The 144,179-nt window shown below is 40.2% G+C and overlaps 5 protein-coding genes and 1 long non-coding RNA gene across 8 annotated transcripts; 3 read left to right on the forward strand and 3 right to left on the reverse strand.

Moving 5' to 3' along the window:
• Positions 1–14,204: 14,204 nt before the first annotated feature.
• On the reverse strand, positions 14,205–64,459 carry poc1b (POC1 centriolar protein B). 2 transcript variants are annotated; one of them, XM_067590619.1, is made up of 13 exons: positions 64,070–64,458; positions 63,811–63,936; positions 63,109–63,193; positions 62,178–62,349; positions 61,835–62,014; positions 61,396–61,503; positions 60,984–61,099; positions 60,762–60,895; positions 60,329–60,397; positions 58,930–59,082; positions 58,705–58,782; positions 16,097–16,402; positions 14,205–14,939 (listed from the first exon to the last, which is right to left on the reverse strand). In XM_067590619.1, exons 2-13 carry the CDS (start codon positions 63,832–63,834, stop codon positions 14,778–14,780), a joined length of 1,587 nt encoding a protein of 528 aa, XP_067446720.1. In that variant the 5' UTR covers positions 63,835–63,936; positions 64,070–64,458; the 3' UTR covers positions 14,205–14,777. The 2 variants fall into 2 exon arrangements, with proteins under 2 accessions (XP_067446720.1, XP_067446721.1); XM_067590620.1 differs by lacking the exons at positions 14,205–14,939; positions 16,097–16,402 and adding an exon at positions 57,880–58,401 and having other exon boundaries at positions 63,811–64,459.
• On the forward strand, positions 52,978–54,406 carry LOC137183502 (uncharacterized). The gene is made up of 2 exons (XR_010928479.1): positions 52,978–53,151; positions 53,863–54,406. It is a non-coding gene; the product is annotated as an uncharacterized lncRNA (long non-coding RNA).
• A 153-nt stretch (positions 64,460–64,612) lies between the features above and the next one.
• cep41 (centrosomal protein 41) lies at positions 64,613–72,809 on the forward strand. Its single transcript, XM_067590623.1, has 11 exons — positions 64,613–64,728; positions 65,045–65,108; positions 65,202–65,249; positions 66,548–66,609; positions 66,866–66,935; positions 67,202–67,325; positions 69,099–69,265; positions 69,361–69,428; positions 69,583–69,697; positions 70,052–70,270; positions 70,834–72,809. The coding sequence occupies exons 1-11, from the start codon at positions 64,696–64,698 to the stop codon at positions 70,959–70,961; spliced, it is 1,098 nt and encodes a 365-aa protein (XP_067446724.1). The 5' UTR covers positions 64,613–64,695; the 3' UTR covers positions 70,962–72,809.
• Positions 72,810–74,776: 1,967 nt separating this feature from the next.
• LOC137183504 (carboxypeptidase A1-like) lies at positions 74,777–82,024 on the reverse strand. Its single transcript, XM_067590626.1, has 11 exons — positions 81,883–82,024; positions 80,597–80,678; positions 80,275–80,409; positions 80,001–80,105; positions 79,033–79,134; positions 78,733–78,834; positions 78,527–78,637; positions 77,706–77,796; positions 76,879–77,078; positions 76,609–76,693; positions 74,777–75,340 (listed from the first exon to the last, which is right to left on the reverse strand). The coding sequence occupies exons 1-11, from the start codon at positions 81,945–81,947 to the stop codon at positions 75,153–75,155; spliced, it is 1,266 nt and encodes a 421-aa protein (XP_067446727.1). The 5' UTR covers positions 81,948–82,024; the 3' UTR covers positions 74,777–75,152.
• Positions 82,025–85,088: 3,064 nt separating this feature from the next.
• On the reverse strand, positions 85,089–92,694 carry LOC137183503 (carboxypeptidase A1-like). 2 transcript variants are annotated; one of them, XM_067590624.1, is made up of 12 exons: positions 92,566–92,694; positions 90,779–90,978; positions 90,354–90,435; positions 90,033–90,167; positions 89,739–89,843; positions 89,170–89,271; positions 88,956–89,057; positions 88,743–88,853; positions 88,305–88,395; positions 87,044–87,243; positions 86,752–86,836; positions 85,089–85,445 (listed from the first exon to the last, which is right to left on the reverse strand). In XM_067590624.1, the coding sequence occupies exons 2-12, from the start codon at positions 90,844–90,846 to the stop codon at positions 85,258–85,260; spliced, it is 1,269 nt and encodes a 422-aa protein (XP_067446725.1). In that variant the 5' UTR covers positions 90,847–90,978; positions 92,566–92,694; the 3' UTR covers positions 85,089–85,257. The 2 variants fall into 2 exon arrangements, with proteins under 2 accessions (XP_067446725.1, XP_067446726.1); XM_067590625.1 differs by lacking the exon at positions 92,566–92,694 and adding an exon at positions 92,403–92,449.
• A 4,830-nt stretch (positions 92,695–97,524) lies between these two features.
• On the forward strand, positions 97,525–116,559 carry tes (testis derived transcript (3 LIM domains)). The gene is made up of 7 exons (XM_067590627.1): positions 97,525–97,741; positions 104,176–104,261; positions 105,937–106,399; positions 107,310–107,951; positions 110,711–110,926; positions 111,056–111,214; positions 112,307–116,559. The coding sequence occupies exons 1-7, from the start codon at positions 97,526–97,528 to the stop codon at positions 112,496–112,498; spliced, it is 1,974 nt and encodes a 657-aa protein (XP_067446728.1). The 5' UTR covers position 97,525; the 3' UTR covers positions 112,499–116,559.
• The last annotated feature ends 27,620 nt before the right edge of the window (positions 116,560–144,179 follow it).

Consider the following 144,179-nt stretch of genomic DNA (forward strand, 5'->3'; position numbering starts at 1 on the left):
TTTACGCAAAAGCTTTTTGGAAAACCGTTTACATCTACAAAGGCTGGCAAACCATCAGATGAAACTTCAATGCATGACACCAGGTTCAGGGTCTTCTACTGTTGGCAAAGAAAAAACCAAAGTCACCGGACATGGAGCGTTTTTGTCTTGAGTGAATAAAAATTCCTGTTTATCATTTCAGGAAGCAGATAGGAGCCGTTTTTTACAGTGTATAGGGCGTCTCATCTGAGGCCTTTGGCTGCTCCTCTCGCTTTCTCTCATCTGTCATCTTCCTCCTTTCTTTCCTCCCCTCCCTTTCTCCAGTCTGGGGGATAGACACGCTGACAGATGGACCTAGGACATCCGGACGCAAGAGAGGGGAGAAAGGAGGGAGAGGAGGGTGGACCTGGAGGGAAGGAACAGCAGCAGTTGCCAGATACAAAGTGTTTCTCTTCGCGGGCAAAGGAGAGATGTCCGATTCCAGGAATGGAGGGTTGATTAAGGGGAAGAAGAAAGAGAGGGCAGAGGGGGGCCAGTGTTGGGGCCTGAGTTCGCCAACACCTGGTGAGGATTAGAGGTAGAGGGATGGGTGGGAGTTAGGGGGCTCTGTGATCCGGGAGAAAGAAATGGGTTTTTTTTTACTTTTTTGGCACGTCGCTAGAGGCTTGTAGTAGATGTTGAGGAAATAGGACTTTTCCAAAACACATGAACAAAAACAATAGGGTTATTGAAGGTGATCTAGTACGATGAAAGGTTATTGTTTTAAGGATTTAATTGTAAGTTGTTATTAAAGGATAATGCTGTTTTTCTTATTGTCAAAAAAAATCCCATGAAAAGACAAAAACCAACAAGTGCGTACCTCAATCTCAATACTTTACAACTTACATACCCTGTACCAAGCCCGTCTCTTCATTCTGAGGATGTAAATCTTTAAAAACATGTCACAAATATATAGTATTACTTTTAAACAAGGCTGAGTAATTCCCTTAAACAGCTGGGCACTGTAGTTTTTAGCAAACATTACTCAAGCAGGAGTAAATAGTGCATTTGTAAGGGACTATTTTCAGTGGCGGATTAATACCCATTTGTTGCACTAGTGCGTATTTTTGGCAGCAGGGCGGTGTATGAGGAATTCACTCAAAATAAGTGTTAATAGTGATGAAAACACATGTCAACCAGTGCAACAGGGTGGCTCGCTTCTTTCTGATTCTACATAGTTTTCTATCATGTTATATTTGTTAAAGTTAGTTTGAGTGCAGATATGGTAATTATTTATATAGGCTGATAATTAATCAGGCTATTTACTCAACTGGGTGTTTTCATTTCTGTGGTGGTTATAGTGGTTGCTGCCTATTTAACATTGGGGAGCAAATGAACATACCATGGTTCTGCGTCTAATTTTATCATTTTTAGGAGCTTTATGTGGGGAGAAGATGAGGTTATGTAGGTGTGAAAGGAGACATTCCAGGTTACAGCAGAAGATTGGGAGTGACACTGTCATTCAGTGTAAAGGTCAACAAACCTTTGGGGTACAAGAAGAGGCAAGTTGTGGCTGTGACACCAAAGCCTTGCTTATTAAAATCTTTCCCTTGAGCACCAAACTATGTAATTTTCAAGCTAAAGCAGAAGGTAGAGAGCGATTTATGTGGCTGTACTTGAGACTTGGAGCTCTATATACAGTATGTGCGGACTATTTTTATGTCACAAAACGTGGTGTTCTATTGAGGCACAGTGGAGTGTTTTTCCATCATTTTTTTGGGAGAAAAAAAATCGTGCGTGGGAGTGTTAATGGCAATCCAGTGGCACATTGCAATTTTGGAATGACGATTTACTGCATTTTGAACTGTCCATGACCAACCTACGCTACTTACCGCACTCTTTTTGTCACTTTAATTGGCGGATTCACACCCACATACATCTTTCCAGCATCAAATAAACACCTAGTTGCAGAGGGGAGCAAAAGCAGCTGTATTCTTGTTATGGCAGTGATGTACAGTAGGGTTGTTGGCGTATGTAAACCCACCAAGAATGACTTCTCCCTCATTTTTAGGCTAACCCAAATTTATACTAAACACCGTAGCAGGTTGTAACAAACTGATGCAAAAAACTGTTTTTTCATTACGTGTAACAACAATTGAATGGTTATCTCTACTTTGCATTTATGACTATAACTACAAGAGAAGAAAAAGTACGATGAGAGGACAGGAAAAGAAATATGAAGACAGGAAAAGAAGACAATGAGAAGAGCGAGCAGACTGTAGAGAAGAGTAGCGAAAGCATGTTCACAAACAGCAAAGTGAAAGCAGGTAGGAGTCGTGTCAATCCAATCAGTGAAGGTAAAGAGGATGGAGGGATGAGAGAGGACAAAAAGAAAAGAAGGGATCAGGGCAGGCTGCTGGCAGGAGACTCTGCTGTCACGTACAGGGAAGTGGGTTTTACTTCCCAGAGGTGCATTGTGGGAGCTGACCCAGAGGCGCCAAAATGCTGAATAGAGGACTTTGGCTTAGTGTGGTGTTGAAACTACTAGAATGGACAAACTGAACAGTAGCAACCATTCAGAATTATCAGCAACTCAGACTGTTAGTAGATACTACAAGTCTATAGATTGAATATATCAATATATATTGAGTTTGGAAGACAGAGAAATGAGTCCTTGATTGTTTTTTCTATTATAAAATGAATATTCGTTGATTATTTTCATCATCAAATGAGTACTGTGCCAACTAAACTGATTTTATTTTGTATCTAAAGGGCTCCAAGTTGCAGTTACTTTGTCTTTATTTTAGTTAAGAGAGATTACTTTGGGTCTTCCTGTTTGACTCTGCTTCTATTGGTTCATAGGAGAACACATCATAACCACTGTATATCGTTTTGCATTTCAAAATAAACACAAATAAACATCATCAGAGCTGTTTGTTTACTTGTTTCATGTACTTAAGATGTGTAAACATGTTGCTCCAATTCGATTCTGGATAAAAAATTTTCTTACACTCATATACCCTTATGTTTCCTGTATGTTTCTACTGTCATCAAATAAGGTTAAGATGCACAGAAAAATAACAGTAATGCAATTATTTGGAATAAAAAAGCCATCCTTCATTCACAACTAAAGAGCACTTTCCTTTATTTGTCTCTTTTCATTTTCCTTGTGTAGTGTTTTTGTCTAAAGTGACGCCACATAGGTGAAATAGTCTCACTACATTCACCCCTTTTAAGTATTTTGTGCCATCTTTCACACACTGTGTGTAATGAAGGAACATTTGCACATGCATCTGTGTATTTGTTTTGCATTTGTGCACACACTTATTGAAGTAATTCTGATTCCTCAACATGCAGGTAAAGCTGAGAAATGTGTAAAGACAAACTTAACCTGCCGTGACCTGGATGAGTGATCCTCTGCCACCCTCACCTCAGAGGAAGGACTATGGAGGGAGAGGCTGCGACAGCAGGCTTAGAGGAAAAAACTATTAACTGAGAGAGGATCCTCGGGTCTGGAGCCAAACACATGACTGAACAGACACATGGAGGGTTGGTGAGAGAGAGAGAGAGAGGAAGAGAAAAGGAGAAAGCAAAGGAGAGACAGAGGGACAGAGGTGATCCAAGTGACACAGTTACTCACACGAAGAGAGAAAGACTATCACGCTTTCATGATCTGTCAGGCCGTCTGTCGATCCCACAGCTGAAGACGATGTTCAAAGCGGTCTGCTGCTTTACTCAAGACATCCAGATACAAGCTCTGACAAATACTTTTACACCAGTTCATCATATCACTCTCCAGGTTAAAAATGTTGTTGTTTAGTGCATAAAACAAAAGAAATCTGCATTTTCTTTCTGTATATAGAACAGTGCCTACATGTACCAGCATGCATTGTGTTTGAGATTATCAATGAAAAGCTTGTGAGCATGTTTACCCGACTGTTGGTCTGATCTTCTTATCACAGCTGTCAACTGAAAGACGGTATTCCTGGAATTCTGTCGATCACGAGGGCTGCATCTAATGATTATCTCTGGATTATTTTTTCAATTAATTGAATCATTGTTTAGTATCTAAAATGTCCAATTCAAATCCTAAATATTTGGAAACTGGAAGCAGAGGATAATGGATTTTTTGCTGGACCTATTAATCCATGATCAAAACAGTTCTTGATACATTTTCTGTCAATGGATCAGACAGTCTATCAATAGTTTGAGCACTTTCTCAACAGTAACAGAAAAATACCACAGTGTGATCAATTATATTGAAAAGAAAAAAGGTGTGTGCATGATCTTATAACATAAAAAGAAAGTTTCATGTGACAGAAAAGTTAGGTTCTACACTGCATAACTGCTAAGCACAAGTTCTTTGGTTGTGTTTATAAAAAAATATGACAGTCTGGATAACAAACCGCAATATTTTTGTTTAAAAAAGCTCAATTTTCAGCACATGTTTTCAAAACATTTCTGAAATGCTCACAGGATGAAAAGCCAAAACAAACAGAAACGATGCATTTCTAAATATTCTTCCATTAGTGAGGATAAGAAGAGAGAAGAAAAGAATAAAATGAAATTTATTTCAATCAAACTCTTCATTTTGTGGCCTTCTGCCATCCACTAACGTCAGAATTTTACTTCATGATGGAAGTAAACTGGCTGCTACAGTTGGCTGCAGAGAATACTGGCAGATATTATAGACATATCATCCCAATGAGTAATACAGGAAAAAAACATTGAAATTTTATAAAAAGTGTCCATGATCTGATCTGATTTTACCCACAGTATTGGCAGTATTTTTATGCACATTAGTGTATCTTACACTTTTATCCCAACCGAGTCTAATATTGATGTAAAATAATCGTTAAAACCTTAGAGGCAGTAAATGGAAAAGCCAAAAATGAAGGATTTTGTACATAAAGCAGCAGTGATGAGTATTATTGACTGTGTGTGTGTGTGTGTGCGTGTAAAGGGTAAATAGGATATGCCAGTCAGAGCTGCCACCCACAACCCAGATGGCACTTCCTGTGAATCTGTGTTCCTCAGAGTCAACTGGGGCCAAAAAACACACACACACATATTCACACAGACACACACACACACACACACACACTGACAACACACTAAGTTGAGGTTGAGTCGAACAAAAGTCAGTGTTCAAGTGTGTCGGGCTGCAGTTCCTCTAACAGTCTCTAGCTGCTGCCTCCAAGAAAACTGTTTCCCCAAAGTGACTGAGATCACTTCCCACTTCTTCTCTGAAAAACAAAGTTTATAACATTACAACACCAAAAAGTATAATTCAGGAACAAACTCTTTGATTCTAAATGTGAATATACTTCATATTTATACGGTTTAAAAATACCAGCTTACAGTTAGTGGAAAGGAGAACTGAATAAAATCCACATCGAAGGCCGTGACAGGAACCCAACTCACCAAACTAGGTGGTGGACGGCCAGGCAGGAAGGATGTGTGATCCACTAAAGCTACCTTTGACCTATATGGCCCCGGACCAATAACACACCAGGATGCCAGGAAGTCCGCCACTTCCTTATCTGAGGAAAGGAGACGGCCTGTTCCCACGTTATGTCCCTTATTCCAGAGAAAAAGGAACCAGATAAAACGACTGAAAGCTGAGCCATGTCGGAAGCCCGGCGGCTTTTACTGTATGGGAAGCGAGTTGGAGGGATGGTGGTGGGGGGGTGGGGGGGTGGGGTTTGTTTGTTTTGTTTTTTAGTGTTCTGGGAAAAAGTCAAAAAAGTGCATAGACTGAGCTCAGTTGTGAGTCAACCTGCAAGTCTGTCAGGTCTCTGAGTGTTGATCATTAAAATGAACATTTCCTTTCAAAGCTAGTTAGAACTGGTTTTTATTGATTTATTTTTACATAACTAAGACCAAAACCTTGAAAATGCATAGGTGTAATAAATATTCAACTTGTCCTGCCAGGTGCTGATTTATTTATTTTTTATTGTTCCAGGAATTGAATTCAAGTCTTAAAGGGAGTCAGATCTCATGAAAATGTGTCCAAAAGTTGAGTTGCTCTTTTTATGACTTAATTATGACTCAAGTTTCGATGGTGTAGTGTCAAACCTTCAAACCGAGTGACTAGACACGCACTCCTCCGCGTCCAAATCTCCCACTTTCTTCATAAAAATGAGCAACGTTTGAGCTCCAGATAATGTTGTAATCTCACCATTTTTTTTTTAGAAAATCTTCCCCCACACTACCATAAGGCAGACTGAAATTAGAACTACCACACATGAAATTTCTGCTCATTTACAGTTGCTCCGAGACTTACGGTGCATTCCTCAGTACCACCTGATTTACGGGTCAAAAGATGTCTAGAATTTAATAGTTTTTGTAGACTTCTAGTGGGAATGAAACAAACAAATTTAGATCAGTTTTAACCTGGACATCTGCATGTCTATTGACCTGCAAATCACAAAATCAATGCTTACTGTGTCTCTGACTCATGCAAATCAAGAAAGCAGTTAAGGTGGCTGTTTGATTTCTGTAGTGGCACAAAAACCAGACAGAAAACATTTCATGGTCACTGAAACTAGACACGTTATGTAAATATCTTTAGCAAAGGTATGCAAGGAGGAAAAGGCATCCACTGCTTAACACAGTTAATGCGTTTTTCGTGGAAAATAACCATGGCAGTGAGGCTTTAGTGAAAAGCACTCAATTAACGTCTTTGTGGCTTATCGGAGGGTAAAACGGTTATGATGATTAGCTGGTTATATTTCATGGAAGTGAAACTATTTGGGGTTTAGCACATTGTGTGTGTGTGTGTGTGTGTGTACAGGATACAGGAAGTTAGAGGAGAAACAAATAACATTTTATTAGCCCACAAAGGAAGGGAAAAGGGTGAACCTGTTGTCAGAGGCCTTGTGTACATGCATCTCTCTGTTTCCTGTGAGTGAAAGAGAGGAACAGGAAGGCTGAAAGAGAAAGAGAGAGGGAGAGAGAGACAGAAAATCAACTCAGGGATCAAATGACAACAAACAGATCATGCAGGAGCGGAGGTCCCTTTGAACCTTCCCTGTGCGGAAGTCAGCTTTTTTTTTCCTACGCTTGCTCTCTCTTTCCCCTCACTTTTTTTTTTTTTTTTTTTTATCCACCGCTCCCCCCCCTTTCCACCGGAGATAAGCTTTCAACATGCTAAGCCCTGTAAAAACAGGCCACGAGTGTTTAAGCTGAGACCGGTCTGCAAAGATGTCCCTGCATGCTACGCTGCATCAGGCGACTGCTGCTCAGGGCTGCGTGTCTTCACTGTGCAGTGTTATTACAGCTATAATAGCGGGGGACGTATAAATGATAATTTGACTAATGAAGAGCCTGGCATGATGGTTGCGGGTTGAGAGGATAAAAAAATGTGTTAATGCTTTAGGTAGATTATTTTCAGCTGGTCAATTTCTGTTTTGTTGCAAACAAACAAAAGTTTATATTCTGTGTTTCTCACTGTGTGTATCTTTAAGGCCGGGCAAACATGGCAAGTGCATTTCCTTCCTCATAAAACATTTTCAAAGATTTTTAAAAAAGATTTCAAATTGTGCATCGTTTGCATCCACGTTTACTAGCTTCTAGCTACATTTCTTTCATGTTACTGCTGCCATCTATCGATCAGCATGAACCCGGTGACAGGAGAGTGCATCGTCCTCGTGCACATGCTTGATAAAAACAAAACAGGGACCCCACTCATAAATAACTGCTCCATAACGCTAGTGGTGAAAAACTCCACAGGGCACCTTTAATTACTTAAAGAGTAATTTATAATCCCCTGAAATCGTGTCTTATTTGACCTCCAGTGGTTTAACCTCTTGCCTTGCTGCAGTGACATACAGGTGTGCCTCAGGACCCCACACCAGCACTGTTGGGTGTAGCTACAGGTGCAACAGAGGACATTTCTGACCAAGTAGCAAGTGCTTGGATGGTGTAAACAGCTCACGGTGGGCTATGTTCACTGTCAATGATGCATTTGTTCACTTCACCAATTGCACAGTGTGTCAGTTCCTGTGTTGTATCTGTTAAAATTTTCACCACAAGACACATCCTGTACATTTTGGTCTGATGGTGGAAAATTATTTTACCAGATCAGCAGTAAGAGTTAAACTGCCAATCATGTAGACATGAAAACCTGTGCTGTGGTTTTTTTTTGTTTTTTTTAAATGAGCAAGGCAGCGGAAGCAGGTTGTTAAACCCGTCTTGTTTTTTTTATTGTGTAAAGCACTTTGTGTTACATTGTATTTGTGTGAAAAGTGCTATATAAATAAAGTCTGATAGATTGATTGGTTGATTCTGGCAAACAGGCGGCATTTTTCTGGCCGAGGCGAAGTCAAACAGAAGCATGAAAAACAAACACAGGAGCCACTTGTTGAACAGCGTGCAGGTTTCACTGTTTACCTGTCCCCTTCTGTACCTATTTGAACAGGTGTCATTGTGTGTGTGAATAGGTGTGCACATTAGATAAACTACAATCAATTATTGTTGAGGTCGTATCCTGAGTTCAGAGACAGACACGCTGTAACTCAATAGGCGTGGGTGCAGGGTTCTCCTCTCCTCTGCTATCTTCCTCCTCTTCTTCTGTCTCTCTGTCATCTGTTGTTCCGCTCCCTCCGCTCTCCTTTGTCCCTGGCCTCAGTTTATCGCTTCATTCCCTGAAGGGGGTTAAGGGGGGAATTTCCTAAAAGAAAATCCTCCTGTTTTTCAGAGGAAGCGGTAGAAAAGAGAAGAAGAGGAGGAGGAGGAGAAGGGGGTAATGTTGATTCACTTGGGAGCTAAAGATAATGTTTACCTTCCGCCTCAGGACGGAGTTGCCAGCTGTGAGACAATAACTTTACCATGCAAGGTAAAACGATGACAGGCATACAGTGCACAGAAAAGGGTACCGAGACTCTGAAAGCCAAAATTAATACTTTTGTCCAGAAGCGGACAAAATTTCTGTTAGGGTGGAACAACATCCAGAGCCCCAGGGGACACTGAAACTCTCCACTGACAACCAGACTCATAAAATTCTTCTAGAATTACCAGCTCTTTAATGGGAGAGTGACTTAACTGACCTATTCAACCACAGGGGAACTCTTAAACTGACCAAAAACATTATTGAGCAATTAAAAGTGCCAGTTCACTGAAATTTCAGTCCTAACTGACGTCTTTTTCCTCGTAGCAAATTGTTCCAGTGAAAACTGTTGACAGCATGTTGTGGGGATTATCCAGAGTAACGGGGACATCATTTCTGGGAAGAGATGATGTTGAAAATTTCAAAGTCATTTGTTTTATTGCTGTGAGCACCACTAATAAAATTCCATTGAACAATAACTCAGAGCTTAGCACAGTCACCCTAACAGTAAGGTTTTACGTTTTTTCGTACTTCATGTTACTCTAGTTAAGGCAGAACCAACTACCACAGCTTGAGGCAGAAGCCAATATGGAGGTATCTTAAAATGTAATGCCACCGACGGTTGCTAGATGCTAGCTCCAATTGGCTCCCATTCAAAATTCATCATGTTATCTCTAGAAACATGAAAACAAGTCATCACGGCTTCACTCGCTAAATTCGGCTAATTAGTGTGCTGCTGACCGTTTGGAAACGATCGCTCTGTTAGTAAGATTTGAAGACTTGTAGTAGTTTTGATGTTTGCTATGTGGGCGTTGATTGACAGCTGTGATCGACAGTTGGCTCACCTGCCGGTCTTCCTGTCTCCAGGACTCGCACTGAGTCGGACTATTGTCTCAACATTTCATAAGTTTAATGTTATTTGATTGCAATACCTTCCCTGTTAGCACAATTTAGCTAAAGTAGCCAACGTTAGCCCAAGTGTGTACCATCTCAGTGTTCCCTGTGAGCTAGCATTAGCTTCAGTCAGAGGTAGCAGGACGTGTTCCTAGAGCATGAAAGGCAAGTCTTTATTGGAAGGTCTTGGCTCCAAACGCTACTCCAAGCTGCTACTTTGGGCTTCAAAACAGCTCCAATGCAAACCAATAAGTGACACCTCGCTACGTCCATCTTTATATACACTCTGTGCTTGGAAGAACATCCATTATTATCATCAAAGGATGAAAACTAGCAGATATCTGATATTTGATAAAAGGTAAGTATCAACCAAGCAAATCGATACATATATCATACGATAACATACGTCAGAACATTGCTTCCACTGCCTATAAGGACAAACATAAATACAAACACACACACACACACATGCGTTGGCTCAGTAGCGAGTGAACAACCCCGGCTGTATGAGCTCCTTCCTCAATATCAACAGGAAGCCCCTCCTCCAGGAAACTATTAACAGGTTATAGGATCGTGTTCACAACGCACTAAAGAGACACACACACACAAACCAGGGTTTACAGTGCGCTGGTGTGTGCTCTGTAAATTGAGGCCTGTGTGCATTTAATGAGATGGAAGTGGAAGTGAAGGTGGAAATTGGTTGTTAACCGTTTGCATGTGACTCTCCCTCCTGCTTTTGTACACAAAAGGTTTTGCAACTGGGTTTGTTTGAAAATGTCTGGAAAGTGAGGTCATTTCGTCCAGTCTTTAATTCTTTTAATCACCCTTGGATTAAGAATTAGGTTGAGGGTTAAAAGAACATCCAAAAGTAAGGCCTGGAAATCTTATTTTATGGTGTTCAGTGCATTTCAAAAATTCTTGACGAAAAAATCTCCACAGTTTCCTAACCGACCTCACAACAGCAGATGAAGTTTGTTCAGTTGTCTTGGGACTGCAATGTTCAAACTTTCCATTATTTTTAAAACTTTTAGGACTTCTTGTCCATGTCGGCTCAAAAGTTGAGCTCCAAAGTCCGTTCTCGACCTTGGAAACAGCAGATGACAAAACGATCTCAGCAAGTTCCACTTACTCACTTGTTCTGGAGCTTTTAAGATGTTGTGATATGGTCAAAACCTCAGGACAAAAATGGACCTTGAATCGAGTTCAATTTGGAATTTTGAAGCTTTTTTTTTGATGAAGTCTTTTCATTTTCCCTCTGATTGTCAGGTCTTGCTGAGTTCTATCTTCTAATTTCCTTCATCTCCCAGAAAACGTTGGAAAAATACTGTTGTTACCCAAATTGATTTAAAAAGTCCACAATAGTGGGACACAGTTGATTGCAATGCAAATTTGGTTATTTTATGTGATTTTGCATTCATTTGAAGGAGAGTAATTATATGCAAATCATGTAGGTGCCTTTGCATAAATTTGCCATATTGTGATATAGTACATCATAATATTGTGATACAGATTTAAACTATTCAGCTGAGCATCTTATATTTGGGGGAAAACTCATACTCTGTCTATGATTCTGACCGGTGAACATGGCATCTCGACAGACAACAAACTAACATTTCTAATTGATGTGTCATATTGTTGAAATAATTAAAGCTGTCAAACTGAACTGTAGCTAGAAACATCTGGACATGATGTCACATTTATGTCAGTCAAGTTATCAGAATGGAACACAACACTAAAACCTAAAACAAACCCAGAAACGCTCCACTGACAGCTGTTATTTTGCTAAAATTTAAAGTCCAATCCCTAATTTTTCAATCATATGAACTTAGATTAAGTTCTCGTCTAGTGGTGGTCCCTGTCTTAAAAGTTCTGTCAATGTGAGGGGCTCACAAGTACAATAAAAATGTGAACGTGCTCTGTAAAACAATAATTGTGGATATAACAAACCAGAAGTGGAAACAGGAGGACGCCGGTCCAAAATTATGTTGTTTTCTTTCAAACTGATCTATTTTTGACATCACCCATGTATGTATTTTGTTTTTTTATGCTGCGTGAAACCTCAAGTCTTCCACAACTCCAACATCCTCCGCTCGGCCGTGGGTGAACTGGATCTGTCCTCTCACAGCAGGCCGCTCCTTCTTACGTAACTTAGAAGGAGAAAAAGATGCAAGAGGAGGAAAACCAGTAAAGCCAGAGAGGAAGGAAAGGATGTGGTGGGGAGAGCAAACAGCAGCCATTGCAGAGCGCCCCCCTTTGTGTGGTTTTTTTTTACTGCTTCCTCCCGATCCGGCCGCATCGCTCACCACATCTCCACCGCTGGAAAAACATAAACAGCTAAAGTCTCCACGCTGGGCGAGAGCAAGCCAAAACATTTCACAGTCAATGGTGGAGACAAGAGGCACTGTGACACGTATCGCATGTATGAGCTGTTCCAGATGACAAACAAGAGCATCAACAGCGTCGAGGCCTGATCCAAATGCTTTGCCTTGTTGTTGAAATGTGCTATACAAATAAACGTGCCTTGCCTAACCAGAATATATAAAAAAAGACAGACGGAAAGTTAAAATATGAATACTAAGTCAAACTATTGAGACACTAACTCATAACTTTTACAAACCCAATCAACATACTGAGATAGTAAGTCAGAGTCTATTTGATACTAAGTAAACAATGTTAAATTAGGTATATTTTATGAGATACTAAGTTCTAACATTGACTTACTATCTTATATTTCTGACTTAGTATCTCATAACTTTTCACAACACAGAATACAACTTTGAAACTTCAACGTTTCATGAACATTTTAAAGTTTGAAGGAGGTCTGTAGGATATGAGGTTCCAATTCTCCCATAGACTGCCATTATATGCATTTAGATATTTAAAAATTCATATAAAAATCACTGGAATATGCTAGAAAACAGGAACACATCTGCTGAATAAGCTTCACATTTTGACATTTTAATGTTTTTTTTTCTAGCACAAAGTATGCAGCAGTTTAAAAGGTCCAAAAACGTACAGAATGTGGAAGAAGAAGTAGCAGAACTAGAAAATGCAATTTCTGAAGAAACTGAGTGATTGCTGAAAGCTGATTTAGAATGCATTGCCCGAAGCTGAATAGTATTGAAAATCTATCAAGACTAATGCAGACGGGATCAAACCTATGACCTCATGTTTGCAAAGCAATAAAGCTAAATACTGAGCCAAAATGTGACAAAACAAACAGTAAGCAAGGTAGATTTTTATATTTAGACTTTTAATTGGACCTCTGACATCTTTATAATATGAAAGGGAAGTAGAGAAGACGAGGTGAAGAGGAGGCGTGTTTGTGTCAGTGCATGCCAGTATATTATGTTGTTTTTTTATATATTGTTTGTTCATGTTTGTGAGATAAAGGCAGGTTTGAACTGTGAATGTAACCTGAAGGTTTGAGGTGACTAACAGTTAAAAACAGAGAAAGAGAGAGAGAGGGGGGTTCTGTCAGAAGGACTGTGTTTAGCAGCCTCAATCAGCAGATTAGGAGCACCTGTGTGCAACTGCTTTTTATTTCACCTTCAACTCGACTGAGAAGTGATTGTGTATGAAAGAAGAGAGAATTTGTAAGTTTAAGAAATGGGAAAATGCGGCTACTGGCAATCGGCGCTCTTCCTATCAATTAAGATTTAGATATCAAAATCTATAACTCCTATGGGAAATATATTGACATTTTAAGAGAGAGGAGGCCTGTGGGAACATTTTAAGGTATGATATGTGCTTGACGACTTAAAATTGTGGGAGTGAGATGTGTTTAGAATATTTTTTCTGGCCTTAAAAGAAATCTTTTGCTCTCCCCTCTGCCTGATAATGACACACCGATGACATCTAAAGACTGCTATAAAAGCCCTCACTTTAGACTAAAATTGCTGAAAAAGTACAGAAGGTATCACAGCACAGAATACAACTTTGAAAATTGTTGTGAACGTTTTAAAGTTTCAACAGGGTCTGCAGGATAAGTTACGTCCGAGCAGTCGAGTCTCAAAAGTGACAAAAGGTTCCAACTCAGTTTGACAACTCCTCCCATAGACTGACATTATAAATTTTGATGTTTTAAAAATGAATATAAAATCACTGGAATATGCTAGAAAACAGAAAAGTCTGCTGAATGAGCTGCATAGTCTGACATTGGAATAGTTGTTTTTTTTCTAGCACAAAGTATGCAGCAGTTGAAAAGATCCAAAAAATGTACAGAATGTGGAATAAACAGCGGAATAATAATAGTGAGAAGAACAAAGTGTGATCACACAATAAACTTAAAAAGAAAAAAACATAAAGAGTGCAGATAACGAAAGTGTGATTGCTGCAATGAGCTTTATGCTAACTCTAATGCAATACATCAAATGCAACATTTCTGCTTAAAAATTGTACACGGTCCCTTACAAATAAATAAATAACAATATAGGAATGTTTATCAAAACAAAAATGTGTAAAGGGTACAGACAATACTAATAACATTAGGGCAATATAATATATCATTTATTCATATAAATTATATTTATATGAGGATATTTATTTGAGGCAGTATGCAGCACAGCTTTTAAAGTTACATGGCATTATGCAAAGATGCAATCGGATTACGATGAAAAACGTTATTGCCGAAGAAACCAACTGCTAAAACACATGCTAATACACGAGTATACACATGTAAACACACACACACACACACACACACACACACACACACACACACACACACAGTTCATGCGGCAGACAAGCACCATCTGTTTCCATAGCTGCAGCTGTCTCGATTGGATGTAACATCCATATCAGCACACACACACACACACACACACACACACACACATACAGACAGACTGCGCTTGGCTGCACAGCTGGATATCCTTAAGAGGTGAGGAAAGACATGGAGAAAATATGTAACACACACACACACACATATAAAAACTCACTCTTCTACCCCACCCAAATCCTGATTAAGCCACTGACCCCTGAGAAAGGCCACCAAGGTGGACATTTAGAGTCTCACGCACACGTCCAGCAACCTTGGGTTAAGCAGTGCAGTGCAGTCAAGACTGTGTGTTTGTGCTGCAGTCGGAGATCGTCCTCAAGTGAAAAGTACAGGTGATGATCCGTCCGTCTCCTCGCTCTCTGTTCTCCGCCTCTCTCCCGATGCTCGCACGTCCTTAAGAATCCGGGATTGGTGGACAAGACAATCCTTCAGCTTGTCCTCGGTCAGGGTGAGACGCTCCTCCAGCACCGAAACGGTCTGTGTGAGTGAAAAAAGGTCGTGTGGGAGGTTATAATTATTATAAAGCAGTCAAAGAGTAATTATAGAAGTAGAAAATCAGGAGAGCAAAGATCAGTCTGAGTGCCTTGAAATCAATCCTGTCAACATCATGGAAAAAATAACATAAGAGCAAAAGAGAGACAGAAGAGGCTTCTTTGTACTTGTGACACATCAGGCTGTTTTTTTTTCAGGACAGCAACACTTTGGCCTTGATGCCGAGAATAACTCAGTCACCACAAGTCATAAGTATAAAATTGCACAATGGGGCTGAAACGGAGTTTGACATGTTCAGTTCATCATGTTTAATGTTTCCTTTCTTTCACTGGTATGATCTTGATGTGTTTGATCTTCTGGAGCTCTGTTTCTGATAAAAATGCTAAACTTAAAATGTGTTAGTGCCTACATCTCCTTCTTTTGACCGCTCCCGTTAGGGGTCACCACAGCGGATCATCTGTTTCCATCTCTTCCTGTCCTCTGCCGCACCAACCACCTGCATGTCCTCCCATCACCATCTCCATAAACCTCCTCTTTGGCCTTTCCTCCTTTCCTCTTGCCCTAGCATCCTTCTCCCAATATAACCAGCATCTCTCCTACGCACATGTCCAAACCATCTCAATCTCGCCTCTCTTGCTTTGTCTTAACACTGAGCAGTCCCTCTAATATACACGTTCCTAATCCTGTCCATCCTCATAACTCTCAATGAAAAACTTAGCATCTTCAACTCTGCCACCATGTCCAGCTCCGCCGCATCCAAACCATAAGACATAGCTGGTCTCGCTGCCCTCTTGTAGACCTTCCCTTTCACTCTTACTGGTACCCTTCAGATCACTCCTGACACTCTTCTCCACCCACTCCACCCTGCCTGCACTCTCTTCTGCACTCCCCGTTACTTTAAACATTCGACCCTAAGCATTTAAACTCTCTCTCCTGAATAAAAATTGGAAGATTGGACATAAAAAAATCATTAAACAAACTGAATACATAAATCCTGTTGGACGACTTGCTATGTTTTCATTTTTCTTTCCTTTACATTTCTGACTCACCATCACACTTTCCCATTTTTATGATGCTTTCTGGGCATTTGACACCCTGCCAGTATCTTGAGTTGACAGATTTGACCTTTACTGATAACCGACCTGGGTGAGAATATCCAACTGTTGAACGATGTGCCGCAGGGTAGAGTTCAGACCCGGTGGATGACCAGAAAGAACTTCGAGTGGGTGCGTCTGGCCTCTCTCCTCTTCCTCTTCCTCTCTCCTCCCTCTTCCTCCCCCGCTGGCCCCAGTCTGGCTCCCGGCTATCAAGTCTGCCCTGCCGGTACTTTCTTCCCCCGTCCATCCTTCAACTCCTGAACTGACAACGTGACGTGCCGGCAAACCATTGGAGTGGTGACTGTTGGCGGCCGCCTGCGTGGGCGTCAAGTGCGTCCGACCGCTTAAGAGCTGGAGGTGAAAGAGAGAGAGAAAGAAAAGACTGGTTTTCAGCTGATTGATTTTCACTGCATAATGTGCTCTTATACATTTCACAAGTGTTTTCTTTGATATAAGTGCAGCGCTCTACCATGAATTTTGCCCTCGTTAAATGCATTGTATCCCACAAGAAACCCAGGTGTGACACCCTGACATTATATTGAGGATATGCCACAAAAAAAAGGCTCTCAAAATAATACCCCATTATAGGCTCCCCAAGAGTCCGGCCTGATTCAAAACCCTACTGAAAGCGAACAGGAAGCAAGCAGAGACCTTGAAATTGCAACATTATTTGAAGAAAATTGTGAGTGTTGCTTCCACTGAAATAAAGCTGTTGAAACATTTGAAACAGCTTGAATGTCGTAAAATGTTAATCTGTTGAAGGTTTTGAAATGTATTTTGCAGCTGAAGTTGAAACATTTAAAATCATTTCCGTCAGACGTTCAGGTTGAAGCATTGAAAGAAGTTAAAGTGGCAGTTATACTGTTAAAGTAAAGGTAAAGTAATTGTCAGTGGTGAAGAAAGTGTCCGTTTAATTGACTTGAAATTAGTTCACGAGTGACATTCGGTGTATGTTCAGAGAGGAGTTTGCAATTGAAAGGAGTTGAAGTGTAAATGCTTAAAAAAGAGCTTACTTATCTATTGCAGTGTAAGTGTGGAAGAGACTTAAAGTATTCTAAAGCAGATTAAGTATCAGTCTAACCTTGTAAAGCAGGTGAAGCGTCAAAAACAAAGAAAGAAGGAATTTGGCATAAAAGACTAACTTGGAAAGATACTGACTTGATTTGACAAATTTGGGTGGCCGAAGCCTCAATAAACTAAATCAATAAACTTTTAAAAACATTTTTGCACAGAAGAACTTGTAGATTTTGCCACTCATGACTTAAACTGACAGTGAATTATGAATGAATCTGAGACACAAGCGGTGACGAGACCTGAAGTGTCAGTTGAAGTGTAAACACCTAAACGAGTTAACATGGAAGTTGAGGTTCAATCATTAACTTTTCACAACTTCTTTTAATGTCTTGTGCTTTTAGTGTGTTGAGTTATTTGTTTATGTAAAGCTTCTTTGCGTACCTTGAAAAACGCTCTATAAATAAAATGTATTATAATTGTTGTTATTATTACTAAAAGGAGTTGAAGTGCAAGCAGGAAGTGTCAGTTTCAGCTGTTAATAATACACTTAAAACACACCATTAGTGGCTTAATGGAGCCCTAAGCATCTATCCTGCTTCACTGTTAAAAAAGGTACAATAATCAAACTGGGAGAGAGAAAAAAAGCATAAGAGTATTAATTAGCCTGGCTAATATGCCATAGTGATAAATAACGCTACGCAGGGTTAGCCAACATCCTTCCTGTCTCATTGTTCTCATTGGAGCAGGCCTTGAGCCTGTTGTAACTTGGCAGACTGAAGAAGGTGGATGACTCACACTGCTGGATTACTGACTGAACAGCAGACTCTGTGACCAATTGACTAACTTGTTGGCTAAAGGCAAGTTCACAAGGTCATTTGCACTCTAAGGCAGGAAGAGCTACGTCGCTACAGAGCAAAACAGACAAAATTCGTTTCATTTTTTATTTAACCTTTACTTTTATTGAGGTTGCTCTTTACAAAATGATTTTTTCTTTTGCACAAGTAAAGAAAAACAGATGAGAAGGGAGACCGAACAAAGAGAGGGAACATTATGTTCAGTTTAACCAGGGACACGTTTTCCTCGTTCATCATTTATCAAGGCAGACACGACAGAGCATGACTTCACATTTAAATAGTTTCACACATGCAAAACAGTCGTTTCACAGTATAAAGCCGCAGTATTCTAATGGTGGCTGCAAATACTTTTACATCGTTTTTACTATCAGGGCTGAAACTTCCCACCTCCATGTGGGATTCAAACTAGCGACTTTCTGGTGATGAGCCTTCTGTTCCAACTTTGACTGACAGTTTTAAACTAATATGAATATAAATTTTGAATTCAAGCATATAGATATGTTGGTAACTGATTGGCCAAAAGGCTATACATACTTTTTGCTAACCAGAGCTCACTAACATTGATTTTTTTTTTACGATTCATTGATCAATTGTTTAGTTATTAAAATATCAGAAAATAGTTTAAAGGGCTGATTAAAATTTCCCAGGGGCAAAGGTTATATCTTCAAATTGCTTGTTTTGTCTGACCAACTGTTGGACGGCTGTCCATTGGTAGCCTTGGTTGCTAAGGTTGTTGCTAAGGTTGTTCCATGAGGTGTTCACATTGTCCACCCACACATTTCAGATCAGATTCGGGCTCCATCATGTACGGATGTATTTGAGAAGTTTCCATTTTTTGAGTAAAGAACAAGAAAAGGAAGTGAAATCCCAATACTACTATTTATTTACATAGCCTCAACAGCCGGAGGAAGCTTCCAGAAGCAAACCAATCAGAAGAGAGCGGGCTCCTAAGGAGGCGGGTCTTAAAGCAACAGGAGCTAAAACTGCCTGTTTCAGACAGAGGCTGAACTGAGGGGCTGCATAAAGGGCCAGTATAAGTTAAATAAGGGGTTTTTTCAACTGTAGATCATTCAAAGATATTCTAGTAGAGCCCCAGAATATAAATATAGACCTGAGAGATGTGAAGAATATGTCCTCTTTAATCAATTAATAATTTCAGCCCTATGCAAGTTGTCTGCTTTGGACAGCTGTAGTCAGATCAGTGTCTAGACTCAACTCATAAACAGCAACAAGTGAAGCAAAGTTGGGCTTTCGGCCAAAGTAATGGTAGTGGTGTGTGTGTGTGTGTGTGTGTGTGTGTGTGTGTGTGTGAGAAAGGTGGAACGGGGCAGGTGGTGCATGGAGTGCACAAAGTGGAGCTGAGGAGGGAAAATAAATGAGGGATGTGTCAGGAAGATAGAGGAGGAAGGAAGAGGAGGGTGAAGAGGTGGAGGGTGTCACACATTCCTGGCCTAATGCATGGAGCAATCGATTCCGGCTCGCTTCCTGCGCACTGTCCTCACTTCAAAGAGAGCGTGGAGGGAGGCAGAAGAGGAAGGAGGGATGGAGGGTAGAAGTGTATGAGTGTGTGTGTGTGTGTGTGTGTAAAGGAAGGAGGAGGGAGGGTTACTCAACTCTGGAGTGGAGGTGAACAAAGCTGTCAGTGTGTGTGGATGGTGAGTCTCTCTTGCTATCCGTGCTTGTTTCTCTCCTTATTTTCTTCTCTCTTTATCCCTCCAGCCCCCCCTCCCCCTCCCTACTCCTTAGCCACATCTGGCCAACATCTGCTCAGCTCATTTACGCTCAGCAGATCCAGATCTCCATCCCTTTGCCCCCTCCCCTTGAGCCAGGAAGTTTGGGTGCAATCAAATGTTTAACAGGCAGGATACCCCAGCTGGCCCGAGTGTCAATCAATTTACAAACACACACACACACACACACACACACACATCAACACGAGCACATTCACAACACATAACTGTATACAAAATGTACAATAGGCGGAACTAATGATCCCTGCAGAACAAAACAGAACAAATGCATGATTGTAAAGAAGCAAATTATGCAACACATGTATATAAATAAAACATTTTGTAAGTTAGAAGCACATAAACATGCTCATTTATGCTATTTATAGTATCAGGTATACATAGGAATTTAGAAAAGCATGAGAATACACTGATCTATAGTGCTGCTACTTCATTTAATCAAATGCACTGACAAAAGCCCCATTATTTACAGCAAGCTCTGTAAGGACACTGCGCCTGAACCCGAAAAAATAAGCGTAACGTAAGATTAATTATAATTATTTCATGGCACATAGCACTAAAGCATGACATCTAAAATAAGAGCTTTATAATTACAAGGGTAGTTTCTGAGATAAAATCGTCATTGCTGAGCTTGGTGGAATGTCAGGGGTCACAGCTCGCTGTAACTGCGGTCAGTAGCGGCAGGAATGCGGCGATGGCACGCTGCCAGCCGAGGTTTTCTTCTGTCCGATGGGAGATGAGGGGGCGGTTAGGTCGGAGTGGCACGGCAGAAACTAGCCGCTGTGATAATAAGAGGCCAGTGGGAGTGACGTGACAGTGCCCCACCGCTAATGGCGAGGCGACAATGTCCGTGTTGTCTCTGCGTGGCGTCGGGGAACGGAGGGCTTTTATGCATCATTACATTCTGTGGGATGATGAGGCTCCGTGCAATATGTTTGGTGAAAGGTTACAAGGTCGTGTGAGGTGCTGGAGGAGCGAAAACGGAGAAAAATTGTATTATTTTTTATTCAGTTTCATTTTGCTGAACTTTTTCATTTGAAGTACAGTTTATAATCAGATGCAAAGTGAAGGATGACACTGACTTGACTTGTATCTACTGACGAGTACCGGTACATTTTTATCAATGATTAACCACTGATAATACTGTCGATAAATTTACATGACAGCAGATTTACCAAACATAGTCATAATATCCCCCGAGAGCAGCCCGTGTTGAAATGTTAACAGTGGCTGTGATGTTTACGATCAAAAAGGATCCTCAAGAGAGAACAGATCAAAAATAGCCTCCCCTTAATTTTAAATCAAATCACAGATGTCTGATCAAAAACATGATTACCATGAGCACCAGAATTAGCTGCGCTCTCTCTCTCTTTTGGCAGGAAACCACAGACACTGTGACCCTTACATAAAAAAAAAAAGCTGTTTGATCTTAATTGAAGGGTCTCTCTGATGTTGTGCCTCCCCTTCGCTACCCCCCCCCACCCCCACCCCCCTCCTTGCTCTACCTGAAGCCGCATACTCGTCTTCAAAAACAGCCTGTTTGTTACTGAACATCGTCAATCCTCCTCATGAAGGTCTTCCAAAGCGAACAACTAAAACTACCCTTGATTTTTTTCCCACCAACAATCATTTTATCAGATGTCACATATCACCTTTCTGCATATTCTCAACAACATACAAACAAGATTTATTTAGTGGGTGTGACTGACTTTTTTTGTTGCGGGTCAGATTTACTGTTTGATATTCTCATTGTAAAATGTGAATCAGCATGCTGAGCACACTTCATAAGGTGGGCCTGTCACGCTGGTCAGAGCATGTCGTCCACCGGAGAGCAACACAGACGGGCTCTTGAGCCTCGTGATGCTTAATATTCACACCGAGCTGCCTGCCCTCACGATGCTTAGCGTTGGCTTTTGTTTACATGCTGATCATAATGTGACAAGTATCATAAGCGCTACTTAAGATGGGAGAGCGTGACTGCACGAATTCTGTAAAGTGACACTTCTACATAATCTATGTGACATGAGGTTAATGGATGGATTCAGATGGAAATGATGGTTAAAACTTGATGTTAAGACAGCATGTATGTAAAACTAATGCTGGACACGTGGTGGCACAGCAACAGTAACCACCACAGTGAATTTCAGATGTCTGAGAGAGTTACTTTGTTATCATCGGTACGGTGTCCTGCTGGTTATCAGGAGATCAGCGGGATACATATTCAGGCGATGAAGTGAAGCTGACTAGCAAAACAGGAATCTTCTTATCTGGGGAGAATGGTAACCAAATCAACAGTAGATGTAGCTTTTCCACTGTCTGGACATGAAAGGTGTGGAGTAGATTAGGATTAACTGATGCAGCTGTGCAGTAGGCATGCCAAGCATGGACGAGATCCGCACAGCTCTACATGTTGATCTAAGGTCAACAGAAATAAAAAGTAAAACTATTTCTTCAACCAACATGACAAACATTAAAGGGCAGGTTCACATTTTTTTCAAGTCTGACTTAAAACAATACTGATGTGCCCAAATGCACACTGAGACACTTATTGTTTGCTGTAGTTGTTCTTCTTTAGTTAGCCAAATCAAGAAGGTATTTTCCAAAGTTATAGTCTTTAAATTACAAAATTACCTCTTTTTGGCAGGCCAAGTCCTACTCATGCGGTTGTATGTGAGTGAATGAGTGATCAAGTTACACCATTGGCCATCCAGCCAAGTGTTGGAGTTTTCCCATTGGTCAGCCAGTGAGTGTTGAAGTTTTCCCATTGGCCGTTGCTCTTTCAAAACAAATCAGCGCTAGCAGTGTTCTATTACGTCCTTATTCGCATGGAAATACACCAGTGTTTCGTGTGGCGCATTCGCACAGGATAAGCAAAGTCTTTATTTTACTCGGATTTACTGACATTATTACCCTAGATATGCGTGACAACATGAAACTTTTACAGTCTTGTCTTTAAATTACCTAAATACATAACTGAGTCAGAGAGCGATGGTGTTTCCTGCTCTCAGCTCCGATGTTAAATGCAGAGAAGTCGACTAAACTCCTGTTTAATCAGACACATACAGCGTCTCTGCTGTCTCCTCCTCTACTGCCAGTGTGATCAAGCAGGAGAGACGCTCCGTGGTGTGTTTGGATTTTATAACTGACTAATACCAGGGTGCAAACTTTTTATTTCTTTTGACGTTTTGACATCACAAATGATGAACGGCATTAAAACACAGGTCTTGCGGGTAAAACGTGAGACTTATGTGGGCTGTTGTATCAGTCTAGTTTAGGTGCTGTAACTCGATGTAGCTGCAGTAACTGGGCGGAGATGAACCTCCTCAATTAACACCCACCGCTGCCAAAACTTTCATCTATGATTTCCACCGCAGCCTCCAGTTGAACATATAATATCCAGGAATTCACATTAAAGACACTATATTATAGACACCACTGACTATTCCTGTAACAAATTGGCCACAATCTTGTCACTCAGCTCATTGGGAAAATGTTTTGTATTTTTCCAAAAACTGGGTTTCAATAAGGAGACACTCACAGGGATGGGATGGTTCACACTTTAAAAAGTGCAATAAAATCAAACACATATTGTTTTTTACTGTACATGCTGCGAGAGATTCATGGCAACAATATTCACGGTGTAAACATGTTTGTTATCTCTTTTCAGCTCTTAATGAACAGCGTGCATATATACACAAACCAACAGTCCAATTATTCATATTTGTGAGCTCTTTCAGCAGAGCGCCACGAGTGCTTCAAAAACAAAACAAAAAAATCAGCCAATCAAACGGTTCTGTGGGTGGTTCACTTTGTCGCTCGCTGTGGTGCACGCACAGGAAAGTGAAGATTAGTAACTGTCAAGCTCCATTCATTAAGAGTGTGGTAAAGAAACCGCTGCTTTACTTCCTCCTGAGCCTTTTATCCGGTATGTCATGACGACATGGAAGCATGGTTTTATCTGAGAGGCGAAGAATGGTGAGAAAGGAACGAGAATGAGCCAAATTAAAAAAAAATCATTGTGTGTGTGAGTGAGTCAGTAAATCTAATTTTGATTCTACAAGACACAAAAAGAAGTGTGTTGTCGATCAGCATGTCAGTGAGTAAGCGCTGTGTTTGTATTGTATGCAATGTCTTAAAGTTGAACAGATTCTAATGCAACAATTCTGCTCAGAAGATGTAGGATTGTTTTTGGGAATGTTCTGGCATGGACAATGTTCAAAACATTGGCATCTGCCTTTCAAATTTTTTATTTGTCAGACTATTGTGTACCCTTCACGTAACCTCACCACTCCTTTTCTGTATTAGACTGGTGGTGTGGTGACTGAAATTGGTCCTGTGATGGGAAGGGAGCGTTTCCTGGTCACAGGATGCCATGTAATGCCTTTAATAAAGCTGGCTTCATGGAGGGAGGAAATCCTTGTTAAAAATCAAAGGAGGCATTAGCCGGCCCTGACCCTTTCCACCCGGGTTTCACTTTTCCTATATTTGCACACTAACGCACACTTGAACACGCAAGCAAACGGTTGCCCTCAAACACAAACACGCACGTATGTCAAACTAACAATACTGGTGGCACGTACACACAATCGGTATTGCCTGCCAATCCTTACCAATAGTCACACACAAAAACAAATATCTCCTCAGCAAGTACCACCACACACACAGCTGGAGTCACTCACTAAAATTCTTCCCTTGATTGTTAACAACAGTCTGGGCCTTCTTCTCCAGGACACACAGTCATATAACCTCTCACACTCAGGAAAACTCTTGCTGTTGTTTAACCAAAAAACGCATTAAAAGAAGTGTATCTGCGCTGTGGTCCAGGATGGCCGGTTTGACTAATACTTTCATGAGTGTGAAGGCTTATCAGACACCAGAACACTACACGGTGATTAACAGGACTTTACAACTCTATCATGGCCACAATCGTTTTATCCTCTGCTAGGTTCAATCGCCAGCCGGATGACCCTGCGTGTTTTTGCCAGAGACCTCTGCGTTGTCAAAAGCAGTTCCAAAGCAGGTGCTGTGTGTAAAGTAGTAGTAGTATCTCACATCACATCTCCAGCACTCATTCCAGCTCCTTACCCAAAGAAATTCCCATCCCAAATATCAGTTTTTGTAAGCAGGGGTCAGTTTGCCAAAACCCCCTTGCTTTGAGGGTGGTTGGAGGCCCACGTTGCTGCTAGAGAACACAGGGAATAAAAACATTAACAGTACAATGTAGCGCCACTCTACAGCACCAATTCAATGCCTTTTGGTGTTCATCACATGTTTGTGTAATATCAATCACATACAAAATAAGATATTTTAAGCACTGCATCACAGGTGTGCAATGAAAACTAAAATGATGGCCACTTCAGCAAAAAAAAAAACCAACAAAAAAACATGGGATTATCCAGAAAAAAAAAAAGAAAAACCTGGCTTCAAATTTAGCCAATGAAATACGTGCAAAACACATTCCTGGTAGATTACTTTGTAATGTGGACACTCGACAGTATTTCGTGTGTTTACCTTGCGATCGCAATCGAAAAAGATGAAATGACTGCTGCTATGATAGCTTTCCAGAGTTGCAAAATCCTGTCTCACAGTATTATAAACCTCTTTCTGGCGTTTTTTGGCATCTGATAAGCCTTCGAACTCATGGGTTTATTATTCAAAATGGACTTCCTGGATCATATTTCATTGCTTTACTGGTACCTCAAGCAACATGCCCACACCAATATGGATGTTTTCAGTCTGAAAGCACTGAGCAAGAGTAGTAGTAGAACTTGTATAGATATCAGTGGTGACAATACGTTTCAGTAGTATTATGTGTTGGTAGCAGTAGGAGCAGAAACAATGGTAGTTAATGTTAGTGCAAGTAATACTAATAGCAGTAGCAACAGTATCAGTAGTCAGTGTACAAGCCGACTACAGTTGAATCAAATATAACAGTCTTCAAAAAGTAACCTGCTTCCTGTGCGGTCATGAGCAGAGACACACATACACACAATATCCTCTTCCCCTCCCCTCCCCTCCCCTCTACCCCTAACCTTTAACCTTAAACAGGAAGTCAGGTCGCAGGTAGAACTGGCAAGAGATCTGAAGCGTCTGTTTCCTGTCGGTCCTGCCAAAACGCCACATCAGAGGATTGATTTTCCATTCATGTCTGTCACACCTAATTGTCATGTATCCAGGTGCTCTATCCCACACCCGCACCGTGACATTGTATCTCTTCAAACAAAACACACACACACTGTTAAGGATGTTCGCACCCACATACGGACTGGTGAGGGCGACCAAAACATTAGTCACATGAGCGCACATATAAAAAGTCATTAAAGTTCAGCATTTAGCGGGAACCACTGATTTTATCTAACAGGATTTGTCAGCAACGCAGCGACATTGATGTTTTGTTGTTTTTTTTTTCAAAAAAGCCGCAGCTGAAAGACGAGCAGGAAACCGAGAGGGGGTTCATGTGGCTCTGAGGAAGTGGATACATCCTCTTTACTTCTCACCCTCCCTCCCTCCTCTCTCTCCCCTCTATCTGTCTGTCTCTGACATCCGCACAGCAGCCACCCACACACCCAGACGAAAATATCGCGCTCGGCGGCAGATTGCCATTAAATACAGTGTGTTTTCTGACCACATCACACACACACACATGAATGGGGACAGTAAACACCTCCACCAAGGCCAATAAAAAAAAAAGCATCATCCTGCCACGGTTCAATGGCAGCTGAGCCGGATATCCAAAACTCTGGTATACACGTGCACAGACACACATGTAGTTACACACAGATGCTGAAAGCACACAGTTGCAAACATTGACGCACACCTAGACAGTGATCTCAAAAATGAAAAAAAAATATACACAGGAAGACTCACAAACAAGACAGTCACACATCAAACCAATAATACCGTGCAACACATGCAATTAAGCAACCCACATATATAACGAGAAGCCAAAACACACAGAGACACACGATAATTCCTCCTCAAACATTATTGAATGATGCTGCAAACTACTGAATGAATGCAGCAGCCATTCATATGTTCATATTTTAAAACTGAGGTACCACCTCCGCCTGATTTAGGGCCAGGAAAAAACCCTGAACAGGGGGTCCTCTGTTATTGTACCACAGAATTTATTTGAAAATGTAAGCATCAAAACCCCTTCTGCATGGACGGTGTGGATTCAGTACTGATGGCAAACAAAACATATTCCTGAAAACGTGTGAATGCTGGTAGATAGAGACGAAAAAGGATAATGGATTGTGGAATTTGTGTAACTTGGATTCTTAAATCAAATAATAATAATAACAGATTAAATTAATTATGTAGTCTGTTGGTCTTGACAATACACGTCCTGCACAGTGCTATAATTAAAGGTACAATCAGTAAAATTTTACTAAAGAAAATACAAAAAGGGTAGGATGTGACAAAAAAAAAATCTAACTCCAAGAAATTAAGTGGATTATTTAGAGTAAAGAACCTTTAATAAACCAACTATATTACAAAAATTCACAGCGCATATCTGCATACTTGCCTTCCTCCGGGTGTCTTGACACACAATGAACCCAAACCTATAAGTAGCCTGATTCACATGACGCATGTTTGATGATATCTGAGAAAATGAATCTTTCAACGTTAAAAGGTTATAAGGTCACCATGCATTAGATATAAAATGGTCATTTTGCACTGTTTCTATGCCCTAAATAAACATCAGCTAGGGTTCAATCAATGTGGTCCCTTCAAATGCACTACAGACATGCCGGTTTAAACTATAATCCATCTAAATCTGTGTTTTTTTTCTGGTTGTCTATCTGGATATATTGTACTGGATCCAGACAGTGAGATATAGAGACACAGACAGAGAGACAAAGATGAGATGAATGAGACTGGAGAAGATTAATAAATGTAGCAGCATATATAGCAGCGCAGACAGAAAGAAAAAGAGGAGAAACACTGTATATTAGTGTGAAGATGAACATGGCAGTCTGACCCACTTCTAGAAAATGAATGAGTGAGCATCTGTCATTGAATCCCACCAAGACTGAAGATGACTCATCACTCGGCGCAGCTTAGCGCACCAAGAGGGGTAGAGAGAGGTACCGAGGAGACGGAGAGAGAGAGGGAGAGAGAGAGAGAGAGAGAAGGAGACAGAGGTGTCATCCCTCCAGTCAGTCTTATCATTATACCCAGGAGCAAGATGTTCATCGTTTTTTCAGAGGAAATGACGAATGTACGGATAGTGGTAGCCTCTGATTTTTTATAATTTAGATCTAAACGGAGCTATCGAGAGCTTTAAAGCTGCACTAACCCAACAGAGAATTATCACCTGACTCTGCAGTTCCCCTCAGCTCTACTGTTTGACCGTCTTTCAGCTCATTATTTTGGCTTTCCAGCCCACGACTCTACTGTTTACAACCAGTCTCACTGCTCTCATTGACCTGATTCCCAGCTGCAGCAGTGAGCTGGAAACAAGACATCAAATGACAGACAAAATTAGTGACTGATTGTTTGAACATATCGGAGCATGTGGCAGTTAAAGAGCCAGATTATTTCCCTCACAAGTTGGTGGAGATCAAACCAGAGCTAGAAGGAGAGTGAAAAATTGGACTTACATTAATCAGGTGAACCAGAAACACGACAACAGATGAATGCTAATGTTGCTCCGTGTCTGCTGGATTTATGAATAGGCAACTCTTAGCTAACACGTTTAATTGATGTTATGTCAAGCCCCGAGAAGTAACCTGTCAAATGATTAAGATCCCAAAAGATCCTCAGGGATGCTATTAATATAGCCAAACATCTACAAAGATCAACAGTCATCAATCAATAAATTAAATAGGGTAGCATTGGGGGGGTATATATATATATATATATATATTATATATCAAAATGAGAAAAGTCAACATGATATGCTTGTCACAGTGTTGTGAAAAGAGCTGCCTTCTTTTCTAATATGCAATCCTTTCATACTGATGGGGTTGCAAGTTCCCACTCATGCTAAAAGTGGATGCGGTGTTGACAATAGAGGGCTTTAGATGAAAGCCTACTCCAAAAAGGTAGCTCGGTGTTCATTAAATATGGTCAAACACTTGTAGTGTTGGTATGGAAACAAGCTTTGAAGTGGATTGTTTTTGGACTATGAGACAGTATCAGCTATCCCTACCCTCTGTTCATTCCCCATTTCTGGTCTGAAGACGCCTTCAGTGAATCTCTTCCCCTTTAAAAGGACCAGTATGTAGACCAGTGGCATCTAGTGGTGAGGTTGCACTCCCCCTTCCCATCCAAGCATGAAGAGGAGAACCTACGGTGGCCGCAAAACTCACAAAAAAAGGCGAAAGTCCCTCTCTAGAGCCAGAGTTTGGTTTGTCCGTTCAGGGCTACTGTAGAAACACGGAGGTGCAACATGGAGGGCGCCGTGAAAGAGGACCCGCTCCCTCTGTAGATATAAAGGGCTCATTCTAAGGTAACGAAACACAACGATTCTCATTTTCAGGTGATGACACACTAATTAAACGTATTTATGAATATTATATTCCATTTCTGCCAATATGTCTGCCAATGGATCTCCCTAAATCTTACATACTGGTCCTTTAAAAGGAATGAGTCACACCAGAGCACGTGTGTCGTGATCTGGACCACCGCCTGCTGAAAGGCCCTCATTATCACCAGTTGGCAACGGACTAATAATGAGTGGACAACTAACCCTTGATTGGTTTGATTCAAGACATGATCTCAAGAAAAACATTCTTCACATCTTGTTGGTTGGAAGTCTATAAACGGCTGCAAATGTCACGATAAAAAAAACTTGAGAACATGTGCTTCAGTAGCATTAGTTAGATTTAACAGTAACATAGATCAAAAGGATGAATGTAAAAAAATAACTTGTTAATAAAGCTTTTCGTGGTACGCAGCACAGATGAGATGATATGTGCAGGTGGTCTAGTGAATCTGTAATCAGATCTCAGTTACAGTCAGCCAGGTGTAAATGTAATTAGTCCAGCTCACTCGACTTCCTGAAAAAGTGTCTGCCTATGATCTGGTGTCTGTGTGCCCGGGTTTTAAGAGGACACTCCACCCGCTTATATAATAACATCATGCCAAAGATGAGTCATCATTGTGGGACACAGAGGTTAAGCTTCCTGCAGATCCCATAAAAAGCGGCGATGCTGTCATGTTAGGGACGTAACAGATAAACATACACAAACACAAGGACACAGAAACACATCTACACACACAAACACAGATCCACGAACCGACACACACTTTCATGCATGAGTCAGATGAGTAGCAGCAGTACTGTTAAATATATATTTCACTAATGTGCTACTTTATCATTAAGCGGGTCCCAATTTTATTTGTATCTCTTGCAAATAATAGCCTGTGCACCACCATGCAGGTGACATGATCCACATTCCTGCCAACAGGAGAGGGTCGTATAAATGAATTACAGTGGCAGGGAAGAACACAACTGTTAATGATGCAGGTTCAATTTTTTTTTTTTTTAATCTGCTTAACAAATGTTTTATGAAGAAGGGAATGCATTCAACATGTTTGTTGGAGGATACACATAATGCTTTACGGTAAGCAACACTGAAAAACTTCACAGGTTAGCTTCAATAATGTCGTTGCTAAGATCCGGGGGCGCTCCAAGTCCACCGTGAAATGCCACATGAGCAATCAAACAGGTTTTGAACAAATTCACAGCCGTATTATCTAAACCACTTGTAGGATGAGCCTACATGTCCACCACTTGAACTAAAAAGTAGATCTTCACAATGCAGTAACAGCCTTATGCTCACTCTCACTTGCCATTCACTCAGAGGGTAGATAACTATGATCTTCACAAGCAATTGAACAGTATAGTTATTGCGACAGAGTCATATGAATGGTGTGTTTGCCTGTGTGTACGTTTCAGTGCTGAAAACAGGTCATCCGTGTAACAGTGAGGTTAGGCAGGCAGGCAGGCTGTGGCGGAAATAAACAAGCATATGTGGCAGTTTGGCTATAATGCATGAGAGCAGGAAGCTATTAACATGGCATTACCAGACCAACAAGGGGCAGGAAATTAAATTTGGCTGTCTCTGAGAAGGTTATGTCCCGGCCTTCCCTTGTGGTGGGTAATTGATTAATATAGCTTTCCACAGCTCCTGTGCTCCCATATATTTTCCACTTTCCATATATTCCATTCCATGATTCCTGCATGTTTTAGACAATGCAGACTTTTATCACTCAGCTTTGAGTACGGGCCAGATGTTTTTCTCGCTTTATAGAAATAAAATCATTTTGACTTGGATTAGCGCTTGGCAAAGGTCACTACAGCCGTGACAAGTGAGAGACATGAGAGTTACATTGTTCGCTCTGGATATGCAAGAGAAAAGATTCAGTTTAAGCGCAGCTACCGAGGCTACCAGCTGTCAAAACTTCAACCGTATTAAAAAAAAAAGTACCGCCATGTCCTCCCCATGCCACAAGAATGACAGAGGCGTGAAGCATGCTGCCTGAAACCATTAGTGTCACGTTTAATCAAAGTTAAAGTGTTGGCCATGTGTGATTTTCACTGTGTTTCTCTTAAGAGTGGGGACAAAAAAAGCTATTGTTTCCTGCTTCAGCTAACCACACAAAAACTAATGAGTTCTCAGGCAGTGATGAACATGCTTCGCAAATGATGTGTAATTGTGTATGACAACTGGATTACTCACAATTAACTGTAAGATACAGATATATCAGCAATATTGTAAAATCTCATATGTCCTAACACTTTTTGTGAAAAGGGAACTGTTGAAGATGTCATCTGAGTAAAATAACTTTTCTCCTGAAATCATAAAGACTTCAAAATGACATACTCACTCTACCTGTGGAAATATAAAAGCCACAATTATGTAGCTCCAGCAAAGGTCAGACATACTTTACACCAGTTCTCCTTAACTGCCGGCAAATATGACCTTACACAAACCTTGTTGATTATTAACGTCAAACGCCACTGGGGTCCTGTCACAGATTGAGATAAGAGGACAAAGTAAACATAACCTGCACTTACCTGGGCACAGAAAGTTCTACACCACGCAGGGTGTTGATTTTTACCTAAAATTAAATATACCAAGTGCAAGTTATAACAAGACACATACAGTGAGTAAGATTGGGCTCTAGCTAAGTCTTTGTTTGGAATCTGTAGGAAAAAAAAATCCCTCTAGATCCAGTTTTTATTACGATTTGACATTTAAGTGTTGACTGTACCTGCGCTACAAGTTAGTTAGGTCTTTGTCATCAGAGACAGAGATGAATGAAGAGATTAAGACAAAAAGTAAATCCAAAGGGGGGGGGGGGGGGCAGACAGAACAAAACAAACCTGCCATTAAACAAGACTGTTTGAGGTGGTGGGAAAATGTTTTCCTGGCTATATATCACTCTGCAAACACCCACAGAGCAAATACACTAAAGTGAGCCTGTGCTTTAGAGGCCTTAACCCCAACGGATGCACACATACACTATTACACACATTCACACCTGGGACATTGCTCAGATAAGATCACACCCATGCAAATACACCCACACACACACACACACACACACACACACAATTCCAGCCCTTATCCTGATGCTGTTAATTGTGTTTACCATAAAGTGCAGAGCCACTGTTTAATGTGTTTAACTTAAGCCAGTTTTTCTTTTTTTTATTTGCATACTTGCTTTCACCTGTTACACCAGGCTGTTGCCAGGACCTAGAGGAATTGCTCCTGCATTGAATATGGCTTCAGCTCAAATTCCTGTTTAGCCTTTGTTTGTCTGGATGCGCTGTGAAACAAGTTCATGTAAGCCTCCTCTACCTAAAATTATTACCGATACTCTCCTCTTTTAGTGCTCTGACATACAGTATGAAATGTGCCTCAAAGTAGTCTGAAAATGACACACTGGTCTACATTCTTGGTTTGTGTTTGTTGATGGGGTATCGTCTCCGGTTAGGAGAGGTGAAACGCTGGGAGTCGACTGAACAGTGTGTGGATTCTATTTTGTTCAGTCTGTCCGTGCCTGCCAGGTCGCTAACGCTAGCTATCTGCAAATATCAGGCTAATGTTTTGTCAAGAAACACAAACAGCAGGAGCAGATAAGTTCATAATGAACAAATGTTTCTGCTCTGTGCTGAAACTGATTATTAAACTAAAGACAGTTCATGGAGGTGGTGCAGGTCTTTTCTTATTCTTTTCAATTATCTAGCACATTATGTTCTGAAAAATGTGATGTTACAATCTTGCATTTTGCTGGAAAAAATGGCAAAAACATGAATTGACTGAAGTTTGGAAAAATAAAATAAAATTTAATTTTTTGGCCATATAGTCCACCCATAACACACACTTTGAAAAAGGGAAAAAATGTATATTTGATCTGTAATGACCTGTTTGAATTAAGAATTTAGTGTCTATAGGTGCAATAGGCCAGTCCACATCATTCTGATCTATTTCATGCTCTGTTGCCCTACCATTAAACTCTCCAATTGTTGTTCTCTTTGTTAGCGCAAAATGTAAGGCTGTTTGATGCCTTTTATAAACATAACTGCTTTACATTAATGTAACCACACTAACAGGTCTTAAGTTATCTGTAGGAACTGCAAATGAACAGAACCATAAACTACTTACTTGCCACTTTACTTGAAAAAGTGGCAACCCTAAAACACAGATTGCAAGCTGTGTAACTGCATGAAAGAAAACGACCTCATGAATCATGAATCCAGAATATGGCTGACATATACTGAGTTGCAACCAGGCACAGCTGAAAGATAAACGACACCAAGTGGGTGAAATGACTGATTTGCTAAGCAAAACAGCCAGTCAAACTCCCACAAATCAAACATTACTTCAACATGCTCAATCATACAATAGCTGCCAATAAGGACCAACTAGTACTAGACACATCACAAAAACTACAGCCGATGGTCAGCCACTAATGTGTCACAACAGTCCAACACCTGTCAATGGCCTTGGTATGTCAGAACCATCATGCCCTCCTTTATTCTCTTCTAAGTCACAAGTAATAAAATAAATAATTGCTGCTTCTCTCAAGTTCTTCTTGTTGTAATATTCTGTACCTATGTAGTGGTTTTGAGAGGGGAAATCCTCTTTTCTCTTTTAACTGCTCCTCTGGGAGGTCAGACATCAGGGTCAGCAGCAGAGCAGTACCCCTAGAATAATCAGTGTTTTGCTCAAGGACACTTTTGCAGGATGTTTACTGTTATAGGGGCTTGAACATGAAACATGGCGGTCCGAGTCCACTTGTTAGCGGATAGATATAATCAATGGTTCACATGTGGATAAGATTTCAGAGGGGCCTTTCTGCCTAAACGGGAAGTAACAGCCCTACACAGAAAAAAAAAAACAGGAGGCAATCGCATGACTTCAGGCAGACAGATTTAAGAAAATGAAGACCAAAAATGTAGTTCATCGACCCAGACACCAGAGAACAGGGTTATATTTTCCCCTTTGCTGGAACTTTCGGTTCCTTTCTTTCTTTGGCTCTTGGACATCCTATGAGTCAGTCAGCAACTCAAGTTCCTCACGTATCACTCCCTCATTTTTTCTCCCTCTCTCTTCTACTACACTTCCTCTTTATACTTCTGCTTTTTTCTCTATTACGTGCCAAGAAGCAGTGGCAGTTATCTGGTTCCCTGTATCTATTTGGATTGGCCCTACAATAACTGCTAATCATCCATGTAGGATGCCTCTGACTAAACAGCCGCAGACACAAAAATGGGAAGACAGTGTTCGTGACCAAGGTCTATTCTTTAGTCATTGTCACTGCAACAAAGTTAAACAAAATTTAGAAAGTTTCACAATCCCTGAGCTATGATTCATTAAGTTACACTCTAACTTTCTTGACGGCGCTTTCATCTGGTTATATTTCTCATGTTAGGGTAACAAACTGAGTTTTGTGGTGAGTGTCTTGATGTTTCAAAGGCACGGCAAACTTTCACGTTCTGTTCATGAAAAAGGAAAACAACATCTGAGAGGTTTCACTGTCTTATAAGAGAAAACCATGATTGCTTGAATCCTTTATGAAGCATTAGCCAAAAGTAAAAGGACAAACACAAGAAAACCTTGTTGTATTTAATCAATCTGAACAGCGTCTATGTTGATGATTTGCACCTCTAGCATTCTGCTAAATGAGCTTCAAATGGATTGACATCACACAGCTGACGTTCCTGAGAAAAGTCTCTTGTTAAAGAGGAAATGAAGCTTTTGCTGAGAAATTCAGTAACTCCTATCCTAACCAGGGGGGTTTTCTTCGGTTTCTTTCCCACCAGAGTCTCAAGTGGAGGCGAATCCTTTCACAGTGAGGAAGTGAATGAGCGTCATTGTGGCTTTGCATGGGATTAGCCCATTTTAAAGCCCCTTAGTAAGATTTACCCACATAATTCACATTTTAATGGACATTCCCACCCACACATACACATGCTCGCTAAAATCAAAATCCATGGCAATGAAATAAGGCGGCAGGAGGCTTACTACAAGGGCAGAAATTTCAAGGTTCAACGACCTCACTCAAGTGTAAGTATTGTGTGGGTACAATGAGAGTATTGAACTTATTGAAATTGGGAGAACACATATAGGCAGTGTTCCTGTTTAGGTGCGTGAGTATGAATATGCAAAAAGGCATAGAACAAATAATATTTGAGCATCTGGAAAGGATCCAAATTGGTGTTATAATCAAATGATACCTCATGATCTAATATCATTATGATAAGTTGTCTTTGATTATGATAGCACTATTTCCCCTATAATTGTACAGGCCTGGCGGGCCGCCAGGTCAACGAGAACCCCCGCCAGGCTAAAAAAAATTTTTTTTTAAATGCCAAAAATAATGCCATATATCCATTCATTCGGAAATCAATAGCATTTGGGAGCATCTGTGCAGCACTGTTCTGAAACATGAGTTAACCTCTATGTTGTTGCCTAGGGAACTCTAGAGAGTTAGAAAGTTAGCAACAATGGGTTAGCCTAACCTGAAGACGCTAGCCAGAGAAATAGAGAACAGAGAAATGTGTGGCTGCTGAGTCTCTCAACTTTTGTTCAGCGCACCCCCCATCCCCATCAGGCCAAAGCAGTCAACCTAGGGGAAACACTGGATGGTTTAATCACCGGTGAGATACAGTAAATTACAAAATCTGGAAATATAACTAAAATAATTGCTCAGAGGGAGCAGATACATCAGTAAAGCAGCCAAAACAGGAAGCAATCCAGGTGTAAAAGTCTGTCTTTGAAAAGGTATTTGTTGTGCTGTATATTAAAATTTTGGTTGCTGTATAGCAAGCACTTGGCGACAACGGCAAGGAAAAACTCCCCTCTAATGGGAAGAAACCTCAAGCAGAACCAGCCATCTGCCTTGACTGGTTGGGTTGAGTCAATTGTTCATGCCAGATAAAGGAAATTATATTGGAAGCGCTCATGACTTTCAAATCCCTTAAACCAAGAAGTTTAAACAGAGGTATACTAAAAATAGTAGAGTGAACAGAAAAAATCTAGTCCACAACCAATCACATGAGATTGTTGACCAATTACAGATGACAAATCTCTGGGCAATAGAAAACGAGGTGCTGCAAACACTTTGACAAATTACGTTAGCTACTCTGCCCACACATGTATTTGCATAACCACTATGTTGGGTAAGTATCCTGTTTTAAATTAGCAATCTGTTGCACTTCACTAAAGCAGAAGCAGCACTTGAAGAGAGTGTAATGTTGCTGTGGCAATTAAGTGAAAGGCATCTTCATCGATCATGGCTGAAAATGACATATTGGGCTTGCTAACTGAAATGTCAACAACGATCCACAGACAACTCTAACACTCACCTGCCACCCGTCCAAAATGCCAACCTGTGGGAAACACTGATAGCAGAACGACAAGAAAGGCCAGCTGATTGGGCTGAAGAGGCCCTCAAAGAGGAAGCAGTTAGCACTTCCACCATTGAGTTGCATGGCAGGCAGGGAGCACTGGATAAGGGGGGGTGCTGGGCTGCTTGACTGGCAGCTGGAGCAGTGGGGGGTTAGAGGTCATGCTGTGCCTCTGCCCTTCACAGTACAGGCAGGAGGGAGCAGGGAGAGCTGCCCCAGGCCCTGGCAGCCACAGGTGGGCTTTGTGGTCTGTCATCATGGGTTCTGTACCACCAAAATGCATCTCAGCCCACTTATCAGAAAGACAAATAAAAAGCAGGCTATCTCTGAATGTGTGTGGTCATATATTTCCATGTGCATACAGTATGTGCATGTCTGCATCTCCCAATCTGTGCTCATATTCATAATAGACAGAGCTTTTGTTTTTTATGTGCATGCAAGGATGTGTAAAATATCTGACTGGCCTTTCACTCTCCTCTATGGCTTAGGCCTTTTCAGACGTGGAATCTGTAAAGCCCCTTTTACACATGCAGTCTGTCCCTGAAATGTTCAGGGACATTTCCTGCATGGGTTCATGTATGAATGAGAGCAGGGATCAATATTCAGGGAAATCTGTACCACCAATTTCCCACCTCAAGACCTTGACACCTCAGGACAAGCATGTCAAGGGTTACGTTTGTCTGATGAAAGGCGTTTTCACACGGAGCGAACAAACCAATGACAAGACTCTGCTGATGACGTACATGAATCTGTGACTGTTTATAGTTGCCTTGCCAATGCTTTCAATGATTTGTCTCGCAGATTTGTTGAATATTAAATACTATACAAGAACACTCGCACTGGACAAAAAGAGCTCCTCGCCTGGCATGTTCCTAAAAATAATAAGAGATGTCTTCTGCCGTCTTCCATACACGTAAATCTGGCCTTGCCCCATCTTCTTCTTCTGTTGAGTATTACGGCGGTTGGCATCCGTAAGTGTTGCATGACCACCATCTGCTGGACTGTTCCTTGCCTCATCTATTCTGGCATTGCCACGGCATGTGTGAAAAGGCACAACACGGAAATGTTCTTGAATGTAGCTGCATGTGTGAATACTGAAAATCACTAGCGGTCGAAGAGGCTTAACTTTGAGTTCAGAATCAGATACTTATTGCCAAGTAGGTTTGTACATACAAGGAATTTGCCTTGGTGTTGTTGTGGTGTGTAACAGTCAAAAAATATACACAAAGTTAAGTAATCCTACATAATATTAAAAAGAAAGAATTTACAATAGAAAGAAAAAATATGTAAAATATATTATAAAATATATAAGTGAGAGGGGCTGCTACAGGTTTAAATTTTAAATATTAAATAGAAGAGAATGAGATGAATGTACAAAATATTGACCAGGAGTAAACAGTACTGGCAGTGCGCATTAATAATAATAATAATAATAATACAAGTGGTGTTCATATAACGCGCCATGTAAGATCACAGATCACAGATGTACAAATGTGAGGGTCCCGGGCCTTGTTGATGAGGCCAGCTGCAGATGAGAAGAAACTGTTCTTTTGGTGTGAGGTTTTTGTCTTGATAGACCTCAGGCTCTTTCTGGAGGGGAGTGTTTCAAAAAAAGTTTATGTCTGGGGTAGAAGGGGTCGGCCATGATCTTTCCTGCTTGCTTCAGTGTCCCGGAGGCATGCAAGTCCTGGAGGGATGGCAGATTGCATCCAATCACCTTTTTGGCACAGCGTAGTCTGCCCTTGTCCTTGGCAGTTGCAGCAGCGTACTGAATGGTGATGGAGAAGGTGAGGATGGACTCAATGATGGCGGTGTAAAAGTGCACCATCACAGACTTTGGCAGGTTGAATTTATTCAACTGCCACAGGAGGTACATACTCTGCTGAGCCTACGGCCACTGATGTTCTGGCTGATGATGGTTCCCAGGAAGTGGAAGGACCATAGCGTCCACTGGGGAGTCACACAGGGTGATAGGGGCAGGTGGGACTGTGTTCCTTCTGAAATCCACAACCATCTCCATGGTCTTTAGAGCATTGAGCTCCAAGTTGCTTTGTCCACACCAAGTCACCAGAGGGTCAGTCTCCCCCCTGTAGGCGGTCTCATCCCCACCAAAGATGAGCCCAATGAGGGTGGTGTCATCCACAAACTTCAGGAGCTTGACGGACTGATGACTGGAGGTGTCCTGTTGGTGTACATGGAGAGGAGAAGTGGAGAAAGGACACAACACACCGAGGCTGCCATCCACGGCGCCATCTTGATCTTGATGTGTCATCAATCTGTCATAGTCAGATCTGCCAAAGTCATGGCTTTTTGGCTTTCACATTGGTCTCCATTGTAGGAATGCATGTTTTATCGCTAGGGATAGGGCTACAATTCTCAAGCGATAATTGACTTCTGACAGTGAGTTTAGGCAATACAGGAGATTGTTTTGAAGATGGTTTATTGTCTTGTTATCTCATCCAAGGTGTGGAGGGACAGCAGTTCTTCAATTTCAGCCCTGGACCAACTTCCAACATTTGTGCCTTTGTTGCCAAATTCAATTTGTCTGAGCTCCAAGTGCCAAAGACCAAGTGCAGTCAAAATGTTGGTTATACAACGAAATTGTTGGAGCTTAGTGTGCAGTTATCTTCTCTTCAATAGTTGTTCCAAATCTGACATAAGACATATAGAAAATGTTACAGAAATATGAATGTGTCTTCAGTAGGCAGATAGCCAGCTAAACTCCGGAAATATTACTTGGGGGTCCTTTTTCAAACATGACACCATCATAAAAAATTAGTAGAACATTTACGATTACAGTGTCTGAAAGAGGCTTTAGATATTTTGTTTACTCTCCGTAAACACTCCGTCTTCTGTTTTGAGCCTCATCCTCTTAAACATCCTACTCTAGTGGCAGCACCGAGGGGTCAGATTAGAACCTGGCTGGAAGAGCTAAATTGGGCTGACATCAGCTGCTAAGACCTTGCACATCAAACGATGGGATGCATGAGGACCATGATAGATTTCCTGAGAACATGAGGTACCATGTAGTGTGTGGGTGTGTGTGTATGCATTTGTGGGTAACCCAGTATTCATGGAAACTGCAGTCTACAACTCACTGAAAATATCCATATTAGAACAGGATAAACATTAAAATTCTGGGGTCTGTGCAGTGTTAAAGAAGTTAATGTTCATGTGTGTAATGCACAGGTCATTACAACTGTGATGAATCAGATACAATGACCTTAAATCAATTCCTGCACACCATTGAGACTCAGGAATTGACAATACGCTGAAATATTACTTAAAATCTACCATGAAGTGAGATATGTATTAATCAGTCAAAGGTAAAGGCAGGGTTGTGTAGACGATTTGTCTAGGTGAGCTCAGAGCTGAGCAGAGCTGAAAGTGGGTGGTGAAGGTGGGTGCTTCTGAGAAGGAAGAATCTACTTTTTCTGGAGATGTGACGGGACTAGCTGGCAGAGAAGGTGCTTATTCTGTAACCCCGGTGACCTTCCTGCACTCACCCACCTACTCTAACATCATAGCCAGGTTCTCATGTAGGCGTTCAGTCTAAATAGCACAAGGGATGGTTACATCAGATTCTGTGTTTGTTGCTAAAATGTCTCATCCACTGCTGCCTTTAAGGCTGGAACAAAAGGGTGTCCAGGTTCTCGGAGTTTGCCTGGTTTTGTGCAGCCTTGGCACTTTAAAAGCTATATTATGGTAATAGAACTAGCAATTCCAAAAATACTTGTAGAGTGTAGTAATGCAGGAGCAGTTGGTTCAATTATCACAACATAGCACTATCATAAACTAACATTAAGCCTCTCTTCCAAAAATGTTAACTTTTAAAAATGTATAAAATATAGTATTATACCTTTCCTTGACTTTTACCAAAATGGTAAATTATGTGCAAAGCTGATGCTTCAGGACTAGGATGGGTTTGAATTATTTCCTGTTTAGCTTAGTTCTTTCCCTCACAGGTAGCTTTGACTTACTGCCGGAGGACAATCCATTGCATGTATCCTTCTCGTCTGCAAAACACAAGTCAGTCAAATTGAACACGTCTTAAAAAATCTGACACTGCATTGCTCCATTTTTGTGGCAACACTGAGACTCACTTCACAATCAAACATTTTTTAACAATAATAAAACTGACTGATTATATAAGATATACAATCAGCAAGACTGTGGCTTTGTACTTCTGTGTTTCAGTGATGTGGTCCACTTTACCAAGCACACATGCATCTAAGGTCAGCCTGGAAAAGTTCAAGAAGTGAGAAGACAAGGATATAATGGAAACGCAGTAAAACAGCAAACAATACGCCCAAGGCAAAGACATTAATGTGGGGTGTTGCACACAAAAGCTAAGAGCGGTAATCTATGATATATTGTATTCATTTGTTATTTTGAGGGGGAAATACATACTACAGCTTTAAAGAAGAATTTGCAGAGGAGTGAAAAGACTCCAGAGGTAGGAGAAGTCCTACTGGGCAAACTTCTGAGAACCGAGGAAAGATTTGACAGACAAGGAAAACATTTCAAACAGTGTAGCCCTTCTCGTCATTTTCTCTGTACCACCTCCACAAGGGCCAGGGGTTAACGTTAAACAGGCCAAACCTTTAAGCCCACTCTGTCCTGAAGCAGGTGGATCAACAGACTGACAAGTGTTTCCTCTTGGGCACTTGTAAACACCAAGGCTATTGTGCTCTATAGAGAGTGGTAGGAACAGAGGAAATGTGTTCTATCATCAGAGCCTCTTGTCAGTTCAAAAAAAGGCATCAGAGTCCAGCTGCTTTATATCAGAGACAGTAGGCCAGACAGTTTGGGAGGAGAGAGGTGTGAGGAGAGGAACAAAAATTAAGACAGGGAACAAAGAATAAATGGAGCATGTACTGTAGGAACAGCAGCCGTAAGATTGCTAGTTTGGGAGACCATAATGCAACCGGAAGGGTTCGGGTGGTTCTGTCAAGGTATCCCAGAGTAGGACATCAGAATCCCAAGCTAATTTCATTTTGGGAGCAAATTTTGGATAAAGGCCTACAATGAAAATGCTCACCTATTGTGTATAGCCCCAATACAGTGTCACTGTATGCTTTACAGCCCAAAATCACCAATGGTTCCAGATACACGAGCTCTTAAAAGGTGCATTCAGACTGAACACGAAGTGAATTTTTGCCTTGCTTTAATTGTGCAAATTTGACTGCTGGACTGGTGTTAAAAGAACAGCAGAAGTGAAGACATGGGAGGAAGTGTGTACATTCATGATGTGGAGTCACACAACCTTGCAATAAGCTCCAAATTTTTTGGATCAAGTAAACAGATTTTCAAACTGGATGGACACATTTGCACCACCTCTAGAGCAAACCTACATCTTTTGCTTCCACTTGCATCTTTTTATAGACTTGATATGTAGTTACACCACATCTAGAATTAACTTTATTTGTTCAGACAACAACAACTGCCAGAAAAATTCATGGAGGTGTAAAAACGTGAAGCAGCACACTGCTCTCAGCATATGCTAAACTCTTTGCTGAACAGGAACTACAAGTTTACCAGATGCTGTTATTTAAAGACAATCTGCTGAGGCAGTTGGCACACATTTTTGACATATTTGATAAGAACTTATGACGCTGCGTGAATTCAGGGAAAAAATTAAGAATAATTGGATTCAAGACACCTAATCCAGTTGATCCATGCTAAAATCAGGGACATCACTGTGTCACTTGTTGACCAGAGTTCGAGCTCCTGTTGTGTGTCACAAGATTACTGGATGCTTCTTGACAAGGGCCATGGCTGTCAGTTCAGACCAAGGCCTTTGAAGTGGTGCCACTGATTCACCAGAGCAGCAAAGGGACTTTCTAAGAATAACTAACTGTAGAGAGGGACATAAATGGGTGACTTCCTTTCATTAGGCTCACTTAAGTGTTCAAATATAGCTAGTCACAAGGGGACTTGCGACACAAAGGTGGCATGTGGACATATTCACGAAGAGAACTGTGGTGGGTCAGAGTGAGGACATTTATGCCGAGTTTGTTCCATTCATACAGTTTAATTCTATACAATAGGCTCTTTATTAATACAACATTCTGTCACAGTTCCTTCATAGGTCAACGTTGAAGATGTGAAACTGAGGGAAATAATTTAATTGTCATAGATGCATTCTGAGAAGCATTATTATCTTGATTTTTACCTACATTTTTACATGATCTCTATTAAGAATTTTACTTTAATGTAATATATCAATTGTCTACAGGCCTTTGTTACTCTTTTTCAATTTGTGGACTTCTTCTAGGAGGAGTAGGGTTGGATAAAGTTCATATTTTGTAAATTTCTATTAGAATTTACTTTTAATAAATCATTTTATTGATTCCAGCTCTTAACAAATCCTATTCAGATTCTTGTCATTGTTAGTTAAAAGTAAAGAAAGAGAGCACAACATGATCATGGTGACCTTTTACCTTTTATAGCAGATTCAAGCTGCCATTATCAGTAATTGTCTTGCTGCACAAGTTGAAACATTTATTTTTACGTTAGCTGGACAGGCTATCATTAGCTGATTCCAGGACATCATGACTACAACTGGAAGGAATGCTTTGTCATGTAAAATGGACGTCCTCCCTTGTATAAAATTATTTTTGCGCAGATATTAGACTTTGCTGCATCACCAGCTTTGCTCAGCCATATTGTAAACACTATACACATGTTGATACATACATGGTCTGCAATGCAAACATAAGCACAGTGGTTCCAACCTCCAACCTACCTCAGAACCAGCTCCTGATACCCAACTCTAGGAATAAGAAAAATGTGCACTTATATCACACTACAAACAAACTCTGTGAACTGACAAATTTAAGCATATTCCGTTAATGTTTCACATTCTTCCCAGCATCAGTACAATCAGGTATGAACTGTCAGGTAATACTATGGTAACAAGCAACCAACTATAACACTGACCATTCACAAGTTGTACTGTTCTTCTGAATGACGGTTACATAATGCTGTGCAGTTAGACAGAGAGTTAATACCTAAACAAGTATGTTGTGAACTAGAACAATGAACATGGGTGGAAGAATGGGTGGCAGTATACAGAGAAATACCAAAGCAGAAAGTGAAGTAATATACCATAAAGATGCTATTTTCCAAGGATATTTTATCTTTATCTTTGTGTCATTTGAGATGATGATTGTTTTTACCACCTGTGGAATTTTGGTGCTCTCTTAAAGGACATAATAGTTCCTCTCCATCTTGTAATTCATTCATTTTATCATTTAAGATAAAAGTGACCTAAAAAACAAGCAGAACTTGTGTTCAGGGAAGAAATGTTTTTGCCATATGGAGGGCTTACGTATATGTAGGACAGCAGGAGGTTAATCTTTCCGTGTAATCTTGACACATATCTAACCATTAGCATGACTCATATCCTTTTACCTCTCTGAGAAAGCCAACCTGGAGATTACTGGACATGTAAACAACTCAATGGGAGTTTGAAAAGAAAGAGTGACAGAGAGAGGATGAACAAAGATCAGTCGTGCTGATTGAAAGTGTCACAGAAAATCCAGCATTTGAAGTTCATCCACTGGTGATACTCTCATGAAAGGTAGAGCATAAAAGCACAACAAGAGAGCACAAAAACACCTGAATGGTTTTGAATATAAACTCCTACTAAAGAAGCCATCAGACACTTAATGCAATGCAAAAGTCAGCAACATCTTAACACAAATATTAAATCTTTCAAAGGCGGTGCCTCTCACAGGAAATTGCCAGCAACAGGCAGGTGTCCAGAAGGGAGATTGGCTTGAGCTGCATTGCCACACAAATGCCTGCTAATCAGCTTTAGCACTTAAGCTAATACCAAAAGGACTGCAAAGCACCTGTGGGAAACTCATTTGCCATTGAGAATAACCCCACTGCTAATTGCTAATTGTCCCACCGTAAGACAATGCAAGCTCTAGGCTAGCCCTGATCCCCCTCTCAGACTATGCTAGCGACCTAACTTTTCTCGTGTTCCCACACATACCGGGCTCACAGCCACTGCAAAACACTTAAGCGCCTTTAGTGGAGAACCTTATATCTGAACCTTGACAAACAATCAAACAAAAAACGATTATAATGAAACACAAAGCTATTAGTAGTCTGGATCTAACAATATGAAAACCATTTTATAAGGAAGCTAAAATCCCAGTTTATGGCATAAAAACCAAGTTTATATCTGATTAAGACAGCATGTTTTTCAAAAGATCAAAGAGGTAGAGTCTGGATACAAAGAGCCAAACAACTTAAGCTGCGTGCACAGTGGCTACTGTATTATAATCAGGGGTTAGATTGGGATTTGTTATGTGGGGGGGGCTGTGTGGTTTCAGGGTTGCCATGTGTGCGCATGGACTACAAAATCTGATTGATATCATTTGACAAACAAATAAAATATAACAAGGTGAGACGACCCTCTGCTTTGAACACTACAACGCTAATCAAAGTCCTTCTAGATACTGTTGGCGGTGTGCAAAACTACAGCTGATGACAATAAAATCTTTCAGTATGTGCACTCTCCTGTGTATCTGTATCAAACATAGGAATGGTGTTGTTACCACTAAAGGAGAGAATAAAAATACAAAGTAATATGAAAAGAACAGACTTTTTAATAGTTACATGAAACTGGAATTAATATACATGTTACAATATCATATACACTAAAATTGAACAAAGCCTTTTTCCTATGAGAGGCAAGGCAAAGACTGTAAGCTAGTTCCTTTTCATTAATTAATGTTATAGCTAGGAAACGGTCAGACTAGCCTGCATTACCTAACCAAGGTGTAATTTGAGTTGCTCTGACATTCTGCTCAAACCACAATTGTCCTGACAATGCTTACATAACTTCATTTAGGCCTATGTTCTCTACAGCTACGAAGGAAACGTGTGTTAGTCGTTGTTTGAGTTATTAAGACAGAGAGAAGTGTAAAAATATACACATTGTTGAAGATGTGCAAAGTTAAGCGTCCCCTGATGACATAGAAGAGCGTAGGCCTATGTGCCCCGAACATCCCCAACCCAATTTAACCCGATTATAATCCTCAACAACAATGTCATGAAGGCAAAAATGATAGATGAGCTGATCTACAGGCTGTTGAGAGTTTAAAAGGTCAATTTATTGGAAATGGGTAGCTGGTTAACGTAAGGCTGTGTATAGATTGACGATAAAGGGAAGGGGCTGTTGGGGTGGGAGTAGTGTATGGGTATAGGTGAAAAGATAAAACTAGATAAAAATCAAACCAGGAGGTCTTGTATGAATGCTTTTCAGATGCCAAGCCACAGCATGATGATACTACTTACAGGTGGACCTTACAACTATGTATGTTATCATTGCAGAAATAATTTGCTCTTCTGTTTCAACACTTCAAAGCTCAATGCCACACGGTACATGTTATAGGGTATTTTACGAAGGAATGCATGCTTGCATGTATTTGACTGGCCAACACAGTGCATTGCCAGGTGCTGTTGGATGGTGCTGCAGCAAAAGTTGAGTCAGAATCAACTTTGTCCTCTGCAGCAGCAATCCACCACCACCATGCAATGGCCTCACTATGAGGAATGAGGATTAAGCATGTCCCAGATCCCAAAAGACCTTTAGAAAAACAGTCTGGAATTACTATGCAATCGAAGAATGTTCCTTTAAACAGTACCTTATGATTAAACCATCCCAATAAATCACAACTCCAAACTCCAATTCCTTTTACAAAACTAGGCTAATCTCTAGTTCAGTCATTGTCATTTTCTTTTCCCTAAACTGGTCCATTCTGTAATACCTGGTATTATTTTTTCAAGGCACCCCTGATTCTGTAGCTTGCATTGTTGGTGATCAAATAATTTCTACTCTTTTATTTTTTTGTGATGGGATTACAGTCAGAAAAATGGAAATATATGAATGGGGAGGATTTAACACTGTAGGAGAACATTCATATTGGTAACAGACACCTTCCTTTAACCAAAAATAAAGTCCATTTAATTGCTGTACTAGAACAAGGTCCCATTGTAAGACTGCATATGAGAAACAGAAATAGAAGATAAACACAAAAAGGAAAAATGAAGAAAAAAGGTAAGTCATGACCAGATCGAGTAAAGAGATATAAAGACAGCAGATTAGATTTGGGAAAGAAAGGGGAGGAAGAGTGGATATATCAAACAATAAAAGCCCATTAAACCCATCCATCAGTGCGGCTGTGGTCAGAGGTGGGGGGATCCAGTTATCCCTCTCCGGGGAACAGAGAGATGAATGACTTCCTAACAGGTGGACTATGAGCTTAACAGGGAGGGGGTAGCAGTGAGGGGAGGTGGGGTTTAACCTGGGACCAAGGCAGTGTTGGGTTACAGCTGCACCTCCGGATAGAAACCATGACCCCGTGGCTTTCTCAACTCACAGGAAATGGATTTGTTTTCCCATCCTTTTCCCAGTAATCCTCCTTTCACAGACAAACGTATGGGTGTGTTGACACAAGTACATGAGGTTTCACACATGCAGACTACACATGTGTGCAAAGAAGATAAATGTACAGATGCTTTTAGAGGAACACAAAGACTAAGAGGGCTCCAGCACCTTCTTTTTGAACATAAAATGTAGATTCGGGGGTTTTATATAACCAACCCTAGCAGTATAATTTAGGACTGTTCCACAAAAGGCCCAAACACAGATCGAGAAAAATGAGCCATTGCTACTAAGTGCAGCTAACGCGCAAAAAACAGATGAGACAGGCACGACTATTCTCAACCCACCACCAAGCTAAAAATGGTAAAAAAAAATGTCATGACAGTCAACTGAAAGCACAGTCCTGTCTTAGCTAACCTTCGCCATAATCACTCAAGGTCTGCAGGTAGATGCCTCTCAATGGGAGGAAAAACAAAACACATTAAAAAAAAAAAAAAATTCAGAAAAATCAATAATTTGTTTTTCTGTGAGCCTGGATGAGCTGTACAGAAATAAGCCCGGCCGGCAGCAGAGCCATGAGGCGTCTGATCTGCCTACGCGGTTCACCGGGCCACATCCTCTCTGCCTCCACTCAGGGAGAAAATAGCATCAACGAGCAACACTGCCAGATATTAAGGTAGCCTGTTATTTCCACACAAATACACAATAGTGCATCCATAACAGGTGTCCAATACAGTTTGACAAACTTAAATATAGTGATTACAATTATTATAATATGTTGGCAGTCCACCTTTAAAGCAACATCAACTGCATTTTCAGTTACTGTCCATTAGTCTTATATAAATAACAAAGTAAGTGTCATTCCTAAATTAGAACACCTACTGGAACTGCAACTGAACTTCACAAACACACAGTGGAAAACAGCAATAATTGGCAACTTAGATATTGGTGTTGGTGTGCAAACATTGACGAAATCGTTCACAGATGTAGTATGTGAAAGGATGACTTGAGAAACTGTGATCCAAATCACGCTCTTCCTTCTTTTGCCTAAAAGACAGAGCATTAACAAAGGAAGTTTAATGTTGCCTTTTGTCAATATCTTCTTTAAAGGTTTATTGGGGCACACATGAAGGGATTGAAAAGAGAGTCAACATTATAAAGGTTTTTATCAAAAGAGCATTTCTATGGTGTGTTCAAGACATGGTCATCCTGTTTATTAAGCACTATGTGAATCTTGCATACAGGAGAATGAATGGACCAAACAAATTACAGGAAAGAAGAAAATCTCCAAACCAACAGACTGAATCCTTGTGTGAAGAGAACACAGTTTCAATGAGCAAGCTGGGAATCTTTAAAAAACATGAGATGATCACAAGGGATAGGCAGAGTACCGTGTTTTTTTGTTGTCTCTTTCCCTCTCTCTTCTTGCCAGAATCTTACAAGCAAGATGATGACTATAATCAAATCTCCTGTCTGCTCTTCTTTATCTCATCCAAGTTCTATTTTCATCTCTCTTCCCATCCTCCCCCCTCCCCCCATTTCTTGGGGCAGGAATAACAGCAAGCAGGAAAAAAACATAACACATCATCATTTGCCTTTCAGGTGTCCCGGGTACCTGTAATAGACCTGCTTGGCTATTTTTAGCCTCCTACGTGGACCAACTGTCAGCACGTTCCAAGAAGAGGCCTCTCAGGATACAAGCTGTACCCTTGAGAGAGCACATTTAGAGGGTTGAGGGTTGGTCGGATGTGGAAGGATGGCAGAGGTTGCATGCAAGGAGGGCAGTCCTTACGCTACATCCATACTAATACGTTTTGATTTTAAAATGCGTAACTTTTGCTATGTTTACGCTCAGTGTCCACACTTCTCCAACGTTTTTTAACCCCTAAAACTGAGACTTTTGAAAACATTGCTGACCCCATTTTAGTTTGAAAATTCCAGGATTGCATATTAGTCTGGACGGGCATGGGAAACTTTTGAAAATGATGACGCAGACACCCACGTTCGTTTCCTGATTGGATCTTATGAGTCACGTCTTCTTTCCCTGATTCATCACGCCCCTATCACATGAGAGTTCCACCTCATATTGGGTCCAAGCAAAGAAATCTCCGGTCTTACTTTTCACCATTTGCTGGTTCTTCCTCCGTCGTATTTTCTGCAACTAAGCAACCGACTGCAGAGTCGACAATCTGCTTCCTGTTTACACCAGTACACGCGTGCCCAGTGTACGTGAATGGTCATATGATATGCATTTTCTGGCGTGTTAGTATGGACAGAGATTATTTCTGAAATAGTGCTAAAATGCTTGTGTTGATGGAGATAGTTTTTGTTTTAAAATGTCGCTTTAAAATGAAAACGTATTAGTGTGGAGGTAGTCTTAGACTGAGGCAGGAATGGAGGTAAACCACTCAGATCAAGACTAAGAGCCTACAGCCATGTTTGTAGCTCTGTGAGGCTGCAAGTTCAGAGGATAATGTTGATTACAATTCATCATCTGGAGACCATGAATGTATGTGCAAAATTTTACAGCAATCCATCTAACAGTTGCTAAGATATTTCAATAAAAGTTAATATCATGGTGGCACTAGATGAACAGTCAGGGTATCATCAAAGCCAGTGGGATACATCATCTAGGCTCCATAGATATATGTATCAAATGTTGTACCAATCTAACCAATTGTTCGAAAATGAAAAACCAAACATGTCAACCTGCTGAGCAGCACTCGAAAAAATGTCAGGCAATCACCAAAGTCAGTAGGAATCATCCTCATGGGACCATGCGCATTTGTGCTAGAACCAAGCTAGCATGGCTAACAAAGTCATGATGTGTTAAAGTGAGAAAACTGCGGTAAACATAGAATTATATGATGGCAGGTGTATTATTGACATCAAATGATTTTTTATATTAAATTACTTAATGAATTTAATAGCAAAAGTATACCTGAAAGGACTAGATATAAACCAAAAATTTCTTGATACTGACAGAGGAAGTCACTGACTGACCTGATTTTTTTCATGCCAATATTTCACTTTCAAGAGCTGTCCCCCCAAAAAACAGATCCTGATCCAGAACGCCCTCTAGTTGCATGCTTCCACATGTCTCACCTTCATTGTACATTCAGAACAAAGCAGTGTGCAAATGACAATGACTCCAGGGACTCCAACGTCCTTGAGGACTGTAAAATACAGTACTGTATATTAGTCTTGAAGTTTGTTTGAAAGTAAGGCTGCAACTAATGATTATTTTCATTATTATCAATAATTTGTTGATTACATGTTTCCAATAAGCAATGAATCATTTAGTCTAGTAGTTGTTTCTGATATAAACAAATACTTTAACAACTAATTTATTGTCAGAAGATCTTTTGTCTCATTGTAATTAGTCAATTTGTTTTCAGCATTATTTTAAAAACTTCTAAATTGTTATAGTTAATTTGTGCTTCTGTAGAGAGGAATAAATAATTATGTAAATACTCAAAATTGTGGTGGTTTTACTGCATATTTAAACTGCAAAACAGAAAAAAACACTGTTTCCCCCATGAGAAGAAAACTCTCCTGATAAGAAATACATCGGCATGGCCCTCAAGCAACCCCCTACTTCTGATAAGTGAGTGTTGCGTAAGGTCGAGATAAAAAAGACAAGAGTTACAAGAGGAGAGAAAGGAGAGACAGGAAGGGTGAGAGGTGAGGGGGGAAAGGACAGATGGGAATCCGAAGAGAGAATCCTACTGAATAAGTGATAAGGCTTGCCCTCCTCATGTATTTTTGATGAGGAATATCAAGTTTTTGGACACTTGCATGCAAGAGCTGAGGGGGACTGGAACCGCCACAGGGAGTCTCACAGTATAACACAGCGTTATGGGACGTGTGCGGTGTTCCAAGACAAGTTTAAGCTTTGACTCCGCTGTCACTGGGGAGATCGGATGGTGAGGAAATGTCATGTAATATACCAGTTACACAAGATCCCATCGAATACCTCATTATACTTCATTAAGCGCGTCCTATCCGTTAGGAGGAACTCATAGAAACTTTCTGCTTTTGTAGCCCCTATAGCTAACATGTTAGCAAACAGTTGCCTATTTGCACATCTAGCAGACAACATGAGTATTTCATTGGAGTTGTATCGAATATTCTCTTTTATCCTCGATTTGAACTCCACCAACTCCTGAGAAGAATGTCTCTGTGTAGCTAAATGCTCGATGTTATTCACCAGTTGTTATATTGCTGTGTTGTGATGGGAACATGGCAACCTATCTGGCATCATGGCACAAAGGGCTCCGACAAAAAATGTATGTCACCTGGCAATAAGTTGTACTACAGCTTTTTTTGGTCGCTTAGCTTTTGCCACAATACAAGGCAACGTCATGCAAATATATAAGTGCGCATTACTGGTATAGTTTACCTTCCAATCATTTGCCAAGACAGAAGATGATTGTCGTCATGATAACTTTCTGGACATGTAAAAGTAATATTAAGTGCTGTGCAGTGTTCAGGTGTCTGGTAAGCTTTCAAACTCATGGATGTATTACTCAAACTAGACATGCTGGATTGCATTTCATCTTTTTCCTGGCTCCTCTACAAAACACCCACACTAATGCAGACCCTTGCATTATTTTTTTTTTTTTTTTTTTTAAACACAGTGCTATTTTAAGTCTGAATGTGGTCTACGTGCCAGCCAGAGAACCAAAACAATTCGTTACGGAGGCTAAAATCTGCGCAGACATGTGTAATTAGATGTTGATTCTCCAGCACTACAAGCGAACCCTTTCAACATTATGAAGTCATCTGATTTAATGTTATTATCAAAACACTCATTTAATGTCAAGTTAGGGTACATCATAATCATGCGGAGAGACTGATGGCCATAGTTGACGCTGCATATGAGTATCAGGTTTAATCCCGCATCTAACGTTTCATATCGGGTTCATGCACATTCTGTATGCATGCATTTCCATCTGATTAGGTCAGTATGAGAGCGAGAGTCAGATGATTCTAACAGTGTATGACAGAATACAGTATGAATGAACTTGTTTGATTGTGCTTCAGACTGAGTGTGCACGAGCGGGTTTGCCTGAGTATAGTGTAGTGTGTGTGTGTGGGCATGTGTGTGCATGTGAGGGTGTTATGTAGCTTCTGGGAGCCCTTGTCCTGGTGGAAAGTGAACACCCCCCCTCCCTCCCCTCCCCACCTCCCCAGAGCTATTACTATCTTTAGCTCGTTTCCGTCGTGTCTTGTCACTCGTGCTCTCCTCTACAGCACTTAAATCTGGTATCTAAACCTCCGGGCCATCCAATATCCTGTACTTCCCCTGCACAGGAAGCTAGACATGGGTGGGGGGGGCGGGGCCATCTGTCTGAATGTGGACATGTACACACTGTTAAATTAAACAAACATTTATGGCCTTACATATTCAAAGTTGATCCAAATTATACACCTATTCACACACGATGGAAAGACAAATAACCCCCCACACACACACACACACACACACATACACACACACACCCACACATACACACTCATACACACACACACACACACACACACACACACACACACACACACAGGTCCGTGAGAGGAGGCCTGTCGGTAGAGGACACCTTGTCTGGTCAAACTGGCGTCACAGCTATCGTCTGTAGGGACACGAGAGATGGCGCAAGTAACCAAATCTAACCTTCTGCTATCTAATCACCTCTTTAACACACAAACACACACACACTTTTGCACTGCTGTAGCTGTGAGGGCCGTTTATCAGCAGTGTTATTTTACCAAAATGTCGCTTTAACTTTTACCATCAACACTATATGGCTAATTTAATTAACTTTTACTGGATGTCTGACCTCAAACTGATCCTAAACTCATGTGCTAAAACGGAACTTCCACAGACTGTGACATCACAATCTAAACTCCAAACTAGAAATTCTTATTAACTTAACTATGTAAACATTCGGTCCTCACAAAGACAGGTACACCACACACACACATACACACACACACACACACACACACACACACACACACACACACACACACACACACACACACACACACACAAACATAGCACTCTGCTATCTTCTTGGCCCCATTTCACGCTTGCCATTCTTCATGTGTTTCACAGCTGACTTAATATCTGTTCAGTGCAATGAGTTTGACACTCCGTATCATTACCTACTCTCGCCTGCCACTCAACTAGAGGAAGAACTCAGGTAGGTGAACGACTGTACTGCATTTTGAGAGACACCCAGTCACACAATTCAACAAAGCCCTCTTATACTATCGTCATTTCATATATATTTTTTTTTTTTTTGTCAGGTTAAGTCAAGTAAAATGCTTAAATCACACCTCAACACAAGCGCCAAGTCCGAATCTAAACCGTTTGAGTTGTGCGTACCTTTGGGGACACTGTAAGAAAGCAACACATAGATTGCACCTATTCTTATCTGGACTGTTTCATTTTTCTACAAACAAAAACAAATGCCATCAAGAGTAATGAGAAAGAGGCTATAATCACATTAAAATTTCACACATAGCAATTTCAAAAAGTGCTGAAATGTTTGTTACTTAAAAACAAAAGACCGCCATGGCTCACCGAAACTGACATCAATTAAACGGTTTTTCACTCAATGGTCTTAATACACATTCTCTCCTAAAACTTCAAAAATTTAGTAACATTTAGATGAAAAAGTAGCCAGCCAGCCAGAGACAAGTAGAAAACAAGTAGGGGAGCGCTTAAAAAAATTATTTTGTTCTGATACAATCTGGAGGCCTCTAAATGATCTCTGAGACTCCCTGAATAAGTAATTTGGGAGCAACTGTCACAATGACATACACACTATAGCTTGTATCAGAAAATAACCGGATTATGTTACATTGTTACTGTGAAATTTTATTTCAAAAAGTCATATTTATGTTTGTAGATTGAGTGGATCCCAAGTAGAGAGAGTACTCAAGGACACACAGAGAGCAGCTGACGGACACTACGGCTGTTGGCACGAATGAGATAAAGTCACTTTACGGTGACTGTTGTGTCTATCAAAGCAGTGTAATGTCAATGGAGAGAGCTAGGGCACCACCCTGGGCCTCTCTCTGCTCTGTAATGACGTAGTGTTTGCTGATAACACTCCATTCAGAAGCACTGAGCCCTGCTTGTGCCGCTAGCTTACTGTAGAGCATAATGGCTAATGCGGAGAGAGAGAGAGAGAGAGAAAGAGGGAGGAAGGGGACAAAGACACAGCTGATGCCACATTGGTGTCATCGTGCTATAATTGACGTCACCTCCCGGTTCATACAAACTCCCTGCAAGTCAAAAAGCGTGCAGGATTGTGCTGCAATGACAGACAAGAAAGACAGACACAAGAAAAACAAGCACAACTACAGACAAGTTGCTCTTGAAGTAACTTTTGGTGAATAAGTTGACACATTTCTGCTCATGCAAGGTCATGCTTTAAAGACAAAACATTATTTATTCATTGTGTGTTATTATTATTATTGTTAGATCATTAGTTCTGCAGTAGTATTTTGGCAATCTTAGCAAGCAAGCTACACTGCATGGCCAAAAGTATGTGGACGCCCAAACATGACTGTAATATATAATTGTTCAGCATCTCATTCCAAAACCATTAGCATTAATCTTCTGCCATTTCTTGACTTGGCTTTGTGCACGGAGCCATTGTCATTTTAAAGAAGGAAAACGCATTCCCCAAACTGTTGAAGCAAAACTGTATCACTGTATGTTCTAGCATCAAGATTTCCCTTAATTGAACTAAAGAGGTCTAGCTCAAACAAGTACAGCAAAGCAACCCCGGACCATATGTATAAAAATAAAAAAGAATGTCCGCAGGGGTGTTATGTACTGCATGCATGATGTGGACAAACTTCTGTTTAGTGGTATTCAACTCAAAAGAAGAAGTACAGATAATACATAAGTGATAAGAGGAGATGGCCCTAAATTAAGGACACAAAAGTCAGTGATGGCAATGCAACCGTGAGTGCAGGAACCTCCTCATTCAGCCACCCACATACCCACCTCAGGCCATTTGCATCTCCCGTCCTTTCCCTTCCCTCTCTCTCTCTCTCTCTCCATTTGTCTGTCAGGCTCTCTTACCCCTTCTCTCCCCGCTTCCACCTACACTCGGACCCATTAGGGCGATGGAGGGGAAACATGGACGCAGGGCGGAAAGGGAAAGCACTCTGAGGACATCAACAACGGTGAAAGGAAGGAGGAAAGGAGGAGGAAATGACCAGAGGGGGAAGACGGGGGGAGGAGAGGAGGAAGAGGGGGGCGGGGGAGGGGGAGGGGGGGTAAGAGAGGAGAGGAGAATTTGCAGTGATGGAAATCAGGTGATGTGAGCTGACAGGAGGAGTAGCACTGGGGGCTCCCCGCTCTGAACCGATCTAAACAGGAATGACCCTCACACGCACACACTCGCACATTCACACTCCAATACCCAGTGACTCATGTGCACACACAAACACACCCCAGAAGCACACACACATACACACACACACATTACTTTGCAGAATTGCATATCCGCTGACACACTACGTGTACACACATGCAGGCTCATTCACACACTAACATGCCCATTGACTCAGCTGCACTCACATAAAAATACACAATACAGCAAGCTGCAGGGGGGGGCAGGCAGGGAGAAGGGATGGATGTCCAAAAATTAGTGAGTGCCCATGTGTGTGTGTGTGTGTGTATTTTCAGTTTTAACCGATTCATTTGAACACATTTAGCTGATGCACTAACAGTGAGTAAACAGGTAAAGGGCCGATGTTTAGCTTGCTATCTGTGGAAAGGAAAAAACTGATGTGTATGTATTAAATGCGTGTGACACCAGGGTGCAGTGAGTAAGTGAGTTAAACAGGCAGAACTCCAGCTAGTCTATTATTAGAGCTGCGGCTGCTACTCCCTGGTCGGGGCCCCCAGGGGCCCAGGCACCGGCACGTGGATTCCTGCTCTCACCCCCCCCCCCCCCCCCCTCCCCCCCCCACCCCCATCACTCTGATCTCTATTTCTCCCCCATCTCTCTCTGTGATCTCTCCTCCTCCTCCTCTGGCCCGGCGGGCACGGGCCTTTCCATTCAGCTACGCTCAGGCGATTCATAGAGGGAGCAAAGAGAAGCTCCTTCAGCTAAATGAAAGAGGAAAAAGGAGGAAGAGGAGAGGGAGTACATGCCACGGACTACACAGTAGTCTTAGAAGTCTTAGAGTCTTTGTTTTGCCGTTCTTACATGTGAAATGTCTCACTTCCTGTATGCCAGACAAAAAAAAAGAGCTACTAGACGCATTTATATTTGCTTTTGTATAAAAACATCAATGAATCATTTGAGGATATTTACTTTAAACAGTCCATTTAATGAGTGTCCTACATTTGACAATTTCCCAAAGATGATCCGAGTAAACCCCATCCATCTGATACTCTAAGCAGGTTAAAATGAGTCCCTTCCCCTGCACCATTCATGTATCCATTTAACTTAAGAACATTTCAAGTTATGAATGGCTGTTTTGCAGTTGTATGTTAACTGTGAGTCTTGAACCAAAACTACTTCTCTGACTTGGCCATCCTCACTTTAAATGACTTCCACTCGGCTTGGTCCATTCATAGCTTTCCTCCCACTCAGCAGCCAAAGGCAGAGAAGGAGACACTAACAGAAGTAGGGCGGCACACTAAGGAAAAATTACTACCATCGCAATAAGAGCTTTAATTCATGTAGACTATGATTTTTAACATGTTTAGAGATTGGAAAAAAAAAGGATAAGGAGATCTCAAAATGCTAATGTTTTAGGGTGTTCAGTCCAAGTATAAAGTGACGTTTGTTTGCATAACCTTTACACCACTGTTACAGTCTCCCAAGAGCAAGCATGGCAACGCCCATATAATGAAAACGCTAAACTGAAATGACATTCTCCTACATTAGTTTCTTAACTGTGCAGAAAACACGAAAGATCTTAACACAACTTGACTTTTAGTTTTGAGAAAAAGTCACAGCCCTAAAGCAGCAGTGCTACTGTATATGCGCACCACTTCACATTCCATAATGGATCGGATCTGCTGTCCGTATTCAGAGGAATACGGGAATCCCTCTTCATATTTGAGCACATAAACAAATATTTAGGCTCCCATTTTGCATGCATACTGAGGGTTCAGCCCCCAAAATATCAATGATATTACAATTTGTCAAAGATTTGTGTATTTAGCCATGCAGGGTTTGGAGAACTAACTGAGCTTTTGTCATTATGTTCTTTTTCATATCAAGGCAAAGTGATAAGTCAGCTCTCAATTATTGAGCAATATCTTGCTGATTTACTGTTATGAATGTTTTATGATGTGCTTTATCAGTGTATAAAGGTTTACAGCTTTTTGTGTGTGTGACTATTGACTAACTAACGCTTGGTGAGAGCCTAATTATCATTGTTTGTCTTAACATTTACAGTCAGTTTGAGTTACTGAATTATGATGGATGGGCTGTTATTGCAGCAGAGAAAGCACTGTCTTTGTGGTTCTTACTTAAAATTGGATTCTACAATTTAAAAAAAACATTCTTTTTTCTGTTTTTGTCTTCATAAAACACTATTTTGTGATCACTAAATCAATACTGTTCAGTTACTTGTCATGTTGTTTCCTGTAATTCAATTTCATACCAGCAGGTGGCAGTAATTTCTAGTTATTTCTCCTCGGAGCTGAGTAAGTGGATAAGTAAGGGTAAATGCTAGGTTGGATTAGCTGGAGGGACAAACCCTCCTGAGGTGAGGTTAAGGTTAAAATCTTGCAAGAGTTTCACAGATCATCCCTCCAGCTGATCCAATGTAACACCAACCATAAGTAAGGGTGTCAATCATACTCATAAAACCTAATTTCTATGTTCTGATTCTGAGTCTGATTGAACTGAGAAGAGCTATAAAAATGAGCGACATAAAACCAGGAGTTCAATCAATCAGTAAACCCACAATCCAGAATCTAAAAGTGGGCATACAGCTTTGTATTTAATCAGGAGAAGCAAATCAGAGATGAACCAGCACAAGAAATGATAAGGAATACGACATCTAATCCATATTCCCATTTTATGATAACCAAAACCCACATTACAAGTAGATTAACATCAAGTTAAAATATCTGATTAATGTTATCACCTGTACTGTGCAGCTCTCATGTGAATGCACAGAAAAAGATGAATGATGTGTTTTCTCGACAACACTACTATAAGAATAAACACAGATCACAGAGCAAAGACAGACAGAGTGTTTAATTCTACTGTCATCACAACCTCTGTGACAAATAAAGTCACAGAGGTGAAGAATAATGTTTAGCTGTTGTATGACAAAATGTCCAAAAGCTGTCACACAATATGTTCAAGCGCAGCAGCAGCAGGAGATTCTAAAATTTAAGACTGGTCTGCAGTGCCACCTGGTGGTACTGGGGGGCATCACCATATACCAGAACCGATATCCTGAATACAGTGATATAAATAAAATAATCTTTACAGGCACTCACTTTTCATTACAGTCAGAGTTAAGCATAACTATGTCTTTGATTGATGTGACTGTTAGAAATAACTGCTTCAGTGTTTTAATTACATTTAAGAGCTTTCAGTGGAGCCAATTTGTAATGTTGCGTGTTTTGTTCTGTCCTAATTCAGTCTTTGTAATTAAGAATTTTTTTGTGGTCGATGTATGATAAATGTACATAAACAAATACCCCCTATGTGATTAGCAATAAAGCCTGGTTTCTTGTGGCTGGGATGTAGACTTACCGTGGTGTTGTGAATAGTTTCGCCTAACTCTATAACATGCGGGTCAGTGGACAGAGTGTCTGCCACTTTTGGACTGATCTGTGGAAAAAAAAAAAGTCTTTGTAGCAGGTACAACAGGAAATATGAGCTGAGATTTTCTGGTAGCACCTTGAATATTTCACAGTAGTCTAGTTACAGATTAGTGTGATTTTATAGACACTAAACATTCCATAAAGTGAAACTGACATGAATGGCTGTGGGCTGCGGGTGGTGAAGGTGGGGCACTCGGGGGTGGATGTCGCTCAGGTGAGGCGGAGGATCAGGGGTGGACCTCCGACAGTTTTGTTGCAGGACGTTCTGGTAGGATTTGGTGTCAAAGTTTGTCCTCCACATCAGTACCTAGAGGATGAGGGAAACAGCACAACTTTGATGACCCTACAAAAAAAATTCCACGATTTTGTCTTTAAATGTATTGAATGCACAAGAAAGTGATACGTTTTTTGGGGGATGGATGTCGCTATTTCAAAGAAGTACTCTGATTGATCAAAAATTAACTCCAACTATGCTGACAAATCATATAATTTACAACTAATAATCACAAAAAGATTATGTTATCTTTAGTGGTGTAACGGATCGTAGTTGATCCGTGATCCATACGGATCGCCCCCATGGTTCGGCACACATATGAACCGCAGATCAATTGCAAAATTTAATGTCTCGTTTAAGACAAAGTAAACAAACTGCTATAAGTACCAGACATGGACAGACGGTGTGTCGCTATCAGGGATTTTGAAGAGCAACGACCAAACCAGCATCTAACAGGTCCGCAGTGACATCTGCAGGTATGTTTACACGCTATTTAATGTGCTGCAGCTGAGCAGATAATTAGCATCAAATATTTTATATATTTTAAGATTTTATTTAAACATTGGACATCTTGAATGTTGTGTTCATTTATGACCATGGGCAAAAGTTCCTTGCTGTAAGTGTTTTACAGAATATATGGAAAATAAAGTTTTTCGAACCGTGAGTTTTCTGATCCCTTGCACCCCGATTATCTTTGAGTTCTGCTTTGAACGATGCTTTTTTGGATATTAACAAAGTAGGGCTGTGTGATATGACCAAAAGCTCATATCCCGATTACGATATTTATCACAATATGGCACATTTTCTGTAAATTCAATGAATAAATAGTGCTTCACCCCATGAGTGGGGCAAAATATTAGGAACACTTTTCAATATAAAGCACTCCAGTGCACCATCACCACCTGCTACCACCTCAATAATATACATAAAGTAGAATTATCACATTTCTGATAATGTCAACAAAAACTGAAAATGTATGAGCTTCGTAAAAGTAGAATTTATAGCAGAGCTGTTGTATTGGACTGCATTAGACTGTACAGGTGTTCCTAATGAAGTAGCCGGTGCGTGTGTATCATCATATCACACAGCCCTGTAAAAAAGTTTTGGTAACTGTGTAAAGACCCTCATAACCTTAAAGATATCACAACTACAAGTATGGGTATGACAGGACAGCCTGTGAAAGTGCTTCCAGGTTTTTTTTTTCCCAATACACTGATATTTCTTTAAACACTATTAAAAAAAGAGGAACACAGGATCATATTTTTGTTGTCACACTAACCTGACTATCAGCTCCTCCAGAGGCAAAGAAATCTCCAGCCCTGGAAAATGCTACTGTGAGTACAGCACCCTAAAAAAAAACACAGTAAACAATGCTAGTGAAGAAACAGACGATACCACTACAGCTTGGACACTTTGGGATTTGTCCAACACAAATCCTGTTTCCATATATATATTCCTAAATGATGAGCTACTGTTTTCTGTATCACATTCAGTGGATTTCATTACTTTTTCATACATTCTGATTCATTTCAATGCCAATATTTGTAGAAAATACTGTATCACAACTGTATCATTTTTTAAAAGTCAGGTTTGTAATACCCAGTTAATCAGAGGTCCCATGTAGCGACGTACCAAATACCTGTAGGTGCGTCTCAACCGAACTATTATCTGTTATCTATTTGTGGATAAGCAGAGCTGTTCTGTAGCATCACCTTGTGTCCATGGAGGGTATAAATGAGTCGTCCCTCTAACAGGTCCAGGATCTTAACAGTTCTGTCACTGGAGCCACTGATCAGGTAGTTGTTGGACGGGTGGAAGGAAAAGCTATTGATTCCTGCGCTGTGGACTGTTGGGAAAGATGGAAGAAAAAAAAAAAAGAGTCAATTGATGTCAAAAAAATGACATTTTCCATTATTGCACTGCAGCCATAATACCTTGATAATGCTGAATCAGCTTGTTGGTCCGTAGATCCCAAATTTTCAGTGAACTGTCAGCTCCTGAGGACGCAATACAGGTGCCGCTTGAGTTGAAATCAACAAACGTTGCTGATCTGGAAAAGTAAAAACACAGTGGTGTCAAATTTCAAATTATATTCAGTGATGTTCTAGCCTTTCCTCAGGAATGAACCTCCTTGAATCTCCTGTTTGGACTTTTTTTTTCATAAGAGAAAAACTATGACAAGAGTTTGTGCAAATTAAAATGACACAAAAAATACAGTTTCATTAAGTGACTAAAACTGACAATGTTTTACTCACAAAGCAACGCTTAAACAAAATAGCAAACTGATGGCAAAATTAAAGATAAGTAGAGTAACAGGACACTCAAGCAGGCTGTTTTAGGACTTACCCTCCATAGTCAGTGAAACAGTTGATACAGTGTTTGGTGGATGTGTCCCACAGCCGCACAGAACGATCGTCCCCACAGGAGGCTATGAGACGCCCATCTGGAGAAAACCTGCAGCAAAAAAGACAAATTGTACCAACTGAGTGAAAATACAGTTACACATATTTACACACTGCAGACACACATGACCACTGAGTAGCTTACGTATACTCATCTCTATCAAATGCTTCAAACGGTGTCTGAGGTACACTGAAAACAAGTAGAGTGCCAAACGCTAAGGAATCCTTGAATTCCATTATCTCTATTAGTAAAAGTTCTTTTTGTTTGCTTATGAGTCCTTTATGAGTCCGTTTATGAGAACGTGTGTAAGAGGTAAACCTGGATTTCTAACATATAATATATACACACACATGCACGCTAAGGATGTGGTGCTGCTGGGTACCTGGCACAGCGCACCCAGTTAGTGTGCTGGTTGAGAGAGTAGACGAAGCACTGCCGGTGAACGCTCCACACTTTGACTGACTTGTCATCAGAACCTGTCACCAATTTCTGGCCGTCATGGGAGAAAGCAACGCTGCGTATGGCAGCCGTGTGCGCTCTGAACACAGTTGACTCTCCTTTTCTGTAACAGATAACAGACACACACACAAGTTGTTACTGTGTGGACACCATACTGTGCACCAGGACATTTGTTTTATCTTGCTTCCTTTTACATTGCTGTACACTTACTGTAGTTAGTTAAAAAATGGTTATAATCAAAGTATCAAAAGCGACATTAAGCCTACATGGAAGGTGTCCACAGTCGGACCGTCCTGTCCTTGGAGGAAGTTGCCACCAGGTTACCAAAGGGTGAGAACTGCACCGCAGTGATGATGTCCTGATGGCCGACAAAGCGGAACGCCCTCGCCTTGGGAGCCAGATTCCAGATCATCAGGCTCTTATCCACTGACCCCGAGGCTGGAGGGAAATCAAAGAAAGATGGAGAAAGATGTATGGAGAAAATTCAGTCAAGAATTACACGAGAAACTTTGGCCACTACAATCAATGCAGCTTTTCTGTTGAAGAATTACAGTAGATTTAACTAATGGCGTATAAAAAGGTTACTACTGCACATAAAGTCAGCTTAGTTTGTATTGGTTAATGTTTAATTGTGTCAAATATGAAGAAAGCGTCTAAACTGACTATGTAGATGCTACTAGGTCTGCTCAGAGGTTAGAGATGCTGTCCTGAATCCATAGTCGCAGTTTAAATTCAGCAAAAGTCAATGTGTGCATCAAGGCCAATATGAACAATCATATCACTGATAGAAAACATCAGACAGAAACAAAGATGACCATCGTGGGAAACTAGTCGGTTTTCTGATTTAGGAGGTAAAACCTGGGAAATTGTATTATCATATACTACTGTATATGATAAACATGATAGGCCACATTGTATACACTTACATATAGTATTGTATGATTATCATTAATGATCTGATTTTTTTACTTAACACTGTGATCATGATACTATTACATATCGCCTACTGATATCAGCATCTTAACTGTTTCAGGCAAGCGCAAATTAGAAAAAAAATGTTTCAATTGTGCTGATAATAAGGTCAATATTTGACAAATTGTAGGAACTAAAAAAGACATGAAACATAACAAACACACTGCAAAGAACATCTGAATAGTATTGGGAAATTGTAAAAGTTGTAGTGGAAGCAGAAATTACCCAGTTGTTTGCAGTTTGGATTAAAGTCTGCACAGGTGACAGCATCTTTATGACCCTTGAAGTGTCTCTCGAGGGTGGGATCCTCCTGCAAAGACATTGATCACAGGTCAGTTAGCTAGAAAAACTCTGCTTTTACACTCTCTGTATGAGCTCTTCCTCTGCACTTAAATGCTCCAAATAATTTTAGTTGTTAAGAGAATGTTTGAGAAGCTTGCTTTGAACTTGATTGCTTTAGTATCGATGAATGATCATGACAAAAACATCATTTTAACTGTAAAGTGTGCACATTAGAGGGTAATTCAGCAAATATGTTCGAGAGATTACACTTTTTCAGGCAAAGTGCTACTGATGTGGAAGTGGAGCACTGCTGTGTGTGAACACTGAGAAAACAGTGAGTTTCACTTTTATGGTTTCACCATGTCTGTAACAGTTTTATATTATATGTGTTGCTGGTTTGCCTGAGCATATTAAACTTAGTTGATTCAGTGCGAATAACATAATATTACTATGCTGTGTGATGACAATAAGGAGCAGAAAGTATCCGGGGTGTGTTTGACAGCTCCAATCAGCAAATCCTCTTAGCAGAGATGCAGCTAGCAAATTCGCCGACTCAGCTAGGTTAGTGTATGTTATCAAAGTACACGCATTTCTTCTAAAACAACTTTGGCTGTTTTACGAAGATACCAAAACATGTTTACTTACCATTACAGACGCCATTATGGGCATTTACTGAGCTAATGTTGTCTAAGCGAAGGTTGAACTGTCCCGCTGTTGTGTACTTCCATGACTGTCAAACAGTGCGCCTTTAGCAACTGCTTCAGACCTGACCTGTCGAGCCCAGATAACACTGTGTGCTTAACAGTCTATTCGCAACGTTATTTCCCTTTCAGTTTCGATATATTCTGGATAAAAACTGAGTTTTGTGTTTGCATTACCACCCGAATTACACGTGCTAACTTACTAGCCACCTGTAGCTTGAGCTTGTGTAGTGTAGTAGTGCTGCATTCACTTAACATCTGGCAAGGAGTAGATACGACAATCTAACCTGATAATTACATTCACAACATGAAAATACCGTTCACAACAAAGTTCAAATTGTAAATAAAAAGCCGTAATCTACCGGAAGATTTCAAGTACACCTAACAGCTAATTGGTACACCCAGTCAATCAAGCCTTTGCATACGGGCTCGAGTGGAGAGGTCCGCAGGAAAATATAGTGAATATCAGCTAAAATCGTTTCAATTAAAAATGGAAAGAACAATATATGCACATTAGTTGAATAATACCATTTGATGACTGAAAAACAATATAGAATGCGTATCAACGAGACAGGAACTTTAGCTTTGTTTTTACCCAAAATCGTGTCCACGGAAATTCCTATTTTTATGTGACGTGAATGCACCACGTCAGTGAGGTGGAGCGTCTTCCGCTGCTAAGCAACTAGCCAGTCGTATCATGTCCAACTGCTCTGGAGGAGGACCGCCGCAGTATCGGCTTCTCCGATTGGTGCATGAAATACCGCTGACCAATCAGCACAGAGGTTGTTAAAGTTGAAAATTGACGCTTGGTATTTCGGTTTAAAAAAAGATGTCGCTTCATCGGAGTATCGGCAGTGTGGAGGTAATGTCAGTTAAATGACAGCATTGCTTATTATACTAACCTACTAGCTGACATTACTGTGTTATCGAGTATATCATGCGCTATGAATCCAGCGTAGATCAACAAAAAACAGGCGAAGCTACGCTAGCTAGCTAGCTAGTTAGCTATGCTGAGTGTTGTTACCATATCAACCACAGTGCACCTGTGAGAATCATAACGTTTGCCAGTCTTTCTAAAAACTCTCCTGCTGGCAGCCTAACATAATAACCTTTACTACCAAGCCTTTGCTACGTGTTATCCAGATAACGAAAACCCTGTTGTCTGTTCCCTCTCCTAGTACATGAAAAAAAGGATCCCGCAAAACGCCAAGTATCAACATGTCAAAACAAGGCTGGACACAGGTATAAGAGGCACTATCCTTATTTAATGTTGTTTAAGTTAAGAGCAATTTCCTATGTTCTTAACTGTTTGTATTGCTCGTTTTCATTTGATAGGATACAGCCTTACGAAGTATATGGAAAAACTGGAGGAGATTAAAAAATGTGAGTAATTTATTAGAAGAAGAACCAGAAATGGCAAGGAATTGTACATATCTTTATAATTATGTTTATATGTATATATCTTGTTATACGTTTTTACCCTGCTATATGCGCTTTTGCACTTTGGATGCTTTATGTTAATGTCTTGGTGCGTTTATGTGTTGTCGAGCATTTTGTCAGTTTTTATACTTGGGTCCTTACTCAAAATGTTTCATTTCAACTGTATTTGTCATTGTTGGAATGACAGAGTTGATTTAAACGTAAATTTTGCTTTTCGATTACGACATATCACTGCACCACACGTAAAGACTGTGATCATTTTTTTCATTAACAACCCACCATTACCAAGTCGTCAAATTTAAACCTCTATGCTTGAGTTTTAGTTCACATTTATGGCACTCAGTGGGCTTAACAGGTGTTGGTTGCTTACATAGGAACAGCCTCAACATCTTCCTAATGGAAACTTCACAAGGACACGTATAGCAGTTTGGATTTTGACCCAGTCATTGCAAAATAGTGCCTCTATCCACCGGACCACAAGACTGTTGCACATCAGTTCAGTCCATTAGCATCTTTTAAACACATTCTGCCCAAATGTGAACAGGTGGATCAGATAGCCCAGTTTGGCAGAATTCTGTAAAACTCACACATGATCCACTCACAGGAAAACAAACCCTTTAAGAGTCTTTTTCTTAGATTGAAGTGGATGTATCTGCTGTACACTAAAGTTTGCCAACTTCTTTCTGTGAGTTTCTTTTCTGTGTTCATCTATTTTCTTCAAAAGATAAACCGGAGAAGTTCTAACCCACTGATATTTCCCACTTAAATAAGTTCTTTGTGGACAGTGGTCATTTTGTTTTGACCTGTCCTCTGATTTCTCAGGGATAAGTGACACTGATTCCTCCGTTCTCCAATGGAGGATTGTACTGCTGTCCACAATTATTCCTCTGTGGCCCTGGACACAAACTACGGGGACTTGCTGGTCAGGTGCCAGTAGGTGCCTTTGACAGAGTGTGAGATAGTGAAGTCACAATGGGGGTAAAACCAGTATCAATAGCAAGGATAAAAACAGTGAGCAGCCCTGACTTAGGTGTAGCAGTGAAAGCTTTAGCTGGAAGGTAGCATGGGAACAGAGCTTGTAGAGGTGAGGTTTGGTGAAGCATTAGAGGAGGAAGGGGGAAAGGAGGACCTGCAAGACCCAGGTGAGGTGTATGTAGTATGGGTTTGTGCAGTGGTTAAAGTGGTAATCGCATTTTTTTTTCTGGTTTACCATCACACTATTTTCCTCTTCTCTTCTTCAGATTACAGGTATCGAAAAGATGAAGTCTTCAAACGACTAAAGGTGACAACGTTTGCGCAATTGGTAAGCATCAATGAATATTTCCTTGCAGTACTGTAATATTCTACAAAATAGTCAATGTAGTTTTTGTGGACTATATTTTGGAGGTGACAGAATGAAGGCGGTGATCCATTTACAGTTCTGATAGTTTTAGACGGACAGCTCTGAATACATTTTGCTTGATTTACAGACTCCAGCAGACCGTTCTCTTTGCACATTTTCTTTGCCATTGTTTCCCAGTTCAAACATCTTTGACTTTCAAACTTCTTTTTCACACCAGCTACTTCAGGTAGCCTCCGTATCAGACCTGAATGACAGTGAGAATTATGGCGAATCACTTGTCCCAGAAGGTGAGGGGCACTATTACTTATTCATGTAACATGGTGAAAGCAAAGAAGCAAAAATGACAAATAGAACAGAAGAGCATGAATAGAATTATTTACAGTAAAATTACAAGTCATCGACATTAGTTTTAAAAAAATGTCATGTTTAATATACATATTAATTTTACATTGAAGTGAACTATTATGAATAATATGTTAATTACTGTATGGATATAAGTCTTTAACAGAACAGTTGGTGACAGTCTGACGGTTACTCACTCATTCTCACTCAGACGGCCTGTCAGTGATGTCTGACGCAGACCTGGAGAGTCTGTCTGATCACACCAGTGGCTCCCCGCAGGCGTCAGACCGTCAGGATGCCAGTGGATGCTACACCGCCCGGTCAACACTGTTAAGGTACTGCACAGCTCAGCACCCTATAAAGCCTTACTGAATACTTCTTACTGTACACAACACATATATTACTCATAGTTTGGTTGTAAACTTTTATCCAAATGCGCAAAATACGTTTGTGAAGGCAAATGTTTTTGCCATGTGTTTGCGTCGGAGGGAACTTTACCTCTGGCTGAGATGTTAGTAACCTTTTAGCTGCACTTCCAGGAAAACCGTAAAGTACTCTGCCTGTACAGCTGCAGACTTCCCTCAATGAGCAGTCAACGATTAGTTTGTGGTCTAGCAGGTTAGATCTACAAAATTCATCACCACTGAATGGGTGTTGAATGGTCAGTAGACTTAAATTGCCTTATTTCAGTTGGTATCTAGCCATGCAGAGAAATGTGGTTTTATATGCCTAGGTTTTGAGATATCTCGAGTAACTAAGACACTGTTTCTGGAAAGATGCATTGCTGCTGAATTCTTAAAAACTTGAGATGTAGTGTGCACCCTGTAGTTAATCCCGTTCACCTCAGTTGCAGTGGGGTGGATGCAGAATCTCAGAATTGTGGCAAATAAAATAACATTAGAAGTATCTGCATGGGTAGATGCCACTAGAGGTGAGTGAGAAAATATGTGTTTTTGTAATTTGGGTGAACTGACCCTTTGATTTCTGTTCATACGCCACGCAAATAGATGCTTAAATCTAGAGCCTTCCTCTCTTTTTTTATTGTCTTCAGTATTTCTACATACAATGGCTCTTCACTATCATCCTTTCACCCACTGTCACACCCAGCATTCAACAATCACAACCCCTAACCACAAGCACACCTGTAACCTTACACCCACCATGTCTGTGTCTGCACTAACACACTATACATTCACCTTCATGTCCCAGAGGGGTCCCCCATTTCGCCTCCTCTGTACCACACAATAACCTCCCCCCCGTCTGTTCTCGGCGTCCTCTCCTCTCACCTGCGCCTGCATCTCCTCCAGCCTGGACATAAACCCCAGGAGTGTAACTCTATCTGTGGCCTCTCCAGGGGGCTGCAGAGTGGGCCTCTGTGATGACAGAAGTTTTAGGTCACCTTCACCTTGTGGGGAGGACAGATGGAGAGAGAGAAAGTAGGGCAGTGCTGGGGTAAACCTACACAAGGGGAAAGCGTTGTGCTTCTACAGAGTTGTTTGGCTCAGTTCCAAAACTCGATTTGCTGTGGAGAGTCATCTGTGCTCCGGTTTGCTGGTCAGAAATGTGTCAAATCTACTCGTCCCTGATTTGTGAAAGTAAATCACTGTAGTCGTGTAGTGAATCATCACTGACAGTAACAGACTTACAGAAAATACCACTAGGGCAGGCCAAGGAAAATACATGTCTGAGTGTCTGACAGGTGGTAAAATCATATATCAGGACTCCTCAGTCTGCATTTTAAATCAATGCACAAGACTGTGTGATCACTGCAAATAGCCAAAACTCAACACACTACCCAAAAGAAGTTTAATATGTAGCTAAATCACCCGCAACAGATAATGGGCTCTGCTTCGACTACTATTTTCCTACATCAAATACGCCATCGTGAATTATGTTGTGAATTTATGAGCAGGAGGTATGCTGGACCAAAAAACACATTTTTACATATAAGATCTCTCTCCTCCTTCTTAGGGAGTGTTGGAGACCAAAAGTGCTGCACAGAGCAAAACAACCTATAAACAGGCAATGGAAAACAATAAAAATAGATAACACAACGATCCAAAAAGTTGTTTTTTTTAATAAAAGAGGATTTTATTTTGACTTCACAGTGTTATCAGCGGTGTGGGGGAGCTGAACCTCGACAGGAACAATCAGAAGACGGCGGATATGTCGGTGTCCAGCCCAGCATTGGCTGACAGGCCCTACCCCGACTGCCCCTACCTGCTGCTGGACGTACGGGACCGCGAGCAGTACGACCGCTGCCACATCATCAGCGGTAGGTGGCGAGAACTTGAAGCTCCTCAACCTTCTAACGCCTTGAACAATATTTATATCATCGCTATCGTCGTTTTTATCACCTCTTTCCTACAGCGCACAGTTTCCCCATCGCCATGCTGTCTCGAACAATGAACCCATACACCAAGGAAGTGCTGGAATACGTATCCTTCTAGAGCCGCAACCATTAGTTGATTAATTGATTAGTTGTCTATCCCCACAAGCCTTTTTGTTTAAAACACTTTGTCATGTTAAATAATGAACGTAAAGGTACAACAGTCCATTAACTGGTCTGACCTTAACCCACAAACTGTGTAGAAAAACGCAGCAGGTAAGATCATCATCGTGTATGATGAGGATGAGAGAATAGCCAGCCAGGCGGCCACCACCATGTGCGAACGAGGCTTTGAAAATCTCTTCATGCTGTCTGGAGGTGAGTTCTGATATCACTCAAGCTGTCTAGTCTACTTCCTTGAAAAGTCATCTAATCCTTAGTGAAGAAGCGTATCATGTATTTGAAGTTAGCACCACTAATTTGTTGTAGCTAAAAGTTTACAGGAGATGATTTGAAAAGAAAAACCAGTGGCCACAACGCTCCCTAACATGTCCTCTATGAAACTAGTTGACAAAAAAATGTAGTGAAACTGAAGATGATTTTAATTTTAAGTTAGTTAAGTCTTGCAACATGCATTTAATTAACTGTATATATGTTTAAACCAGTAATGTTGCAGGTTCCATGTGTTTAAAAGAGCTGTTGTCCCGCTCTGCTGTCCTCTCCTTTTTATAGGTCTCAAGCTAATCGCTCAGAAATTTCCAGAAGGAATGACGACAGGCTCCATCCCGACCTCGTGCCTGTCATCTCCTACATCAACGAAGGAGAAGAAGTTCTCTGTGCAGCAGCAGCAGCCATCGCAGGCAGCGGAGAAAAGATGGCGGTTCACATCAGACGAGCTGGCCAAGATCCAGGAGCAGCTGGATGAGATGCTCATCCCCAGCAACCCCAACAGTGAGGCATCAGGAACCTATTTTCAGTGTAAAATTAGACCAGCCAGTAAGACTTTATTTTACGGGTCTGTAATTACCTAATAAGTTTACCAGGAAGAGCTATGTAATGTGGCGCTAGGTAATAAAGGACAAATCTGCAACAGCTATTTCAGTTTAGTTAATTGTGTTGAATTTATGAGCAGATGTTGATTTCCAGAGGAATTTCCTTTGGAAAAAAAAAAGCTCCATTTGAACTGAAATATATGTATTATTTAGGTTAATATTGACATGTTCAAGTGTATGCATGTTCACCTTTCTGTTAATTTACAGTTACATATCAGATCCTTTCTAGAATATTATAGGAAACTATGAAACCCATAAAATAAAGCAATACCAATGACCAGTTTAATCAATGTAGATCACAAAATAGGGCTACGACAAATCAGTAAGGCCCTCTTGATTGAGATCCTATAGTTATTGTTTTTGGTAATGAAAGAAAACCAAACTTTCAAACAAAGAAATGTATAATTCATAGATTCACAAATTCATTCCTGTCTCATTGCTTTGATACCCTCTTTGTTGCAGGCCGCATGTCCAGCCGGATGTCGAGCAGCAGCACCCAGTCTAAAACGTCCAGCGCCCGCAGTCGACAGAGTTCCACAACATCCGGGAGAGACAGCAGCAGGGTTCAGAGCAGTAGACCCTGGAAATAACCCCGCCCCTCTCTCACCCACATACAGTAGACAAACAAACATACCTCCAACACAAAGTCCATTTATTTCAGATTACATTCCCCCTCCCATCATTCCTTAACTGTAAAGAAACACACTTCTGGTCTCAGTCTGCAAAGTAATCTTCCACAATACTGCTGTATAGTCAGAGGTGGACAGGACCAAAACCGTAACTTTCTTCTTTTTTTTTTTACAGCAGCTTGGATGCATAGAGTGAATTTCTATTTTTTCATTCATTTTTTTCTCTCATGTGTTCGTGAAGTGATGCAAAATTGAGATCGCTGTTTAAATATTTGTCTTTCCTCATCAGTTATCATCATCTAACTGTTCTAACCGTCTGATGCAGAAGATTCTGGCGCCATCTGACATGTTTTGCTCTAAAATTCCTAAATTGTGATCATTTCCGTTCGCTTCTGCACAGTTTTGCGCGATTAATTGCTGCTGTATTTAGAGTAGAGATCAGTTGCACTCTGACCACCTCTGACAAAACTGAAATGATTAATCTCTGCTTTATTTTGTAAATAGAAATTCCTGTTGAGGACAGAGTTCCTACACAGGTTAAGTGAAAAAAACTATCTTATGTTTTTTCAATTTTGGAATTTATGCAAATCCTAACAAACTAAAACGTATGTTCTTCTAGATTGAGGGATAATCTTAGTGATATGGTCTACTTGAAGATCTCACCCAGCTGTGAACAGCTACTTACTACAACAAACAAAATATTTAATCTCTGATTAATATGACATTTGGATAAAAGTATGAAATTTTCAAATTGAAAATGTTGGACTTTTGCAAACAGTTCAGCGTCATCAGCGAGCAGTTTAACATTTCAGTCTTCATCTTCACAAATCTTACGTCAGACTGTAGTATTTTCCCCTTCCTGTGTTTTTTTTTTCTTAATATATTTAATAAATGGCGTGTATACGTTTGCACAGTGCCTCATCTGTGAACCTTCGAGCTGACGAATCCTTTTGCACTCAAATTAAGATTTCATGTAACACTAATCTCATCGATTTTTTCATCACTTGTGTCTGAGGATGATCTGATCTGTTCAAATCATGTTTTTTTTTTGTTTGTTTGTTTCTATTTTAAGGTTGTTAACTCCAGAAAGGTCAAGTTTAACTCCATCAGTATGACATACACCACATAAATGGCCATCCTTAAAGATGTTGATTGTTGGAGACAGAAAAACTGAATGTTAATGATGTGAAGGATACGCTGGGAATCTCTGTAATACAGTAGATGTATGTATGTACACATAATGTTACAGACTTTTATCCACTTTGTGAAAACAAGAAGAGTTTTGCTGTATTTTTGTAAAGTGCTTCATCCTGTCATGATGTCTTATTGTGATTCCTAAATGGAGGGGTGCAACTGCTGCCTTTATGTGCTATTTTTACATCCTTTATACTCGCACTTGACTGATTTTGTGTGTGTGTGTGTGTGTGTGTGTGTGCACTGTATGGATCAAGGTACTGTAAGTTTTGATCACGCAAACTGATTAGTTGAGGCCTTCGCATAGATACACGTGCTTATCACAAATACATAAAGGATGGAAGGAAATGGGCATTTTGTCACAGCTGTTACAAAATTGCAATTTCCAAATGTGAAAAACAGTATTGCTAATTTCTTACGTGTGGCCCTTGTGTGGTTCGTTGGTATGGGACTTCTTGCACGGTGCACTTACATAGTCTTATGAAGTGCATTTAATGAAGTATGGAGCCCTTTTTTTCATGATTCTGTGTTTTCACCATCAGTCTTAACTGACATTAACCAGCTGATCACATGATTTGGTTTGTAAATGAATGTTAAATAAAGTGTAAAATTGTTTATTGGAGTTGTTTCTTTGTCTACCAAGACAGTTTTGAAATATTAACAGAACAAAATATTAAATGAACTTTCATTTACTAACATTAGAGTTTGAAATTTGTACAGGATCTTATTTTGTTCTTTAACTTTTAATTAAAACCGCCTGAACAACCTCCTTTTTAGAGAGGAACTATTCTAATTCAGCTGGATCAAATCTAACAACCTCTAACTCCCAACTGGTCCCATTTACTGAAAATAGAAAAACCTGAATGAACCTTGGAACAGGACCTAGGTAAAAATCATGAGGTTTTCCAACCCAGTGGTCACAAAAAACAATCTATACATCCATGTACATGTACACATTGTTTTTTCTCATTTGTTATTTGCTTTTAAACTATAACCTCTACATTACTCAACATTTAATGACAAGATTTAACCTTAAATACAAAGTGGTAGAGCAGTTCCTGTCAGAACACCTTTTGTTAACACTTCTGGCTCATGTGAAGGACGGTCAGCAAGCAACAGCGAACTGCTTCCCCACCATTTAAACTAAAACAACCTTGTCGCCACAATAAAATGTTGGTGCGCAGACACCACACTGGACGGCGTGGCTCATGTTGTGGGCGGTTGGCACGTTTGTCTTGTTTATCTGAAATAAACAAACATCTTTACTTTTTCTTAACATAGAACTTCTAGATGCAGTGTAATTACTGGTTCAGCTGTACTAGATATATTCAGTAGATCTATTGTTTTACAACCTGTTTTACAAACCAGAAGATCTTCAACTGTGGTGTAGATTTGTATCAAGCTGCATGGCGAGGCTCTAGGGAATTGTAGTTTTTAAAAATATCAGTGCTTTTTTTGTTTGTTTGTTTGTTTTTTAGTGGAAATAGTGACCAAAATGAGTCACCTTCAGAGACTGCAATACTGCTGACCATTTAGGGCATTACTACAAGCTTGGAGGACGGCCTGAAGTGCCTGGGTTGGGGTTAGGGTTAGGGTTAGGGTTAGGGGTTAGGGGTTAGGGTTAGGGCTGAATACAATGCACAATCTAAAGTTCAGTTCGATGAAATGTATGAAAGTGACAGGTGCAAGGATTAAAATCAGGGATGTGAAATGTAAAGTCCGGTGTGATAAATCCATCTTCATCCCATGTATATGGCCATGGTACAAGATTTGATGCACTCGCACAGACGCAAACACACTGTGGTTGGTTTGGGATAGTTATGTTGCTGTAGCTTTGTTATGTTTTATTTTCTTGCACCTTACAACACTCACACACACATCTTACATCCATGCACATCATACACCACTGACGCTACTGATATCCACATCCCACGCTTTAATTATATTTAGTTATTTAGTAGGAAGAGGAGTTTTATTGGATTATGTGGATTAATATTAATTGAGGAATACTCTATGTTTTAATAAAGATGATTTCATACTAAATATCATCAGCCACATGTTTGTGGAAATATAAAATTTAATGAGCAACTTCACATTTTACAATCACAGGCTATAAAATGCCTTTTCTCAACAGGGATAGAGGCGTTTAGATGGAATGAAACCCAGTGACGGCAGACAATCCAAAACAGTAGTCAACATGCCAAGTCTGCCCACAACACAATGCACCGCTATAGCCTACCACTATCAAAACCTGACAAAAATAATTTTATTTCTCTGAATAAAAGGAAAAATAATTAAGACTGATGGCCTTAATTTTAACCTATCATATTGTTTAGTTATCAAGGAAACATTCATGTTTTTGTGTTGGGAAATGATAAAGATATCATTAAAAGAAAACCTTAACATGGTGACAGAGGGGAAAATAGCCTATTTCTGACTGATAAAATTGAAATAAAAAAATAAAAACAAGGATAAAATTTTGTGATTAAATGTTGAATAATGTAGCAGTTATAGTTAAAAACAAATAATTCATTCATCATTTTCCGTTCAGTATGAGAAATATTTTTCTCTAAATTAAAATGGGATTAACGGGAAATGTGACAGGATCAGGAAGAAATAAATTCAGATTAAACAAGACAGTTTCACTCTTTGCTACAACCAAATCTATGCAATGTATTTTGGATTAAAATCTCTTAAAAAAAGCAGGCAGATATTGAGGTTTACAGGATGTGAAAATAATGCAGACAGAGACATAGAAGGTGCATAAATGTGTGTAAACTTGCGACAAAGTAAAAGACTTCATAATCATAAAGAAATGGTTTGTGGTTTTGATGATGTTTTAAGAGTCGTGGAGTATGATGATAAAGATGACATTAGTCTAAAAGATGACATTTTAAAGATGACATTTGCCTACAGTGGTTTGTCTACAGGGATTTCCACTTTTACAGACACATTAGTTTAGTAGGGGTTCTTGAAGGTGTGATCCATGATGGTCATCAGACCCAGCCAAGTCTCCTGGGCGGTGGGGATGATCTGATTGGCTGGCAGGATGAAGCCAAAACGACCAGTGTCCCTCAGCTCGAAGGCGTAGGAGTACTTGATGCCCTGGTTGTAAGTCCAGTCAATGGTGCCACCGCTGGCTTGGTCTGCAAGTGAGACAGTTATTGTTCCGAAGATTATACTTCAGGTATGAAATAAGCAGCTTAACTTGTGAATATCTCAAAGAGGCTTTCACAGTTAAAGCCACTATATGTACTTTTTTTTATTATTATTACAGCATATTACAGCATTGCAGACTGATTGCTTTACTTATAGGACAGGTTTGCAATTTTTCAAGTCAGTCTTAAAACAATAGTCAGGCGTCCATATGAACATTGAAATCATTCGTCCTGTTCATACTGACCATTAGAGGATCCACTCCAAATGCGCTTTCAATGTAAGTGATGGGAGCCAATTTTAAGCAAAAATGTATTTGAAAGTTTATCTGAATATAATATGTGAGTTAGTCAAATAAAGTGGATATCTTCCATAGTTACAATCTATTTAGTAAAACACTCCCTCTTTGTGTCTTTGCGCGAGAGATTTTGGATGTTAAAAGACTGTGTTTTGAAAAATATTGAGTTGATTTGACTAATTGGAACAACTGAAGTTTCATATTAGCTTCAAATAAAGTTTTAAATACATTTTTGCACAGAAGGAGGACTGTGGGTTCTGTCCCCCATCACTTGCAATGAAAACGCATTAATAAAGGGATCTTCTGATGGCCAGTATGAACAGGAAGAATGATTACAGCAAGAAAAACAAGTGTCAGTGTTCATTTGGTCACCTGACTATTGTTTTAGGAGGAAAAATTGTAAACTTGTCCTTTAATTATCCAGCTTGTTAGTTTGGTCTGAAATGATGTTTTCAAAGTGCTAAAGGGTCTAAAAACAAAATGGAGTCCTGTGCCTCACAGCTGCTTGAATAAAATAAAAAAAGAACTTCATCAGACTTTAGACTCATACTTAAGTCTTTGTGTTTCTGTACTTGTGGTTGGATACTTTGCATTGGACCTCATAACTAGTTGCAGATGTTGTTACTTTTGGGATTTGTGACACAAATACAAAGCTTCAAAGGCAGTAAATAATAAGTAAGAAAAGGCACTTCAGTACTGAGGATGCCCTAAATCCCCTGAGCTGGAAAGCATTTATTCTGCTAAACTGACATTTCTGCACTAAGTTGTTTTGGACATATGAGAGTAATATATCATCATTAACAGTTAATTAATCAGTTAATCTGTAGTTACTCTTTTTAATAGGGGATTAAAGTACAACCACTACTAAAAGTAATAAGAGGAGGAAATTGACATTTACTGATGATGAGAATTAAGTGGGATGAAGTAAAACCAATGTATAACAGTGTTGGTGAAACTTACAGATGGTGGTGATGATGCTGCCGTATCTGTAGCGAGTACCGTACAGGGAGGCAAGGTCTCTGGTAGCCCTCCGGGCCAGACGGTGCTGCAGAGAGAGATTACTATAATCACATACAGATGACTCTTCACAGTTTCTCATGTTTTGTTTGTTATATTATTGTTGCATATTCTTACATTTCTAACATTACAAGCAAATCTGCAAAGGAACTATAAAAGCACAGAGCCCAGAGAAGAGATCAACCAACTAAAATTCTGAGTAAAGTTTTTTACCAGCTCGGCCCGGTCCCTGGCTGGAGTTCTAGTGTAGCCGAAAGGGTACAGGAGCAACTGGGAGTAGGAATGGATGGAAATAAAGGCCTTGATGTTGCCATTGGATTTCACAAAGTCCACAATGGACTTGACCTCAGACTCAGAGTGAGCCCTGGGTCCATGGTAGATGTCTGAGCAGGGGTTGTTGCTGGCCCCGGGTCCTATACATGATCAGAGCAGAATTAAAGAAACAGCAAGGAAACAGATGCCACTGTCTATAAAGGATTGCTGTAGTCACTCGGCATAATAAAAATTAACTGTCATGGTGACTTAGTAGATGCTAATGTAGTAGTACAGATAGTAGGGTCTCCATAAAACGCAATCACAAAAATATGTATGTGAGAGTCTTATATGTGTCATTAGTATTGTGTCCTCAGCTTCCTGAAGAGCATTTTGTGACAAGTCTGTGCAGTTGTGCTGCCATTTTGGCCACAACTCTCCTGATGTGTAGGATTTTAAAATTTGGTAACTTGATGTAATCTGGAAAGACGCTGAAAGACAGCAATGCACATCACTAAAATTCTACACATCAAAACTTACCTAAGGCATTTCAGTATACATTGTACTGACTATAACTAGGTATGTGACAAATTAAATCTGAGTTTTGAATCATAGACATGTAAGCTGAGACATATGGGGCCCAAAGGATATATTGCTTCACATTTAAGGGTCTCTATACGGAAAGAAGTTGATAACCACTGCTTTAGACTACAGGTTTAGAGCTTAATGAATGCTGAGAAATGCACGTGGTGCCTTGGTATATTCCAGCAAAGAGAGAAAGACATTACCTCCAAAACCAGCATCCCAGTTCCTGTTGGGATCGACTCCAACACATCCAGAGCCGGGGTCGGGCTTCCTGGTCTTACGCCACAAACGGTCCTGGAAACATTAGAGTAACATCAGTTTGTTTCTTATTGTTATTATTATTTACCTTTGGCTTGTAACTTTAGTATTTCATCTGCTTTGTCTTTTTTTTCTTCTTTTTTTTCTTTGGTTGTTGACATTATTATCACTGCTAATTATTTTTACTATATATAATATTTGTGTCTTGGGGTTTTTGGCTTTGTTTTTTCTGCAGATGGAGGTGATTGAAGTGTTGTGTATTCGGGTTATGTTTCATGTGTGGTCTGCTATGGTTTTGTGTGTGTCAGTTCCCCTGTGTTTACCCTAGTCTATCAGATCCTTGCCTGTTGCCTTATCCAGTCACCTGTTCCCCATTCCCTCATTAGTTCAGTATGTATTTGATCCCTGGTTTTCAGTTCAGTCTTTGTTGGATCCTTTGTTCTGTTTTCTCCTTCACTTTGATCTGCCAGCTTTTGTTTTTGCCTGCACAATCTCAGAATTAAAAAAAATTATATTTCAGTTCCCGTGCCTGCTGTTCTTGGGTCCACTTGCCTGCCAAATCATGACAAACTGATATAATCTACTAGTTTTACTGTATATATCTGATGTACATGAACATACAATATCAAATGGTGCAATACTCATTCACATGACACTTCTTGTTGCAAGAGTCATAAGATTTTGAGGATCTACCGACGGTTAAGAAATCTTACATGAATAAATATCTCAATCAGTAAAAAGAAGTTGTTTGCTATGTGAGACTCACAGTGTTGTGGGTGTAGTAGTAACCATCAGGGTTGGTCACAATCTCCACAAAGATGTCCATCCTGTTAAGGATGGCGGTGAGAGTAGGGTCACGGCCAAAATCAGTCGCAATCTAAATGTAAAGGACACAAGTTCCAGTGCAGAAGATCAAAAGCTGCAGAGACGGTTAGAGGAAACAAAAAACAACCCAAGAGTCATTTAAAGCACCTTCTTGGCGAACCAGGTACCACTGGCCTGAGTGACCCACTCTCTGGAGTGGATTCCAGTGTCGATCCAGATGGCAGGACGGTTGGTTCCACCAGTGCTGAACTAAGAAACAGAAAAAGGAAACATGCAGACATACAAAGAATAAATGAGCAAACATACTAACATACTTCATAAATGGTGAAATTCTAAAAAAAAATATTAACAATCATGCATGAATCTTCATTATGTCAAGAAAATGCTTTACGTATACTACTATTCTCTATGAAGCACAATAGTACAGCCTTTATTTCTTTTGTTTACCTTGAGCACATTCAGGGGACGACCCTCAAAGCTCTGACCAATCACCAGCTTGCTGACCAGTTTGGGATTCTCAGCCACCAGCATGTCCTGGAAACTGTAGATCTAAACCAAAGACAAAATCCCAGTCTTTATAAAGATTCTCTGTAGCGTCTTGACTGAGTCTAAATTTCTTGTTGTTGTGTTATTATAATAATCTTGTAGATAATCTAAAAGATGCTTCTCGTAGAAGCAAAGTCATCAGTGACTGCTCTACTGTCATGAAAAAAAGTGCTCAGATGGAAGTCAAATATAACACAGATACAATACTCAAAGCAAACAGATTTTGAATTTTTGAATATTTTAAGATATGTTTGTTGGGCATTTTGGCCTTTAATGGACAATTAATAGTGGAGAAGCAGACAGGACAGAAGGGGAGATAGAGGGTCATGACATACAACAAGGGTTCCCAGCCAGAATGGAACCAGGGACGATGCAGGACTAGAACAAAAAATTTGAGTTAAAGTAAAAATAGAAATAATTTTTCCCATGTGTCCATAACATGGAAGTACATATAAACTAAAAGCTGCACTTTTATTTCTTTATTTTTTTTTAACTATATCCTCTGTTCTAGCCTTTTCGTTTTGCATGCAGAATCATTCTTCTATTTCTATTACTTGTTGCTGTCATCTCGTTCAAAGTTTAGGTGAAATTACACTGAATTGAAAAAATACTGACAATTTTTGTGGATAAGTCGACTGACATTCCTGAATTTACAACCTCAATTAGACAAATGAATAAAGTCTGTAATTCGATGTGGTAAATTTTAGAAATGTCATTCACAAATACCCTGATTTGAAAATTTCTAAATCTTCATTTTATACATTAGAATCAAGGATTATATCAGAAGTATTCAGTGAATGCTGTTTGAGGCAGCAGTATACTTTTACTGGAAAACAGCTGCTTTGTGTATACAGAGTTTGTGTACTCACGTCACTGATGGTGTGGTATCTGGCGTAGTCGTAGCTGTCAGTGTTTCTGGGCTCAGCAACACGAGCAGCAGATTCCATCTCCTCCTGCTCCTCATCCAGCATCATCTGCAGGCCAGAGACACCATTTATATTTGAGTTAGACATCAACAAAGCTATTTTAAAAAATTCCATTAGGCGATTACATTAAGCTGATTGACATTTGAAAAATTAAAACAGGATGGAAAGTAAATTCTGCTCCTATTTCAGCCTGGACTTGAGGACTTGGACTTCATACCTGCAGGTCTTCAATCATGATGGAGTACTTGATGTCCTGGGTCTCCAGAAAATTTTTGACAGACTGCAGGCTGTGGAAGGGAACTCTGACATCCACAGGAGTGGCCAAATCAGTCACATCCCTCCAGAAGTCCAGCTGAAAGAAAACACAGACATCATGCAACAAATTAAGTCAAATGAAGTGTCAATTTAGAGCTTAAAGTGCTTAAAAACAAATCGTTTTGTTATATTAAAAAAAGAAGATAAAGATAATAAAGAAAAAGGATATCACTTATATGAAGCTTTGAATTTTATTTTTATGTTTTCAGATGACGATGGCTGACCTCGAACTCGACCATGTCCTCCATGGTCTTGATAACAGACAGCTGGACATCATCCTTTGCAGTAATGCGAAGCACCTGATGTCTGTAACAAAGAGAGACACCAGAGTTTTACAACTCCTACTCAACTCAAGAACCCTGAACAAAAGTGAAGTTTCCACACATGATGTGAAGTAAGATTTCTCAAGGCAGACTTGTCTTGCATATTCAGCAGTTGCACAATAACACAGTAGGAGTGATGATTTATGATTTTGATTGCCTCCAGTTTGATTGGCAGAGCAAAGCGTTTCCCAGGATTTGAGGTTTAATTCCCAGTGTGGCTTTTATCTTCTACATCAAGCTGAAATAATACTTTTACAATTTAGTGGCCTCATGTGGAAACAAGGCTTAAACTTTTATGATTTGGAATGTCTGAAGGACTTAATCATTAGACAAGTAAATTGAAATGTCCAAATTTCATCCTCTTAGTATCTGATGGAGATGTAGATTATAAATTAATATGCAACAGGTTTAATCACATTCAGCTTCCTCAAACAGCATGACCTAGCCAGATATTCATCAGCCGTAATAAACAGCTAACGTGATGAATTGATATAATAAGACGTATCGCTGTATTTCTGTCGTTAATAAGTGTTTTTAGGAGGACTAGTGTTAGTGCAGCTTCAAAGAATTCAGGAATAGTGTCCCTGTTACTCTTGATTATTCACAGAACATGTGACAACATTTTCAGTGAGTTCTGTGGATTATCCTGATTGGGGCGTTGTTTCTAAGAAGAAATGTTGCTGTTGATTGAAAATAATAATACTTTTTTTCAATGTTTTGAGTCTCAGAAATCACATTTCATTCACCTCCATTGTTTTAGGGGTGGAGGCACAAATCTCAGAGAACGATATCTCAAAATCTGGATAAATAAATCCAAATGTAGAGTTGAAATGTTGAGTGAACTAACCCTTTAGAGTCTACTTGTGCAGATACTATGTTGTCCACTGCACAGCGTTTCCTGTACTGACTTTTGTAAACGTAACGTTCCTGAGAAAATAAAAATTACTGCATTTAATATGAAGGTGGACTGATCACTCCAAGTATTTAAACAAGCTTTTATTGGTTGTAATTAACTGATTTAAAAGAGGCCAATAAATAAAGAACTTTTATTATTGGAATTAGATGTTCAATTATTATTAGATCACATATACAGTTCAAACTAAGTCTTTTTTGGGGGATTTGTAGTGTGCAAAACTCAGTTGCACCCTACAAATCCACCAGCGAGAGGCTTTGAGAGGCTGACTTACCCCTTAAAGGTCTTCTTGCCGAAAACGGCCACCAACAGCACGGCAAATGCAAGCAGCCCCCTCATTGTGACCAACGGTGTGAATCTGGTGGGGCCAAACACAGACTTTTATAGCTGAATGTGCAAGACTCATGTCCAAACCACAACCTTGCTTAAGGTGATGGAGGTGTGTCAACAGCTGATCCTGTTGCTACACCAGCCTGAAGATACAGATGAAAAGTTGCACCATGCACTATTATGTTTTTGACACTTGCTTGAGAACACATATTCTCAAGAAAGAGGAAAGTTCATCAATGTCTGCTGGGTTTAGTTTTGGTTTATTCAGTTGTATTACATAATATACAGCAACAGTAAAAATCTGGACAGACTTTCAATGGGCCCGGAGTCCACACCATCAGCCAGATGAATAACCTGATTCGGGGAGTTGCTACTGCCACAGGGTGTTTGATGTCGCCTGCCACAGTGGGCTCACATCACGTGTGACTGGGACTCACTGCCCCACAGAGAGAGGACAGAGATGACCTCCTGGGAGCTACCATAGCTCCAGATGGTCTTTTCAGGTCCTTTTCCTCTGTCACTCAATGCTTTAAGAGGCTGGAAGAGTAGAAGGTGCAGCTGAGCTGCCATCTGCTGCATACCCCTTGTGCTCCAAAACACAGGAAGTTCCTGTGTTTCACTTTTCAGGGGATAGTCTACAAGTACAACAGGCTACCGTTTGGCTGCTCCCCGGCTCCCCGCACATTCAGCAAGTGTGTGGATGCTGCAATTGCTGTGCAATAAGGGCATGAAGACCTTCTTAGACAACTTTGTTGTCCTTGCCAGGTCCAGGAAATGGGCCATTTTCTAGACAGCCAAGTTGGTGCTGTACCTAGCCCAGATAGGTTTTGCCATCAACTGTCTGTCATGCAGATGTTGGGTCTCATGGCGGTGGGCCATCCATTCATTCCACTGGGGCTCCTGCATATACACTGCCTGAGAAGGTGGTTCACCAACCTGCACTTGGATCACAAGAGGCACAAGCAACGCATGGTTAATGTTCCCCCATCAGTGCAGGAGGACCCTTCCTGACTCTGGTTCAGGGGAGACATGTGTTGGTGAGAACAGACAATCACACCATGGTTGCCTACATCAACGGCAGGGTGGAGTCTGATCTGCTGCCCTGTTCACTCATGTGGAGAACCTGTGGTTGTGGGAACGCTTTCTGTCTCTGAGAACCCTCCACATTCCGGGTCTGGAAAACTGGGGCACTGACCTCATGTCAAGAGGTGGCCCTCTGGCAAACGAGTGGAGGCTGCAACCCAAGGTGGTGCAGCAGATTTGGAACTGGTTTGGGACAGCAGAAGTGGGCCTGTTTGTCAATCGGACCAACAACCACTGCCCTTTCTGGTTCTCCCTGACACTGCAAGACAATCCACTCCTGGGGGTGGACATGTTTGCACACGTGCCATGGCTAAGGAGGCTACTTTACACATTTCCTCCTCTTCATCTCATTACCCTGCTGCTGGAGAGAGTGAGACAAAAGTGGTTTGTCAGTCATCCTGATAGCCTGATAGCGCTGTTTGGCGCCATGGTACGCAGAGATGACCCAGATGTGGGTGGCCCAGCCCTGGTCCATCCCCCAAGTCTGGAGGGCCCTGTCCAAGGAGGCAGACTCGATAGGTACGCTGCCCACATTGGGCCAACGTCTCAAGGCTTGGCTCCAGAGAGGGACAAGCTGATGCGGGCTGGACTGTCTGCACAAGTGGTGCAGACCATCCAGGCAGCAAGAACAAGATCCACCATTGCTTGCTACAAAGCAAAGATTCCAACACTGGTGCGAGGAAAGTAGATTAGACCCCCTGACATGTGCAGTGGGAGAGGTTCTCTCCTTTCTACAGTATCTGGTGGGAAAGGAGTTGTCTCATGCCACTATTATAAGTGTATGCAGCAGCTATTTCCTCCTGTCATGAGTGTTTTGGTGACAGACCTGTCTCCACCCACCCCCTCATGAAACGTTTCTTACAGGAGTAAAGGAGACAATGCCTGCCTGGTGACGCGTGACTCTGTCCCCCAGTGGGAACTACCATTAGTGCTACACCCCCCCCCCCCGTAACATAAAACATAGATTACGATATTGTAACCCTAGTTCTGGAAGCACAGGCGGAGCCCTCTGACTATGGACCCTGCCACTCCTGCGCCATCCACTGAGTTGGTTTCTGGATGTGAACGGCAGCAAGACGCCATATATACTGTGTGAGACACATGTAATTGGTAGGCGCGTCCTGATTGGCCAGCTACATACATGCAAATTTCAGTGGGCAATTGCGTGCGTATGATTGGAGGAGAGTTTTACCCATAAAGTCCAGTAAAGGGCTCTGCTCTGCTTGTGCTTATAGAACTAGGGTTACAATATTCTAATCTTCATTCTTACCCAGTTGTGAACAGCATACATTTTACTACAACAACCAAAATATTTAATTTCAGATTAATACCCTGACATTTGGACAAAAGTATGAAATTTGTAATACAGTAGATGTAATGTATGTACACATAATGTTAGAGACTTTTATCCATTTTGTGAAAACAAGAAGAGTTTTGCTGGGTTTTTGTAAAGTGCTTCATCCTGTCATGATGTCTTAATGTGATTCCTAAACGGAGGGGTGCAACTGCTGCCTTTATGTGCTATTTTTACATCCTTTATACTCGCACTTGACTGATTGTGTGTGTGTGCACTATATGGATCAAGGTACTGCAAGTTTTGATCACGCAAACTGATTAGTTGAGGCCTTCACATAGATATATGTGTTTATCACAAAAACATAAAGGAGAAGAAGGAAATAACACAGCTGTTACAAAATTATAATTTCCAAATGTGAAAAACAGTATTGCTAATTCCTAATTTGTAGCCTTTTGTAGCCTATTCTAATTCAGCTGGATGAAATCTAACCACTTCTAACTCTTACTGGTCCCATTTACTTAGAAAAACCTGAATGAAAAAAGATGGAAATGCCTTTGGAACAGAATGCAGGTAAAAACAGTGAGGTTTTTATAATTATGCTTATGTGTACTTGTGTAGCTGATGTTTGTATCAACAAAAACAAACAAAACAATTTTGAAATGTTTCATTTTCTTCCGTTCAGTATGAGAAATATTTACTCAAACTTAAAATGGGATTGACAGGAAATGTGACAGGATCAGGGAGAAATAAATTCAGATCAAACAAGACAGTTTCACTCAGTGAGCCCATTTATTTATCTGTTTGTGGTTTTCATGATGTTTTAAGAGTCATGGAGTATGATGATAAAGATGACATTAGTCTAAAAGATGACATTTTAAGGATGACATTTGCCTACAGTGGTTTCTCCACAGGGATTTCCACTTTTACAGACACATTAGTTTAGTAGGGGTTCTTGAAGGTGTGATCCATGATGGTCATCAGAGCCAGCCAAGTCTCCTGGGCGGTGGGGATGATCTGATTGGCTGGCAGGATGAATCCGTAGCGACCAGTGTCCCTCAGCTCGAAGGTGTAGGAGTATTTGATGCCCTGGTCGTAAGTCCAGTCAATGGTGCCACCACTGGCTTGGTCTGCAAGTGAGACATTTATTGTTCAGAACATTTTTTTAAAGTGTGTCTTAAAACAATAGTCAGGTGTCCATATGAACATTGAAATAGGTTTTGTTCACTGTAATCATTCGTCCTGTTCTGACCATTAGAGGATCCCCTCCGAATGTGCTTTCAATGTACGGGATGGGGGCCAAAATCCACAGTCCTTGTTTTAAGCAAAAATATATTGAAATGTTTGACTGCAGATGGTATGAGGCTTCAGCCACGTGAGTTAGTCAAATAAAGTGAATATCTTACACATTTACAATCTTTTTAATAAAATATTTCTTTTTTAGTGTCTTTGTATCTTTTGCTGTTCAGCTGCAGTGGAAGGATCACAACAAAAAGAAGGAATTTACCACTAAAAAGACTGTAATTTTGAAAGATATTGACATGATTTGACTAATTGGGACAACCGAAGCCTCATATTAGTGTCAAATAAACGTTTATATGCAATTTGCACAGAAGTCTGTGGATTTTGTCCCCATCACTTACACTGAAAGTGCAGTAGGAAGGGATCCTATAGGCCAGTATGAACAGGAAGAATGATTACAGCAAGAAAAACATGTGTCAATGTTCATTTGGTCACGTGACTATTGTTTTAAGAGGATAGTAAACCTGTCCTTTAATTATCAAGCTTGTCAGTGAGTTTACTCTCAAATCTTTAATTCAGCATTTAATTTGGTCTAAGATGATGTTTTCAAAGTGCTAAAGGGTCTAAAAACAAAACGGATTCCTGTGCCTCACAGCTGCTTGAATAAAATCAAAAAGAACCTCATCAGAAATTAGACTCATACTTAAGTTACTGTTGGCAAACACACAAAATGACAACATCTCCCAAGGATCTGTTTTTGTTGGTTGGATGTTAACTTTGCACTGGACCTCATAACTAGTTGCAGATGTTGTTACTTTGGGGATTTGTGACACAAATACAAAGCTTCAAAAGCAGTAAATAATAAGTAAGAAAGGGCACTTCAGCACTGAGGATGCCCTAAATCCCCTGAGCTGGAAAGCATTTATTCTGCTAAACTGTAAACTGACATTTCTGCTTTTGATTACACCCAGTTCTTGTTCCTATGGAAGTTGAATACACTAAGTTGTTTTGGACATATGAGAGTAATATATCATCAGTAACAGTTACTCAGTTAATCTGTAGTTACTCTGTTTAAAAGGGGATTAAAGTACAACCACTACTAAAAGTAATAAGAGGAGGAAATGACATTTGCTGAAAATGAGAATTAAGTGGGATGAAGTAAAACCAATATATAACAGTGTTGCTGAAACTTACAGATGGTGGTGATGATGCTGCCGTATCTGTAGCGAGTACCGTACATGGAGGCAAGGTCAGTGATAGCCCTCTTAGCCAGGTTGTGCTGCAGAGAGAGATTACTATAATCACATACAGATGCCTCTTCACACTTTCTCATGTTTTGTTTGTTATATTATTGTTGCATATTCTTACATTTCTAACATTACAAGCAAATCTGCAAAGGAACTATAAAAGCACAGAGTCCAGAGAAGAGATCAACCAACTAAAATTCTGAGTAAAGAAGTCAAAAAAGGCAGATGGTGTTTTTTACCAGCTCAACCTGGTCCCTGGCTGGAGTCCTAGTGTAGCCGTAAGGGTACAGGAGCATCTGGGAGTAGGAATGGATGGAGATAAAGGCCTTGATGTTGCCATGGGACCTCACAAAGTCCACAATGGACTTGACCTCAGACTCAGAGTGAGCACTGGGTCCGCGGTAGGTCTCTGAGCAGGGGTTGCCGCTGGCGCCGGCTCCTACAGATAATGAGAACGGAATCAGAGAAACAGCAGGGAAACAGATGCCACTGTCTATAAAGGATTGCTGCAGTCACACAGCATGATTAAAATAAACTGCCATGGTGGCTTAGTAGATGCTAATAGACATAGTGCAAGGGTCTCCACAAAACGTAATCACCGATATATGTATGTGAGAGTCTTATATGTGTCATTAGTATTGTGTCCTCAGCTTCTTGAAGAGCATTTTGTGACAAGTCTGTGCAGGTGTGCTGCCATTTTGGCCACAACACTCTTGATGTGTAGGATTTTATTTTTAAATTTGGTTAAAAAAAGACAGCAATGCACATCACTAAAATTCTACTCATCAAAAATAAATTGTTCAAAAATTTAAATAAAGGTCAAATTAAAAATAAAGAGTAATTATCTATAATATAATCCTTGACCATTTTGACAGAACAAAACAAAAACATGATAGATTATTAGACCAGATTAATTTAGGGCGTGACGAGATAAATATTGGTGTAGGAAATAAACAACACTAAATCCGTTTATTTTATGAGTCTTTTCTGTTTTTTTCTTTGGTTCTTTCTTGTGAAACACTGGATAGTTTAACCTCTTTAGGCCTCCAAAAATCATGTACATCACACTATCTAACAAAGAAAATCACAAACTGCTCACAAATCAAATCATGTATATTATATGTATGTACTCTATATTTTATTTCACTTTATTTTATAGTAAATTTACAATTTACTGAGTGTATACATTGTTCCCAATTTTAATCACTTTGTTTTTACTCACTTTATCGTAATTTGAGCCGGATCAGGTACCTAAGGCATTTCACTACACATTATATTGTGTATAACTGTGTACGTGACAAATTAAACTGAAATTTTGAATTTGAATTTGTTGTAATCTGACATATATGGGGCCCAAAGCATGTATTGCTCACACTTAGGGGTCTCTATAGGGTAAGAAGTTGAGAACCACTGCTTTAGACTACAGGTTTAGAGCTTAATGAATGCTGAGAAATGCATGTGGTGCATTGGTATATTCCCACAAAGAGAGAAAGACATTACCTCCAAAACCAGCATTCCAGTTCCTGTTGGGATCGACTCCGACACAGCTAGAGCCACGGTTGGGCTTCCTGGTCTTACGCCACATGCGGTTCTGGAATCATCAGAGTAACAAGTCACGGTTTGTTTCTCCTTCTTCCTCTTCTTCTTCTTCTTATTATTTACCTTTGGCTTGTAACATCAGTATTTCATCTGCTTTGTTTTTGTGTTTTTTCTTTGGTTGTCAACATTATTAACACTACTAATTATTATTTCAATATAGCTAATTTAAATCTACCAATTCTACTGTATATATTTGATGTGCATGAACATACAATATCAAATGGTGCAATACTCTTCACATGACACTTCTTGCTGCAAGAGTCATGAGAACTTAACTAACCCTACAGAGGGTTAAGAAATCCTTCTATGAAAAAGAAGTTGTTGCTATGTGAGACTCACAGTGTTGTGGGTGAAGTAATAGCCATCAGGGTTGGTCACAATCTCCAGGAAGATGTCCATATTGTCGAGGATGGCGGTGAGAGCAGGGTCACGGCCGTAATCAGTCACAATCTAAATGTAAAGGACACAAGTTCCAGTACAGAAGATCAGTGGTCAGAAGCTGCAGAGACAGTTAGGGAAAACAAAAAACAACCCAAGAGTCATTTAAAGCACCTTCTTGGCGAACCAGGTACCACTGGCCTGAGTGACCCACTCTCTGGAGTGGATTCCAGTGTCGATCCAGATGGCAGGACGGTTGGTTCCACCAGTACTGAACTAAGAAACAAACATACTTCATAAATTCTCTTTGTTTCGTTAAGAAAATGCTTTACGTATACTACTATTCTCTATGAAGCACAATAGTACAGCCTTTATTTCTTTTGTTTACCTTGAGCACATTCAGGGGACGACCTTCATAGCTCTGACCAATCACCAGCTTGCTGACCATGTGGGGATTCTCAGCCACCAGCATGTCCTGGAAACTGTAGATCTAAACCAAAAACAAAATCCCAGTCTTTATAAAGATTCTCTGTAGTGTCTTGACTGAGTCTTAATTTGTTGTTGTTGTGCTATTATAATAATCTTGTAGATAATCTAAAAGACGCTTCTAGTAGAAGCCAAGTAATCAGTGACTGCTCTACTGTCATGAAAAAAAGTGCTGATTGTGCTCAGATGGAAGTCAAATATAATGCAGGTACAAGATTCAAAACAAACAGATTTTGAATGCAAGCAATCAGGGCCAGAACAATAAACCTGAGTGAAAAACAAATAGATTTGTGTTACATGTGTCCAGAATGAATGTCATTCACAAGTACCCTGATTTTAAATTTCTAAATCTTCATTTTATACATTAGAATCAAGGATTATATCAGAAGTATTCAGTGAATGCTGTTTGAGGCAGCAGTATACTTTTACTGGATAACAGCTGCTTTGTGTATACAGAGTTTGTGTACTCACGTCACTGATGGTGTGGTATCTGGCGTAGTCGTAGCTGTCAGTGTTTCTGGGCTCAGCAGCACGAGCAGCAGAGTCCATCTCCTCCTGCTCTTCATCCAGCATCATCTGCAGGCCAGAGACACCATTTATATTTGAGTTAGACATCAACAAAGCTATTTAAAAAAATTCCATAAGGCGATTACATTGAGCTGATTGACATTTAAAAAATCAAAACAGGTGCGGTAAATACAGATGGAAAGTAAATTCTGCTCCTATTTCAACCTGGACTTGAGGATCCAGGCTGTTACGTCATACCTGCAGGTCTTCAATCATGATGGAGTACTCGATGTCCTGGGTCTCCAGAAAAACTTTGACAGACTGCAGGCTGTGGAAGGGAACTCTGACATCCACAGGAATGGCCAAATCAGTCACGTCCCTCCAGAAGTCCAACTGAAAGAAAACACAGACATCATGCAACACATTAAGTCAAATCAAGTGTCAATTTAGTGCTTAAAGTGCTTAAAAACAAATTGTTTTGTTATATTAAAAAAAGACAAAGATAATAAAGAAAAAGGATATCACTTATTTGAGGCTTTGAATTTTATTTTAGAGTATTTTCAGATGACGATGGCTGACCTCGAACTCGACCATGTCCTCCATGGTCTTGATAAGAGACAGCTGGACATCATCCTTTGCAGTAATGCGAAGCACCTGATGTCTGTAACAAAAAGAAACACCAGAGTTTTACAACCTTTTACTCAACTCAAGAACCCAGCGCTAAGATGATTTATCATGTACTTCCCAGGATTCAAGGTTTAATTCCCAGTGTGACTTCTATCTTCCACATCAAGCTGAACTAAATACTTTTACAATTTGGTGGCCTCAAGTGGGAACAAGGGTTAAACTTTTAAGATTTGGTTGGAGGCCAATAAATGAAGAACTTTTATTATTGGAATTAGAGGTTCAGTAATTATTAGTTCACATACACAGTTCAAACATAAAGTTTTATTCAGTTGCACCCTACAAATCCACCAGTGAGAGGTTTTGAGAGGCCCACTTACCCCTCAAATGTCTCCTTGCCGAAAACGGCCACAAACAGCGCGGCGAATGCAAACAGCCCCCTCATCATGACCAACAGTGTGAATGTGGCGGGGTCGAACACAGACTTTTATGGCCAAATGTGCCAGGTCACATGTCCAGACCACGACCTTGCTTAAGGTGATGAAGGTGTGTCAACAGCTGGTCCTGTTGCCACGCCAGCCTGAAGATACCAGATGAAAAGTTGCATCATGCACTCTTATGTTTTTGACACATCTGAAGCTGTGTTCAGAGAACACATGTTCTCAAGAAAGAGGAAGGTTGATCAATATCTGCCGGCTTTAGTTTTGGTTTATTCAGTCGTATTACATATAGGTTACAGCACTAGTCAAAAGTTTGGACATACTTTCTCATGGGAAAGTGTGTCCAAACTTTTGACTTGTACTGTACATGTTATACACATAGAGGGCTCATTACAGCACCATAAAGAGTCTGTGTAAAAACATAGGGCTGAATTATTTTCAGTATTAATTCATCTTTCAGTTATTTTTCAATGATTTGTTAAATTGTTTGATCGTACATAGTGAAAAATGCCCTTCACCAGTTTACAGACCCCAAAGTGACATCTTCAACATGCTTCTTTTGTCCAAAACATATTCAATGCACATATATATGAAGCACAGAAAAGCAGCAAATTCTCACATTTGAGAAGTTGTCACCAGAGAATGTTTTATAATTTCACTAAATGAAAGACTTCATTGATTAATCTGTTATCAAAATAGTTGTCTTTATTTTTTTACAAGGTGTTTTTATAGCAACAAAAATGGCTCTGCATCATGTCTATGACTAATAAAACACTTTCTTGTTGCTGTAATATTTGTTTTTAAAGATTCTTTACAGAAATGTGCTCACCAATAAATGTGAGTTTTCATTCTAACCAAAATGGTATGTTTTATTGATACATTTTTTTACTTTTTCTTCTTTTGTTGTGTGGATGGTTTCTGAGACATTTTATAAAACAGAATACAATGAAACAATAGTAGGTCATTGTCCACTCTCAGCTGGCGTGAGGTGCTGCTCTGAAGTCTGTAAACAGCTCAAAATGGAATCTCACTGCTCAACAGGAAGTCACGGCCGACCACACTGTGTTTCAGCTTCATCCTCTTTGTTACTGTTTGGGCAACACTGTAATCAGCGGGCAGCTTCACTGAGCTAAATTTAAACCAGCTGCCAGGGATACATGCACTCTATTTGTGAGCTGAGAAGAGCTTCCAGACCAGAGAACTTGAGCTGTCAGAGAGCAAAAATGCACATCTGGTGGTTTTGAAGAGTTTCTTTTCAAAATGAGATATACACCAAAAAAACGTGATGCCTGCACTAACAAACAGAAAACCTGCATCAAACACTTACTTGACATAAATAGCCAACTTTTGCCTTCTACCTCTTAAAGTCACATTTTAGTGAGTGTACTCTATGAGAATGTTTAAATATTGACCAACAGACATCAGATAACATTTTCTGCATTTTTTCTTTCCTCATATAGATCTAATGTCCTTATGACAACATATATCTGCGACACATTTGAAAATGTAATCTCTTATATCCAGTTCATACGATAGCAAAGTAAAGATCCTTGACATTACTCACTAATACGACCTCTCTCCACTGTTCATGTCCCAGAATCTGCAAGCTCGTGTTGCACAACCCAACTGATAACGACGTTGCAAAGGAAAAGCAAAGAGACAGAAAGTGAGGCAGAGTCAGGTGTGAAAAACACCTGCTGGAAAGTTTCTGATTCACAGAGACTTACAGTCCGCAGCCATATGTCCTGCTGAGGTGTCGTCGAGCAAGACGCTGAACTCCTACCTGCTCGGTTTAGGCACTACTGAAGGTGTCAGATAAGTGCTGAAAATACAGACATATCTTAAATAATAGACGTCATAATGATACAGCGTTTTGAGAGTGTACAGCTTCCTTATTTTAATGTTCCATCTATTTTAAAACATGGTGTTGGGCATAAAGAACAGTGGAATATCAACTCATAATACACAAAGTAACACTAGTTTCCATGAAATAATAGTTTTATGATTTTGACAGAAAAAATCAAGAAAATAAAAAGGTTTGAAAAAGTACATGAAGGCACAAACAATTACTGCACATTGCCTCTGATCTTGGCTAAATAATGTTCTGTGGTGGGCTGGATTACCAGGAGGATTACCAGAAGGCCCTAGACCCTCAGGGGCCCCAAAGGTTGTTTGTGGCAACTACTTTGCAGTAATTTACTTACAAATTTATTTGGTAATATGCTCCTCTAACACAGGATTAAAAGCTGAAATGGTAAGGGTCAGAAGACAAAAACAAAGGAAGTGAAGGCAAAAAGTTAGAGTGAGAGAAGGCATGTGTGGCGTGAGATCATGAGATCTGTGTCAAATGCATGAGTCTCACAGTCAAACCGTGACACTTGGCAGCTCTGATAAGCAGCAGCTCTGGGCTTAAAACCAGCTCTAATGCAAACCAATGGCTGATGTCACACCTCGCTACCTCCGACTTTATACACAGTCTGTGGTTAAGTCACTAGTTTTCATACTTTTAATATTTCAGCTGATGCTTATGTGGTGTGTATCTTCAAATAAATGTGTTCTTCCTAAAATGATCTCAAACTAACTGTCATACAATAAACCTGGGGTTGTATCCCAGCATAGAAATACTGGTTGCCTTCGGGACCCTGGGGAAAATGGTTTGGAGGAACATGAGTGCAGCTTATTCCAGCCCTGTTGAATTCTCAGTAGGGTGAACATGTCAAGTGGTGCAGAGCAGGTGGACCAAAATGCCGGAGACCGTAGACAAAGCAGGCTGAAGAATAATTTCTTTATTCTAGGAACATGAAGGCAAAAATAAAGCTGGTAGATCAGAGCAAAACCGAATACAGAGCAGATCCGACAAAACTGAACTGAAGACCAGGACTTAAATATAACCTGAACTAGTGAAACAACAAGGAAAAGGTGGCAAGACTCACCAATGAGCACGCTGGGAGCCGATTGGCTGGGGAAGACACAGGGAGCAGGGCAGAGCTAAGGAGACTGAATGCAGGGCAGGTGTAAAGGGAAAAGCAGGCGAAGAAGGAGGAAACAGAAAACCAAAAACCTAGCAACACAATGAATACAGTCCAACTAATAAAGGCAACTTAAATGATATCATGCCAGATGTCTTTAAAGATACAACTCAAAACAGCTTTCCCCCACTCAGTCCAGTCCAAACGAAAAGGGAGAAAAGTCTGAGAGCCTCTAAAGGACTGGTGGAGAATGGCAGCTTGGAGTCAGACTGCGAACAGATTCATAACAGAACAATGATGGTAACTGGGGTCCAACTTGAAAGGGACCACAGTTTATCTTATAGTTGTAATCTGTCCCTTTCTGCAGTGATGATGCATCATCTAATGATGCATTTGGGAAAATTTTTGATTGCATTGTTGGTATGCAATAAAGATGTGAAAAAAACAACAACTGAACAACTATCTATTTACGAAAGCGATTAGGTCAGAAAGTATTAGCAGAAGTGGCTGCTGACCGGGACAGAGAATGTAGACGACTCTACCCTAGATGGTATTACCCTGGCCTCCAGCACCACTGTAAGGAATCTGAGAGTTATTTTTGATCAGGATATGTCCTTTAACTCCCACACAAAACAAATTTCAAGGACTTCCTTTTTTCACTCACATAATGTTGCAAAAATCAGGCACATCCTGTCTTAACGAGATGCAGAAAAACTAGTCCAAGCATTCGTTACTTCCAGGCAGGATTATTGCAATTCATTATTATCAGGCTGCCCTAACAAGTCTCTAAAGACTCTCCAGCTGGTCCAGAGTGCAGCTGCACGTGTACTGACAAAAACTAGAAAAAGAAATCATATTTCTCCCATCTTAGCTTCTCTGCTCTGGCTTCCAGTAAAATCCAGTATTGAATTTAAAATCCTTCTCCTCACCCACAAAGCTCTTAATGATCAGGCACCATCGTATCTTAAAGAGCTCATAGTACCCTATTACTATTATTTGTGCTTTCTCATCTGCAGGAAACCTCAGGGACCGGGCTGTGGCCCTTAGCCATGGGGATGTCCTTCTCCAGCTGTTGGTGCCGTTTGTTGTTGCTAGTCATGTATCTATTGTTGTTGTTGTTGTTGTTGTTGTTATTGCTGTTGTTGTTCTGCCCCCCCTCATCTTTCTCTCTCAACCCAACCAGTCAAAGCAGATGGCCGCCCACCTAGAGCCAGGTTCTGCTTGAGGTTTCTGGGTTCTTGGGTCTCTGTAAATTAAAGAGTATAGTCTAGACCTGCTCGCTGTGAGAAGTGCCCTGAGATGACTTTTGTTGTGATTTGGCGCTATATAAATAAAATTGAATTGAATTGAATTGAAATACTATGGCCAATTTGTAATCACAATGAGGCACAAACACTTTCCAATGACCTGACCTGGTCTTATAGAGGCATGGGGAGGGTTCACTCCAAAACGACCCACAGCTGTGTTTCTATAGGACAAAATACATCCGCATTACTTTTCTTTTTCTCAGGGAAGGATTGTGGTCATGGTTAGAGGAAACCTAATGATAGAGATGTGATGTGAAACCTTGTAGTCAGATGCTTTTTTACACTCAACCACTCAACTTCCCCTTTTGCTGCTAAATATTTAAATTGTTTTCTGGTTGTTCTAAGCTGTTTGAATAATTGAGCGATGCTGTAATTTTTCTGAGGAAGACATGGCTTAAGTTAAGTGTCTGGGGCAAGTAAATTTTCAGATCTCGCCTAGGGTGCCACCTACAGTTTAGAGGCAACACTGAGCATGTTCAGCTGGCAGGTGTGACAAGAAAAAAACCCCAATTAGAATGTCAAAATAGCCACTTATGGACTATAGCACTTGTTTTTTTTTTCTTCTTTCACCACCCTCCACCATACAGATGAAACAATGAAATAACAGATTTCAGCTTTAGGTTTTTATGTGTGGAAAAGAAGTGTACAGCCTTCTGCAGGTCAAATTAGGTAAATTCAGTGTCTGCAGCCACACTTTGTGGTTTAAGATGATATGGTGGGTTTATTCTTAAACATCATGTCAAATGAAGACATCTCTGGAAATGGTAGAAAACAGCTGTCTGAGAGTTTAACAAGCTCTGGAGCACTGAAGGAAATTGTCTATTACACATGTTCATACCAGAGAGCATAGATCAGACATCACAGTGAAGCAGAGTGTTGCTGAAAAACAGCATCCACACTCTTCCAAAGCTGCTCCATGATAGATAACACCATCTGACCTGTCAGGGTGTCAGGGTGTTGTTTCCTTTTGAAAAGGCCAGTAACAGTTCACAGAGGAAGCTGTAAACCACATAGTTTCCTGTCACTGAGGCAACGGGACTCTAGCTGTTTGACAGGCGTTTCAGTGTTAACCACAACACGTCGGATCACAGAATAAACCAGCTGTGGGGTGTGGTTGGTATCTGTGTGTGCGTGTGTACAAGGCTTATTCCAATGTGCATTTTTCAAAGTTATTGACATACAGTATATTGCTTTTTTACAATATATCTTTAAGAAATCATCAAAATATCATGATTAGGTAGAATAAAAAATCTTCAAACATTTCTCAGAAACAGTAAAATCTGAAATTAGCACTACAGCAGGTTGAATCTGTCAAAACACACGCATATCCTTTGTTATGATGAGTACACGCCCCCGCTGCACGCTGGTTGGTCGTCCCGCCCTGCGGTGGCGGCTTTCTCCATTCCTATTGGTCAACATGACGATCCATCAAAGCGGAAGTGCCGTGTTGGGTATAAATTAAAAGTGAATGGGACCTCCTGAGTGAAACCAGTGTTAAGCTCAAGAGATGACGCAAAGATGGGACCGGAAGTGAAGAAACGTTGTCTTGAAAATTAAAGAAAATGACTGTGACGTAGAAATACAATAAAAATATTTCTAAAACAGTACAATACTCTCTCATTATATTATATTATATTATATTATATTATATTATATTATATTATATTATATTATATTATATTATATTATATTATATTGTATACTCTAATTGGAACTAGAGCTCAAAGAAGCCATACAAAACACCAGACATTAACTACAATCTGTAATATGGTGGTGGTGATCAAATGAAGTTAATTTTTTAATAAGCTGCTGTGTACCCTGTCATTGTAGTTATTTTTATCATATTGTCTGCAGCGATCAGTCGATTAATCAGTCGATAGACAGAAAACTAATTAGCAACTGTTTTGATAACAGAATAATTGTTTCAGTCATTTCAGTTTGTTAGTTAGTTTTGAGTGAGTGAGTGAGTGAGTCAGGCTGTTTGTGTTGTTATGGCCCAAAACTGTGGAGCACCCACCTCTTTGATCTCAGAACAGAGAACTTAGTATTTTTTAAAAATAAATTAAAGACCTATCTTTTAATTTGGGGTAACTTTAGTGGTATCATTGTTAATGTTTTATTGTATTGTGATCAAACTTTTGTTTGTTTGTGTGTTTGTTTTATTTTGTGTTTTTTTTTCCTTCTCACTTTATTGTTTATTGCTGTGATAAAACTTTTTCACTTATTGTTATTATTTATTTTCATTAGATCTTGTTTGTAAAGCACTTTGGTTTGCATCTTTGCATGAAATATGCTATGAAATTATAATTATTATTAGTAATAGTAGTAGTAGCAGTCCCCGTATGACCGTAATACTAGCGAACAAGGGTTTTATTTTGTAAGCACTGGCCGGAAGCAGCGTTCTTCATGTTATGTCACTTGACATTTCTACGGAGCACGACCACAGGACAGAAAGCGGAGAGAGAGCCGGGTCGTTTTATTTCTCTGGTCCCCTTTCCTGTCAGTTTTTGTTCCTGACAGCCTTTTTCAGTGAAGGCCCTGTCCCCTGGCTCTGTTCGCTTCGTCTGGACCGACTGAACTCTGCGCTGACAGAAACAAACATGGAGATAGAGAAGGAAGTGAAGAAGGTAAGGTTCCCCCGCAGTGTGTAACGTTACTCGGCGTCTCTTACTGACCGGGGAACGCCCTGAAAGGTGTGCCGAGGACCGGGCAGGTGGCCAGAAAAGTTACCAGACTGATTTTTATCACTTGTTTATTGGGCATTTCATTTCAAATATGTCGTACTGGTAAAGTTTTTGCGTTTTCATTGATAAAAACTTGAATTAAATGATACGAAAATGTTAAAATTTGCTAACTTCAAGACTTAAAGAAGCACTTCTCAGCTGTGGTTTACTATAAAAACCTCGTATCCTGACCTGCCCTCTTAGTAAGCTTACTTCCTCTTGAGAAGATGCTCCCATCGACAAGATCTCGACGCCATACTGCGTTTAAAATGCTTTCAATGTGGAGATACTTTTCCTATTTACAAAACTTACATGTTCTATAAAGTATTAACAATTATTTAGCAAATGATTTGAAGCCATTGCGAAATTCGTCATTGATACATAGAAACAGTTCTATTTTTTTTCCAGTAATATGCTCTTTATCGCCAACAACTAAAATAAGTACAATAAATACAATTTAAAAATGCAATCCAGTTGTAAAAGTTATAATTTACCAAACAGTAAGCGCTGTTGTTTGAATTATAAATATGCCCGAATTGCAGAGCCAGTCTCAATACTTCTTATAACATATGAATTCATTTCATCTTCTTTATGTATGTCAGGTTATATACAAGAAGACATTACATTTAGAGAGTTTTTAATGATATCTTTCCATGCAAAAGGGGGAAGGCAAAGTGATGATGCTGCTGTGAGACTTTTAAAATGTGAAACTAGTCTATTTTTGAGGGAGGGTTTTTGTTTTTCTGACTCAGGCTGGAATTTTGTCTAATAGGCATTCATTCATTTCAGAGACGGCTGCTGGGCACCAGCTGCATTCATCGAATTTCTCTCATACATTCCTTCAGCTTTGTCTACTTAGGATCCATGAATAATCCCAGTATATCCAATGCTGTTTCAAATCTGCTTTTTAAAGTAACAATCATGAAGATCTCTGTTTTTGTTCTCTTTGGTGGTACCTATGGTGATAAGCTGTGATTACAGGTGTGATTTTTGGACCTCACTTCCCAGAGATCCAAACAGTGTCGCCTGTGTGATGTCAGGGATCAGAAAAAACAGTAGGCCGCTTCACACACAAGTCCAAGTAGGTTATCTGAGGACTCGCAGTATGTACATGATACACCCACTTTACTACACGTCACCCCCCTCCCTGATGCTGTTACCATAACAGTTGCTACATAACACATCCCCCCCCAGCCCCTAACCCTAACTATCTCACTGCTCATGTCTAAATCTGACCAAGTGGGCGTGTCGTGTAGTAAAGTGGGTGTGTCGTGTAGATACTGTGAGTCTGCTGATAGACCTACTTGCACACAAGTGAGTTGAAGAGTGAGTCTGTTGCTTTAGCCCCGCCTACCCTCTCTGGTGGACCAACCACTGCTGAGTGATGGAACTTGATGTGCACTGCTTGTGATTTTTGCGGGAATGTCACCACAGACACCCAGTTCGTAGTGCTGCAAATGCAAGGGCTTTCATCAGTGGGCCATAGGCTCAGTCGCCATTGTGTTACTTCATTCAGCATTAAATAGTAACATAACAGACATTTGAACATCTTTGAGATTATTACTTTAAAGCTCTCTGTTAAGTTTTTGTACTGAAATCAACTGACTGAGGTCAACCGTAAGACCATTTACATTATGCCAGTCAAGTGTGCTTCTATTTTAACATGGTAGGTTAGGAAATAACAGTGTTGCAGTTGTTGAACTCTTTCAACATTTCATCTAGAAATATGTGCTTACATAATTTACATCTCAATCCGCAATCTGTGATCAGTAGCTGAAGAATATGTACAGTAAATTAAAATGAAACTGCAAATTATCAGTTAAAAATGTCTTCACATCCTATGGCCTGGGGTCCATTTACTTGGGTCAGTTTTTCTGCAGATGCAACACCACATTTTATCTGTTTCGTCTTAGTTTGGCTGAGCCGTCCTCCTCAGATCTTTGCGTCTATGTTTAGATAGCTGGCAGCAGTAGAATGGCAGTACAGGTTGCTCCAGGGGTAAAAATCGTTAGCGTGATGTAATGTGTGTAGCAGTAAAAACACAGCATCAATCACTCAGTGTGCTGCGGCTTTTTTTCAACGTGACTTTGGCTTCAGTCACCTGCACAGGCAACTGTTAGGCTAAAATAAAATTGAAATGTAGTCCGTGTACACCGAAGATCAGAATGTCTACAGGATAAGTCACAAGCACATGATGCTTGTGTGGCATGAAACTAATTTGCGGCTTGTTGTCCACATTGTGTGCTATTTCAGGACTCACCAGCAGTTGTCATAAGGTTGTATTTTATTCTAATTAGCAGTTACATTTTGGATGAAGTATGACGGGATGGCTGGTCGTCTGCCAAAGTGAAGGAACTCCCCCGCCTCTAACGGAGCCAAATGTATTACAGTACATGAGTCTTGTGGCATTTTTTCCTTTTCTGTTTGCTGGTTACTGGTTAGTGGGTGCAAGTCAGCACAGGCAACTCCATTAAAGCATAAATAACACATTTGATACTGTACGTACAATAAGCTGGTGCTGGAAAGTGGGTCTGGATGAGCAGCTGGACGACCCAGACAGACTAAGTCTGACATCTGCTCTAAATCCCTGGAGGAGATCAATCTGCAGCAGCTGCAGGGTTTCTGTCTGCTGGAGGCTGCAGGTCACAGTCAGAGAGAGGCTGCTGTAATTACTGTCAAACTGTAATTACTGCCCCCGTTTAAGAAAAGCAACTTGTGTACATAGGTAATTTTATGCTCAATTAAGCTCACGCAGTCTTTGAAAAAGACAGCTGATGTGATAGTATGTGACTATGAGCGCGCCGCTTTCAGGCTGGGAAATCATCATTACTGCAATTTAGTTAAACTGAAGTTGTATCTGGTGATCTTTCTCCCAGGCTTTGACCTCATTTGGAGTCATTTTCCCTCTCTAAACACCTAAATGGTTGTTGAAGTTGCCATAGGCAGGAATTTTGTGGAAAAAATTGCAACACAGTTGAGTGACCTCATCCCCCTCAGATCTCTCTGTTTGTTCAAATACATTGGAGACTTCTGTGTTACGGACTGGAAAGCAGTCAGGCCAGCAAAAACATGGGATAAATGAAATATCAAAACTCTCTCCAAAACCACAGCGAGGAGGCTGAAATAAAATGATATTTTTAATGCTATTGGAGATATGAATATCCCCCCCCCCCCCCCCCCCAGCGACTCAAAAGAAGGAAGTTTTGGTCAGAGGAGTGTTTGTCATATTACATTGTATAAAGTATTTTATATATATATATATATATATATATATATATATACACATTGAGGCAGCCGTTATATATATATATATATATATATATAACAGCTGCCTCAATGTGAAGCAGGAAAGTATTGAGCATTTAGCATTTTGTTGCGCTACATTAGACATAAAATAGACATAAAATACTACAGATGTGCTGTAGATGTAAGACAACACAAACCAGAATTTAAAAAGTTTTAAAGAATGTTTTGCGTCTTCTTATCGATGTTAAAAGAAATAAGATGTTGCGGTTTGACTGCTTGAAATGAAAATGGCTCCACAGCCAGTGACTGCCGCCATCATAGCTGCTGTTGGCCTGCAGCCCCAAAGACCTTTTTTCAACTGACTGACAAAATGACTCATCGTGGATGTGACTCATAGGACGTGAAGTGTATACTTTGTGTCTGAAAAGCCTTGTTGCAGAGCGTTATCACCAGAATGAATTACCCAGCAGGCTTAGTCATCATACAAAGTCACTGATCGACATCAACTGCTAATGCAGTTTGTGAAACTCTGTTCCAAGGAAAGACACTGAGTGACTTCACTGTACCCAAGACAAATATTTACACATCCGTAAGCGGCGATTGCTTATCTTGGCTCCCATTAAATCCCAACACTTACTTTTGCGTTTTTGAGTACAGTATTCAACAGATGATTTCATCCAGAGATCTAAAAAGAACAGTCACTGAAATTCTTAAATTATAAACTTTGTACAAGTATCTAGTTCACTTCAACCTGAGAGGAGATGCAACTAAATGTTCCCGTCCAAGGAATAAGGGTTGAGTTTTGAATCTCAATACTTTCTTGGTACCAACAGAATATCAACAACTATCAAAGACCAGAAGTTATTGTAATCCTGTTTACTGATCAGATCAGATTGCTCCTGATTTAAATTTAGCCAATATTTGATTGTACTTAATTTAGATAAAGTTACTACACAGCTGCTCGTGTTAAGACAACATTAAGTTTTGCTTTGCTATTAGTGCTCAAGAACTTAAACCAGCTGAATAGATTCTAGATAGATCAGACTCACCCGATGACATTTTTGAGATGTGCATATGCTGCTGGGATTATTTGTTATTTCTACTCTTGGAAAGTTTCAAATCATAGCCAACCCTACCTAGAATGATAGCGAAGGAGCGTTATAGTGCATTTCCAGGGAAAACGGGGAACGAGGAAAAAGTAGGAATGTTTGGTCTGGACTGAATAACATCATATTTCAACTGCTCAGCTGCTCCAATCTTTTATAAACACCATCAAATTGAATTAAAGAAAGTATGCTGTTAAACGGCTCCCACACTTGGTAGCATACGCTGAGGCGAAGTATGTTTATTTATATGACACACTTTACAAAATGCATTAAACATGAAATGAGACACTGATTTAAAACATTAAGACCTAAAGGGAAAGAATAAATACAATGACTTTATGAAGAAATTAAGAAAACTAAAAAATAAATCGGTAGTTCAGTATGTACAGCAAGTACAAGTGGACAATGATGAGGGTTTAAGGTTCAGGGTCTGAGGAGGACATACGTTGTGGATTTCTCCTGAATTTCCTGAGTCTAGGTCAGTTTGACAGTCTGTCATTTTATAAATAAAATAAAGGAAGCTAGATATCTACTCCTACGGTTTTATTTATGTTGCTTGCGGAAGTGAAAGCAGTGCCTGTGCAACTTGAGATGTACTGATATGTGTTGTTTGTCACAAACCAGTACTCTAAACTTCATTATCTCAACCTCACCCAGGGGATAAAAATCTCACTTCTTTGGGAAATGCAATTGTAGATAAAATAATTATATCTAGTCTCTTCTGTTAAACCCAAGAGTCACTGTCTGCATTCTTCAGAAGTGAGTGTCTTTGGGTCAAAACATCTCAGACAACAGGGGTGCCTGCTGGCATTCACAAGGCTTTCAGCATCATTGAATAGTTGACCATATATGGTCATAAACGACGGTAATGGCTTAAGGCTTAAGGTGGTCGGAGCTTTGTTTGACACTGAGGCCAGGAAAAAGGATGCCGATAATAAGGAAAGAAGAGCAGCGCAGACATACTTGGCAGGAAAACCAGAGAGGATATAATCCCCGATGGCAGTTAAGTGAAGTGGTTTAGATGTTTACTGTGGAAGAGAAATGAAATAGTTTTCAAGGCAAGGAGAAGACTAATTCTGCTTGGATAACAAATCATCTGAATCACATTAGACGGTTTGTTGTGACGTTAAATATACATTTTCCCAAACTAGAGCTGGATCATTATAGGGCTGCAACTAACTGTTATTTTCATTATCAGTTGATCAGTCCATTATTTTCTGGATTAAATGAGTAGTCGTTAGGTCTAAAAATGGTGAAAAATGTTGAGCACTGTTTCCCAAAACCTAAGATGACGTCCTCAAATGTCTTTTTTTTGTCCTGACTAACAATCCACAACTCAAAGATATTCAGTTTAATATCATAGAAGACTAAAGAAACCAGGAAATATTAACCTTTGAGTATCTGGAATCAGAAAATGTTGGCATTTTTTCTTCCAAAATGACTTAAAACCATTTATCCATTATCAAAATAGTTGCTGATTCATTCTCTGTCAAACAATTAACTGACTAATCATTGCAGCTCTGCATCATTATATTATATTGTGCATTATATGAAGTGTGAAATTATCATCTTGTCCTGTCTAGGCTAGATGAATTCATTCACTTCATGTCTTGGCGCCAGTCTTGTACTGTCCAGATCTCATCACATTTACTTCTGAAGCAGTTTCAGTCTAGAGTAATTATTTCACATGTTGAGCATCATTAATATCAAAGAGTCTGGGCTGCTCCCCTAACTCCTAGAGAATTCCCAGTCTGATGCTGGTCTCTAGTGCACAACACCAGAACAGCATGTTACAGTTCCTCCAAGAACAAATAAATCTTAAAATGTGGAATTTCATTTGCAGTTTTCCGTATCATCATATTTTATACTTCTGTCCCCAAATACTTGTACTGCCCTGACCTATAAAAGCTCAAGATTTCCTTTTCAAAGTACGCAGAAACAAAACTGTGATAACACACTGATCTCCTTCATGTGTCTGGTTTACAGATGACCCTCGGGCACGAGTTTGGAGCCGGAGCGGCCTGTCTCAAATGCAAAGACAAATGTGAAGGCTTCGAGCTGCATTTCTGGAGGTTTGTACAACTTCTGTTTTATGTGTTGAACCAACGGGAACGAGTTTGACAGTGTGAAGTCAGCTGCAATATATTGATTTCCTGTGTTACATGTGGGTAATTAAAAGGAAATGAACAGAAACCATGGTGACAGGAGTCTCTTGAGCAAAGGAATCCACAGGTAGAACAGTGGTTTTATCAAGCAGCTGCCAGGTGAGTTAGTACAGGCTTACAAACCAGGACAATCATCAACAAAATCATGCACATCCTTCCTGCAATAATAAAAGAAAAACAAAAAAAAGAAACGCCCATTCATTGGCCCAGACTGGCCAATAACATCACTTGCCTCTTTGCTTAATCAAAAATACTCTGATAGCAGCAGGAGTCACCGTCCTAATGGGAACATGTTGTCCCCTGAGTACAGCTACTCTTCATGTTTGTGTTTGAACCCAGAGTTCTACGTCCCACCGGCTTATTGTTAACAAAAAATAATGGTGACGGTGGAAATGCGGCCAGTGTGAGTCTACCATAATGACTTTAGGTCTGATTAGCGCTGAGAGTGAGGATGGAGCCTAATTCAACAAAATATCGTTAATTGGAGGCTGAGAGCTGCCCTCCTAGTCTCCCACAAGGACTCTATGTAGATGTTCTCATGACTTATACTGTGTTTAACAGGGCCTGACTTCCCAGGGTTCCCTGTTTTGCTTTCCCAGTCTGTCACAATATGTGCTCTTACTTGGCACAGTGACTCGTGAAAATCACTTCCGTCCAGACTCTGACAATTATCCACACTTGTCTAGTTTTCCTGAAGACAGCACCGGGCTGTCGCGATGCACACCACAGCACCGGCACAAAGGCTCCCCGCGGTTCTCTGGTGGTGGTCAGCGGTTAAATGTGTCGCTTTCAATTCAGCCAGGAATGTTGTACTGTTAGAAACAGACAGCGGCCTTACTTATCATGCCAAGTCAGATCTGTAGGAATCTTGCTGTAGCTTGTTGGATATATGCATATGTGGGCCTTGCAGACATGCTGTATACTGTACATTCTGTACATACTCGTGTTTATTCCACCTAGTTTAAGGCTTTTCTTATGTCTAAAATTTTAAAATATGAATATATGACCTGATTATAACCCACAGTACCATTAATATCATTTTTCTTTTGAAGGATGAATCCCATATCAGTTACAAAATATCTGCTGCACAGAATAATAGTTGTTCTTTAGCGTTTTTGTTTTTTAAAAGTAAGTTACAAGCACTCGATGTATCCAAGTGGATTTATTCAACTGGGTTTAAACAGCGTGACACAGCAGAGACAAATGAAAGAGTGCTTTACCAATCCTGTTTGAAATATGTGAGCCTGGTCGTGCTGGAGCATGACTAGCCCTCATAAATGATGTCATAGTTACTCTGCAAATATGAAGCAAGTTTTGTTGAGACATGTGCATAGTGCAGAGATATTTGCACTATATATTTTCCCAAGGAACATACAGTAATTAGCATGTAATGCAAAATTGGGAAAACAGAAACATTGTGTCTATTAAAGCACAAGACAGTGTCCATGTACAGCACACATGTGCACAATCACAGCATTTTGATTTTGATGTCATTTGAGATCTTTTCTCTCTATCCAAACTACTAGAGAAACTCAAGTCCTAACTGTTTTCCTTCCTTTTCACCCCGTTCTCTCCTCTGCAGAAAAATCTGCCGAAACTGCAAATGTGGCCTGACGGAGCACAACGTGCAGATGAACTCGGAGGAGAACAAGAAGGTGGGAAAGCTGTTCGAGGACACCAAGTACACAGGGCTCATTGCTAAGCTGAAGACGGATGGCATACCAAACTACCAGGGCAACATGGTCACCATCACTCTGCCCAGCCCTGCCACCTCCTACATTGTTCCTCCCAGTGCCTCCTCAACTGTGGTGCCTCCTTCTGCTGCAGCTGGTTCTGTACAGCATGCTGGAGCCTCTGCAGGAAAAGCACCCGGCAACGCTCAGGCTCAGGCTCAGCCGGTACCCGCCAGCTCCACACCCGTCAAAACTAACAAGTTGCCGGTCGCTATCAGTGCCACACCAGCCAGTGTGGTGCCAGTATCCAAAGATGTGCCAATGAAGTCCGTAACCTACGAGTGGGCACCACCAGTAGCCAATAAATATCTGGTAAGAGTTCAACCTAGTGCTGAGACCATTAGTCGACCACCTGACCAAAACTGAGAAAATCAGACCATATGCTCAAAATGTCTTGAATATCTTTAGGTATCAGAGACGTCACTTTGGGCTCTGGGAACTTGTCATGTGTCAGTAAAATATTATTTCTACCTCTCCATTAATTTACTGATAGACTGTGCCTTCACTTTGTCCTATACGGCATAAAACGGCTCAACTACAGCATTCAAATTTGACTTTTTTAAGACACATCATGTGGGCGTATGCTCCATTTAAAAGCTTTGTTATCAATTATTATTCGGCGTTTGTTTCGTTTTGTAGACAAAACACAATCTAGCATGTGTGGCCTTGGTGTGCTCTCTCTCTTTTCCTACTATAGTGAAAAATAGTTTGTCTTCACCTTTTTGTTATTTAAAAATAATAATTAAATGAAGCACAGAGACAAGTGTCTTTACTAAAATGTTTGCACAAGACAATGCAATTTTAACTGAATCTGATCTCAGTTGTTTAGTAGGTATATCACATCATACTCATGTCTTGGGTCTGGACATATCTGGGGAAACTGTTGAAAAATCCTTAAACTCTTAACGTTAAAAGAAGATGTCATTCTAGCAATTTAATCCTTAAAATATGGTTCCTTATGGACACAGAGCCACCTGTATGAGGGATAATTTATAGACTTAATACCAGAACTCAAAAACTCCCTGTATCTGTTGTTTTGCACGTCTTTCTCACCACAAGCACTTTTGAAGAGTTTTTTTTCCCAAGACAGTTCTCCCCTAATCTCTCTCTGGTTGGGCCTTTCCTCTTCTCTGTACTCTTCTCATCCTTGTCCTTCACACAATCTGTGTTTATCCCATCTGAGCAAAACCGCTTCCTCTGATTTTTTCCTTCTGTCTTCCAGGCGGTGCGTTACATCGAGCTGCTCCCACCGGAGAAGAGACCGGTGGCGGGTTCAGAAGGAGCCGCTTACCGACGGCAGCAGATGGCTCGCCAGCTGCCCGAGCACGACCAGGACCCGTCCAAGTGCCATGAGCTGACCCCTGCTGAGGTCAAGCAAATGGAGCAGTACGTCCGCAAGTACAAGGACGAGGCCCTTGGGATCGGGGATGTCATGCTGCCTGAAGAGATGGCTCAAGTTCAGGCAGGAGGGCAGGGTGGAGCTGGTGGTGCAGCTGGTGCTGGAGCTGGAGGGGCTGATTCTGGGCCTGGGGGTAGGCCTGGGGTCGGTGGAGCTGGAGTTGGTGTTAATGCTGGAGCTGGTGCTGGAGCTGGAGGGCCTGGGTATAAACCAGGAGTTGGAGGTGCAGGGTTTGGAGCTGGTTCTGGGCCTGGGGCTGCAGGTTCTGGTGTTGGTCCCATGGGTGGAGCTGGAGCTGGAGCTGGAGCTGGAGCTGGAGCTGGAGGTGCTGGACCATTCTCCGGGCCTGGGACTGGAGCCTCTGCTGGCTTTGGACCAGCTGGAGGAGCCTTGGGTACTGCTGCCACTGCTGGAGCCATGGGCGTCCCAGGAACTTTGCAAGCTGGATTACCACAACAGTCCTTTGTAAGCAGTTTATATTTCTTATTTTATATTTATATTTCTTATTTATTTCTGTCTGTTTATGAATTAGTCTGTCTGTCATTTGTAAATACACCAAATTCCCAACGTCTCTTGAAACTATGCTCTGTTGGCACCCAGGCCTGGGCAGTGCGGTTGAAATCATCATCACAATATATAAGGATGTTTTTTGTGATATATATGAACTGTGTTTCACTGTTAAGCACTACACCATTACACCACACAATGATGTAATCAAACCATCATGATATGATTCCAGTGAAAGTCAGCAAACAATAATATTGAATCTTTGCCCACAATATTATTGTGAAAACACAATAAGATTATTTTTTGTCACATCTAATTGATAAACTAGTACTACTCAGTGGGGCAGTGAGCAGTTCCAGGTCTGTCCCAGGTCCCGCATCATCCAGTCTGCTGAAGTGTTAGAGTCCACCACACTGTGCTGGACTCTAAAAATAAAACCAATCATAATGAACCAATACAATAGTGCCTTAAATTGTAGGCTGTAGGCGATTTTTTGCACTAACAGTGTACAAACAGAACTTAATCATTACTACTCGGCTATGGCAACAATCTGCACCAGTTTCTTAGTCATGTGACTGTTCTTGCACCAGACACTGAGATAATGACAGAGTATTGTTTGTGGATAGTACTTTCATGTGATGCACCAGGATAAGGCTGCTGGTTCTCAACTATTTTGGTTTGTGAGCCGTTAAAATGAAGCAGTGTCTACTTGCAGCCTCTAAACTTCAGATTTCTGTGATGACTCCTTGGGGCGATCCCGACCAGGCTGGGAAACACTGTTATAAATTGTTGTTTGAGTGAATCATGTAAGCGCTAGTAAGTTAAAGTCCATAGTTGTTAAAAAGAAATTCTTCTCACTGACCATTTAACAATAGAGACCAGAGCCGAAGTATCAAAATTTAGGAGAGTTTCACAATGCAACACACAGGATGAGGTTACAAAGAAAAAAGGCTCCCAGAGTAGCGCCTACAACGGGATTTTAAACACCTTAAGTGAGCGTTACAGTTATTTTCTTAATCTCTCAAAATACAGACTTATAGATAACATCAGGCCTGTTTTCAGTTCTCCTATCCAGGAGCCATCTTGCCCAACTGACCCCCAGATGACATGTCTCACCCTTTTACCTACGAATTTTAATTTCTGCATCTTCCTCTTTACAAATATAATACTGAACTTCCTTTAACCTCAGCTGATAAGTCTACTGATGTTGCAGAGCTGCAGGAACAATTTATCATGATCTAGATAAAATAGTAACACTCACACATAGTGCAATCATAATTTTTATAACAATAGTTTACATCAAATTAATATGCATGTGTTGTAGGGCTGCAACTAACTATTATTTACATAATCAGTCAATCTGTTGATTGATTGGGTCCACAACCCAAAGATCAAGAAACCAGAAAATGTTCACATTTGAGACGCTTGAATCAGAGAATCTGCACATTTTATCTGAAAAAATGATTCAAAGCAATTAATTATATAATAGTTGGTGATTAATTTAATGACTTAGTTACAGTAATAAGGAAGATTTACCTCGGTTTAATATAATTAAATGTTGTTCTCAGACAGGACACTAGATGGAGCCATAAAACCAAATCTGACTAAGCTTCCTCCTTCAAAATGATGGATGTCGACTTAATTAGAAATCACAGTGAGTCATGAGTCGTAGTTGGAGTTCTTTCTGCTTTCTGTGGAGTCTTATGATTTATTCCCGCTTTTAGTTCTACTGTGTGACTCATGTATTCTGAAGGCCTTTGATACTGAATCAAGAAGTGTTTATGCAAGAGTAGAGGTGAGGTTGTGAGTCAACATCCCTGCTGCTAAAGTTCTCATTTTGTCCTGTTTTCTCTTGTATTTTTTCCCTACTCTGCTGTCTTCTTTCTCTTCCGTTACAATCTCTGTGTCTTTTTCGTTATATTGTTCTTATCTTCCCTCCTTCTCTCACTCCATCCTCCCTCGTAACTCCTCACAGTATCCATGATGTCAAGAACATACTCTTCTCTCTTTGCACAGAGTGACTTCATGACTTTATATTTACTTATTTCTACTTTAATTTACCTCCAGATGTCGTGTCATCCTAATCGACAACACCAGGGTCAGGTCACAGTGGCATGTGTGGTTTAAAAAGGGGAATTCCACCCATTTTCAGTGGTAAAATATGTCTCTTCCATTGAGGAAGTAGTGTGATCGAAGGCAAAAAGTTCAAATGTTTCCTTTGTCAGATCAAACGAGGCCCTACTTGACTTTGAAATGGACTCAAAGAGAGGGATATAACCCTTTGTGCAAACCTTTTGAAAAATCCTGGAAGTACATAATCATTTTTTGTTCAAAAAAAAGGGTGTGTGTGTATTATTGTCTTGACAAGTGAATTCACTAATCTTTCAAGGCATTTGTCAAGCAAAAATGCACCATATTTCCTCGTTCCAGCTTCTCCTACAATGAGAATTTGCTGCTATACTTAGTTTTATTCATTGTAAATTTAATATTTTGGGATTTTTGGCGGTTTGAAACGAATTAGATGTCACAACTGAGTAATTGGAAATGAAAATAACCTTACATTGTATCTCTATCACAATAAGAGACAAAGCCTGTAGATCAAAGACAGCAGTACTCCATCAACTGTTAGAGCGCCCTGCTGGTGATAGAACGATTCACAAATCAAATCCACCACCATATGAACGCTCTCTCCTCCTTTTTTTTTTTCTTTCTCCAAGTCGTGCCATCACTGCCAGCAGCCGATGCGTCTGGGTGAGCCGGCCGTGTACGCCGAGCGGGCCGGCTACGACAAGATGTGGCACCCGGCTTGCTTCGTGTGCTGCACCTGCACTGAACTGCTGGTGGACATGATCTACTTCTGGAAGAAAGGCAAGCTGTACTGCGGACGCCACTACGGAGACAGCGAGAAGCCGCGTTGTGGAGGATGTGACGAGGTGAGAAAATATATTTTTACAGTATTTTGGATGTTATTAGTAGTTTTGCATCTTTGTGACAGTTTTTCTCTATAGTTGTGAGGTTGGTAGTATTATTCAATCTATATTCTGATGTCTGTCTGTCTACAGCTGATCTTCAGTAACGAGTACACTCAGGCTGAGGGCCAGAACTGGCATCTGAAGCACTTCTGCTGTTTTGAATGTGACTGCATCCTGGCTGGAGAGACGTACGTCATGGAGAATGAAAAACCTGTCTGCAAGCCCTGCTACATGAAGAATTACGCTGTGGTGAGAGAGACTTTGTTTCACTCAGTTTACATAAAATCTGTTTAGACTTCTCAATATAAAAGCTGTCATCATGTCAGGTTTGAAAATGACAGCGACTCCTAGTGGTGATATTTTAAAAAAAGTTGCTGAATACTGCAAGTCTGCCAGAAATATGTTACTCATTATTAATCAGAGCATTATTGCATTGATCAGCAATCAATACAGAAGAGCTTTACTACATGAACAAAAAATATACTTGTTTTTGTTTGTCATATAAAACCCTTTTCCTTATCAGTCTTACATTTGTGTTTTTTCATTTAAATGATGAAAGAGAGGCTGAAATTCTGTAATAATAATAATGTATTTATAGTCCAAGTGTCACAGCCTGGATGTGTGTGTGTGTGTAATGGTGACAACAAACTGTCAGTGTATATGATAAACAGCAGTGCCCGACCCCCCTCCACCCCCCCCCCCCCCCCCCCCCCGTGTTCCTGAACTGTCTCACGCAGGTTGAAACATAGTTTTCAGTATAAAATAGATATAAAAAAACAACTGTAAATTAATGCTGGCCACCCAAAGCCAAGAATGTGAAACACCCAGTGTGTGTTTGCATGATTTATCCAACATAATCACCGGCAAAGCCACTGTTTTAATGCACCTTCATACTTGTTTTCACTTCTGACTTGCGTCATCGCAAACGTGAAGAATTTCTCTGCTCCCTTGTTAGTGTTTGAAGGTCATCCCACTAACTGCTACTAATCATTTTGTTGAAATTTAGCCATCACTGAGCATTAATGTTTTTACATGTTTCAGATATTAGCTTCTATATTTCATTTTAAAATGGCTAAAATGTTTTTAGATTTTATCTTTTATCCAAAACTTAATTTACCACCAGAACACGATTAAGAGTATGTGCTTGCTTATCTCATGTTAATACTTTCAGTGTCTGCAGTGGAGTTTGAGAGATTATTTTCTAAAGTAATCTACAGAAAACAATCAGAAAAATATAATAAAAGCTTGAATAACAATATGAAAACAAATCCAGAGATCTAAAACATCTCAGTTAAAAGACGATTATTTGACATGACATCATTATATCCTCTCTCTTCCCAGAAATGTGCAGCCTGCCAGAATGCGGTGGAGCCCGAGGCTCAGAGGGTTTCCTACGGTGAGCACAACTGGCACGCCGAGCCGGAGTGTTTCAAGTGCTCCGGCTGCTCCAAGTGCCTGGTCGGCCAACGCTTCATGGCGGTGCAGGGCTTCCTTTTCTGCTCGGTGGATTGCAAGAAGAAAACCATGGCTTAGATGACCAATGCAAACCCCATCTATCTTCTCCACAACCACTTGTGAAACCAGGATGGGTTCAGCTAAAGCTAGAACCAGAGCAGGGAAAACAAACACTGGTGCAGCTGGGCGAGGGAAGAGATGTCCGATCGTGGTTGTGTTAAGCGTGCCTCTTTCCTCTAATATAGAGACGTACAGTAACAGTCAGTCTATTTGCATTTGGGTGCTCTGTCCTTTCTGGAGACTTCAGTATTGATACATCTGTCTCCACTTGGATGACACCCAAACTTCTATCATCTTCTGCCTTAAAATCAGTTGTCTTCTTTCAACAAGTACATTTTTTTCTGTTGCCTTACTTGCACTGTTTTTTTCTTACTGATAAGATTATTTCAGAGGTGCTAATCCATTTTTTTAAAAACTTTAAACCTGTGTCTGTTTAATGGCATTAGCGCTGTTTAACGCACCACCTTTTTACTGCTTCCTTCATCCAACAAACTACTGATATTCACTCTCCTCTATGCAGCAATATGATGAGCAATATTAGCAAGGTTTGGGGGTTAATTTGTTTTTCCATTGCACTGTATTCAAGATGAAATTTCAATCTAATAATAATAAAGAAAAACCTTTCATCTAAATGAAATTATTATGTAGCAGACAAGTTTACTTCCTGAATTTAAGAGAGAATTGGAAGTAATTTGTCCAAACTCTGATAGCAGTACTATGTAAATGGCTAAAAGTAGCCACCTACTGTAGTTGTTGTATTGGATAGCATCATCCCATGAGATATAGTAGTATTTTCATTGTATTTTAAGGGACCAAAAACAATGTGAAAACCTTACAGTGTACACCACCAGGTAGTGGTTTATGAGGCACATCTGTACAAGCTAATGCAGTCCAATTCAACAGCCCTGCAATAAAGCAGTGGTGTTTTTGGGCTGCATTATTAACAGGTGTCTTAAATTATGTCTCCCTCATGTATGTAACGGCAAGGGACAAAGTAGACAAAGATTGCACGATTGCAGGGTTGTTGTATTGGATGGGATTAGCTTGTACCTAATGAACTGGTAACCATTTGTAATGCAGTTCAATCCAATACAACAACATCTTTCTGATGCGGCTTTAACATGATCTGTATGTATCTATTGTGTTAGATGGCATTTACAAGTGTTTCTGTTATTTTTTATTCTTTTTTCAGTTCCCATTAGCTTCCATAAAGTGTTTTCCTAGTCTTCCTGGGGTCCAAATGATGTGAAATGAAATAATAGTAACAATAAAATTATGAATGAAAGAAAGAATCTGAACAAATCAAACACAGACAACTTAAAACATTTGTCCTCCCTCTGTAATTACTCTTGGCAATAATAGGCAAAGAAGTTAACACATTGAATTATGTTTTCATGCAAGTTCAATTAAACGTCCACAGGCCCCCAGATGGATATAAACACTGTTAAGCATCAGAATAATGACACCGTACCCAAAAACTTAATGAATTCAAGAGATACACTGTAAATTGTTACTGTTTTCTGTCACTTTTTTTTTTAACTTTTGTGCCATTTACTATCCTTTCCATGCAATAAACTGCACTTTAAATATTTTTTCCAATATTTTTTTCCAATATTTTTTCCAATATTTTGACCAATAGAAACACGCAGCTAACAGCTAATTAAAGCTCCTACACAACCATGTTCAACCTACAGACATGTTTTCACTTATTTTGGCTGATTAGACCTCCTCTCATGACTGTGCATGCTTGACTGGCATTTCCCTTATTCACCTGTTAGTTTTGTTGCACCTTTTGCTGCAGCAGAACCTACTTACTGATCTTGTGGATAAAACTGGGGCTGTGATGCAGCCAGTGAGGGAGCTGTTAGGCTGCACAGCTGATGACGTGCTCCACAGCAATCATCATGCAGAAAGTCATGGAAAGAGGTGACCCCCCCTTTTTATATACATTTTTCACAATAGACATTTTGACTTGTCATAACGGGGGGAAAAGCACAGGTGTAACTAATAACGTTACTATGCTGTTCCATTAAATGTACCAGTAAGCCATCCCAGTGAGCCAGTATGCAAAACACCAGGACACTGGAAGAGGCTCACTTAAATGGAATGCAGCCATCACCGATGTTATTAATTACACCTGTACTTCTGCCACTATGACATGTCACATGTCTAATGTGGAAAAGTAGGGTGACCTCATGCAGTTCCCATCAGAGCGTGAGGAGAAGCCAAACAGTATAACTGAAAACACTTGTGTGGATGTGCAGAGGCTTTGCTAAAGCTTATTAAGATATCAGCAGTGTCATAATTCCATAATATACATTAACATGTACTGCATATTAACAATGTACATAAAGTGTTTTATACTTACAGGAAATGATGCAATATGTGCACATTGCAGTTATGAAATGCCATCGTCAATTAAATTTCAAAAAGAAAAAGCAAGAGGCACTTTAATCACCATCCACAATTAGTTTTTTTTATGTTTTGCACCTGCTTGCTTGTACATTAACAGCAAACCAACAGCAACATCATACTATAATGCATACTGACTTCTTTTAATATACTGAATTTAGCCACTTTTTCACATTAATCAGCTACATAATCAAAATTTAAGCTTAGCAATAAGACACAGCTCTGATAGCTTTCACACCACAAAAGTGAAACTTGTGTGTGACTCCTAATTCTTACCTTTACACAGACACAAACACACCTCCTTGCATGTCCAAAAATTGCTTTATCTTTAATTATCCGTACCGCTAACTTTGGCTCCCATAAGACCCATATTGCTCTCTGACACATCAGCTGTCTATGTTCAGATGGGAACTCTGTCGCAGGTCGGCCATGATGGAAAAACCACCTCTGAGGGTCTCGTGTTTTCATTCACTCTGTGGAAACTGTTCACAATTCAAGGAAGCTCCATCTCTAAGGAGCCCCATTGTCTTAAATGGCAGTCAGCCCAAAGCCGCGCTGCTATTTCCCCTCTTTCACCCACAGCTATACCAGATCTGATGTGACCGAATCACCTGGCTAACTCCAATCACCCAGTCATAACCTTGTGTCCCTTCTCTAATTTACTTGTGTCAGAAATTCTTTTCTTTTCCAGTTCTGTGACAGGAAGTCAGGGCTTTAATGGCTTGAAACCTTGCACTGTTGATCTATGAATCAAAGCTTCTCTTTTCCAAAGACATAATGCAGATATCCTGTACATGCTAATATCTTACCTAAGAAAAGAGATGAGAGAGTTGAAAACATTGAAAGCAGAGGAGAGAATGGTGGAATCTTATTCTTGTAACATTGTGTGCCAGTTTGAATTTGAATGTAATTTGTTTCATATTTGAATTTGCATTGTGCTGGAGTTTAACACAGGAATTTGCAATGTGATTCATTTATCACTGGCATTTGCATTGTGTTAAAGTTTACTTGACTCCATTACACATAACCACCTTCAGTACTCGGTGTGTGGAAGCTGTTTTACTCTCCAGTTCTATGTTTGCTTGTGTAGAAATGGGGCAGAGATGCTGAAGTGTTGATTTGCTTGTTAGTCACCTGACGCCTCACTCATGTTTCTGGATGATCCTGATATGAAGCAAATCTTTGACGGGCCATGTTCCATGTATCCTCGTCTGAGTACTAGAGTGCATTGGACAATCACAGGACAGTCAGTGTGGTCTACCGTCCAGATATGGTGTAAAAAAAAAAAAAAACACCCACCTGGCACTTTTAGTCCAGTTTATGTATTTGTAGGGTATCTCAAAAGCAACTTACAAATCTCAGTGAAATTCAGAAAACAAAAAGCCATGGGCCAACGAGGAATTGATTAGTGATAAGCAGGGTCACCACATGATAATGAGATAACATGTGGAGGGACCTTTTTAAAAGCTTTATTTTTAACTGTCTGCGCCAGATCTCGTCCCTGTTCGTTCATCAAATTGTTTGTTTTTGGTGCAGCGAGCAAAACTATGTGACCATGCACCATTTCGGTGTATAGCTTCTAAATGGAGACGATGTCTTTGTATGAATTTATATGATAATTTAAATATTTGCTACTCTCATTTCTGAATAAAAAGATTTCTAAAGTGTTTGCTTATTTTTTTACTTCACTCCTACAAACTTCATTCAGCCTTCACCAAATATAAGAGTACATAACAAAACATATTTGGATTTTTTTTGTTTTTTCATGTTGTACCAGTGTTTTGTAGCTCTGGATATAAACATTAATGATTCTTGAACACGTTACACGTTTGCAACCAAATTTAGATGACACATGCACATATCAACAATTCAGCTGAATGTTGTGGCTGTTGTCAGTGATACTGTAGCAACAGGAAATTTGAATCATAGAAACTAAGTTGTCATGAGTCTTGTGATACTACCACTGCTTGTGCAACACTCAGAAATGTTCAATTCCTACACAAAGTGGCTTTAAATGAACATATTCAGAGTGTGGTGCAACTTTGCTTTCTAGTTTGGCATATTGACTGTTTTGTATAAAAAATTGTCTTTTTACAAAGACTTAAAGAATCAGCTTCAGTTGCTCAAACTCTCCGAATCAAGTCTGAAGAAGGCCTGTTCTCCATAAATCATGCTGAAAACTTGCAGTTGGAGGATCTCATGTCATAAATCCCAGTCATAAATGAATGAATGTGGGGCAGCAGATACGTAAACTGTATCCAATACGTAACAGTGAGTCAGAGTCACACGAAAAGAGATTAAATCAAGATGAGATTTTGTAAATTATTTGGAATTCGAGTTGTCTGTTTCCAGAGCCTTCAGCTACAGTAGGGCAGTGTGGAGACTCCACATGAATCACCGATTGTTCACAACCAAGCAGAAGTCGATTTTATGGTTTTATGTTTGGATTACAACACAGTACTCTGTTCATCAGCATCTGGGACACGAAAAGCATCTATATTTTGCTCAGTTTTCAATAAACCAATCTTTACATCAGAGAATATTGTCTTAACCCCTTGATAAAGACCACTGAACATGTGAAAACATACAAGTTAAATATAAACACATTCTTACAGTAAATGGGGGAGATGCTGTAGAGTGAGGATTACATGGAATCATATCTGAAACTTATCACAGTCTACTGCTGGTGGAGATATTACGGTGTTTTTGTCAAAAAGCACCTCTCAAAGGACCAGTGTGTAAGATTTAGGGGGATCTATTGGCAGAAATATTGGCAGAAATGGAATATAATAATCATAAGTATGTTTTCATCAGTGTATAATCACCTGAAAATAAAAATCATTGTGTTTTTGTTACCATCTGAACCCTTTAAATTTATATAGGAAGTGGGTGCCCTTCCACAGAAGCCACCATGTTGCATTGCCATGTTTCTACAGTAGCCCAGAATGGACAAACCAAACACTGGTTCTAGAGAGGGTCTTTCACATTTTTTGCGAGTTTCGCAGCCACTGTAGGTTCTCCTACACGCTTGGAAGTGGAGGATGAGGGGGGTGGTGGGGGTATTCAGTTGGTTGCAATCTGCAACCTCACCACTAGATGCCACTAAGTCCTACACGTCCTACACACTGGTTCTTAAAGTGAGATAAGAGTCTGTTTTGTTCACCAGATTTTCCTGAACAGGTTTGGGATTCAGATTAAAACATGTGATCTTATAGATCTCTTGATCACAAGCCTGTTTGTTTAAATTTCAGACTGCCGCTGACCTGACGACCTACCTTAAAGTGAAATCCTAGTTCCAGAGCCAGATATTTTCTTCGGGAGTTGGTGAAGACCTAAACAGAGCTAAAAGGAGAGTCAGTACTGGACTTACATTCATCAGGTGGATTTAAACATGAAGCCTTGTGTCTGCTTGATGTGTAAATGAGCAGCATTGATAATGTATTAATGTGCCAAAATCAAAATCAAGTGATGCAACTTTAAAGAGAAGTTAGGAAAGATCAGAGTGCAATCCTGAACCTGAAGATCAACTCAACTCCTACATGACATTTTTCATTCCTTGGCCCGGCTGCAAAGTCAAAACTAGTGATTATACTTAACTTAAAAATAAGCTTCAGCTACATGAAGGAACAAAAGGCATAGAGACAAAGACTCAAAGGATCCTGTTAACATTCCTTCAACACCAGAAACATAATGTAGGAGAGCAGTTTACGCATGCAGGAAAGTGGAAAGCTTTTTTTTATTATTATTACCATGATAAGAACAGATTAGGAGAAGTTGAGGAAGATATGGAAGGATGCAGGAAGGAGACTAAATCAGCTTTTCTTAGCTTACAATAATGATGTGACACCCTCTTAAATGTACGTTTCCATTATCAAGGTATTTTAACTTTGGCGAGAAACAGCAAAAAAGGAGTGAAAAAAAGACTTGACAAATGGCAGATTAAGGTGCCGGCTTCATACTTTAAGGAGAGCATGCAGTCTTGGCTCTTCAGGCTCCATCATCCCACGCTAAATACAGACGTACTGTACGCTGGAATTTTAAAACTTTCCCCGACTGAGGATGAGGAGGAACATCAACGACGGCAGACATCTGAACACAGTTGGTATAAATGCCAGCTCTCTGAAACTGAGATAACTCACCACCCACATTCCTCCAGAAAGGGAGGAGGCAGAGAGCAGAACCAATTCATTTTTATGGAATGTCATTATAGAGGAGGCCTGGTATTACAGGCTGCGTCCCAGCCAACAGGAGTGATCATGTTCAAAGATACACACGAGCTGTGTGAGAGTCTACCTTAAAATGTGATTCAAGCCTGGCTCTTTCATCTCACTCAGTAAAACTATCACACTTCTCCAGTGAAGTGCCAGACCCTTGCTAGCTGTCATTACAGGTCAAAGGGTCAGTTCACCCAAAATACAATTACCTCTAGCGGTATTCAGCAGATTTGCAGTTTTGGTTTTATTTCCCTGGGTGTACCTTCTCTCAAACTCTACTGAACTGCACCATTTTTTTGTGATTTTCTGTCATTTAAATACTGTTATAATGTTGGATGTCTTTGTTAAACATGTTCCAAAACTTGAGATTAATGCATGAAAAAATGTGAATCAAATCAAATCAAAAGCCAAAAGTCTGCTCTGGACGTTCTGTTTGCAATGTTACCTCTACTTTCACATCGAACTGACGTCAGATCGTTCTCGCATGCCCACAAATGGCCATGTGTTCTGTAGCCTTGGTGTCGAAACATTAGAGAATAGGGAATGACCGCTGCCAAGAGAAGAGCATTGACCGTCAGTAACACTTTGTTACTGTTATTTGAGTTATGACTTGAAGCAGGATGTGATTTTGTAGCATTGTTCAACTGCCAGAATGGGTTTTCGAGAGCTGCTACGTAATAATTATTGAAATACTGCTCTTGCTTCTCCCTCAGAGGGTTTCAAAAGGAGTCAGTTTAGCTAACTGTGGAGGATTGTTTAGTCTGGTTCATTTTCACTGCACTTTCCACATTCTGCTTCATCTTTGATTTTCTTTCATCCAGTTCCTTATCAGTCCTTCATTTGTTCCCAGTGAAGGATTGATAAGGAACTAGATTTGTTTAATTCCTCCATCTCTTTGCTCCTCCAACTCTACACCCTCTCTTCCCCATTCTCTATCCCACTTCCTTGTCCTCTCATTCTTCCCTCTATTTCTAACTCTCTCCCCAATGTTCACCAGACTGCTTCTCTCTTTCCACAACTTTCCTCACGTTCCTTCCTTCTCTTGTCCCTCTCCTCAATATCTCTTTCACTCTCATTCTCTTCTTGACCCTTCATCTGCTCCTCATTCTGTCTATTCTTCCCCTTGATATCCCTCATCAGCCTCCCTCCGCCCTCTTCATCCACGCTTTGATGCGAATTACGCCTTCTCGTTTCACTTCGTTGTTTTTCTCCTTTGACCACAATTCCCTCCTCTCTGAGATGATTCACATTTTCTCATCTTCCATGAGTAACTTTCGTCTCCTCAGACTCCCTCTTTCCTGTGTGTCTGTGGGTGTGTGTGAGTGTGAGTGTGAGTAAGCTTGGATATAAGGAAAAAGCACAGGTCCAGATACCTATCGATATGCAGGATCATATGGCTCCCAGATTTTTGCTGCTTTCTTTACGGCTGAAATCATCCTGAGTAGAGGCCAAAAGAACACTGATTCCAGATTTGATATAATGATTTGTCTTTTGCTGTACCTGTTTTATCAAGCTGACAACAGTCACTATCAGTCTGATGCTGAATAAAGGCAATGCTAGCAGAGATGGGGAGACATTAAAACTAGGACCAAAGGTCATTAAAATGCATCTAGTGTGTCTCTAACAAATGATTGTTTTGATCCAGTATAAGTTGCCAGCAGTGGTAGAGGAAGTACTCAAATTTGACTTGAATACTGGAAAAACTTGTTGCTGAGCCGCTTCTTCAAGTTGTTGAAGGGATTAATGTTTTCGATAAATTTCAATCTGGTTTTCGTCAAAACCACAGTACTGAAACTGTTCTGTTACGAGTCATGAATGACATCTTTATGCAGGCTGATAAGGGGGAACGCTCCATCTTGGTCTTACTTGACTTGAGCGCTGCCTTTGACACCACTGATCACTCCATCCTCATTAATCGAATAAATACATGCGTTGGTATCTCAGGGCTCGTGGTTTATGTCATATTTCTCTGTCTCTATGGGTAACTATGTGTCCTCATCCACTCCGCTGCTATATGGGGTGCCCCAGGGGTCAATCCTTGGTCCTATTCTTTTCTCTTTGCATTTGCTTCCCTTAGGCCAGATAATCAGTTGCTTTGGTTGTATATCCTATCATTGCTATGCGGACGACACTCCGCTATATTTTCAGTAAAACCAGATGATCTTAGCCACCTGAACACTCTCCACAGCTGTTTAGCTGGGATAAAGGACTGGATGTCTGTCAATTTTCTTCAACTAAATTCTGACAAAACTGAGCTTCTCATTTTTGGCCCTGAAAATACTGCTAAAGGCATCATTCAGCATATTGGCCCACTTGCCCCCTATGTCAAAACTAATGCCAGGAATCTTGGTGTTATATTTGACCCTAAATTGAAATTTGAGCACCATGTCAATAAAATGGTTAAATCCTGCTTTTTTCAACTCAGGAACATTGCAAAAATCAGACCATTATTGTCGACCTCTCACTTAGAAGGCCTCAATTACTGCAATGCCCTTTTCACTTGCCTTAGCCAAGCTGCCCTGTCAGATATTCAGCTTGTACAAAATGTAGCAGCTAGACTATTAACTAGGACTGGCTGTAAATCTCACATCACTCCTGTTTTAGCCTCACTGCATTGGCTGCCAGTGAAGCTCAGGATTGACTTCAAGATTCTTTTAATCACTTATAAGGCCTTACAGGGTTTAGCTCCTGCCTACATCTCCAAGCTACTAAGCCCTTATACTACCGAGCAGTCACTTAGGTCTTCCAATCAAAACCTGTTGGCCATACCTCGTGCCAAACTAAAAACCAAAGACGACTGTGGTTTTGCTGCCCTAGCACCCAGACTTTGGAACAATTTTCCCACTTCCATCAGATCAGCTGAGTCTGTTGACTGTTTCAAAAAACACTTGAAAACCTACTTTTTTAGAATGGCTTTCCCATAACATTCGATAAATTCAAGTGTGTGCTCTGGGTAATGGCTGTATGCTTGCTGTGTTCGTATGTGTGAGATGTCTGTATGTGTTCTTGAATCTGTCTTTTATCATTTTTTTGTCCTCTTTTCTTTGTATGCCAATGTCAATGTAAAGCACTTTGTAACCTGTGTTAAAAAAAGGTGCTATATAAATAAAGTTTTACTTACTTTTACTTACTTGAGTAGAGGTACATCATCTTTGTACATCATAAGCACTGCTGAATGGTGCTGTGTAGTTTTTGTGTGCTTTTACTAAGGATGTTTGACATGTGTGGACTGTGTCTTGGCTTGCTGCTGATTGTTTCTCTTTCTTTTTAGTGTGTATGTTTTCTTTTGTTTGTGTTAAGTTTTGTGCACATACTGCAAACCAATTTCCCTCTGGCATAGTAATAAAGTTAATCCAATCTATTCAATGCCCAAAAGGGCTTAAAGGCCTTCATCATGAAGTAGATTATAGAGTTTGGACTCATTGGTGAAAACCTCATGTTCTTCACTTTTGGACACGTTCATGCTTTTGAATAACTTGAAGAAGCAAAAGAAAAGGAAGCAAAATTCAGAAAGAAATGTGAAATGACAGAAGACAGGACAGAGGAAAGAAAGAAAATAAAATGAAAGAAAGGACAGAACTGAAGGAACGAATAAAAAAATGAGGGACAGAAGGAAGTAAAATGGATATTTTATGAGCTTATCTGAAGCTCAATGTATTATCTGTAGCTACAAAATAACCAGTAACTCCAGCTCTATACAGTATATGTAGCAGAAACAGTATATGTAGCAGATGCAGTATATGTAGCGTCTGTTGTGTCTGAAAAGATATGGAGAATAAAGCCTCCCAGAATTAAATCCTTAAGTAAAGAACCAGTACCTATATAGGTACAGAATTTATGTACCCATCTCTGTCCCTATATAGACATCAATGTGGGCTCCTATATCCATGTCTTTGAAAATGAGGATTTGTGGAGTCTACTTTGGGGGCCATTAAAACATTGGGAAGTTTTTGATGTATCCAGCAGGAGTCACTCATCCCTAAAGACATGTGCTTTATCAATTAGAGCTTGGGCATTGGATTAAATGGACTTTACAAGTCTGTAGGAAGGCTTTGAGGCTTTAAAATCTTCTGCCCAATGTGGAAGCACCTGTTGAGCAAATGTCTAACAGAGCTCCATCTTTACAGCTTTAACCATCATCCTTCCTGTTCAGTTGATGTATTTTCCTGTACTGTCTGAGGGCTTTCATTCTGTGCCCATTGTAAGAGTAAAAGAAAAAGTTCTCTTTCAAAACCTTGTGAGTGACGGACTTTGGATTAGTTTTCCTTCCAGTCATCACTTTGTCAGACTTTTCATATGGTCTCATTATAGCTATGTACTCGCTACACTAAAAACCAGTACTAATGATATTACTTTCGACAGAGAGGTGGCTCCACTGTTCTTCAGTTTTCACTGGTCGGTATTTTAAGCACAGTGAACCAGCACCCATGAATGAGGAAGCCAAAATGTGCTAGTTGTCAGGAAGCTTGTGTTGCCATAGCTACTTAGACAAGTCCAGACATTTTGATTGTGTTTATTTCTGGAAGAGCAAATCAGTGGTTAGAGAACATCCAGTTATTAAGGATCATGTTTGATCTTTGCAGCAGCTCAATTAAAGTCACATTTAATTGTTTTATCAAATAAAATTTCTCATTGGGCTCTACAGGGCCACATCAACAATGGTTCTCAATGCAGCTCCAGATCTCTATAAAGACAACTGTAATTCAGGACAGGATACCACTCAAACCAATTACTCAATTCCCATCAGCTTCATGCTAAGCACATGCCAAACATTACACGTTCAGCTAAGTCTGAGCCTAACAAGCTCTGAACTGTCCTAAAAGGGCCACTGTACAAAGGATAAACCATGGTTATATTAAGAGAAATGGATACCGTCTTCCAAGATAGTGCCCCATTATTTCCAATGAAAGTTGCTTACCAGGCTTTGTGTCTTTGGGCTCATAGAGCATGACTATTAGAGTCCCTCTCTGGCTGAGCCTTATGACTCCCTGCTGGCATGAATGGCATGATGACTCAAATTGTGATAATAAAAAGAGTCACTTTGGAGTATTTGTTAAACAAATGTTTTTTTGGGCCAGTGAGCCTCATGTGACCTGCAATTCCAACAGTGACCACAATGTCAAAATCAGCTCACAGCCCAGTGCTTTTCCTGGGATTTTGACAGCAAGTCAGCCTTGCTTACAATTTGTCCTACTGGCAAACCATGGTGCACAACAAAATAATCTTCTCTGGCCCAAAAAGCTTTTTTCAACATTATAATATGAACATCTGAGAAAGTCTTGATTGTACACTCAAACTTGCAAACAACATCATGTATTACATTTTGTATTATGAAACAATTTTTATATCTATGACATCTCAATGTGAAGTCTACGGGTTGAGCAGACAGAAGAGACATTAATGCACACGTTCTGTTGGCTGCACAGGAGAAGCTTTCATTGAAATGAATGGGCACCATCTTGCAGTCCAGTGTCTAGTTCTATGTCCAACCCTTGATAACAACATGGGCTTTTATTGTGGTACCACCCAAGGTCCAAACTTTATCCCACTTCAAGTCAGCAAACACATGTGGAATGAATAAAATATTACATAAATGGAGAATAAGTACAGTACAGTTTGGCGTCTAGGTCTGTTTGTCACCCCCCACAAGTAAATATCAAGTTCAAGTGGGGAGTGATGATGATAACAAATTAACTCAACAGATAGCTGGTAACACGGTGCATTGGATATATGTTGCATTGAAAGAAGTATGACGTGAGTGGAGCAGCGACTCGAGTTGGGCTGCCTGAACTGGCTTGCAGGATTTGCTTCATTAACATTAACGATCCAAGAATAACAAAGTTATCCCTCCATCTTTCATCCATCCAGAAACTCTTTTCTGGTATAATGAGCTTTGTAATGAGTATATACCAGTGTGGCAGTAGATTATTTGTTTGTCCTTGAACCTTGAAGCGGAAGTGATAACTGATTTGCAGCTAGGATTCACAAATTAGTTTAATGTTGACAGTGACGGATCCTGGTTTTAGCCATCATTTATTGACCTAAACCTGCTTCATATTGACTTTGGGTCTCCTGGTTACTGTTTGCATTTCATGATAAGTTCACCAGCTAACAGCTGTATTTTACAGCTGGCAATATTTGTTTCAGTTAAACTTTCTGGCTACAAGCTGTGCAGAAATATGAATACAGACCTCTTTGCTCTGCATTCACCATTGAGTCTAACCATCCTAATTTAAGTTCATCTTCATGTGACCTTAGCATGTTTTAAAGCAGGGTCTAACTGATACTGGAGGGAGTTCACTCATCCAGGTTGCTGTCGAAAGCGGTTCAGAAAGGTTTAAGATGTCGCCATACCTGGGTGACTGTGTATGTACTTGAAGAGAAAGTCACAGGAGTGCATTATATACAGCATAATGAATTTGAGAGAATGTTTCTTGTTATCATACATTTTTCAACATGATAACGTACAATCACAACAGAGAACTGCAGCTACTGTGAATTGGACAAAATTAGATTAAAATGTATGATTACAAAGAATGAGCATGTATTATCTACATGTGCAAATGATTTCCCTGTTGCCACTGCACTGTCCTGACTGCTAACATAGTAGCTACAGCCAAACTTCTCATTACAAGTTTCCCTTTCCTGCTATTGTCAACCACACTCTTCCTCTTTTCAAAGATGGAAGCTGGAAAAAGGAAATCAGTGTTCCACTCAAGGTTACAGCACATAATGATGATGGTGATACTCTGTTTTTATCTGGATTAGAGGGCACAAAACAAAACATAGATATGAAAAGTTGAAATATGTCTTTTTTCATATAACAACAGCAACAATATATCCTTGTTGGTTTGACTTGTATGCACCAATTTTGTCAGTGGGATTGCAAATACTAAATGTTGTTGTGGAATTTTTTTGATTTATTGTTGAATAACAACAGCAGTATTCTGATAACAAAGGGAGTTGCTAGTATCCGGTGCTGAATGCATTTGTGTGCATGACTCATTTTTGCCGTTTGACCATTCAACAGCTCCAAGGGATTTTTTTGTTTGTTTTTTTTTTTGTTTTTTTCCTAAAACTGTATTTTGATTCAGTTCAACATTAAAGTTGCTCAAAAGAAACCAACCCTCAGACCTGGCTCCTCTTATACTCTTATTCTAAAACATGTGATGTGGCTTTTCAGTTTTCTATGTATTTACTCTCACTATTTTGAACTTTAGTAAGCTTCATTTTCAGATTTCACATTTACCCACCACAAATGAACTGGTGAAAGAATAAAAATCACATCTCCAACACAAGGAATAATCAAAAACAGACAATAAATTATTTACTCAATGGAAAAAAACTCGAGTACTTAAAGTGGCAGAACTTGAGTTAAAAATCTCTACTTTTTCCAGCTCTGCTTAGCAGACCCATAATGAACTGAAGACAGAAATGTCGGACACATCAGAGCTGGACAGTTTAGTGCCAAGTGTTTACAATTCTGACTATATTGAGACAAAAACTACATATCCACCAAAGCAAGTTTATTCTTTCTTTCATTTGATCATTGACCCTGGGCCCACACTGCCCTCAACATGATACAAGTCATCAGAAGGTCAGTCATTTCTCATAAGCTGGATGACAAGGGAAAATTTTGGTTACTGCATTTCAACAAACTTATCAGACGAGAGAATCTGAAGTGTGGTTATTAGCCTTCCAACATCCATTCAGATGTTTGTGCTTCCTCGTTTTCCTGTGATATGTTCATATTGTTCTTGGATAATACATTTGTTTTAGTCAGGACTCTCACGTTATGGTTTTAACCATTTATTGCAGCAACAAAATGCATCAGTTTGGCTTTGTGGTCCATTCAAGTGCCCAAGGAAGCCATACCTGTGAGCCATCATGCATTATACCAGGGACATGGAGTTGTAAAAAACTAAATGGGATTCAGCCATTATTAATGGTATTAATTGCACCTGTGTTTACCCTGTCAAAATGTCTGCTGTGAAAAAGAGTTGGGCAGATTTTCAGTATGCTGGCAATTACATAAGATCACAGACCCCCAACGTACTAATAAGAATGACAAAGGTGTAAGTTGACAGGTGTAACTGGTGACTGAGAGAGCTATCACAGTCTGTACAAACCCACACAGTCCTTATGAGAGGTCTAATCAGCCAAATTAAGTGAAAACACCTGTGTGGCTCCACCATGGGTGTGATAAACCTTTACAAAATAAGCACAATTGTTACTTATCAATCGCTTGCTAACTACGATTATCTCACAAGATATCCCTAATCTGACAATGTCATTTTAAAGATGCAAATAATACACAATCTGTCAGTTTAAATGTACTTGAAGAGACAAACAGAGATCCACCAACTGAGCACAATATCATGACATTTATAGCCAGAATGTTTGTCATACATATGGATGTATGTATTTCATCACACATAGGGGCATACATGAATGCCAGCATGTGTGTGTCTATATAAAAGCCTGTTGCATTTGTTTGTCTTTACATCTGGATTTAATGAGGGGAGTCCACTGTTGTGCCAGGCAGAGCAGAACGGAGCAGTGGAAAAAATCATCCACACACAGAGAAGAGACTCATGACATGGAACAGCACTCTGATACTGAAGAGGTGTCCATGAGTGTGTCTATGTAGGTGTGTGAGGATGATGGATGGATGGATGGATGGATGGATGGATGGATGGATGGATGAACGGATGGATAGATATCCCCAAAGGGAAATTTCAGTGTTACAGCAGTTATCACATAAATGACAAAAACAACAACACACCACAAAAAACAACACACATAGCTTACAAAAACACACAAAATGAGGTGTGTGTGTGTGTGTGTGTGTGTGTGTGTGTGTGTGTGTGTGTGTGAATTACCAAAAATACATTTAAAAAGTACAATACTAAATAAAAAAATCTATAAAATAAAAATAGAATTCAAAAAAGAATTTTAAACTTTATGGCAAGATATGGCTATTAATGTGCAAATTTAGTCTAAAAATGTCCATTGTGCATTGCCACTCAGCGGAGGAGTCACTGTAGATGGCTATGGCGGTGAACAGTCCTTATTGCAGCAGAGCTGAAGAAGCCTCCGACTGAAGACACTTAGTTTAAGCTAAAGTAAGTGTGCATCACAATTTGTGAAAGTTTTGCTCCCAAACTGACATTTCTGGTCAAATATTTAAATAAAAGTAACATTTTGGATTGTATATCTAATCAGAATCACTTCAAACTCCTGGTGCAATAAATGCAAATGAATATAAGTATCTTTCAAAATATTGATCATACCTTTTGTTCAAAGTGACACTGATGAAATCTATATACATCAACAATGATTTTAACTTATGCTTGAAAATGCCTAATAAGGCAATATGTAGTGTAGGTAATGGGGAGGACAGTTATTTATATCAAAGGACAAAGGACAGATCCCTACAACTGCTCATGTGCATCTTTGAGTTAGACAGTGAACCTCTTACTGCTTAATGTCTTCTTTAGTATAATGTATAGTATTGGCTACCTCTTCATAAATGCAAGATTTTAGATAGAATTAACATCCCTGCATTATGTTTAATGCAGGGATCAAACTAGACATGATGTCAGCCTGAAATGGTCTGATCCATCAGATGTGGGGCGTCATTTCAACCTGTGTAGTGTGTTATATTGGGAGACGATAGATTCTATGATGCTTCACACAGCTCCGAAAGAAAAACGAGCATGTCAGAAATGCTTTTTCATTCTCTCACTTAGTTTAACATCTACAATGCCATGGTATCCCATAGGTCCGGACCCTCCTGCTCGATGTGTAGTCTGATATGTCTCTAGGCCAAGTTACAGCAAGACCGTGATCACCTAATCTGACAAACTGACCAGTCTGAAAGATGAATGTCATTGACCCTGGGCCAACACTGCCCTCAACATGATACAAGTCATCAGAAGGTCAGTCATTTCTCATAAGCTGGATGACAAGGGAAAATTTTGGTTACTGCATTTCAACAAACTTATCAGATGAGAGAATCTGAAGTGTGGTTATTAGCCTTCCAACATCCATTCAGATGTTTGTGCTTCCTCGTTTTCCTGTGATATGTTCATATTTTTCTTGGATAATACATTTGTTTTAGTCAGGACTCTCACGTTATGGTTTTAACCATTTATTGCAGCAACAAAATGCATCAGTTTGGCTTTGTGGTCCATTCAAGTGCCCAAGGAAGCCATACCTGTGAGCCATTATGCATTATACCAGGGACATGGAGTTGTAAAAAACTAAATGGGATTCAGCCATTATTAATGGTATTAATTGCACCTGTGTTTACCCTGTCAAAATGTCTGCTGTGAAAAAGAGTTGGGCAGATTTTCAGTATGCTGGCAATTACATAAGATCACAGACCCCCAACGTCATGCTGTCTGATCACAGCATCAGCCAACACACTAAGCACAGAGAAACATAAAAAAAAAAATCCTTGCAACTTCAGTCATTAGACCTTAATTGAGAGGAAACTTATGTGTCAAATAATGAGATTCCCCTGGTCATTTCAATACCTTATGCATTTAGGTATACATTTAAACTTCATGTACTTGGACAGCTACTTAGCTGGTTGAAGAGCTACTGGAAAGCTAAGGACCATGAAGAAGTGTAAAAGCATCCAAGATGGCACCTGGGCTGGATCCAAATCTGACATCTCGATGTGCTGGAGCGTCACAAGATAGCCAAGTATAATGGATCATCTCTTCACAAAATATTACCGATCCATATTCATACAGACATTACAAATTGGAAAATGAAGATGCTCTGAATTGTTTGGTTTAAATGGAATTTCAATAAATTATATCTGGATTATATTAAGATAAGAGATTTCAAGTGTAACTGAGATTTGTGTGTGGAGAAGCACCTAAAATACGCCATTAAAACCTAACTGTAAAACCAATTTCAACATTTAATTTGTTAATATGTAGTCTAAATCACTTTTTATGCCAAAATCAGAAACCCACTGTGTAAATTCAAATCCTTGCAGCCTGTAGACCTTTATAAAGCAAATCTTTATATCTCCAAACCTAACTTCCCATAGTAATAGATAACATGTAGGCATTCAGCCAGTCTTCAATGAGCTCATCCAATCTGTCACTCAGAGTCAGTCAGCTTTTGAGAGGAAACTTCTCATTCCACACTCACACTCTCTTACATCTATTTGTCCTAATTTTCTCTCCACCCCTCACCATTAACCTTTTACGTAAAGTCATTCCTACTTCCACCACTCATCATCCTCCCATAACTCTCTCCATATAGTAAAAAAATAAATAAATAAATGGCTCGTGCACTCTAGCTAGATAAGAATTCCTCTCCAGAGTTTTGGCAAGCACCAGGAACAGAGTTTAAACAGCCTGTAAATGTCCGAGGCAGGAATGTGAGGCTGCCTTGTATGGTCATAAAAACTGACTGCTGATTCTTTTTTTATACTCACTCATATCTTTTCTCTGTGAGGATCTAGGCTGGTTTTGATACACTTTCACAGAGGAGTAGGAAGGGTGGAGGCATGGAGGAGGAGGAGGAGGAGGAGGAGGAGGAGGAGGTCGTGGTGGTGGTGGAAATAAAGGGGGGTTCCCTGACCACTCCCATCAAGGTTAAGAGAGGGAAGGGTGATGGAAATGAGATATGGAAGATACGTTTCTTCATACTATCACACTTTTTCATCATGTGAAACCTTTGATTTGGTGATTTCCTTCAGCTTAAGGGTAACATTTTTGTTTCTTGACACGCAAACCGTCAGCTGATGAATTTCTTCCAAAACACATACTTGACAAATACATTTAATCAAGCCAAAATCAAGGCTGTTTAAGCTTTCCCATGGCTGCTCAGCCCAAAGCTGGAATTAAGGTTTAGGTTTGCCTAAAAATTAGTCATGCTTCCCCAAACCTTTGTGAGGGCCAAGAAACAACATGTCCACAATCCTGTAAGTCTTGCAAGTCCAAACACTGAATGCTCAAGCTGACCTGAGCATAATGAATCATCAGTATCATATCAGCATTTATAACAGCTAAATTTTGGACCAACATTTTTCATCTGAGTTGCATCACCACATTCAGTGGATTCCCCTGCCGAAGCATACAAGAGTTCTATTTTGGTAAACTCCTTTGGTGACAAGTGAATGCTCTGTATGCCAATAGCAAATCATTTTGATGGTGCTGTCCCTTAAGGGAACGACAGTCCAAAATGGAATGAGCTATTATATTAGCGGTCCAAATGTGTAAGCCTAACTGCGCCACAACAGAGATGCAACATAGTCTACAGTCAGACATGTGACAATAGATGATAAAAAAGCATAATGTCTCCTCACCAAAATCAGCCCTGTGCTAAAACAGTGCAAGGGGTTGCGTTGGTGGGGGCTTGTTGTTTGAGGTACCGGTGAGACAATGAAATACAATCAGGGAAGTCCAATTGGAGCTACAGATTAATGCATTAAAGGTTTATCAGATGCCAAAACACAGCACAGCAGTTTGTAATACTTACAGACAGGATATTTCCAACTGAAAAGTTATCACAGCGGCAACTGTTTTATCTTTCATTGCAATGATCGTGAAGTAAACAGTCAAATATGGCCTTCACGTTACAAGGTAATCCACCTGGATTGTGTGCTTGCATGTATGTGATTGGCCAACACACTGCCTTGCTGGATGACGTTGCACTGTTGCAAAAGTTGAGCCTGGTTCAACTCCCTTCTGCATTAACGAACTGCTCTCGTTTTAAATGAATGAAAAGACTATGTTTTTTCACGCAGAGCTGATGTCTGTTGTGTTGGGTTCTTTCACAGACTACTTTGAGTTTAGCATTCAGACCCTTTCTGTTTTTAACAGTTTGAACAGCATGCTCTGCCTCGCCATTACTCTGGGGGTATTTAGGGCTGCTGGTTACATGGTCAAAGCCATAGTCAACCGCAAACTCCTTCATTTCATGTCAGAACTGTGATAACGGCCCACAGAACATATCTAGAACCACTAGCAAATAGGTATTGCCTATTAGAGTGAAGAGATCTGCACCTAGTTTTTGCCAGGGCCTGTCTGGAAGTTTGGTCGGCATCAGAGGTTTTTTTGCATTTACACTTTCTTTGATGTATTCTCTGCATTTAAGGACTAGCTCACTTATCTGACTGCTTAGTCCAGGCTACTACACTGTCTGACTAGCACGTTCTCTGCACTGTAACACCCACTCGTGACCCTTGTGTATATGTGTGTTTTCTCAAGTACATCATTTCTAATGTTAGCTGGTATAACCAACCTTGTGCTATGCAGGAGAAGTCCATCATGCACACTTAGAACTGCTCTCTCATGTAAATAGTGTCCTTGTAAGTGGCTCTTGTCTGGCCAACCCTTCACACAGTATTTCATGACTTGTGTGCAAACACTGTCAGCACACAGCTGCTCATGAAGCTCAGTCAGGTATCTATAACTTGTTAACTTGTCGGGAGATTGTCCAGCATAGCCTCGATGTAGATATTAGTATCTTCCTTCAGGTCACTGTCAGCTTGTGTAGCACCATCTTTGAGTGGGGAGCAAGAGTGTGTCAGCTGTTGTGAGGCTTTTTCCAGGCATGTGTGTGATTGTGTAGGAGTACTTCATTGGGTGCATCCTGAATCTCTGTATCTGAGGTGGCAGTGAGTCACCTCAGAGACTCACAAGAGGTTTGTGGCCGGTTTCCAGCTCAAAATGTAGTTGAACGATGCTGAACACAAGTCCAAGTCAGTGTTAGTGTTTCCTTTTCCAGTTGAGCATATCACTGCTTTGTGTCTGTCAGCGACCTGGAAGCATAAGCGACTGGTGACCAAATCTCTCCATCCTTTTGTAGCATCAGATATTGTCAGTTGCTTGTTAGGGTTGTACAACCAGACGACCAGTGCAGAGGAGAGCTCATGCTTGAGGGTGCCGGTGGTGACCCTAGCACCACCGGTTGTCTCTTAGTGGTTTGTCTTTTTCAGGCAGATCTGGTATGAACTTCCCTGACTGATTCACCATACCTAGGGAGCTTCTGAGATCACTTATATTTGTTGGCTCTTTCATGTCCTGCACAGCTCTTGTTTTGTCCTGGATCTGGCATCATGCCGTCAGCTAAGATGACGTAACCAAAAAACTTCACCTCTTTGACATATTGAGTGTGACCCCTGCCTTTTCTGCTCACTCCAGGACAGTGTGCACCCTAGCGTCATGCTGCTCCTTTGTAGTACCCCAGATGAGGGTATCGTCCATGTAGCAGACAACACCTTCTAGGCCTGCAGTAACCTCAGTCACCATCCTGTCCTGGAAATGTTCTGGGGCAGAGGTGATACCAAAAGCATCAAGGCAGTTAAAGTGGTAATGTCCAAATGGTGTGATGAAGGTGGTATAGAGAGCTGATTCTTTAGACAGGGGAATTTGCCAGACGCCCATGTTCACATCTAGCTCAGTGAAATATTGTGCCCCTGTGAGCACGGCTATGGTTTAGTCTACAGTGGGGAGGGTGAATGTTTAGGAGAGACATGTCCACACAAATGCGGACTTCCTCTTTGTTCTTTTTCAGGGCTATCACCATGCCACCAAATCCAGTCCATTACTTCTTCCATGTAGCTGATTACCCCTAGATTTTCCATCCTCTCCAACCGCTTCTTCACTTTGCCCATGAGTGGCAATGGCACCCGAATCCATCACAGTTAAGGGTACGTCTTTCATACTGTCTCTTGGCCAGATACTAGCTTGAGTGTCACTGAAGCTGGTCTGCTCAGTATCACCACCTGTAGATCCCTCACTACCAAGATTTTCTCTGTGGTGCTCCTCTGTAACTGACCCCAGGACTGTCAGTTTTGCTCCACTGGGACCATAGAGTGGTTTCTGGGCTTTATCTAGCTTCCCATCTCCGTGTATGACTCTTTTAAACACCTGCATGGGAACAGCTGTAACACTGGCCCCAGTATCTATTTTGAAGGTGACTTTACTGCCTCTTACGTCGATGTCAGCCATCCATGGTTCCTTCACCTCTCCTAGAAGCAGTCCATCCACATCCTCGGCAACCCTTCACTGTGCTGGTTGACCTACATACTTTCCCATAATGTCCTTGTTTACTGCAGTTGTGGCATTCTTCATGCTTAGCTAAGCACTGAAATGCTGGGTGAAAGGGTGATTTACCACATTTTGGGCATGCTTTGTCTTACGCCCTGCTCTGCTCTGTTTTCTTTGCTTTTGTTTGTCCCTGTCTCTGTTCCTTGACTTTGTTTTTATGCTGTTTCCCTCTCTTAATGTGCACTTTATCAGTAACTGCTTTACTAGTGCTCATTTCTCCTCTAAAATCAATCACTTTATTTCCTCTGACTGTTTAGCCATTGTGATAGCTTTCATGACGGTGAGGTCCTTATTGAGTTGCAGCCCCTGTGTGACAGTGATAAATCTTTAAGACCTACTACTAATCTGTTTCTCAAAAGTTCGTCATGTAGATGCCCATACTCACAGTTTTCCACCAGTGATGAATTTTGTTTCAGTAGGCTGCTGTACTTGTGTTGTAGAACTAAGCCAGTTCATATATGGTGTTTGTCTTTGAACAAAATATGTCGAATGCTTTTTTAACTGCATCCTATCGCTGGTGCTGCTCACTCATTAAGTCCAGCCCTCGTAGCATGTCATCACCCTTGTTCCCCATGCAGTACACTACTGTATTTACTTGGTTTCCTTCAGACTTATTGTTCAAAGTACTTGCCAGTCTGAAATGCTCGAATCTCCTAATCCACTTCTCCCACTCCTGTGTTTCCTTGAACAATATCGGCAGCTAAGTTTTCCGTGCGTGACTCACAGTTACACTTCAGCCAAGTAGCAGATCCTGTAAACTGAACCATACTGACCGGGCACTAACTGACTGAATCATGTGCTCACTATGACTGAAAACAGCTCTGGCGTGATATAGGCCACAGTATACTGTTACTTCCTGGTTACATGCTTAAGACAGTATGGACTGTACTTTTATAGCACATTTCTAGTCTTCTGACCACTCAAAGAGCTTTTACACTACATTCCACATTCACCCATTCACACACACACATTCATACACTGAATGGATACAGGGGCTACCAGGCAAGGTCCTACCCTGCCCATCAGAAGGAACTAACCATTCACACACATTCACCTTCATCCCCATACTTCAGGAGCAATATGGGGTTCAAAATGTTGCCCGAGGACACTTCAACACGTGGACTGGAGGAGCCGGGAATGGAACCGCCAATCTTCCGATAAGTGGACGACCTGCTCTACCTCCTGAGCCACAGCCGCCCTATAGTAGTAGTAGTAGTATAGTATAGGTTCAGTCATTGTAAGAGAACTTGAAACACTTATAAAAAACATAAAAAAAATGATTATTGTGGACTAGTTTTTGCATTACTCAGACTGTAACCAGCAAGAAGAACACCTTAGTAAGAATTCAGGACTGAACTGAAACTGCCATTAGCATTCTCATCACAGATGCTGCTTGATATGTTTTCCAAGGTAGTGAAAGAGGGTCACTTGTTTACTTCTTTGCAGCCAATACAGACAGTCCCAGTTCATTCAGTCTTGCTCACCTGGCTCCGCCCGCCTCTATGTTTGTTTTCCCTGCGTTCGAATAAAACAGCTGCCAATATAATTTCCTGCTAACACTTTCATCAGGAAGCACACACACCATGGATGGTAACAGTAGTAAACAGTGTGAAAGAGAAGCAGAAGACCGGGGGCAATTAAACTGAGGTTAGGACTCCAACTATCCCAGTATAAAACAGGCATACAGTGGATAAACAATATGTACACCACATATAGACAAATGAAGGAACACACACACTCCTTCTGTCTTGTTGTCAACCCTCCCACAGATCAGTGAATAGCTGCATCTGTTCCAAGGCCAAGTCTTTTAACCCAGGATATGAGTAGTGTGTGTGTGTGTGTGTGTGTGTGTGTGTGTGTGTGTGTGTGTGTGTGTGTGTGTGTGTGTGTACAGAAGGCCGGGTGGTGAGGAGTGTGTGATGTTTACAGGTCTGCCCAAGATCATTTCTGTGTAACTCTCCTCCTTCTCTGCTTTCTGTCTCTCTTCTTACTATCTCCTCCCTGCACCACACATGCACACACACAATCTTGCTATTGTTATGGGGACTTCCCATCGAGTACATTCATTCCTTAGCCCCTTATCTCAACCATAAGCATCAGAACTACATTCCTTAATCCTTAAACATTAGCCTAACCCTTAACCTAGTCTTTCCTCAATAAAACCTAAAGCCATTCCAAAATATGATTTGTGCATACATACACAGATGCAGTCTTTACACAGGTTTCCATCCAAATGTAGTATGAATTTTATATTATGTTTATATTAGGAGTTGGGTCGTCAAGATAAACAGCTTGTGGCATTAATCTGACCTAAAATGATGATGTAATTAAAATAGCACCAGTCAAACCTCAAGCTGTGAAAAACAACATAGGAAACATGATGGAAATATGGAATTTCTGTTTGTTTCATGGATTAAATACAGTCTCTTCATCACTCCACACAGATCTGATGTATTTTTCTGTATTTTTCTATGATTGATGTAAAGTCACATGCTTCACGTACATCATGATTTATTCTCTAAGTCTGTTTTTTTTTGCATTTTGCTTTCACTGATACACCAACTTTTCTGCCTCAGCCAAGAGTAAAAACTTTTTTTTTGTGATATTTAGAGTTTCCACTGAGCTTTTTTATATGCAAATTGCAAATGAGAATAAAAACAGGTGGATATAAATACACCTATTGACTCAACCTACATGTCCACCCCCCAGACTTTTGGACTAGGCCTTTGTAGATATTGATCATAAACACTGTGACATGTCTGAAGTGCTCATGTCAAGTCTACAAGTGTGTGAGTGGATAAAATGTGCAATGAGACAAGACTTCAGACCTCAATCGTTGCCATGGAAATGTATACATCATTATTGTTGTTACCTTATCACATCCATATTGCTATGAATTATGGGGCAACTCATGAACAAAGTCTGGTGAATTCTGCACCTGAAGCAACTCTGTGGAAGTCTGCAGAAAGTGCACTTGAGGCCCCTTTTTACAGTTGAACTGCAGATGTGAACAGCACTCCGGACTTCACAAGCAAGTGTGCTGAAGTCCAGACACTTGGATTCAGCCATTGAGTTTCACCTAATTAATGTATATCTTCAGTCCTTTAGCCAAATACCACTCTCTGTCTACCGACTTATTGTTTTAAAGGCTTATCCCACCCCAGTACTGCTTTCCATCTAACTCTTTATAGTGTTAAAGGTTTATTCCACCCAAATACTACTTTCTATCTAACTTCTTATACTTTTAAAGGACATAGACACCCATTACGTACTTTACACATTTTACACAATTCACACACTTCACATGCACATGGACCTAGTTTATCAAAATAAAAGTACTTATATCAGCTCTTGTCAGGGCTAAGACCTCAGCTGATGTTTTATATTTATTCCAAGAAAGACAATTAAAGAAACCTCAACTTCATCTCATTAAGCTTAAGCTCATTTAAGTCCTCACTCTAAAGCTCCCATTTGAACTTCTTTCATTGCTTATTCTATATTTTGCATCTTTCATCCCTTTCCCACATTTCCAACTATTCATACTACTTCAGCTACTTTTTCATACATTTACAACTCTTATCTACTGATTCATACTCCATTCAGACCTTAAAATGTTCCACATCTTCCATACGTTAGGAGTTTTATTCTACTTTCATTCATACTTTTTGAAAATATTCAACACAGCTGATTGAGATTTTTTCTAATTTGGCCCAGCCATTTCTCAGTTTTCCAAACCATTCATACTCCTTCAGCGTCTTCATCCAAATTAAAGCCAGTAATCCAGTTTAGCACCAGCCTTTCAGCAGCCAACAGAAAACCTAATTAACTTGAACAGTTTGAACAACAAGTTTTATAAGAGGATGTTTAAATGCTTTGAGGGACTATTTGTAGAGGGGAAATGTGTTTAGGGGAATGCCACATGTTTTTTTTGTTTGTTTGTTTAGGTATTTTAAAGTTTTAAGTCTACGTTTTTTTAATGTTTCTCTATGCTGCGCCCTTCATGGTCAAGACTATACTGAAGCGGGGGACGCATGTGGAAGTATCTGCAACAACCTCCTTGCTTTCATTACTCGCAGCTACGTCCACCCATCCCTCTGTTTGATGAAGTCATCTTCTGACAGCATAAATGGAGCAAAAAAGGAAGCGCGAGAGAGAGATGAAAGACCGATGAACTTTCCTTCAGCCTTCCACACTCTCTCACAAATTCCATGAGCAAACGGCAAAGGTTTGGTGTCAGTGTTGGCCCGGTTCTCACCTTGTCACCTTTGACCCTCGACCACTCCCACTCTCCTAGCCGCCGGCTGGTGCCAAAATCCACACTTCTCCTGTATGTGTGAGTGAACATTTCCATCGACCCCCTTTTGATGAATAGCTGCAGGAAACTCACATACACATGCACTGAGTCAAAGAAAAACAAATGTACAGTAGTTTATTCATTTATCAATGCTTTGCTGGCAGATAGAGAGAAATGTAGACACAGATAAGAAGACATAGATTAAACTCTACCTTATTCAACCCTTGAAGGAAACTCTCAGAGCTGTAATTATTTCATATATCCCTGTGGACCAGCTCATTTCCCTGACATGAGTACAGGGTATAAATTAATGTCTGTGTAAGAGATTAATTTTTCATAATTACATGACTGTTTGCTGAACATTTAATAAATGTTATCCCGAGACATTATCCCATCAAAATGATTGACTACTTTTCTCTGTGACTTCCCGCAAACATTACCGTCTGGGTCTGACTTGTCTTTGTGTTTTTTTTTGGTGCACCAGTCGATACTGAAAGAATGTTTTCATGGGAATGTTGTTATTGCACACTTTGGCTTTTCCTTTCATAGAAATGATCAGGAAAACAAAGATCAGAAGCAAGAAAAATGAGCGAGGATTCTTAAACTTTGACCTGCAGTAAGTGCTGTAGAAGCAGTTGTCATAGCTCATCTTTTCTTGACAGGTATAAAGATCTATGTGGCTTTTTGAGTGGATTCTCCTGTCTACTGCTCTTTATGTGATGAATATGGTTAACCAATGGGAATGCAAACTAATACTCAATCCACACCCTGGTCCAAGCTTAATCTTTGGGGATTTTCATTAGATTTCCCTCAACTATATCTGAATATGATTACAGGGACTTACCAAGTGATGACACCCTATTTGAATTTCTCCATTTTAAGCTATATGCAGGGGGATTTTTTGTTTGTTTGTTTGTTTACGGATTGGTTTAGGTAGCAACATTTTAAGATTTTAATGTCATCACTAAGTTTTACATCATTTTTACATCATAATTTATACTTCACATACAATTCAAATCCAAAGGTCATGCAAAAACTAAACATAAAAGATAAAAATGAACAAAAACAATTAGACTTAAAAGCTGTAGTTCATAGCGACTCCAGATTTCTGAATATGCCAAAGAAGAAAACAAGAAGAGATGACTCGTTGATAATCTCTGATGATTTAGTAAAATGGCTTTTATAAGATAATTTTATCCTCAAGATGTTTTTGGAAAGGGGCCCAGAGCCAGATAAATCACAGAGGGAGTTAAACTGTGAAACTACCACTCTCTGAGGCTGCAGACATTTATCAGCAGCAAAGATTGTGCAGCAGACAAGACTGTTATATATGGAGTCCCATTAGAACGTGGAAATATAGGATTAAACATGGAAGTGTGGAACTAAAGTGCGACATAAAGAAATATGTTTCCTTTTTGTATCTTAAGGAGTACAGAACAAAAGTTTGAGGAATGCAGACTGGATTTCAACCCGCAACCTTTCTGTTAACAAACCTGCTATTCACTAGTTGAGTTCAGGGTTTTATGAGTTCATCTCTCCCACAGAAAAGGATTATTTATTATATATACAGAAATTAATATCAGGATCTCTGGGAAAAATGTTATTAGAGAGTTGTGATAATAAAAAGGTTGTGATAATATTTGGTATAAAAGATGACAGTAACAGTAAATATCAGTCACATCTTCTGCTTTTCATGTCATGCAACAGCAACTACAAACACATATAATACGCAATCAAACTAACTATTAAAATAAGAAAAAATACATAAAACTGACAACTATAGAAACAATTATTATGGAAAATTGCAGTACTGGCATTATTTTCTTGCATCTCTACCATCCAACAAGTCCTCTAAATTTAACAACCAAATAGGTTGTTCGACCATGTGACTCCAGAACAAAACACATGGCAGCGTTTCTTTCTAATCTTGCGCCCCTATCGGCTGTTATCAGCGAGACAGCATCATTTGTCTGCGCTTTCCAAAACAGTTATAAATCACTGTTAAAAAAATAATGATGTTTTATGATGTGATAACACTGTGGTTAAAGTCTGGTTAAGTTTAGTCACAAAAGCACTTGGTTAGGTTTAGGGAAAGATCATGGTTTGGATTAAAATGATCACTTTGTTGATCACTGTTAAGGTTAGAGAAACATATGGTGTGGGTTAAAGTTATTACTTCCTTAGAGTTAGACTTTTGTCGTCATGGCTACAATAATAATTACAGGGATATGGTTAGGGGATGATTGTAGTAACGGTCCTGACTGGAAATGTGACAATTGTTGGAAACAGGAGACAAACAACAGTCTCCACTGCTGGTTTATAACCACCAACCAGCCCTCCTCCTCCCAGTGAGGCATATACATACATCATCTGAACTCTGCCACTGCTCCAGGTCATAATTACTACGGCTGCTAGATGGCATCTGTTCCTCAAATGTAAATATAAGCCAATTTTGTCCAACTAACATTACGATCTACTGTGTCGTTGTTCTTGGGCGGACGGTCTCTTCCCATCACCTGCGCTGATAGATTTGTGATGAGTCCTGCCATTTGTAGGGCTCTAATTTGGAGTATATATATTCTTCTTTAAGGCGAATCAGTGCAGCACTTCTGTTTTTCTCATCTCCCTATCCAAGGCGTAGGCAATTATTTTTCCTGGGCGGGCCACATGAGAAACCAAGATTGTTGCCGGGGGCCAAACAAAATTTGTCATGCCATAACCTCTAATTTTATTACTAGATTAAATTATAGACAACATACTGTGCACTTATTCTTCAGCCCTTAATATATTGAAAATCACTCCAAACAACATCCTAGTAGAATGGTTTGATTTATTGCACTGTGGAACAAAGCCACAACTTAACAACCTTAACCTTAACCTAACCAACATCCTCTCAGCTAGACTCCTCATGTGTGGAAAGTTCTCCTCTTTGAGAGATGAGTAAAATGTCAGTAATGGCACTGATCTGAAGTGCTGTGCCAGTAGTGCATCAGACTGCAAGTTTATGAGTCGTACATCACTAGGGAACACTGTCCACATCGCATGTAAAAGGAGAGGAGATTGTGAGCATTTCAAGTTCCACTGCTTTGAAGTCTTCAAATCGCCTGGAAAACTTACCTTTGCAATGCCTTCAACATGGCTGCATATCTGTTGAGTTGATCAGCAGATGGAGTTTTAGTGTGGAAAGGTGTGTGAGTGTGACTTACGACTTGCATAGCTCAATACAATGTGATAATAGTTTTTGTTCTGGGTCAGTCTCAGTCACTTTAACCTGCATCCTCTTTAAAAGGCCAACATTCTTCACGGTTAAATTAGGACGCCCATCATTCATAACACTGACTAACTTTTCCTACTGTAGTCCTAACTTTTGCATGCATGTATTTACCTCTGCAAATAAAACATTACTGGTTGTTGTCCCTTTCATTGATTAAATGGAAGCCAGTTCTTCCATGATTTCAAAGTCTTAATGGTTATTACTTTCATGGAGATCAGACTGCGTCACAGCTCTTATCCAGGGCCAAGGAGAAGAAGTTGAGATTGTCTTGTCTTCTTCTTCTTTCAGCTGTAGCTGTCTTCTCCAGGCAGAGTATTACCATGGAGTCCACCGAGCACTCTTTGATATGTTCAAAAATAGTTCCAAAATGGAGATTGTGCTGATGTCTGAGACGTTACCTCACCACCAACTGGACGTCATTTCTGGGCGTCACAGCAACATCAAAATATGTCATTACTATCATCAGTAGGCCTATCCAGCTATTCTGCTAAAGTAAATGGGCACATTGTGCATTCTGCAGCTTTAGACATCTTATATGTCCAGATTAACAACTTAATATGTTCTGCTTTCTAAAATGGTCCAACCAACATCCTGTCTGACCGACAATACAAGATATATGCATCATTTTTACAGAAAAACACCAAGTCAATATTGATAAGCAACAGTATTTTATTTGGATAAACAACACAGAAAAGTATGACCATCAAAAGTACAGCTTCTTGTAGACAATCTAACAATTAATTCCATCTAATGCACTTTTCTCCAGTTTCCACTGAGGCGCTGCAGCAGGCTAGTGCTAATGTTAACTCCAGGATACAAACAGCTTGACAATCTTCGTCGGGACTCTGTGAGGAAAACTGAGGCTCTATATCACTGAGCTCTTCATCGACATGAGCGTCACAGAACACACAAGCCAACATAAAGCAACTCTCGTGGTGAACTATGTGTATTCTCACAAGATGGGCTACACTTATAAATCAAACAGGAATGATCAAAAAGAAGATAATTCATCCATGATGAAGATATGTGACTCAATAATAAACCCTTTGTAACCTTTATTAACCCAGATAAAGCCCACTTCATAGCTATACTGTTAAAAACACATAATGCCCAATGACGTTGATTTTATGTGCAGAAGACGTCCCTCTCGGACAATCTGCTCTCAACCAATTAATGAATAAAAATAAAGGTTTTTGTATGAAAAATATGAAAACAAAACACCCATAGATGTGTCGCATAGCGGACAACACCCTGTGACCTTCTGCTCACACCAATTTTTAAACCAAAATTGGACCAGACATGATATTCATTGGAAGGAGAAATTGATACTTACACATGCATATCTGTATTCCAAATATGTGCACATGTCCGCTATTTGACTTGAGTTTCTTGTGCATGTTGCTGTTTTTGGCATCCGACCGGAAACCATTTTTGGCCGGGGACACGACGTCGCCGTCCAAACAATGTTTACTGGGATTCTAAGCATGCCTCTCATGTGTACAAGGTGTCTTATCTATCCATGTAGTGAGCTCTAGCTGTCTGGACCAACCTGCTCTGCATCATCTGTCAGCGCTGTGATGCCAAACACTGGCTTCCTATTGCATAGCTTTCATACTTGGGAGGTGAAGGAAGCGTGTTAGAGCTCACTGGGGTGAAAGCAGGGTTTTATAGTGCTTAGGGGTGCTGATGTAAACCTGAATTTGACCTTTGACCTGTCTACAAAGAGGCAAGATATGGCTAGAAAGTATATTTTAGTTTTAGTACATCAGAAACCAAAAACACTGATGTCAGAGAATGGAAGCCCAAGCCAAATTCTTTGAGAAAATAGAGGGTTAATCATTTAAGCTTTGCTGAGACTTGGCCAGCTTTGATCTTTCTGACAGCATCTTGAGAGTTGTTGTTTTTCTGATAAAGGTGAGACGTATCAAAAGCTTTCTCTTGGCGGCGTTTCATCCCACCTCTCATTCTCTGTGAGTTAGGTAGTCGTCAGGACACATTCAGGCTTGATGGGCAGAACTGAGCTTGTCCCCGTCTTTTCAGTTTTCCCTACTGCATAACTTCCTCAAGGCACTGAGAGCACTGCACACAGACAATGGTTTAACTATTCATTCAGTAATAAAACCGTTGCACAAACAATGGATATAGAGCACACTCAAACTATGTTCAGAGTGCAGCTCTGAATATAGTTTGCTCGGGGATTTCTCTTGAAATCCCACAGCACATTTTTTTTTCCAGCAGCATTTTTAAGGATATTCTTAGATTGCCAATATATCACTATTGATTATTAAAAATGACTGCTGCTACTATGGAACTGTTTGTTTTATTTATAATGGTTGGAATTAAAGGTGATTTCTGTTGTTTTCATCTCCTTGAGCCTTGTTTTTTTTATTGTCCATCTTTTCTATGAGTTGCTTACTAGGTT

The sequence above is a fragment of the Thunnus thynnus genome, chromosome 5 (genome assembly GCF_963924715.1).
Source record: "Thunnus thynnus chromosome 5, fThuThy2.1, whole genome shotgun sequence".
In the NCBI taxonomy this organism is placed as follows: Eukaryota; Metazoa; Chordata; class Actinopteri; order Scombriformes; family Scombridae; genus Thunnus; species Thunnus thynnus.

Excerpts from the sequence above, each read along its gene's own strand:
- poc1b (XM_067590619.1), bottom strand. The coding sequence starts at position 63,834 with ATGCCCATAATGGCGTCTGTAATG. Across the intron at positions 62,015-62,177 it reads CGACTGTGGACACCTTCCAT|AAAAGGAGAGTCAACTGTGT; the intron begins GTAGGCTTAATG and ends TATCTGTTACAG. Across the intron at positions 61,504-61,834 it reads AACTGGGTGCGCTGTGCCAG|GTTTTCTCCAGATGGGCGTC; the intron begins GTACCCAGCAGC and ends TTTTTGCTGCAG.
- cep41 (XM_067590623.1), top strand. The coding sequence starts at position 64,696 with ATGTCGCTTCATCGGAGTATCGGCAGTGTGGAG. Across the intron at positions 65,109-65,201 it reads CAAAACAAGGCTGGACACAG|GATACAGCCTTACGAAGTAT; the intron begins GTATAAGAGGCA and ends TTCATTTGATAG. Across the intron at positions 67,326-69,098 it reads GCCCGGTCAACACTGTTAAG|TGTTATCAGCGGTGTGGGGG; the intron begins GTACTGCACAGC and ends TTGACTTCACAG.
- LOC137183504 (XM_067590626.1), bottom strand. The coding sequence starts at position 81,947 with ATGAGGGGGCTGCTTGCATTTGCCGTGCTGTTGGTGGCCGTTTTCGGC. Across the intron at positions 80,410-80,596 it reads AGGACATGGTCGAGTTCGAG|CTGGACTTCTGGAGGGATGT; the intron begins GTCAGCCATCGT and ends GTTTTCTTTCAG. Across the intron at positions 79,135-80,000 it reads GATACCACACCATCAGTGAC|ATCTACAGTTTCCAGGACAT; the intron begins GTGAGTACACAA and ends TCTTTGGTTTAG.
- LOC137183503 (XM_067590624.1), bottom strand. The coding sequence starts at position 90,846 with ATGATGAGGGGGCTGTTTGCATTCGCCGCGCTGTTTGTGGCCGTTTTC. Across the intron at positions 89,272-89,738 it reads GATACCACACCATCAGTGAC|ATCTACAGTTTCCAGGACAT; the intron begins GTGAGTACACAA and ends TTTTTGGTTTAG. Across the intron at positions 85,446-86,751 it reads CAGCATCATCACCACCATCT|ACCAAGCCAGTGGTGGCACC; the intron begins GTAAGTTTCAGC and ends TCTCACTTGCAG.
- tes (XM_067590627.1), top strand. The coding sequence starts at position 97,526 with ATGTCACTTGACATTTCTACGGAGCACGACCACAGGACAGAAAGCGGA. Across the intron at positions 107,952-110,710 it reads GATTACCACAACAGTCCTTT|TCGTGCCATCACTGCCAGCA; the intron begins GTAAGCAGTTTA and ends TCTTTCTCCAAG. Across the intron at positions 110,927-111,055 it reads GTTGTGGAGGATGTGACGAG|CTGATCTTCAGTAACGAGTA; the intron begins GTGAGAAAATAT and ends GTCTGTCTACAG.